The sequence below is a fragment of the Phodopus roborovskii genome, unplaced genomic scaffold (assembly GCF_943737965.1).
Source record: "Phodopus roborovskii unplaced genomic scaffold, PHOROB, whole genome shotgun sequence".
Taxonomy (NCBI): domain Eukaryota; kingdom Metazoa; phylum Chordata; class Mammalia; order Rodentia; family Cricetidae; genus Phodopus; species Phodopus roborovskii.
This window is the reverse complement of record NW_026126418.1, coordinates 18,106,424-18,250,602: the sequence shown is the minus strand read 5'-3', so window position 1 is coordinate 18,250,602 and position 144,179 is coordinate 18,106,424. Positions and strand designations below refer to the sequence as shown.

The window sequence follows — 144,179 nt, the reverse complement described above, 5'->3', positions numbered from 1 at the left end:
TATTCTAATACTCAATGCAAACTCTTAACTATCATCTACCATAAATTTTAAAGAGAATATATTAGTCCATGAGGCAATGACACCAATTACCAATAAACATTGCTATTGTCAAACCAAATGTCAGGGAACCCAAAAGAAAAAATAAGTCATTTCATTAGCAGTTCTAGAATGGCAAATAATTCCATAGTTCTGTGTCTAGTGTCAGGCATGTGGTATCATAATGTGCATTACAAGCAGACTTAGGTGGCCATGCTTTTATTTGTGATTTTGAATTTTGCTTTGTTTTGTTTTATTTGGTTCTTGCTATTTATATACTACATTATTCTTCTTATTCCTCTCCTTGGCTGATTCTATTTATACCCAAAAACTTTTCTTGCTAGATGCTGCATATTTATTGCATTTATAGCACATTGGAGGGAATTGTGGCTTAAGATTCACATTTTCAACTTCACACAATTATCTCTTAGAGAAACTGACTCTTTTAACATTGTCTAATCTCCCAAAATTTCTTTTTACATATAGACAAATTTTCCTTAACATCTTAATCCTTGCATTCTTCATGCAAAAACAAACAAACAAACAACAATAACAAAAAAAGCATTTATCATAAGGAAAATCCTGAATTACTCTGCAGCTGAAGAAGTAGCTATTACTCTTGTGGACCTATGTCTTCTGTCTGCCTGCTTGGATGGCTAAACCCTATACTTTATGTAGATCTCTATTGAAGAGATACTCCTGAGGGGCTCTCTTCTCAATGGTGGATTTTTTAAAAAAGTTTATGATTTTATATCTTGGAGGAAGTGATGGGTATAGTCAAACCAAACACTAAAAACCTTTAAGGTAACTTTTTTTTTATTGTCTCAGTGAAAAGCATGTGATTTCTTTTTAATGGCCACATCATTTGTTTCAGAAATTTCAAATCACTATATTTGTAGCAATTTGTAGCAATTTCAAATAGCCTAGTTCTGATTTTTTAAATCTGATTCTTACTCTAAATTTGGCATGAAAAAGCCAACAATATATATGTCACAGCAAGAGTCAGATGCAGTCTTAATATTTTTAATATCTCTTACTCTAAATCTGTTACTCTAAAGATATCACAAGAGAAAAAAGAATCTTGGAAACATATGCACAAAACATATGTTCCAACTACTACAAATATGAAGAATTTTCTTAGAAATAACCCTAGATTTCTGTTTTCCAAATCCTTGGTAATGATGGTATTTGTTGTATGTTTTCTCATTAATTGATAATAATCTTGTTCCCCTATTATGTTATTGAAGAATATTGTAATTTCTATAACTTTGAAGATACATAAGTTAAACCTTAGTGTACCCCAAGTATAAACAACAACAACAAATGGGTTTCTTGAACAGATACCAACTCCAGAGAGGGACATATAACATACTAATATTAGATAAAAATCATAGTAAGACAAATTCACTTTAAAATATTACTGTGAAGAAAATAGAGACTGAGCAGTGGAGGGAAGGTATGGAAGACAGTTTGATAGAGTCATGGGGTAAAGCTTCACTAAGGGAATAATATATAGTATTTATCTACATAAAAAACTGACAAGGAAGATGATTTTAAGGGAGACAAAGGAAAAGGCACTGAGGAGAGAAGGGCTTGTACATCTCTAGGACAACTAAAAAGACCTGATTCATCTTGTGTGTAAGAAAGAATAAGGTGAGTTGAAGACGTTTTAACATGGGTTCTAATAGCAAGATTAATCAGAAAACTCTACAAAAAGGCAGGCGATTCCAATGTGAAATAGTGCCAAACAACATAAATAAACTACAGATATCCTTAAATTACAAAACAATTTTCTAAGTGAGAGATCCATGTGGTTGACAGTAGATGATGAACTTTGATAAGTTTCATAAGTTCTTGAAAGAAAGAATGCTTATGGAAATCACATATAGATTTGTCTTGACAGCTCCATAATAGTTAATAGATGATACTGTCTCATCCATAATTTCTTCATGGAATTTTTTTTTACCTCAAATGCCTTTGTGTGTAGATCAAGGGATTCAACATGGGTGTGACAATTGACTCAAACACAATCATTGCCTTCTCTAAGGGATAGGTTGACACAGGCCTCATATACAAGAAAATGCAAGGCACAAAGAACACAACCACTGTGAAGTGACAACAGGTAGATAAGGCATTACATCTTCCTTCAGAAGTGTGAATTTTCAGAGAACACAGGATAATTATGTAAGAGGCAATTAAAATAAGAAAGATGGTCACACACATCACCCCACTGTTGAACATGACAATGAGACCCAGGGTATGGGTATCTATGCAGGCCAGCATCAGTAACTGAAACAAATCACATAAAAAGTGATCCAGGATATTGGGACTGCAGAAAGGTTTTTGATACACAAAAAGAAGCTGAATGGTTGCTTGTGCAAATCCCCCTCCCCAAGCTCTTGCCAATGGCATGCAACACATCTTAGGACTCATGGTGCTCATGTAGTGAAGATGTTTACAGATGGCCACATAGCATTCATAAAACTTCATAGTGAGGATTATAATCTCCACACCTCCAAAAAAAAAAAAAGTGCTGCAAAGAGCTGGGCCATCCAACCCTGAAAGGAGATGGTAGTCTTCTCAACAATGAAGTCAACAATCAGCTTTGGAGCAATGAGGGAAGAAAAGGTGACATCTACTAGGGGAAAACACGTGAGGAAAAAGTTCATTAGTGATCTCAGACTCTGACTTGTGATCATGGTTACTATGATAAGCACATTTCCCAGCAGCACCATGATCACATACATGATTAGAAACAGCAGAAAGCCCTTTCCACAGCTCTGCGTTTTCTGTAAGACCCAAAAGAATGAACTCTGTCACATTGTTCTGAGTTCCCATTTATCTTGTTTAGTTGTGTTCCAACTGAAACTTGTCAATCATACAAAATAAATATGGTTTATAATTAGTGGTTGTTTGCAATTTTGTGTTTCAAATAACCAAGGGATCATGTTTATATTTGTTCATTTATTCCACCCCCAAGCTTTTGTTGTTAAAAATAATGCAATATGAAGTATTACTTTAAAGTTATTTAGTTCATGTATTCCCAGTGACTTTTCTCCAGTTTTAGTAAAGTCTCCATCTTTGACCATTTTGGATGGCCCTAAGGTGCAAATTTCTGTGGCGCCTGTTTCTTTTCCAGCAACATTAATAAATTTCTTTTTAGCAGACAAAAGTTTTCAGGAAAACTAGTTAGTATAGCTGATGTAAAGTAAGCCAGAATGAGGGCAGTGTTTTATAACTTGAGACTCAACCTCTTCTATTAATAATGGTTCTCTAGGACTTTTTTTGGTCATCATTCACATTCACTGTGTTAAGGATTGGCATTGGCTGTGTTAAAGATTGTCATCACCATCTGCAGCCTGAATACCTATTCCTCGGAATTGTTTTATATGTTTGTAGTATTATTGGTGCATACTACACATAAATTCCTCATACCCTGGAGAATCATTTATTTATTGTTGATACAATGTTTCACTATTCAGCTCTGGATGGCCTGGAACTTACTATGTAGGCAAGATTGGCTTCAAAAATCCTCCTTCCTTTGCCTCCTGGCTACTGGGAATAAAAGCATGTCCCAGCACAAGTAGCCTACAAAGAGAAATTCTTAATGATTGTTACTTTTTCGTATTTCTCCTGCTTTTGAAAAAATCAGTGTGAGAAGGGTAATTATGAGTGTGATTTAATACATTTTATACATTTAAACAAAATTGCAGTGAGTTGTGATGCCTGAGCAATGTTCCTACTGACCTATCTTCAACTGTCATCTTTTGCTTATTGTCTTTTCAGATATATTTATAAATTTTAGACAAATTTATAAATAAAGAATTAATTTTCAGTTTAGTTCTGAATAACACTGTTAGCAGTAGTTTGTGCTATTTCCTTTCAGTGTGAGTTACTGAGGTAATACATTTTTTTATTTTTATTGTATGAGTGTTTTACCTGCATTCATACATAGCCTTTACATGTGGGCATTGACTTCAGAAGTCAAAAGACAGAGTTAGAACCTTACTGGAGTCACAGATCATGAGTAACCATGTGACTTCTGAAACTGAACGTGGATCTTCTGCATGATCAGTACTGCTCTTAATGACTGAGCAATCTCTCCAGCTCCAAGGTGACACTTAAAATGACTATTTTAATGAAGCTGAGGATAATTTTAGCTCATGCTTTTAATGTTTTCTTTGCCATCTATTTCTGCTCCCACCATCCTTGAGTATTTATGCAGATTACATATTACACAAACTTAACTGTTACCTATTTTTTAGAAGAGAAAAAACTAATATACTTAATGTCAACATTAATAACTGAAATTAAGAAAAGTATAGGGAAAAATGACTTAAGGCTCCATGCAAGATTGTGGTGAAATTAAGGACAATTCCCATGAGAGGGAGAAGCATGAGCAAAGGGCCCCAGGTGGAACAAATCGATAGCATAGATGGAGAAACAAAGATTTTGAATCATTAACACAAGGATATACAGTTGACTTATTCTGTAGCTTTCAGATTCACAATTTACTAGCACTGTTTTGCTCTTTTAACTGTACCTTTATCTAGAAATACTAAATTTCTAATTAATGACATGGATTTATAAATTTTAATTTTAATTATTCAAATAGTATTCAGTCTGACTAGATGAAAATTTGTGATTTCAATTTTTTTGTTATAGCAACAAATTCTTTGCTAGTTAGTACCCTTGTATATAGGCTTGCAAACGTAGACATTAATGAATTTCAGTATTGCTGAAACAAAATTTTAAAACAGAGTTTTAAGATCAATTCTATGATTATTTATCAGATTTTCAATTTCAACCTAGTCCTCTAAAACAGCGTTGTTATAACTAACATAGTAAAGAGCTGCTCTTTTTCTGTGTTTCCCTGTGTTCTTTATAGCCATTTAGTTTATAAATTATACTATTTTTAAAACATTTCATGTAGCAAATGCTGCTTCTATGTGTTTTCTATTAATAAGTTCATTAACACACTCAGAAACTACCACATAGTGAGCTTCCATTTCTAGTTGTGAGCTGACTGTACCATCTCCAATGAAACATAGTCACCAATGTGCTATGTCCTATCTTTCAAATTGTAGGAAGCCTACCTGGAATGCTACTTCTCATTCAATCCTATGTGTTTTGTATGTGTGTGTGTGGGGGGGGGTAATTATTTTTTTTTTACCAGATTAAATTTTAGAGCCTACAGATTTTATGAAACCCTGCAATCATTCAGGAGCACAATTAAATTTATGTATATCCTAAGTACATTTATATTTATATATACATATATATATATATATATATATAGAGAGAGAGAGAGAGAGAGAGAGACCTATACATTTATCCCCTTAACAAATATCCCATCAATTCCTTGTCAGCATTTACTTCCCATAATATGGTTCTTTTTAAAGAACTTTAGTTGGAAAAAATCAACCAACTCAAGAAACTTGATCAAATCCAGGTTGATTTGTGAGAATGAACATGAATTGCAATAATGAACATTCTGTAAGTAAACATCCTGTATTCTATGTATAGGAAGAGTATCATATAAGTAGACAGGTATAGAGAACAAAGTGCTGGTTCACCTTTGAAAGACACATACACATAAATGTTTCTTTACAAACCATAGGAGTTCTGTTAGTCTAAAGTATATTTTTATATTGATTTAAAAAATGTGGTATATTTTAGAATTGTAGCACAGAGTCTAGGGAGTAGAGCAATTTTATCCGTATTTTCAAATTCTTGACATGCTGTTCTTTGAAATTGGGCACTATAAATCAGCATTACTAGCAAATTTTAGAAGTTTCAAAATTATGAATGCTTTATAATACATTTCTAACAGTCTTTAGACCCTATTGTTTGAGTAGTTAAGATTAATCTCTATACAAATAAATAAATAAATTGTGCTAATTCTCTGATACTACAAAGAACTAAAGACTACAGGAATATTCAAATATTGAAAAGTATCGTTTAAAATTCTGATCTCCTAGTATGGCAACAACCTGTTATAGAATCACATTTAAGCCCTGTCCAATCTAGCTGTCCATGAATATGGGAGTGTATAATTAAAATACTAAATAAGCATAAAATGGAATATTGTTTTGCTCTAAAGAAAACTGAAACTACAAATTTATAAGAAAATGTGTAAACCTAAAATATATATTATTAAGTGAGATCACCCAATCTCAGAAAGGAATTATGGTATCTTCTCTCTCATGAAATACTCATCCAAACAATAAACTGAATAGTAAGTATTCTTCCTGCAAGTATTAAAAAAATGTATAAAGCTTCTCAGATCAGCTCCATGTAATAAGTGATTATTTTATTTTTCTTTCTTGTTTCATTTTGTAATTTCGTTTCATAATTTCAAAGCTTCATTTACATGAAACAAGATTGTTCACAGTGTTCAAGCTTCAGTGAAATGTTTACAGATTGTGGTTTTTACGTTTATGGGAAAACATTAAGATCTGAAATTACCCAGTTACCAAGGCCTAGTCAAGTTCATAAAAATGAATGTTTGAACAAAATACTTAAAACATTTTATGATTCTCTGGGTCTCATAGAGGAATAATCAACCTAGGTCACTAGGGAATCTATATTCTCTCTAATTAAGAACAATTGCTAAAGAGGTATTCAAATGGAGACTTACCAATTAATTTCATGATCCTTTTATATTTTCTACTTATTGTATTAGGAGAAATGGTTTTGCTTGGCTAGAGGAATGTCATAAATTTTCATTCTCTTCCTGTGTCTGACCAGGACAGCAAGAGCATGGCATACTCACATGAGATGCAGAATTGCTACAACCAGGGGGATCCCTTGAGTATTACTACACACTGATGTAGATGCTATTTCATAATTCAAAATTTCTATTCACCAACTCCAATAATAGAGTGTTCTCTAGGGATGGGGACTGAGAGTGTAGGGGATGTTGAGTACTTCTCTGAGGCAAAAGCAATATGCTTGCCCCCAACAGAAGACCAGATCTTCATAAAAACTATTTATGGCTTTTTTTAATGATTTGTACCTCAATTGCCAGATATCATCAGTTTTATAGGAATTAGAATACATGAACTTGTAGCAGAATTAATCCAAGTTAATCTATTGATTCAATTTCTCAAACAGGAGTAATATTTGAGACCCAAAAATTCCTCCTAGCATCATAAAAACAACTCACCTATGTTCAAATTATGCTGAAAGTATTCCCAATTACTCTCACATGCATATTGAAACAATTATTTTCTGGGTTTAAATTAGCAGTTATTTTAGATGAAAATCATGCCCTGTGTAGCTAGCATGTCTTATTTCCAACATCCCCAGTTATCCCCTTATCTTATTATTCTACAGTGCAACACACCCCACACCTGGTACCATGTTAAGGCACCATGACCATGACAAAGCTCTTAAATAAGTTTCCACTTTATTTATGAAGCTTTAGTTTTGGAATAGCAAAGCTTCATGCATGTAGGTAACATTAAGCAATAAATCCCTGTATCTTTATCAAGTGGCTTCCAGACCTTTTTGCTCCATTTTTCACTATCCAACCCTGATGCGTACTGACATTTCTACATCCTCCCATGTATGCCATTATAACTCTTTATTAATATTTCTTCTGTTATAATTTTTTTCATTTGCTAGTTGTGTCTGGTACTCTCTCTCTCTCTCTCTCTCTCTCTCTCTCTCTCTCTCTCTCTCTCTCTCTCTCTCTCTCATACACACACACCTGCACGCCTGTATATAAAAAACAACATTCTTTCTGGTGAAGGATTCTCAGAGTGGTTTATTGGCAATAATAAACTGAACATATAAACTAACAAGAGCTACAAGGACATCTCCTGGCAAACACAAGCTTTTTATAATGAGAGGGATGCTGGGTCTCACCTGGAAATTTAAGTCATAATGTATAAGAATAAAAAGTGTCAATTAAATTTGACTGTTACCCCTAAGGCATGATAGCACAGTCTTGTAATCCTAGCACTTGAGTGATGAACATAGGAGGATTGAGAAAAAAAAAAAAAAAAAAAAAAAAAGCTAACTTCTGTTACATAATTTAGGGTTATTCTGAGTTACAGGACACATTATCTTCAAAAACTATACACTAAAACCCGGCAAAACAGAAAACACTTAAATGTCTAGTCATAGAATGACAATAGGTATAGACAGGTTTTTTTTTCTTTTTCTTTATTTTTTTTTTTTTTGCAACAGGGTTTCTTATGCAACCTTGTCTGTCTGGCACTCCATTTGTACATCAGGCTGGCCTTGAACTCATAGATATCTGCCGGCCTCTGCCCTCTGCCTCCAAAATGTTGGGATTAAATATTAGCACCACACAGCCTAGTTCAGTCTTTTTCATAAAACGTTCTAAAATGAAAAGTACGAAATAAATCATGATAATAGAAGTAAATAGCTACTCATCGTAAAATGTGAATATGCTGTCAACTTTGCTATTTCACTCTTATTCTTTCATTTAAAAAATTTAATATTTTGGAAACAAAAAATAGAATGTTGGCTTCCAAAATCTTCAATGAGTGAAGCAGGCAGGTAAGGAGGAGATAAATGATATTGGATAAAAGATATAAGGTTAGACAGAGGGCTTATATTCCCATGACCTGTTCTACTGTATGGTGATGAGTGTTCTTTTGGCCCTTTCAATAATCACTAAAATTCCTCCCAGTTTATGATAAATGACTATCACTGAAAATGTGCTTCCAGGCCATTAAGACTGAGATGGAGAAGTAGACCCATATGTCTGCCTGGGTGGCTACACCAGTGCAAAGAAAACACAGGTCCTCCTGGTGCATTTTTGTGCCAGCTGTCAGGCACTATAAGAGTGAGCAAATTGAGACTAACAAGGTTATTTTAAAAGGAATTGTAAACAGTACCTTCCTAGAAATATTTTTTTTAATGCACCATTTTAACAGAATGCCTTTCCCTTCTGGATTATTCAGTGTGTATGGAAAAGGAAGGCATTGGACTAATGAATGCAAATCAACAAGAAATAGTCAAAGTAACCCTTTGTAGTTAGGAAACACCTTGAAGGGCCTCTTCGAGACTCTTATAACAAAATCTGTTCAGTAGTTTCCTATCACCTTGGATGAAACACCTTCCAAGAGCAGTAAAGAACCTAATGCCCATTGTAAGAAATCATGCTGCTCTGGATGATAGAACAGCCATAGGAGATAAAAAGAAAATTTCAGGAGAAACCATATATTAAAACAGTATTAGGTTAGGAAGCTCCACAAAATTACTTTTTGTGCTTTACCTTGTTCTGCTTGTTACTTTTATTTATAAATATACATTAGAGTTACTGCTAATATACTCATGACAGAATCTATACTAGGCTGTTTTTAGATTTCTTCTGCCAATGAAATTAATCACAAATCCTTTACTTTACCCTAAGGTAATCCAGGCAAGGGCAAATCACAACCACTTTCTTCACCAAAATAATACACAAATGATTTCTAGGAAACCTCTTGAGCCAGCTCCCAATATTTCAAATAATTTTCAGCACCATTATCTTCTATGCTCCTACTAATATGCCCCATTATGCAGTGCTTAAAGCATTCCACTGCTTTTATAATCAAAAGTGCCAAAATTCCATATTAGTCCAAACAAAAGAATGGTCAGGCCTATCGCAATAATGCCCACTCCTGGTATCAATATCTGTCTTAGGGTTTCTATTGCTATGAGAAGACACCATGATCATGACAACATTTACTAAGAAACCTGAGATGGCGCTTACACTTTCAGAGTTTCAGTATATTACAATAATGATGGGGTGAATGGTAGTGCCCAGACAGATGTGATGCTGGCAGTTTCTTCACCGGAAGGTAGCAGGAAGTCAAATGAATGGCACACTGAGTGAAGATTGAGAAAAGACCTCAATGTATGCCCCATAGTGACATAATTTCTCCAACAAGGCTACACCTCCTAGTAGTGCCACTCTCTTTGGGGGCCACTTTATTTCAAACCAGCACAGTAATGAATATTGGAAAGAGGCAGGTAAGGAGTTAGTATGATTAGATATGGTAGGGAGAGAGTAACCATATGTGTTGTATGAGTGTGAGAGTATGTGTGTTTGTGTGTATGTGTATTTATCAAAGAACTAACAATAAAAATATGATAAAAATAAAAATAGTAATAAACACTGCCTAAAATGAGGAGAAAGAGGAATTTTTTACTCACTGATATTGAAATTTTGATCTTGTTTATGTACTGTGGAAATCAATATGCATCATCTTCCTCCTCAAAACAAACAAACAAGCAATCAAAACTGAAGACAAAATACCACGTGTCCCAATCTTAGGACTCTTGAAAATATCACCAAGGTTCTAAAAAATAGAAATGTCATTGAGATTCTTGCACCTACATATTTATTATTCAAAATAGCCAGGATAAAGTATTAGCCAAGGATGGCAATGCGTACTGACATTCTTTTATTGTACAGGGTTGTTTTGGCTATCCTGGATCTTTTGTTTTTCCATATAAAGGTGATTGTTATATTTTCAAGGTCAGTGAAGAATTGTGGTGGGATTTTGATGGGGATTGCTTTGAATCTGTAGATTACTTTTGGCAAGATTGCCATTTTTACTATGTATATCCTATCTATCCAAGAACATGGGAGATCTTTCCATTTTCTGGTATCTTTGTTAATTTCTTTCTATAAAGCCACACAGTTCTTATTATAAAGGTTGTTCACTTGTTTCATAACATTACCCCAAGATACTTTATGTTGTTTGTGGCTATTGTAAAGGGTGATGTTTCTCTGATTTCTTTCTCTGCCTCTTTGTCATCTGAATAGAGTAGGGCTATGATTTTTTTGAGTTTATCTTGTATCCTGCTAGTTTGCTGATGGTGTTTATCAGCTGTAGGAGTTCCCTGGTAGAGTTTATTGGGTTGCTCATGTAAACTATCATATCACCTGCAAATAAGACAGTTTGACATCTTCCTTTCCAATTTGTATCCCCTTGATCTTCTTTTGATGATGTATAGCTTTGCCTAGAACTTGAAGTACAATATTGAAGAGATATGAAGAGGTCAGCCTTGTCTTGTTTCTGATTTTAGAGGAATCGCCTTAAGCTTCTCACCATTCAGTTGGATGTTGGATGTTGGTTTGCTGTATATTGCTCTTATTATGTTTAGGTATGTTCCTATTATCCCTGATCTCTCCAAGACCTTTATCATGAAAGGGTGTTGAATTTTGTCGAATGTTTTTTCTGCATCTAGGGATATGATCATTTGGTTTTTCTTTACAGTTTGTTTATATGGTGGATCACATTGATAGATTTTCATATGTTAAACCATCCCTGCAACCCAGGGATGAAACATACTTGATCATGGTGGATGATTTTTCTGGTGTATTCTTGGATTCAGTTTGCCAGTATTTTTGGAGTATTTTTGCATCAATGTTCATCAGGGATATTGGTCTGTTGTTTTCTTTCTTTGTTGTGTCTTTGTGAGGCTTGGGTACCAAAGTTATTGTGGCCTCATAAAAAGAGTTTGGTAATGAACCTTTTCTTTCTATTGTGAGGAGTATTCGTATTAGTTCTTCTATGAATGTTTGGTAGAATTCTGCACTGAAGCCATCTGGCCCTGGGCTTTTTTTTTTGGGGGGGGGTTGGGAGGCTTTTGATGATTGCTTCTATTTCACTGGGGGGTTATAGGTCTATTTAAGTTGTTTGTTCTTGATTTAATTTTGGTAAGTGATTAATTTATCCATGGATTTGTCCATTTCCTTTGAATTCTCAAATTTTGTGCAATACAGGTTTTCAAATTATGGCATGAAGGTCCCAGCAATAACCCCTTTAGGCATATAACCAAATGAATCTCATCCATGCAACAATCACTTGTGCTTAACTATGTTCATAGCAGCATTATTTGTAATAGCAAGTACTGGAAGCAACCTAGACCCTTCAACTGAAGAATGGATAAGGAAGATATAGCACACCTAAACAATGGAAATCTATTCTGCAGAAAAAAATAATGGAATCTTGAATTTTGCAGGCAAGTGGATGGAACTTAAAGAAACCATCCTAAATTTGCTGACCCAGTCACAGAAAGAAAAACATGGTATGTACTCACTCATATTAAGATTTTAGACCTAGAGTAAATGATCAACATTTTATATTTCACACCACCAGAGGAACTAGGATACAAGATGTAATCTAAGAGATTCATATATAGCCCCTCACAGAAGGGGGAAGGGACAAGTTCCCCAGATACATGGGAAATGAGGGGACAGTGAATGGAGAGAGAAGTAGGAGAAAGAGAAGGGGATGAGAGGAAAACACGTGCAACTAGGACGATTGAGTCATGGTAGGAATAGAAGACTGGAGAGAGAGAGAGAGAGAGAGAGAGAGAGAGAGAGAGAGAGAGAGTAAGCATAAAAGACGGAGCCATTATTGGTTTGAACCTAAAGAAAGGTCTAGAGACCTACAAGACTGCAGCCAACTAACAATTTGAGCAGCCGTGGAAAGGCTACACATAAATGCCCTTCTCGGATAGTGAGATCAACAACTAACTCACCCAACATCATGGAGCCCTCATCTAATACCTGTTGGAAACAGAAGCAAACACCCATAGCTAAATACTGTGTCTAACTGGAATCCAGATGCAGAGGGAGAGGACAAGACCAAGTTGCTGAGACACATAGAGACTGCTGACCTGAACAGAGAGGAGCTGATGGGCCCCAGGACTGATAGCTGGGAATCTAGCATGGGAATGACTCCAACCCCCTGAATATGGGTTTCAGCTAGAGGGACTGAGCAGTCTTGTGACCCCATACAGTAGAGCTGGGATGTATTCCTGATGTACAAAAGGACCTTGTGGAGGGATACCCCTTGGCCTAGAGGCAGGAGAGAGGTCCTAGTCCCTACTTCAAATGATGTGTTGGATTTACATGATTTATATTGGATTTACATTACATTTACAATGGATTTGCATTGACCTAAATGTGGAATTGGGGCATGGGGATGGGAGGGGAGGTTGGTCATAGTGCATGTGAGGTTGAGAGAAGGTATAAGAGAGGGAGGGAGTGAAGGAGGGAGTGAGGGAGGGAGAGAGAGAGGGGTAATTGGGATCAACAGGTAAAATTATATATATATATATATATATATATATATATATATATATATATAATACTTCAGCTTTGTTAGGTCTTATTAAGGATGCATTCAATTCTATGATAGTATTACTTAGTAAACTCAATATGACCTTAACAATATAGGAACTTTTTAAGCTTGGAAATAGAAGCTTGTTGGTAGCTCATGACAAGTATTTAACATTTATCACACAGGTAGAACATATGAAATGTGAATATTGAAACTGCAAAGTGCTTTAAAATCTAATATCTGTGTTCAAACATGATGCCAAGAATAAAAATTCTATACCTCATTTTGTGATAGGTTGTATTCAAAATAAAGATGTGCTAAAAAAATAAAATTATGTGCAAGCCATGAGAAATATAAATGAACCTTGTGTTTAAATTTGGAACCCATTCTGAAGGTGTTATGGAACTCTCCAAATATGAAAAAAAATAAATAAAACATTACTGTTCTCAAGTGTTTTTCTCTGCTCAAACTTAATCAAAAATCCTTTAAGTTGACAGTCATTTGCCATTTTGGAGTTTAATGTATTCAAGTGAAAAACACTATGTAGAGAAAATTGTTTTAGATTATGAATCCTGCTTAAATGGCAGTTTAAAATATGGTTCTGTTCTGCACAGTGGATACTAGGTCAGAAAATATTATGATAAAAGAATTACTTTCTGCTGTGAAAAGTTTATCTTGGCTTAAAAAACAGTAAATAAACACCATTTTAAAATCATTATTGTTTGTATTTTGGAATAAAAGCATTACTTTCTCAAAATAAAATTTTATTAATGAGTATGAATATGTGCACTCTTCTGATTTTAGCCCTTACCCAGCTGGAAATTATCAAGAAACTTCAGCATTTTAAAACTTAATTTTATGTAGTATATTCATTATCTTGATCATGTTAAATAAACATCTACTGGACCGAATAATTTTTGAACTTAGAACACTGCCATTTTTTTAAAATGAGTTACTAAGTAACATGATTTAAGGCCAGAAAATAAAATGCTATGTGCTATTGATACCTTGGGTTCAATTTTCCCTAGATTCACTAGAATTGTGAAATAGATTAATGTCACCAAATAACTTGTTGATTACACAGATACTACTACTGTTTGTAACCAACACAGGAGTGATTTCTGTTAATATTTACTCAAAAAGATTCAAAGTGAAAATTAAAGTTTCAAATTAATGAAGTCATATTTTATAATTTAATCAATAAAGGTTTAAAATTGGAAAAATTCATGGGTATAATAGCTATAGCAGGGATTTTTAAAAATGGCAAAAATATAACCTGGGACTTTTCAGTGGTAAAAGATTTTCTACATTATTAATTGTGGTTATTATAAATTCTTGGTTCAGTAACTACCCACTGAAGCACATAACTACTTATTAGTGTGTTCTGCACCTCTGATAATGAATGTTAAATTCAATTATTCAATTAATAACACTGAAACTAAATGTTGAATTATGTTGGATAGCTTTATTTATTTATTGTATGTGACATTTACATCATTTATCTTTATCAAATTTATTTCTGCATTCCTTTACATCCATCCTCAATCCTTGTACCCCTCATCAAATAAAAAAAACTTAACAGAGGGAAAAAAAGAAAACTAATTAAAAGAGAAAAAATGAAAAATCTCACCATAGAAGCTGCAGTGTGACATAGTCAGTCACATTGTATAGTGGTTTGTCCATGTATCTTGCAAATATGCATCAAAATTATCATTGTTTGGGTTTGAGGCCTCTGACTTCTAATACACTATTAATGCGGGGGTCCTCACTAGGACTATTTCTGGGTATCCTGTTGTTGTCCTGTGCTGTGGAGATTCTGCAACTTTGGGTCTGCAGGTCAGGTTCCATTATGTGTTCCAGAAAGTCATAGAATGGGATGGATATTGGGGTGTGCCAAGTCATAAACCTGGATGTAGGCCTGAGCAGCTTTAGGGTTGGTTCATATAATGAGAAATGGGAACAGCTCTTCCATGTGGATAACTTCCAGGCTCTCACCAACAACTAACTGAAGGAGTTGTGTCTCCTGTTCTTATGGCCACATGGCCAGCTCTCCCACCTTCCCAAGATATTAATTGGCAGGGGGGGGAGAACAACTCTCCTGGACATCAAGTCAAAGGGTAAAGGGAACAGCTCCCCATGTTCATAACTTAGGGGCTGGCTCACCCACACATGCATTACCAAGGCTGGCTCTATTGTACTTCTCTGGTGAGGTTCAGGGCCTGCAGCTGGTAGGGTTCAGGGATGGGTCTCCTATACTTGTGATCACAGTGCCAAGTCTCCCACCTGTCCCAGGCATTGATAGATGGGAGAAAGGGCATCCTTCCCCTGTTCATGCCACCACAAGACAGATGAGGAATGAGGACATCTCTCCTATGGTCACTCACACCTCAGCAGACATGGTTGGCTCTATTGGGATTCCCTAGTGAGGGGCAGGATCTGCTGTCCGGAGTGTTGCAACTGGTGGGGTCAGGGATAGCTCTCCCATCTGTCTCAGTGGTGATTTGTGGGTGACAGGGTAGAGGAGAACTCTCCTAACCTATGCTCTCTTAAGACTGATGGGTAATGAGGAAAGTTCTACTTTGATCACTATCTAGGGCCTGGCTCACCCATACCTCCACCAATAGGGTTGTGTTGATTGTGTTGCCCAGGTAAAGTACAGAGTCTGTCTATTGTTACCTCAGGTCCAGCTCTCCCACCTGCCTGTGGTTTTGGTGGGAAGTGGGAGGTCATCTTTACCCCATTCATGCTGCAACCAGACAGGAAAAAAATGAGGGCAGCTCTCCCATGCTCACAAGTTCAGGTTGGTTCATCCGCACTTCAGTTAACAGAGTTGGCTATGTTGTGCTGCCCTGGAGAGGTGCAGAGCCTTTAAAGTTTTGCAGCTTGTTGGGGGCAGAGACATTTCTCTTACTCTATTACGTCAGGGTTGACTCTCCCACCTGCCTTGGACACTGATGTGTTGGGGTGCAGGAAGGACATCCCTCCCCAGCCAGTGCTGCCATGTGGCAGATGAGGTATGGGGCTAGGTCTCCCATGCTTAGATTCTCATGTCTGGTTCACCCGTGCTCTCAACAAGGTCATCTCTGCTGTGCTTCCCAGACAAATTGCAGGAATTGTCCTGTGTATTTCCACTGGTCAAGGATTCAGCTCCCTCATCATCTCAGCCAGCGCCATTATTCTCTCTTCTCTCCCAATATGTCTCCATCCACAGGACCTGAACTATTTTCTCATTCTCTCTCTCTCTCTCTCTCTCTCTCTCTCTCTCTCTCTCTCTCTCTCTCTCTTTCTCTCTGTCTCTCTCTCTCCCTGTATCTCTCTCTGTGTGTGTGTATGTGTGTGTGTCTCTCTCTCTCTCATAAAACAGCATTCTCTCTGTCTCTCTCTGTGTGTGTGTGTGTGTCTCTTATAAAACAGCAGCACACCATACCATTCTTTTACTCCCTCTAATAGTACCTATATGAGTATGCCAGGGGTAGACAGTTCCAGGCCTTTGTGTGTATCATTGCTGTACTTAGGTCACCATGATACTGTGTTGGGCCATGCTTCCTTATCACAAAGAGATCATATTTCCCAATTGCCCTGCACCAAGGCACTGGGCAGGCTTCTGGATGGTTTATTTGACTGAATTCTTCCCACTCCAGCCACATCTCAAGGAGTTGATGCTCTGCTAGAGTTCCGTAGGACGGGGTTAGAGTCTCCGGCTCCTGCTTGTCTGAAATGAGCTCATCCTGGCTACATGTCATTGGATGAGTCAATCCATTTTTATAAAGAGAAAAATATAAGTTTATATATCTCAAGTGAGAAAGAAAAAAGTCCTGTATCATGTTCTGCAGGTAGGGAAGCTTCATGCAGATACAGAGTTCTCAGAGACAAATAAATTTTAATACAAAGAAGATTTAAAAAATGAATTCTACTTCCTTAACTCTATGAGGAAGAAACTAAGAAAACTGAGCAGAAAGAAAAGAATCCTTAAAGGTGATAAATTTTCTCCACTCAGCAGAAATGCCTTCTTCCTGAAGTATATGTCTGACTAAAGGACTTAAATACAATGCCTGTGGAAATTATTATGGCAGGGTCTGAGGGAATGGCCCTGATAAGCAATACTGTTTGTTAAACAAGGCCATGTATTTAAAAAAGAACAAGGATAGGTATTTTGGAGAGTTTACACAAGGAGTAAATGATGTAAGTATATTATAATCTCACGAATAAAAGATATAATTTGAAAATCTTACTGAAAAATAGCCTGTGTAATTCACTCCCATAACCTTACGTTACTTCTGAAATAATATACTGTACTACAAGAATGACTCTTTGAGTATAGTGTGACCCAGATGAACTATGTTTCAAAGAACTTCAACCTAGGAACATATATAATGTTGGTGGAGCAAAAGCTATATCATATCAGCTTTAACAATATGGACTTATTAGACCAAGAGCCTTCATTTAATGTTACAGCTCAGCTATTGATGAAGTCAATGGTTATAAATTTGGTTGTGACATGGCTAAAAAATAGAGTTGACAGTGAATAAATTCCCTTACCTAAAGATGGTGAAGGAGAGATTCAAGGATCAATGAAATGGAAATGTTAGTGCCATTTACATCTAAACCATACTATTCAACCGAGCAAAGCTCAGAAGACATAATTTTCTTAAAAACCCTGAGAAGATAGTTATGACTGGGAAAATGGAACACAATTGTTTCTGTTATCACTCTTTACTGTAGTAGGAACTTACAAAAGAAAAATATCACACAATGAAAAATACAAATGAAAAATTAATGTTGGGGTTTACAATGGAAAATATTAAACCTCCAAAAGCACAGTTAGTGTGATTAAATAATAATTAAGAGAGTTGAAACAGAAATCAGAATATTCTGACCTGAACAACCTTGTGTATCATCTCATTATTACAAGCCTTTTAAAACTAAGACACAATAATCAATTAATGATATACAAGCAATAGAGAGAGAGGAAAGTATATTATAAGAGTAGGGTGGTCAAACCTAGACTGGGCTAGGTTTTTCCACTGTATGGTTCTTATTTCTGCTTCCTTCATGGCCATATGATAAAGGACAGTTGTTTTATTCTTCATTCTGTAAATGTTCTATATGGAGTCAATTTAAATTGTACATTGGGTTTTTTTTTCTGATGTGAATAGAAGTATATTTATTTATCTTCTGAATAAATTTTTCTATTGAATAATCCCCTAAAAGCATCTTTCATTTGAGAATTTCTCAAGGTATAGATTAAAGGGTTTAACATGGGTGTTATCATGGTGTAGAACACAGCCACTGCCTTATCAATGGGTAAAGTAGTTGCAGGTCTCATGTACACAAATAGAGAGGGCACAAAAAATAAGACAACAACTGTGATGTGGGAGACACAAGTGGAGAGTGCTTTGCGTCTCCCTTCTGCACTCTGGTTTCTTAGTGAGTACAAGATTACTGTGTAGGAGCCCACAAGAAGGAGAAATATTAACAGACAGATAAACCCACTGTTGGCAGCAACAAAGAGCCCCAAAATATGGGTATCAGTGCAGACCAGATCAAGCAAGGGGTTAAGATCACACATAAAGTGATCTATGACATTGGGGCCACAGAAGGGTAAATCAATAATGAACAGGATCTGTATGATTCCATGAAGAAAGCCTCCCATCCATGACACTCCCACTAGTAGGTTACATACTGCTCGTTTCATGATGGTTGCATAGTGCAGGGGCTTGCAGATGGCCACATAACGATCATAAGCCATTGCAGTAAGTAGGATGACTTCAGCAGCTGCAAAGAAATGTTCTCCAAAGACTTGGGTCATGCATCCATTGAATGGGATAGTCTTTTTTTCATGAAGTGAATCAAATATCATTTTAGGATTATTAACAGAAGAATAGCAGGCATCAATGAAGGAGAGATAGGCAAGGAAGAAGTACATTGGGGACTGTACCAATCGACTGTTCGTAATGGTGACCAGAATGAGTAAATTTCCGACGACAGAGACTATGTAGATGACCAAAAACACAATGAATACAATTTTCTGCATTTTTTGGTTCTGTGTGAGCCCCAGGAGAACAAACTCAGTCACATTCCTCTTTGCCATCTGCTTCATTAGAAAGTCATTCAAATTTCCAGGAAAAACAATGCATCCTCAACTTCATTTGATATCTGCATTCTAATAATTAATGTTTAGATGTTACTCAGCTGTAAAATTTTGTGAATATAGATGTTGTTATTTTTCATGTAAAAGAAAAGAAAGAGAGAAAGAAAGAAACAGCTCTCCTTACTTTGTGTTAATCAATTTGACTCCTGTATGACTGGATGAAGAATACTGAAAAGAGCATAAATAGAAACAACTTTTGTAAATAAAGCTGGAGGTAGAGGGTTTCAAGTAGGTGGAGGATCAGAGTAAAGGCAACAGAAGTGAAGCTAGAGATTTTGTTCCTTAAACTTCTGGAATAAGGAGCCATAAAGGAAAATTGAAAATATAACTTGAAAACCAACAAACCATTTGAATAAGTAACTCTGGACATCAATATAGTAACCTGACTTTTGTACTTTGGAAGAGAAAGAATTGAATTCAGTTCTCCATTAAATCCAGGGAATGAAGTTCAGGTATTAGATTATCAAGTTATCTTTTCATCACTTAATAAAGATACTTTGCTTTTCAATAAAAAAATAAAAATAGTTATGATTCCATGTATTTCAGACAAATTACCAGGATCTGGAAAAATACTCATCTTGATTTACTTTACAAAATAAATATTAAGAGCAATTAAAACAGCCCAATAGTAGATATAAAGAAGGTCAAGGTAATAATAAAAACTATTTAGTAAAGGAATAAATATGTTACTGCAAATAACGCATAATAATTGATAGTATATGTGAAAGTCTTCTAATAATTATAAGAACATATTCTTCCTGTCTGCTGAACATTATTTCTCACAATTGCTATTGTTATTCATGTAATTTAGAGGTAAGGAAAAGATGAATAGGACCATTTATAAGATCAATATCAATATTAAATAAAATGACTAAACGTTCTCTTAATAATTATTTGTTATAGGTATTTCTTCATTTATTCCCACTTGTAATCAAAGTCGATAATGAATATCATTATATTCTATAGTTTTTATAGTTATTTTATATAATATAAAAACCACAAAAGTTAATGTTTCTATGCTGGGCATCACAAGAAAAAAGGATGATTTTGATTATTATTATTATTAATTAATTTTGCCTGCCATACTTTTATTTTGAACTATATATTTTTCTTCATTCCCCTTTCCTATTCCCCACTCCCTTCCACTTTTAACAGCCATTATTACACACATTTTTACCATCAAACTTTACATTCCATATTATTATTTTATACAAATGTTGAGTCATAATTTTATCTCAAATGTGCTTATAACATTCAATGCATTTTATATGATTTGGGTATCAGTGAACATGCAGATGCATCGTGATATATTTAAATTCCAAGTATGAAGAAATTCAAGCTTCTAGATTCTGGGAATTGGCCTATTATAACGTCACGTTTTGCTAACATCATTATAAAGTGGAGATCCCAGGATTCTTTGTAACCCATAAGAACTACTGCAGCAGTGGCCAAACATGTCCGTACAGGAATAGAAAAGAGCAAGTGAAGCTGGCTTTCCCTCCTATCACTCCTCTCACTTTGCATACTTTTCCTTGTACCTCAAGAAGCTGCTTCATCATCCATTTATAAAGTGAAAACTGCCTTAATATTTCCTGTGAGAGTTGTTAAAGTAGCAAAATATATACAACAGTGACAAGAAAATGGTTCCAAGTTATTTTTGTAAAGTTGTGTACCATTACCAGATGAGCTTAAGAGAGTGGGCAAAAACATGGAGAAACATTTGACCCTGTCATGAACTCAAGAAGAATTCTCCCCAACCTTACTTTCTAAGAAGCCACAGATATGGGTCTCAAAATGAATTATCTGTGTTTGTCCTTAGAATAAAGAAGTTAATAATGCAATTAATACCAATCTTTGGGACTTATGAGTGAGAGATATAACTAATCATTTTTATCCTCACGATTTATTATGATTATTAATGGAAGAATACAGGAGTGAATTAATATTTCATGTAATAGATTTTTGGGTCTTGTTAGTTGTTTGAATTCTATTAGCTTCACATTTTCTAATGAGAATGGTGAAACATTTATCTGTTAAATTTTTAAAATCAGGTGAAGAGGACTGTATTTGACAAATACTGGGAGGTGATTATACCCCTATTTGAAAAGTCAAAATATCTGATAAGCGCATTTGAAAAACATACCTTAGCAGTCCTTAGGGATCTTGAACATAGCTGTGAATATTCAGTGTTCACATCACCACCACCGTCAGTGAGACCTCCCCTAGAAAAATGATATTGTTATTATAAAAAGAAACTCCTTTGATAATTTACAATCAAATAGACATCTGTTCTGGGAGTGTGTTCATAAGAAAAACATTTTTCTGTTCCTCAAATTAAAATTATTTTAGAGGAAGTATGAACTGTGATGCTTATAGGGTACTAAAGGGAAAATATTTTTGTTTCCTGCTTCTAGTCCTGCAAGATAGAAGGCAGCAAAGCAGCAAAAAACCAACCAAACAAACAAACAAACAAAACAAAAAAAAAACCCCATCCAAATGTATGCAGGCATGGACAATCTTTCAATGAGGAAACATCTGGGCCCTTCTTTTAAAAACCACTTTTAAAGCTGTATACCCTCACATTTCATCAATTTTATATCTGAGACTTGTCTCACAGGAATTCATTATCTACTGTGATGGAAAGAACTTCTCTAAGAAGTAGCATTCTGGAAATATGCATTTGAGAGTCACAAGTTTTTCAGCTGGGAACTGAGTTTCTTGTACTTGGAAAGTTTAAGGTTTTATTCAATTTTTAAATGTGATCTTTTCTTTTTAGTAATCTGCATATCAGGAGCACTTAGCACATAAACTGGAATTTGTCGTATATTATCAAGGCTGTCAAGAGAGTCTCCTGTCACACACTAGTGCTGGGGTTGCAGGTATATTCAGCAACTTCCAGCATTCCAGGTTTATGTGGATGATGGGACTCATCCCTGGTCATCTTCGAAACTTTTTCTAATAAAACAAACTTGCTGATTTTCTTTTTGTCTATTTTAAACTGATGATTTGAACAAAAGCATATATTATTATAAAGTTGAGTTTCATTATTCTTTTTTATATAATATTTTATTTAAATTAGAAATAATCTTGTTTTACATATCAATCCCAGAACCCACACCCTCCCAACTACACCTATTCCCCCCACCAATACCTATGAAATCCCCTTTCTGCTCCCCAGGGAGGGTGAGGCCTTCAAAAGTCTCTCATATCATTTGGAGCAGGATCCAGGCCATCCCCCATAAGTCTAGGTTGAGGGAGTATCCCTCTATGTGGAATGGTCTCTCTAAGTCCATTCATATACTAGAGGTAAATACTAATCTACTACTACCAGAGGCCCCATAGACTGCCCAGTCCTCCCAACTAACACCACATTCAGGGAATCTGGTTTGGTCCTATGCTGATTTCCCAGCTATCAGACTGGAGTCCATGAGCTCCCCCTTGTTCAGGTCAGCTGTCTCTGTGGGTTTCTGCAGCCTGGTCTTGACTCCTTTGCTCATAACTCATACCTTAAATACCCTTCCCCAATAATGAGACTGATGACTACCTTATATGTCATCCTAGAGCCTTACTCTAGTAGATGATGGAAGTAGAAGCAGACACCCACAGCTAAGCACTAGCAGAACTCTTGGAATTCAGTTGCAGACAGGGCAGAGTATTTCACTATTTTTATTTAAAATTTATCCATATTTGTATCCTATATCTTGCAATTAATTCAGATTTCTTTGGGCAAAATAATATGCAGAGGAATTTTACTGGAATAGGGAATGTTGATATGTAACACTGAATACAAAATGCAAGATGAGAAACATTGTTGCCGATAGGTGTGGTATCAAACACACCTAGCCCCCCCACCTCGCACACACACACACACACACACACACACACACACACACACACAGACACGAGAGGAAGAATGGTAATGGTAATGATTTTTATACCCATCATTGTAAAACTCTTTGTTTTACCTCATTTTGGACATTTTTTGTTATCTGAAAAAGTAGTTTTACAAAACCAGTTTTAATTTTGAGAATAATTGTGTCTATCCAGTAAAACAGGGTTTGTTTTAGTCATTATTTCTACCATCCTTGATCCACTTCGTATCTCTGACTGCGAAAAATTAGAGCAAAACTACGATATCAGAGATCATGTATGTTCAGTTGAAGTTCAAGGGCTAGTGAAGAATTTGAAATGAGGCCTATACAGGAATAACTTTAGACATGTGGAATAATTGAGGGTATAAACAGTTCCAAATAACTCACATACAATTTCCCCTTTGTGAAAACTTATATTTTGTAGTTCACTTGCTATATTTCAGAAACTGGCATTAAGAAAGCCAGATCAACTGAACTCTAGAATATGTTTGAACTTCACCAATATTGTTATTATTATAGTTATTATAATTACTAGTCTCTCTGTAGATTAGAATATGAACCATAGCATCATATTACATTTTACTTCTTGCTTTCCCAAAAAGTCTTCTGATCTTAAACATTTCTCAATTTTGCAGGTCCCTATTGTTATTTAAGCTAATTAGAAGAATACTCAATACATAAAGACCCTAATACTATAGAGGATAATACTATAGAGGTGAAACTTCATAAAATCACATTCAATCAATTGGTTAGAATTGTGACTACCATTTCACATCACAAAAAATTTGCTGCCTTTACTTTAACTAATCTGAAAATTAGCTACTTGGTCTACTGTATCTCAGTGCAGACCTGTGTGAGTTGAACCTCACCTTTTACCATAATAATACTTTGGGAAATTTTATTTATGTATAGTATATTTTTTATTTTATTGAAAATTACTTTTCACATAATATATTCTGATTATTGCTTTCCCTCCCCCAGCTCCTCCCAGTTCTTTTGTACTCCCACTGGATCTGTATAATAGTAGGAATACAGAGATCCACACCCTTTCTATATCTCTTAGAAAACAAGCTTGTAAGAACAAATAATAATAAATTAAAGCAAAACACAACAAAATGAAACAAAGCCAAGCACATAACAATAGAAAAACAAACAAACAAACAAAAAATAGAGTCAAAGAGAAAACATTAGAAGCCAATATACAAGCACTAACACATGTTTGTACACACAGAAATCCTGTAAAAACACACAAGTAGATGCCATAAAATATGTGAAAAGGAGCTGTAAGACAAGAAAGAGAAGAAATACAGAGAAGGAAGGAAGGGAGGAGTAGAAGGGAGAGAGGGGACGGGAAGGAAGGAAGGGATGGAGGAATGGAGGAAGGGAACACCTGGACATTAACATTATGAGACAAAGAACTTCCAAAGATTCACTGAGTTCTTTTTTGTGTTGGCCATCTCCTATTGGGCATGTAGTCTACCATTAAGAGTGGTTTGTTTTCCAACTGAGACTGCCTTTAGAAAACTAATTTATCATTTGCAAGTGTTTATCCATTGAAGATAGCTTCTGGGTTAGGTATGGCTACTTGTGTTCAGTACTTTCAGTTTTAGAACACCATCTGGTGCAGACTCATGTATGTTACCTTAGTCTCTGTGAGTTACTATGTGTGGCCATCAGGTGAATTTAGAATGCCTTGTTACCTTGGTTGCCTCCATCCTCTCTGGGTCTTATACTTTTTCTCCATTCTCTTCCACAAACTTCCCTGAGTCACAAAGAAGGGAAGAAATTTAATAAAACATCCCTCTTAGTGTTAAGTGTACAAAGGTTTATCACTGTCTACATATTTTCTTGGTGTAAGTCTCTATATCTGTTTACATCAACTACAGGAGGAAGCTTCTCTGGTGAGTATAGCAAAATGTGGTTAGTATTCATTTTCCTCTAATCCCGGATCTCTCTAGTCTTGGGTGCTTGACCATACAAGCAGAGTCAGGTATGTGTTGAATCTCATTCAGTGTGCCTTAAAGCAAATCAGATATTGGTTGGTTACTCCCACAAAATTAATACCATTATTGTGCCCACATATCTTTCAGGCAGGTTTATATTGCAACAAGGTTGATGTTTATCTTTCTTCTTGGTAGCATGCAGATGGAGTACCTTAGAGTGTCATGTATATTGAAGGCTCTTGACAGCCACCAACTCAACTTCTCAGTGTTCAACTAGTTGTATATGTGCTGTCTTCAGCAATAGGACCATACCTTCAGTTGGTGTAGCCTTGGTAATAGACTAGGTGTTTATGTTTTCCAATGAACCTCAACTGGGAAAAAAAAAAGATTATGTATATTTGTATATCCCATTTTTTGGTTCTCAGATGTTGCTGCTGCTTTCTTGTACAGCCTGGTCCTGCTGCCCTTCTCAGCCCCAAATAAACACAGAAAGTCTTATATTAATTATAAAACTGTTGGCTGATGACTAGGGCTTCTGACTGGCTAGCTCTGACTTAATTATTAACAAATTGCTATTAATCTATATATTTCGACATGGTCTTGGCTTACCAGAGAATGTTTGGACTTTTGACTACTTTGTTGACTATATTGCAATTCTCTGGTGATCTTCCCTGTCAATATTTCCCAGTCTTCTCCTCGTCTTCTCCCCCTGCCTATCTTCCTGTTTCTATTCACCAAACAGTGTTTTATTTATCAAAAAATAAGAGAAATATATACAGAAGGACATCCCCATCACTGAAAGTCTCATTTGATGGCAAGAGATGTCCAGTTGGAACTGTGTATCCCCATTATTTGGCAATTGCATTTACATCCCCTTCATATAAATATATATTTTAGGAAGCTTATTCTGTTTTACATTTTCATACGAACCTTTCAAATGGCCCATATTGCTGCTTCACTCTTTCCCTATTTGCAATCCCCCTTCTCATTTAATCCTCCTAGAGGAATGTATTTGCCCCTACCACCATTGTCCCATTGCTTATCAAAGACTTAACTGCTAATATCCACAAATAATCAAATGCATACTATATTTGTCCTCTGGGTCTGGTTTACCTCAATCATGCCTTTTCTAATCCGTCCATTCACTTAAGAATTTTTAAAATTGTAAGTAATATTCCTTTGTATAAATGTACTTTATTTTCCCTATACATTCAACTCTTCACAGACATTCATTTCCTTGCTATTACTGGTACATCAACTGTGAACATGGTTGAAAAAGTATCTTATAGTATACATATAGAGGATATAATATCCTTTAAGTTATATATCTAAAAGCAATTTATTTATCTACATATTCAGGTAGATCTATGTTCAGCTTACTGAGAAAACACCACTCAGATTTCGCTAGTTGCTGTATAAGTTTGCAGTCTCGTGTGGAAAGTATGAATATTGCCATTACTCTATATCCTTGCCAACAAGAGCTGTCATATGTTTTACTGATTTAGGATATCTTGACTGCTATAAAATGCAATCTTTGCATTTCCCTGGTAACTAGGGATGTTAAACATTTTAAAGTGCTTCTTAGTACTTAAATCCTCTTTTGAGATTTTCTATTTAGCTCTATACTCCAGTTCATAATTGAGTTGATTTCTTGATTCCCACTTTTTTAGCTCTTTATATATTTTTGGATATTAGCTCTCTCTCCCATTCTATAGCCTGTCTGAATGACACTGTCTGTCCTTTGCCATATAGAAGCTTCTCAGTTTTATGAGATCACAATTATTAATTGATGAGCTATGATAGCAGTGTTATATTCAAAAGTATTTTTCTTGCTCCAAAGAATTGAAGGCTATTCCCTGCTTTCTCTTCTATCAGTTTCAGTGTACCTGGTTTTAGTTTTTCTTTGGTCCTGATGGAAATGAACTTTATTCAGAATGATAGTTTTGGATTTATTTGCATTTTTCTAAATACAGCTATATATTATTTAAGTTTTTTATTTTAGTACATTTTTAGAATTACAATTTATAAAGGTTTTATTTATCTTTCCATTTATTTATTTATTAGTCTAAACTATTTTTTTATCTATAGATTTTAGTGAAATACTACAATTAATTGTGATTATTCTATCTGACTATTTGCAGAACTTTCTTGTCAGGCCATCACTCCTCTTGTTTTGTATATAGTTTGGTGTACATATTTCTAATGCTTAGATTGTCTTAAACCTGTCTTTATCCACGTCTCTCACATACACTAGCTGTAGAATTATACATAGAATAATATATTTTCTGGATACCTTAATACAATTTATTGGAGAATAATATATACACAAAGGAAATTCAAGTAAGCTTAGTTCAAGTAAAATGACATTAGAGTAGGCTGTGGAGGATACACTAACCTTGGTACACAAAATATCTATAATTGTAGAGTTAGGCATCTTCTGTGTATCTGTTGTAGAAAATCATAGTAAAATCTATCTATAAATGAGTTACACAGGATATGATTAACCTATTATTTCTAACATTCACTATCTATTCTTTATAGTTGACTGGAAATGTATTAGCACACAGAAGGCACTGAAGCAACTTTGTATCAGAGCACTTGCCTGTCACAAGCAATGCCCTGGACTACAGATCCAGAATTTTAAAAATAAAGTTATAATACACACTTGAACATATAGCATCTCCCCAGAGAACATAATAAAAAAGCACTGTGTAAATTGCTTGAGGCTAGTTCTCAGCATGATGATAGCTACAGTTTCCTTCCTGTATTACAAAGAAGGGAAAAGCAACACAAATTGCATAATCAGCAAATTGCCTAGCCATCATGAAAATTTTGTCATGAATGGGAAACAGTATTTTTATGGAACATTTATAACTCTGTTTCAGAATTTGCACTGACATTTTGGATCTCAAAGAATGCTGCTAAACTGGTGAGTTGGTAACTGGAGCATATGTGAATGATAAAATTTCCATTAGCACTGTCTTCAGAGGAAATTAAAATCTGCCTTTAAGAAATAATGCTAACCGAATATCTTAACAATTGAGTGTTAAATTCTTAGAAGTAAATTGTTTCTATAGAGGTTATAATGGATTTTGCTACAAAAATAGTATTTTGTGTCTGAAATGCTTTCTCTCAAGAATGGAAAGCTTCCTATAATTAAAGGGTTATTGATTTGATAGCTGACACATAGGTACTCAATTTGTATTTTCTCATTCATAAGATTTGTCAAATAGGAAGGAAAATATAAGTATTGCCATTTGTGCTGAAGCCTTCCAGGAAGAAGTTGTAAGGAAAAATTTAAATAGTTATGTGACTAATTTCTTGACAGGGGACAGACATTATTATAAAGCAAAATTACATATTTAAGATAAAATAGGACATATATATATATATAAGTAAATAATTTCAATTTCTTATGTCATTCATAAATTTGTGATATTGGAAACAATATTTCCTCTGTGTTAATAATTTGTACATGAAGAATACTCAGTGACTATTCATTCTACCTCCTTAATTTTATGACCTAAAAATGTAAAGCCCTGAATCTAAGAAGTGAAATTATTTGGACTAAAATTCAAATTTCTCTCCTCCCACATTATATTTTTCACATGACCAATACTTGAGAATAATCACTAATCAATCATTCTATAGAAGGTAAGATATATTGCTACCCCAAACCTTGTAAGAACTGTGTACCTGTGACTTTCCAGCGCTAGCTTTGGGTCTAGGAACTGATTCAGTTCATGATTTGTGAGCAGACTACAAATTAGTGTATAGCTTTATTTTCTAATTGAAAGTTTTCTATTTAAAATAATGGGCTATGAAGCAAACATTGAAATTCAGAAAAATGTATCAATTTGCTTGACTAATTCAAACATGAATACAGACTTTGAAACTTGGCAATGCAGAATTAATATTCAGTTTTTCTCTACTTTTTATTGACTTTGGAGAGAACATATTAAGGGTTTGGTATTGAATTCAGGATCTAGGGACAGAAAAACTCTATTTTCAAAATATAGTTGGCTACATGTTGGCTGTTACCATGTATAAGTATCTACCACGATAAGATTATAGTTATTTTTATTTACTTTTCTAAGTGGAACAGCACTAATATCACAATGCTGCCATTCCAAAAATATTTTAACAAGTCTCTTTTTTATCTATTTTGAAGGTTTGAAGCTCAGAACAAATCTCTAATAATAAATTAAGATATACATCTTTATTTCAACTTTTAAGTGCTTTTTTAAAAAGCAAATAACATCATTTTAAATTTAAATCCAAAAGGATCATATATGAAATCAGTTGATTTACTGTGTAAAACAAGGAGGTATCTAAATTATAAAGAATATTTAAATCCTTACCAATAAAATCTTAAAGCACCAATACAACAACAGTTAATTTTGAAGGGTAGCAAAGAGGGGCATATAAAATTGTTTGGAGAGAAGACAAGGAGGTGAAATGTAGTAATCTCAAAATATTTATAAATAAAAATATATAAAAAACTAATTTTAGCCTTCTGAGTCAAGGAAACTTAAGGTCCCAGCAATATAGTTTATATAAATGCCTAATAAATGAGTGAAAAGGAACAGATTGATAGTGTCTGAGAATTCCATAAGCTTTAATAATATATGTAACATATATATATATATATATATATATATCTGTTCTGTGTGTGTAAAATATTTATGTGATATACAGATATACAAATCACAAAAGTGTGTGATTCTATTTGTGAAAATTTTTATTACTAATCTATTTTAAGAATAATTAAAACACATAACTTTTTTTCTAATGGCAAAATACTACTATTATCTGCTTTGAAGAAAGATTAGAACTCACTTCAAAAAACCTTGTACCTTTAATCCTCTTCTTGGATTTCACTATAGAACTTAAAGTCTTCACTTCATATTCAGTATCATAAAAAGCAAGATCAGTGGTATTTTTGCAGAATGTTTGCATCATATTGATTTGCTTGGCATTTCTTGTCTTACTTATAGTTTACTTATATATCACAGTGTTCAACTTAGTGTTTTTATGCTGTGTGTGTGGTGTGTGTTTTTATTTCTTCATTCTTTATTTTTAAAATCGGGTTTCTTTGCTTGTTATTTGTTTGTTTTGTCTGTTTGCCTGTTTGTTCTCTAAAGAGGGGGAAAGTGAATGGAGCTGTGTTGATTGAGAGATGATAATAACCTGAAAGTAGTTGGAGAAAGAGAAACAATGTAAAACATAATGTTTAATAAAAAACAATTTTTAATGTGAAGATAGTATTACTTAATAATATATCAAATAAAAGCAAATGTTCTTGTTGCATCACTGGCAATAGGTCTTAAGTGTGTATGTTCTGACAATTCCTTCTCCTAGAGCATACTTGAAATTTGCTATATTCACATATAGTCTTGCATATCTTTTCTTTAGACTAAAAGGGGAATTGTAGTGAGATATGCACCCCACCAGCATCTGTAGCACTGACCATGCCCATTGGGCATGAGCACAGGTACGGACTTGAAGCAGAAGGCTAGGTCTGTGGTTCTAGACCCCAGATTGCTCTCTTGCTTCCTGGTTTGGTTGCAGGGAGCACAGGGAGCACCTGTGTGACATTCGTAGAGTGGGAATCTGTGGTGGTTACCTGTTTAATGTGTAAGTGAATTCTCCCTGAATAAAACATGTTTTATCCAAATAATAATAATAATAATAATAATAATAAATCAAATAGTAGTAGGAATTTAAACAGTATTTAATTGAAAATCTAAATGTAATATAGAATTTGAAAATGCAGCTTAAAGTCACATTTTGAAACTATTTGATAAGAATTACTTTTAAGATGTTTCATTTAGAAGTGCGAAAATTTAAATGTACAAACTGTTAATGAGTCTGCCTTTTCCATGATGCAAGCAACCTAGTACTAGTCCTAGGCACTATATACCACAATTTCCATAGCTCTTGTGGCCAAGTCTTTCAAATTTTAATGTTTATTATTGACTGATAATGAGAGTCACACTCTTGATATATTTCTATGTGTTAAAATTAAATTTATCTTTTGTGAAGGAACACAATTGGGAAATAGATTACAAGACACTAGGCTCAAAATATTGTAATGTCTTGAATACTATTGCATTTTTCAGTGTTAAGTGTACCAAATTGTTCTTCCTAATATCTTAATAAATGACTGGAATTCAGAAATATATTCACTGTATTATTCTGTGAATGCTATACCTATTATCAGAGCAGGTTATATATTATATTCTATTGGGAATCACATAAAGTTGTTGTAAAGTAAAGGTAGATTATAAAAGAATAAAGGAGCACAGTATAAACTGAAATTTCTTACTCTGTTAACAACAGTTATATATGTTTCTCACTGTCTAGATAGTATATGGATTTGGACAAAAGGTTGCATTGGACAATTATAGAACACTATTTCAATTTGATTTCAAATTTATCTGAAAACAACTGTCATATTTTCTCAGAGTCCTGAAAGCTATTGCAACTGAACATCAGCTTTTACAACCTGATTTTTTTGGCTACTTAGATTAGATTAGACCTACTTAGCACATCAGAAAGAATATGGTCAGCAAAATGTCAGAAGAAACTTCTAAACATAAATTACTCAATTATGTCATTTCAGGTGACTTGCATTTTCTCTCTACACTGAACCATGGATAGAAGCAGTAATATCTCAGTTTTTATTCTGTTGGGACTTTCCCAAAATAAGAACACTGAAGTCCTCTGCTTTGTATTCTTTCTATTTTGCTACATTGCTATTTGGATGGGCAATGTACTCATAATGGTTTCTATCACATGCACTCAGCTCATTGACCAACCCATGTATTTCTTTCTCAACTATCTTTCACTTTCTGACCTTTGCTACACATCCACAGTGACCCCTAAGTTAATGACTGACTTACTGGCAGAAAGAAAAATAATTTCCTATAATAATTGCATGATTCAACTCTTTACAACTCATCTATTTGGGGGAATTGAAATCTTTATTCTCACAGGGATGGCCTATGACCGATATGTGGCCATTTGCAAACCACTGCATTACAGCATAATCATGAGCAGGTATCGATGTAACATGATCATCATAGCTTGTTGCACAGGGGGATTTGTGCACTCAGCCAGTCAGCTTCTTCTCACCGTATCCTTACCATTTTGTGGCCCAAATGAGATAGATCACTATTTCTGTGATGTGTATCCTTTGTTGAAATTGGCCTGTTCAAACACACGCATAATAGGTCTTTTAGTCATTGCTAACTCTGGCTTAATTGCTTTAGTGACTTTTGTTGTTTTGATGCTGTCTTATTTTTTCATATTGTATACTATAAGGGCATATTCTGTGGAGAGCCGAAGAAAAGCTCTGTCTACTTGTAGTTCCCACTTAACTGTTGTGGTCTTGTTTTTTGCACCTGCACTATTCATTTACATCAGACCGCCTACCACATTTCCAGAGGACAAAGTGTTTGCTCTTTTCTACACCATAATAGCTCCCATGTTCAACCCTCTTATCTACACTCTGAGAAACAAAGAGATGAAGAATGCCCTGCAGAAAGTTTGGGGTCATCAAGTATTTCTCAAAGGAAGGTAAATTTCTGAGCCGCTTCTGTTATCTGTGACTGATTCCATAAGGCAATGCATGCAAAATAATTTTCTTGTTCTATAGAAAGGTAAGTGGAGAGAAAGCACATCTGGTCTCTTGTTTTATTTTTTTACATGGATACTTCAATCAATAAACTGGATATTACACTCACATAAGCCTTCTTGTAAATTACATAATTATTAGGACTATATTCTGACAATGAAATAAGCTTTTTAAAAAAAAAATGATGTATTTTTAAAGAATTTCATAAAATGTGTATTGACCATATATAACTTTTCCCTGAGGTTCACCCCAGATCCAATCCATTGCCTTCCTCTTCATTTTATGATCTTGTTTATTTTAAGAAACTTTCTCACATTGTCCTAGTCTTCTGGCTCTTATGATCTTTCTACACCATGTTTGTGAAGTCCCTTTGATTTGAGTGTTGTACTGTAAATATATTTGCTGGGGGCAAGCACTCCATGGCCTGCTGATCTCTATAATTTAACCATTTATGCTTTATGTAATGGTCTCTGTCTGCTGTAAACAGAAGCTTCCTTGATGGGGAGAGGAGTGAGAGATACACTTATCTGTGCCCATACTTAGTATTTAGAATTTAGTGACAACTTTTACTGATGTAATAGCTGGGCAATAGTAGGTTATCAACTAGGATCCATAGCCTCATGATCTGTAGGTGGCTGACAAAACATTCAGTGTCAAACATGAATTTCTCTTATAGAGTAAGCCATAAGTTCAAATGGGAAGTGGGTGACTGTTTATTTCCCCTGGATACAAGTGACACTACTGTAGTTTTTGTTCACTACTGCCATTTTTGGAATATCTTGTCATGCTGTTTTTTGTTATTGTTGTTTTTGGGGTTTGTTTTGTTTGGTTGGTTGGTTGCTCAGTTGGTTTGCTGGTCAGACAGAACAATAAGATTATGTTTGCTATTCACTAATTGCAGATTGCATAGCTCCCCATGAAACTATAAGAACTAGTCCTGAGTGAGGAGGTTTCCAGGTATAGATCATTTTATCCAAATCCTGTGTCCAAAGAGTGTGATATCTTCAGAAATTGTATTTTACCTTCTTTCTTTGGAAGGCACCAAGAACAATAGCAGTAGCATATGTTAGCTAGGGTTTCTGGGACTCTCTAACAAACAATTCAAACAGAAGCTTCTCGTTCCTGATACTGGGGTTTTATAAGAAAGTATATACTTTTAGGAGGAACATTGTCACACAGCTGGCATACCTTCAAACTATATTTTATTGAAAATGACTTAAAGATATATTTTTCATGTTATAACATCATACAAAGATGAATAAAATGCTACTGTGCTGGTTATTTTTGAAAAATTGTTCTAAACTCGTCACCTGGAGAGAGTCTCAGTTGAGAAACTACTTCCAGCATGTTATTCTGTGAGCAATTCGATGAAATATTTTATTGTTTACTAATTGATATGAGAGCTACCTGCTCACTCAGAGTGGTGCCATACATAGGCCAGTGGCCATGGGTTATATAAGAAAGCAAGCTGCATAAACCACGGAAAACAAGCCAGTAAGGAGCATCTCTCCATGGTATGTGCTTTAGTTTCTGTCTGCACTTTTTGATTGAGTTCATGTCTTGGTTCCTTCATAATGAACTGTAACCTGTATTGTGTAATAAATTCTTTCCTTCCAAGGTTGGTTTTGGTCATGGTGTTCTATCAGAGAAACACTAAGTAAATTATATAGGATATTACAAACAATAAAGCCATAGAATACTGCAAATAAATATTCGTATACTGTTTATGAATTTATATGCAGCATTTTATGTAACCAACAAGTAAAAGCCATATGTTAGCATTATATAAGAAGCCCTCTCTGTTTCTTTTAAGCATTACATATTCTAAGTTTAATCACAAATTTCATCTACAAGATAATTCGTTTGACATGCTCATGTACATTTCAGACTATGTATAGCACAAATTACACAAGTTGAAGTCTACCTTATTATTATAAGATAGTTTGTGAGAATCCTTTCTCAAATGTCACAGTCTATTATGTTATTATAAGAATGTGTGTAAGGACCATACCATACAAGTTATAATCAATTTTGCAGACTATGAGAATCATTCCTTGTGTTAATGGATTGTCTGTTTGTTCCACTAATGGATACTAAATCCATTATAAATCTGCAGTATAACCTTCTCAGTCTCTTTTTTGCAGGGTGTTTCTATAGTACTCGAATTAGAGTTTTATGTATTTCAATACTTAAAATATTGATAATTTAAAATATAGTGTACTCATAAATATAATGCAATTATAATTGAAATTAAAAAGAGGATACTTGAGAGAAAAATGTTAGGATGACAATATTAGATTTATGCAGTTATAAACAAATTAGCATGTCTAGGATTAAATAAATTGGTTATGGTACATATTAATGAATACAAATATTGTTAACAATGCTGTGGGGGGGGAAAACAGAGAACTAAGGAAACAGCAACATGTGCATTGGAGATAAACACAAGCCAAACAAAAGTATCTCCCCAGAGTAACTCATATGGTTATGTTAACAAGATTAACACCCAGATAAGCACTACTAGGAAAATCTTATCAAAGCTTCTATGAATCAAAAGTGATTGCTTGTAATATTTAAATCTTGTGTTGTTTAAAAATAAGTCAATTCTGAAACAAGTCTAAGGAAACCTTTTCTATACAGGTTTCCAGTAATAGAAGGGAGGAGACATTACTAATACATGCTAAATGTTCACAGTAGCAGAGGACTCACACATTCAAGTGCACAGAACATAAAGATGATACTTCGGGATTGGTAGGATGTCTCAAAGATTAAAAGCACCAACCACCATTCTAATGTTCTGAGCTTTTTTTCTGAACCAAAATAGTGGAAGGAGACATGCAATTTCCAAATTTGTTCAGTCAACTCAGTTTGCACACCCTGCCAAGAATGTTTGCTCACACAAGCAGATACATAATAGCAATATTTGTAATAAAGAGATTCATTTTTCTATACATAATGAAAAACATTAAACACATAAAGAGTTAAATATTACTTCATTAGGTCATGTAGAAATTAAAGGCATTGTAACGGAGGGTTATAAACACCATAAGAACTCGGTATGCCAAGTTTGAAGCCAATGTCTACAATGGCACAATAGTTTCCTCACGTATTAGAGATGTTTAAAAAGTCATCATGAAATTAAAATAAAATCCCAAAAGTCTTTTCTCAGCTAAAACTTTATGGAAGTTTGTCAGAAAATTGAGACTCAGTCTACGACAGGACACAGCTACACTATTTTGAGGCATATAATCAAATGGTGCTCCATCATACCTCAAGAATACTTGCTCAGCTGTGTTAATAGCAGCTTTGTTTGTGAAAGACAGGACCTGCAAACAACCCAAATGTACCTCAGTTGAAGAATGGGTAAAGAAAATATGGTCCATTTACACAATGGAGTATTACTCTGCTGTTAAAAATAATGACATCATGAAATCTGAAAGCAAATGGATGGAACTAGAAAAAAGTCATCCTGAGTGAGGTAACCCAGACCCAGAAAGACAAATATTATATGTAGTTACTCGTAACTGGATATTAGCTGTAAAATACAGCCTAATCGAGCTACATCACTCCTAACTGGATATTGTCTGTAAAAGATAGGATAATTGAGCTACAATCAACAGATGCTGAGAGACTAGGTAACAAGGATGTTTCAAAGTGAATTGCTGGCTCTACCTGGGAAGAGGAAATTGAGATTTTGTGAGTTGGCCAAGAGCAGGTAGGGATGGGTACATGAGTGATCAGATGGGAGGAGGTAGAAGGTTTAGTACTAAAAGAGACTACTAGAAAGAGAGGGTATTTCAAGATCAGTTAAAAAAAAAAAAAAAAAACTAGTGCAAGGGAATCTCCAAAGAATCTATGAGGATGACTCCAACTAAGTCTCCTAGCAACAGTGGATATATGGTCTGACTTGTTCACCTCCCATGAGTAAGCAGGATTTAATATGGCTGGATTGGGATATCAGTCTATTGCTCTACAGTCTGTCCAGCTGTGGTAAGGGTGACCTAAAGATTGAGGGAATGGCCAAGCAGTGACTGATCTACACTAAAACCCACACCAGGAGTAAACTCTGCTCTGACATTGCCTGGAGTCTAGGACCCAAAGGGTGGATGTTTCAGAGCCCTAGGATAGAACCAAACATGACTGGAAGAAAAAAAAATGTCAATTTAATGATGCTTAATACTCTTCTGCTATACTCATAGACTAATGCCTAGCCCAATTTTCATCAGAGGGGCTTCATCCAGCAACTGATAGAAACAGATGAAGATCCACAGACAAACATCATGGTGATCATTGGGCAATCATGCAGAAGATGGGGAGGAAGAATTCTAAAAAGCAGAAGAGTCAAGGACACCAAAATGAAGCTCACAGATTCAACTAATGTGTGCTCATAACTGCTTGCACAGACTGAACTAACAATCAATGAACCTCCATGGGACTGATCTAGGCACCCTGCATGTATTTTATAATTATGTAGCTTGGTCCTCTTTTAGGACTCCTAGCAGTGAGAATAGAGGCTTTTATTGGCTTTTGGCACCCCATCCTCCTACTGTGTTGTTTTTCCCAGCATTAATACAAGACAAAGTTCTTAGTCTTAGTACAACTTGATATGTCATGTTTTGTCTATATCCATAGGCAGCCTGCCACTTTTCTGAATACGGAGGAATGAGGAGTGGTTTCAGAGATGGAAACAGAAGTGTTGGAGGGAGAAACTGGGAAAGAGGGAGGAGGAACTGAAGCAGGATGTAAAGTTAATTAATTAAGATTTTTAGCTAGTATATAAAATAGTGGGCTTGAGGACAATGTTCTAGCACCTTTCTCAAACCTGAAGAACCTTGATTCCTGGGGCCCAAATACAGTGAACCTTCTCCTACAATTTGGACACTGAACTTCTCTCTCCTGTTGTGGACTGCCTACTGTACACTCACATGAAAATAAATAAAAATATAATTAAAGTTAAATAGTGGTCTTCATTATGAAATTCATACTTGTATACATGTATGTATGTAACTAATTGTATATTGTTGTACTTTGATCATATTTATTAATTCATTATCCTTTCTCTAACCCATCTGCCCTCGCACCACCTGTTTTTTTTTTATCAATTTTACACATACACAGATATACAAACACATGTTTGTGTTTATACACAGATAGATATAGTCAGTACTAAATATTTTTCCTTCCTTCTATAACCCTATACTTCCTTTTCCTCAGTTACCTTTAGAGTCTTCTCTTTCATAGCTCCTCTTCTGGTCTAATACACACACACACACACACACACACACACACACACACATATAGATAGATAGATAGATAGATGATACAATATAGACAGATAGACAGAGACATAGATAAACTCCATTAGAGATAAAATATGAAAGAATGTAACATTTTACATCCTGTTTCTGGCTTATTTTGTTACAAAGATAACTAGCTTCAACCATGTTCCTGCAAATGACATAATTTTATTTTTATTAGGTTATAGTTATAGGTTCCTATGCAAGACAATTGAAAATATTTGTGTGTATGAATTGCAGAAAAATATTCATAGAAATAGTGTTTATAATAGCCATAAGCTAGTAAGAGAAATAAGAACACATCTCCAATAATAAAATTGTATGATAAATCTCTGAAACTTTATGCTCCATAGATAAAATAGACTCATAAAATTATATCATTTTTTTATTCTAGAAACTAAGTCTCTATTGTAGTCACCACATGTGGTATGGCTATTTTGCATAAGAACCAAAGATAAAATTAATGTGTCAGTGAGAGGCCTGAGAACTCTGAAAAAACCTGGAGTGTTTTATTTTATATTCTTTTTTTTTCTATTTATTTTTATTTTCTGTCACTAACTTTTTAATGCAGGTTGTGGAGTATTAGATGCTCAGTTGTCTGCAGATACATATACCCATAAGTTTTCCAGTGAATTGGTTTGCTGAAGTTCAGCACAGCTCCAAATCTATCTCCCATCCCCAGTCTTGCTTCTTTTGTTTGTTTGATTTTTAAATCAGAGTCAGGGTCTTACTATGTATCTGTAGCTGGCCTAGAACTCTTTATGTAGACCAGGCTAACCTTGAAATTATACACAACCTATGTCTCTGCCTCCTTAGTGTTAGAATTAAAGTTGTATACTATCATCCTTGGTCAAGTACTTTAAGAGTGCCTATTTCTCTATCTATTTTTCTTTGCATCTAGCTTTTATTTTGTTGGTTAGAAGTAGAGAAATTCAAACCTAACCAATGGGATAAATGGGCAATATGATAAACATATTATTTAGTATACTTATGAATGTGCATTCATTGAAATAATAAAGTTATAATAAAAATGTTATTTCTGTTTGCTAATTTTTTTCTAGATTATGTCTATTAGCTGAGAATTGAAGAACCTTTAAATTTAAAATAGTTATTCAATTTTAAATTGAACAGACTCTAAACTTTGAAATTCATTTTTGATCTGTAATTTTATTTTGATCATGGAGGAAGACTCTGGGAATATGTTCTCCCTAAGGTCATTACTGTTTTTTTTTTCCTCTCCTTACCCACATTACATAAGAAGTAGAAGAAGGTGAATTTATTACCAAAGGCACAATGACCAGGCTGATTTCAGTGAAAGAGAAGACCTGAAAAAAGGAATATTGAGTTCTGGACCCCTGTGCTGAGAAGACCATGGATTTTCTGGTATTAATTATTATAATTATTTAGGATTATTACACTATTTATGGAGATTGTTTTTTTAATGTGAGATTAGACACATTTGGAAAATATCAACAAAATCTGTCCTTCATGTCAAACTAAGAAAACAATATTTGTGGAAGGGGTGGGTTGTCAAGTTTTTCCATTTATAATAAAATTTAAATGCCTGTTTGTTTTGATTTTGTTCTTTTTTAAGAAATGGAAGTGTAAGATTATAATGGCAATGATAATAGAATGACTTATCTGTATTTATGCTGCCTTATAGACAGTGAGTCATAAAGGGGAATAAGAAAATGCTAGGCATTTTAAAGAACTTCAAGTCTGAAGTGCTGAAAAAAAAAATGTAGAGGAGGCTTTTAGTTGCACATTGCCTTAGAGGAAGAGTGTTTTCCCCAGGTCTCTGTGCTTTTGACAGTATAGGAATAATATCTAATTTATGTGTGTCTATCTGTTCCAGATAAACAAATCAGGAAACGCAGTAACAATTACTCTAAACTTATCTGGTAGGAGTTCATTGGTGTTGAATAATTTGTTTTTTTGAAATCAGTAAGATGAAAAAAAAAAAAAAAAGCAGTTCATAATAGGAACTAAGGTTGATTCCCAATTTGATTAGACTACCTCTGTTCTCTTGTCCATTTTCCCAATTTATTTATAATACATTAAAATGACAAACATTGCACAGAAATGTTCACAGAAGTATTGTTTATAATAGCCATAAGCTACCAATACATATATACAAATATCCGCAAGGTGAAGATTAGAGAAGAGAATACCTCTTGTTACTCAATAAGAACAGAAAACTGAAGATAACACATCACATGGCTTTCTGGAAGCTGGTGGTTGCCCAGCTCTTTCTGAAAAAGACAGCTGAAATTGCAGGAGTCAGTCTGTGCCTGAAAGAATAAGCACAGTGGACCTTGAAAGATGCATTCCCAACAGGACAGCTCACCACCACAGGGATCACTTATGCCCTTGCATTGATTTGAGAAAGCATCTAGAAATTGGTATTAATACAAATTTATCCACAAGTACTTTCCTATATCAGTGACACCCATTAGAATGCCTGTGATTCTAATGTTAAAATAAAATGTTGTCTTGTCCTTAGACTAATTCCAGCCCAATTGAATGATAGCTGCTTCTAGACATATTGAATTCCAAGTTATCCCCAGGCAGTGTAGCTAACATGAAGCAGTAAATATGAGGATGCATGAAAAAAGTGAATGTTAAAGTGCCAAGCCCTACCTCTTTTGTTTTGGGTTTTGTTTTTCTCTTTGTTTCATGTAGGTATTTAAATATCAAGTCAAGGAAACTGAGGAGAAATCCTGGAGTGCACCTATTTGCAGCAGAAGAAATTACCTGGGTCTTTGCTTCTATCTTGATCAAAGTTGACTTCATTTTCAGAAGATTCTTCTATTATCATTAATTATTACCACATTGAAGCATATTCTCTTATCATTACCTATTCTACACAATTTTGTGGTGATTTTATAATTATGGAGTGATTTAATTTCATTGTAGAAATGACATTTTATGACAAATAATAATGACTTAATATTTTATTGTATCACAAGTGAAGTAAGGAAGGTCTCATCTGACATATAGTAGAAGCATTTCAGAATCAAATATATCTAATTTAAGTTTCATTCTGTAACATCATATATTGGTGTTGAACTAATGAAGTCTGATGGGAGGTCCTAATTTCACTTCATGATGATTTCTGCTATGCTACTTGTGATATTTGAGCAGATGTGACACCCAGGCAGGGCAGTATGAAGCAGGGCAAATCTGAGGGAAAATTCTCATTTCTGCATTTAAAAAATGCAGCTAGAATTTCCTGAAACTTCAGACAGTAGTCTGTTTGAAATTTATTAGAAATTGTGTATAAATTAAGAACCAAGTACATTTAGGAACTGATGTAAAAACTTTAAAACACAGGGGAGCAAGTTTTCAGGTGTCATGAAATACTGCAATATGTAGACTTTTTTCTTTGGACTTCCCTTGTCATCTGAATTGAAAAGAGCATGGGAATATAGCACTGAGGTAAGCTGACCAGAGAAGATGCATTAAAACTGAAGCCCTTAGTGTGGAAGGTATAAGTAGTGCTCACCTTTCACTTCCAGACATCATAATTTTTCATTTGTTATAAAATAGAAATGAATGTGGGTCTTTTTACTTCTCCTCAGGTAATGTAATGGCCTCTTGGGAGTATGGCCTCAGGAACATATTTGTTAGAAGGAGTAAACAATGTCACTGAGTTCATTTTCTGGGGACTTTCTCAGAACCCAGAGGTTGAAGAAGTGTGCTTCGTGTTGTTTTCCTTCTTTTACATGGTCATAGTGTTGGGCAACCTGCTCATCATGCTCACTGTGTGCTTTGGCAATCTTTTCAGGTCCCCCATGTACTTTTTCCTCAACTTTTTATCTTTTGTCGACATTTGTTACTCCTCAGTCACAGCACCCAAGATGATTGTTGACCTGTTAGTGAAGGAAAAAACTATCTCTTACACTGGGTGCATGTTACAACTCTTTGGGGTTCATTTCTTTGGTTGCACTGAGATCTTCATCCTTACTGTCATGGCCTATGATCGATATGTGGCCATCTGTAAACCCCTCCACTACATGACTATCATGGACCGCGAGAGATGCAACAAGATGTTGCTGGGAACATGGGTTGGTGGCTTCTTACACTCCATTATCCAAGTGGCTCTAGTTGTACAGCTTCCCTTTTGTGGACCCAATGAGATTGATCACTACTTCTGTGATGTGCACCCTGTACTGAAACTTGCCTGCACAGAGACCTACATTGTTGGTGTTGTTGTGACAGCCAACAGTGGCACCATTGCACTGGGCAGTTTTGTTATCTTACTGATCTCATATACAGTTATTCTGGTGTCTCTGAGAAAACAGTCAGCAGAAGGCAGGCGCAAAGCTCTTTCCACCTGTGGCTCCCACATTGCTGTGGTCATCATCTTTTTCGGTCCCTGCACTTTTATGTACATGCGGCCTGACACTACCTTCTCAGAAGATAAGATGGTGGCTGTATTTTACACCATTATCACTCCCATGCTTAACCCTCTGATTTACACTTTGAGAAATGCAGAAGTAAAGAATGCAATGAGGAAGCTGTGGACTAGAAAGGTTTCCTGGGAGACTACTAGAAAATAGCAGAAAATTGTCATTTAAATTGGCAATCTTCAATTTCTTCAGCCTTGACTAATGCCATTGCTTAGTGAAACATTAACATCAACTTCATAGGATTCAAGAGAGAAATGATGGGACACTGTTTTACATGGACATGAGTTATGATACTCATGATAATACTATAATATTTTAAGTCCAGATAAGTTTTGGAAATGTGAATAATTATCTTACTTGGTCATAATAATGCTCATGTAAAAACCATTGCTCTCTCTCTCTTCTTACTATTTTACTATTCTTTAAGTGAGAGCATGCTAATAAAATACATAAGGTTATTTGTGGAAGTTAGGTGGTGATAGCACATGCCTTTAATACCAGCACTTGGGAAACAGGGGGATCTCTGTGAGTTACAGGCCACCTTATTTTACAGAGAAAGTTTCAGAACAATCATTGCTACATAGAGAAAAAGTCTGTCTATAAAAATGAAAAAAGAGTGGTATTTATCTATTGAGTGTTCAGTTTATGTATATTAGATGAATAAATAGTCATATACATCAAAGCATCTCATCCCTGTTAATGCCTTCTTAACAGATTTCAAAAAACGGGAATATTACCCTACATAATAATGAAACTGTGGGACAACTGGCAAAAAATGTAACAAAATATTTGGAATACAAAATATTAGCTTTAATTGTTTGGTTTTGATAAATAGTATTTTCATTTCTTATTAGTCATTTTTTTTTATCCAACAATTACAATAATGGATTGCCTGATCTGAAACAGCTCCCATTTCAGTTATACCATTCCATTCATCCCATTCTCATTCTGAACATAGTTTTCTGGGTACATCATTTCCATTTACTGGGATCCTCAAACTGAGATTTATCTTATTAGAGTAAATATGGAATATAGATGTATCTTTACCATAGTTTCATTGTATTTTACTAAAGTCTAATTATTCAGCTTCTATATCTACTATACATATGTTTTAGTATGTTGAAAATAGAAAATAAGTGTCACTTCTGAGAATACCTGTATTGCCTAAAAATAACATTGTTGCATTTGTATGATTAAATGTTACTTAAGAGGTGTATGTATGTGGGACCAGAGTGGGGGATGAGTTTAAGGATGAGGGTTTGGATTTCAGAGTCAACACTGGTTACATAGCAAATTTGTGGGCAAATTAGTAGAATGAGACCATTTCACATCTGTTCACCTTCACATTTCTGAATCAGATAGTCCTTGCAGAGGTTTCTTTTTCTCCACATATATAAAATCTGAGACTTGACTGTATCTTCTTGCCTCCTTTATATTATATTTTATCGTTCTTCTTGTTATTTTTCTAAATCTCTAATTCTCTTTTAAATAGGGCATACTTCTTTATTTTAGAAATAATAATTTAAAAAATCTTGCGAAAATCTTTGTCATCTTGAGGTTCTTTTTTTGCAAATGGTTTCTGACCTTTAATTAAGATGTCTTTAGAAAAGGGAATGGAGATACTTGAAGAACTTTCAAGCTATTTGTTTTTCTTTAGTGTAGACTGTGGTATAGATGATGGGCATCAGAAATTCAATTTCGAATCCCTGAGGAACTCCTAATCACTCTCTGGGCCCTAGCTCATCATGTATGATCCATAATGGACCCAGGGATCCTGCCTAGTTCACTGAAGGTCTAAGAGGATATGAAGAAATTGTCCATTAGTATCCTCAAGATGATAGTAGCCTTTACTCCAGATTAAGTTAGATCCAGTTCATCTGTTTTTCTTGTCCAGTTTTATTGTAACATTGATAAAATGATTTTAATTGATATTTAACAAATAAATACATACAGTATGATAAACGAATGTTAAAAATAAATATATGAGGACATCCATCACCATAATCATTGTGTATATACATATACATATATGTATACGTATATGTATACATGTGTGTGTGTGTGTGTGTGTGTGTGTGTGTGTGTGGTTATTTTTCCACAGGGTCTTATTTACCATATAAGAATAGAGCAGGTTTATGTGAAGAAGACATTGACACAGCTTAAAAGGTACAGAAAAAAAACTTACTGTTTTCTATGCTCCATGTACAGTAAAAATTAACAAACTATACAGAAGGAATTGCCATTTCTTTTTTTTGTTGTTGTTGTTTGGTTGGTTTTAGTTTTTGAGACAAAGTTTCTCTGTGTATCTTTGTAGTCCAGGCTGGTCTCAAAATCACAGAGAGCCACTGGGATTAAAAGTGTGTGCCACCACCAGCTTGCAGGAATTGTCATTTCTTTATCTCTACATTTTCCTGATTTCTGAGTCTCACAACACTTTGATGTCTTCCTACGCAAAACATTTGTAAAAAAATGAAAACAAGAAACAACACCAGTGCACACTTGTATACCCATAAAGACTTTTTAAATGAAATTGTAAGGTCTCATATATGAACTTGACAAATAGAGATATTTATCATCTAATTTGAATGTTAAATAAATGGAATGTATCATAATTAGGGAACTGATAATTGTTGGATTTTTTTTTTTTACTCTGAATGTATGGAATGTCCTTCATCATCTCTCTTGATTACTTCTAGTATAAAGTCTAATTTGATAGTACTAGTATAGTTATATAGGCTTACTTCTTAGATCCATTTGTTTGGAAAGACTTTTCCCAACCCACTCCTCTGAGGAAATTTCTGTCTTTGAAGTTAAGGTGTGTGTGTGTGTGTGTGTGTGTGTGTGTGTGTGTGTGTGTGTGTGTGTATGCAGCAGAAGGATAGATCATGTTTTCCAATCTATTTTGTTAGCCTGTTTCCTTTTATAGGTGAGTTGAATACACTGATAAGGGTATCCATGACCAGTGATTGCTGATTTCTGCTGTTTTTTGGTGGTAGTGGTTTGTGAGTTTCCTTTCTTTAGGATTTGCTGGTATAGGATTATTTATTGGTGCTGGCAGGAGCAGACATATGCCATTGCCCTAAAATAAATAAATAAATAAATAAAAAATAAAAACTATGCTATTGAAACATTTAAATGCCATATTCTGTAGATCTCTGAAGTGTCTGAAGATGACCCATGTATCTAACATACATCTCTGTTTGACCTTAAAGACATTACCTAATATGACTATAAGTTTGATTATAGTAGTTGACTAATTATTAACCTCACTTTTCTTTTTATCTTATACAGTTAGTAATAATAACTTTCAAGGACTAGAAATTTTATTTACATTGAAATGTGAGCTGTATAGGTACAACACCTTGAACATGATTAGAAAAATTTGTACAGTATGTTTTAACATAGTAATCTCAAATTGGTATCAATATACAATATTTGTACACAATAACAAAACTGCAATCTGATGTAAAATATTTAAAACTGGTAATTGCTTTTTAAATATATATTTGATAATCTACCTTTCATCTTATCATATCTATATCCTCCCTCCTTTCTTTTCAGAGTAGATTCAATAATCTACCCTTCTTACCCTATCATATCTATATTCATTATTTTTCAAAACAAATCCTTGAATCTAATCACCTTTCTACAACTTTTTTTTCCTGACCATAACCAACAACTTTTTCTAAGCAAAATTTCCCTAAACAATGACAAATATATATAATCCAATGAGTGGTGGGTTTCATGCTCTTAAATTTATTTCCTACTGTCTGGCTATGAGGCATCTTTAGGGAATCCTGAAAGAAATATTTGGATTAACTGTCAAGCTGTGTTATTTTTGTTCAAAACTAATTATAATGGGATAGTGTAGGGCTTATCTCGAGTCCTGGTTAGAGTAGTCTGAGAGGCTTGATCATTTACTCTAGCCACCTTGAATTTGTTCTGAGCAGTATCTGTGAGGCTGGATCATCTCTGTTGACCATCTCAAAATTGTTCTGAGTGATTTTTAGTTCAAAGTTGATCTTACTTGGCATTGTTCAGCTTAATGATGTTATCATAGTCCTGGTGAAAATGTTATCTGTGGAATTCAATCATCTTTTGTTTGTCTGTTTGTTTTGTTTTCAAGACAGGTTTTTCTCTATGTTAACAATCCTGGCTGTCCTGAAACTCAGTTTGTAGACAAGATTGGTCTCAAATTCAATGAGATCTGCTTGCCTCTGCCTCCCAAGCTCAGATTCAATCTTTTTGGAAATTTCAAAAATTAAATTAGGTCAGAGTATTTCTAGGTAATCTTTACTAGGTAGCACTCTCTTCTTCTTTGGATGCTTATTTGCCCAAAAGTTTTAAATTCTTCAAGATGGTTGTTTTCATTTTTCTGAAAAGAAAAAAATCAATCCCCAACCCTAAATTTGGGAAGGTTCCTAATATAATCTTCATGAATGTGATTTATAGTTTCTCCTGAATTTCCTTTGTTTTCTCTTCTGAGGCTCTTCTATCATTCAGAGCAGTATGTTTTCTTACAGTAGGCATTAAAGTTTTTAATTCCTCTGGACGGTGTTTCCTCCGTGATTGAAGGGAAGAACTGAAATAAATTTGGCATAGGGGCTTTCAGTGGCCACTTCAAGGAATTTCCCAAAGCAAAGGATGACCTTGGAAAATATATGGTGATCTATATTCCTTTGTCCAATGCCTGTCATTGCTACACCTTCTGCATCATCCAGGTGGTGTATGCCCTTGTAGAATCTCCTTCATTTGTCACTCCCTGGAATGTTAACAGATAATTTAAAGGTACTTTTCTTAAGACCTTAGAGTGTTCATTTTTAACCTTAAAATACAATGCTTAATTTGTTTTCCCATTTAAATTTCTCAGTCTGGGTTCGAGTATCACTAAAATCCACTTAAATATTTTTCCAAAGCCTGTATTATAGCACTCATATCATCAACTTTGTAATAGATAACCCAAGAATTATCAAAATTACAACAAAAATTATCAAATTGATTGAGAGTATATCATTGCAGTTGTTTATTTCTTTTATTTTTGAACCATCCATTATGTAATCATATACAGACCTAGTTCTCTCCATTTTAATATTTTAATAGCATTTTCCATTTTTTCTTTTTTTGGGGGGTGTGGGTAAAAGAAAAACTTCTTTCTTAATTAATTCGTTCCTTCAAGAATTTCCAATTGACTTACCAAATCTGCTGACAATGTCAGTGAATCAGAGAACTAGTTGCCTTGAGATAAGATTGTCAGCCTGAGGAGTGGGTCTGTAGACAAAAATCCAAAAGCTTCCTAAGTTTGAGTGGCAGCCGAAGAGTGTTTTAAAAAACTACTCCCCAAAAATCCCATACTTGTTCAAAGATTTTTGGAGAAAACAATAGAAAACCCAGCTGGTCAGGCAGGAAGAACTCAGGAAGTCCTGTCTGCAACTCAGGATTGGGCATAGGCAGGTGACCTCAAAAGGGGGAGGCTTCTTTGTGAATGTGTACTTTAATGTTGGGTGTCAATTGCATCACATTAAATAAAAGACCCAGAGCCTGATATTGGGGTTCAAATATCAAGCTAAAATCATAAAAGCAAAGTAGCCAGCTACTAGCTCTTACCTTTACTTCAGCTCAGACCAAAGGGGCAATCTTCAAACTGCTCCTGATTGCAATGCTCCTCAGATTCACTCAGACTGCTATTCTTTACTCAAGGAAGCTAGAGACTAATTCTCTGAATGTCTCTAACTTTTATCCCTCTCAAATCCTGGGACTAAAGGTGTGAACTCTGATTTACTCTCTAATAACCCAGGGTGGTCTTGGACTCAGAGATCTCTCTGCCCTTCTTTTGAGTACTGAGATTAAAGGTGTCTACTACCACCAACTGATCTCTGTAGCCTGAGGTTGGCTTTGCTTTCAGAATCCTCATGCATCATAAATATTATATCCCCACATGTCTGTGTACCAGGGAGCCACTGAGGTTTCAGGAGATAGGTGGGTTTTGGGCTGAGTGTGTGTGTGGGGGGGTTGGTGTTGGTGTAGCCTGCTGGTAGGAGTCTATCCTGCTGACATGCTAGAGTGGCTGAGCTGGGTCAGGGAAGGGCCAGGGGTTTTGACCCAGACCTAGAGCTGAGAGGCTGTTTCATCCAGATGGGAAGCTGGTCACTCACCTCTCAGTCCCCTCTGTCAATTCCTGACACTATTTAATTCTACTCTACATAAATATTTATATCTGGATTAAGAATATGTATGGATTATATTAGCAATTTTTGCCATTATTGTGACAGAATATATTTTTAAGAAAGAGAGGCTACTTTTTGTTCATAGTTTCATCAGTAAAACATGGCAAGGATGGTACATCAGTAGAAGGAGCACTATCTTTGGTGTCTGAAGCTTGAGCCTGCATTTTCACATGGTATCAGACAGAACTAGAGATTTTGGAGATAAAACCAGGAATGGTTATAAACTCAAAGTCTTTAGCCACACAACATATTTCCAAAAGGTTCCACAAAACACAGTTTGCAAAGATTTCAATGCAAGAATGCAGCCTGATCGAATTCAAAATACGATCCTATAAGATATATTTCAAATTCAAATGTTGGCTGGCCAGGAAAGTTGGCTCAGAAGTAATAAACACTCATTGTTCTTATGAAAGGCTAAGGTTTGATTTTCAGGATTCACATGGTAGTACACAGACACATTTAACTCAAATTCAAAGCATAATATTCTATAATCATAGTAATTTTCCATTAGAAAAAGGTGATTATGATACTTTTGATTCAATATGAAATGTTTCCCAACATTTCAAGTGTCCAATTATCATTTTTGAAATATAATGTTAGTAAAGCCACAATTAAAAATCTTCCTAACTTTGATGGCCTCTGCCAATGGATGAGTTCTTTACACTTGTGCTAACATTATTAGAGGCTATGTATTATGATACACACACACACACACACACACACACACACACACACACACACACATACAACAAGATCCTATAGAATATCTCAAAACTGAATGGTAAATATCTAGTATACAGATATACATACACATATATTTTGTATATAACTCTCTATACTTACAGATTAAGACATATAGATAGATGTATTTAACATACATTGATAAATGAAAGGCAGATAGAGAGAAAGATAGATACATTCACAAATATATCCTACCAACAGCACCAATCATAATAGCAATTAGCATAAAGATGTTCCGTAGTTAAGTCTTAAGAATAAGGAATGTGTGAAGGGAGGACATGATCATACATGTACACAAAACACACTTTTTACACACATATACTTTCATACACTCAAACTGTATCTTGAAATAAAACTTCTATAAATTTGTGAATATATCACATCCCTTTTATTGAAGAAGACATGGATGAAAGCATCACAAGGAAACATGATCACAGTCAGAAAGAAAAATTCTATAGGAAATTATTTGAGAGGAAGCAAAAATTCCAGCATTCTGAGTACAAGATGTTTGACCTGAACATAGACATAATAGGGTTCAATATCTAAAACACTATGACTGAACTACTCACATGTCCCTGCTATATATTCTTTTCCAAAAAATAACTTAATATTTATTTAGGATGCATCCATTTTGCCCATTCTCTAATAGAAACCAAACCCCCATTCCCATGACAGTGATATTCTATACATATAACTAAATATATATAGCTACAGTTTTCTTTATTAGAATAAATACAACTTTTGATTTCTTATAAATCACCTGAGACTTTTTTGCTCCACAGCTTCCTCATGGCATTTTTCACCTCTGCATTCCTCAGTGTGTAAATCAGAGGGTTCAGAAAGGGTGTACAAATTGTATAAAATACCGATATCATCTTGTCCATAGGGAAGGTGGTTGCTGGACGTGTGTATATAAATATGCAAGGCACAAAAAACAAGACTACTACGATGATGTGTGAGACACATGTGAACAGGGCTTTTTTCCTCCCTTCAGCACTGTGGTTTCTCAAGGAATACAGAATGATGACATATGAGACCATAAGCATGAGAAAACTTACTGTGCAAAGAGTTCCACTATTGGCCACCAGGAGAAGGTTGATCACATATGTGTCTGAACAGGCAAGTTTCAACAGTGGCTGCAAGTCACAGAAATAGTGATCAATCTCTTTGGGACCACAGAAGGGTAAACTCAATGCGAGAAATATTTGAACTAAAGAATGCACACAGGATCCCACACAGACTATAGCCACCAGCATCCCACAGACCCGACGGTTCATGATGGTCATGTAGTGAAGGGGCTTACAAATGGCCACATAGCGGTCAACAGCCATGAGGATGAGGATGAAGATCTCAAGCGAGCCAAATAAATGGAATGTGAAGACTTGTAGTATGCACTCACTGAAAGAGATAGTGGCCTCCTTCCTCAAAGAATCCATAATCGTTCTAGGGGCTACAGTTGTAGAAAAGCAGGTGTCAGACAAGGATAAGTAGAACAAGAAGAAGTACATGGGACTCCCAAGTGTTGGGCTTGTCTTGATGGTAGCAATGATTAGCAAGTTACCCAGTAATGTCCCTGTATAAAAGAACAGGAAAATGGCAATGACTATGTTCTTCCTCCTGGGGTCCTGTGTCAGGCCAAGGAGAAGGAAACTGGTCACATTGATATTCAGCTGCATGGTTCATGAATGAGATAGAACGAGTATGAAATGTGTTATCTGCAAAAGATAAAGGGACTAATTTTATCACATTATGTGATAGATAATTTTGAACAAAATATATTTCTTTCTCACAAATATATTCTATGTCTAAATTATTAAAACATTTTTCCAATTCTCTGTCTTCAATTTCAATATTTCTTAGTGTCACATAAGATGATGAAAATGACATTCTCCACAGACTTTTCATACACAAATTACTGACTTTAACGGGTCTTGATTAATTTTGCAGTTCAATAAATTAAATATGATGTATACACTTTCCTTTATTATTTATATTATTGTTTCATGGGCAAATATTCTGTGAAGCCATGAATTATGTATGATTTTTCTTTACTTGGAAAATTTTGCGTATCCTTAGAAGCGGTCATGTAAATTTGCCTAGATCACACATGCCATAAATTATTATCTTCCTTTCATATTACACATTAATTTCCTGGTTAATAAGAAATACTACACTCATTCTAGGTATTGCTCCTTGAAATAAAGAAGAAATGTCAGTAACCTACAAATAATCTGGTAATATCTTAGAACATTCTTCAAGATATTATGTAATTAATGTTTATAGACAGAAAATAAAGTTCCTTGATAGAAACAATTAAAAATATCAAAGTCTCTTTTTCTTCTGCTACTGAAAGCATGCCTTACCCTGTTCTTATGCACTGAAAATCCCTTAAAAAGAAGGGGTATTTTGTATTATCTAACGGCAAATATTTGTAACCTAAAAATCCTCATACATAGGATATCTTAGTGGCTATTGCCAAGAATTTGTTGTAGGATGAGATCACAGTTATCCTCTCTAGTAAAATACTTTAATATCCATGCATCTAAAAATTTCATATTCCCAGACAATAGGAAAGTTACAAAAGGTGAATGTAAGTATAGTTTTAGAGAAGGGGATGGATGGTGGTGTATATTTTACTTTTTTAGTTCAATTTGTTTTCAGATTTGGAAATTATGATCATATCCATGTATGACATATAACTTATTTAAGAAATAAACCTTATTATAGAGGGGGAAATTTTATAACAGAGTTTCAAATTCAAAACATTTCTAGCTTTTGCTTACACATATGTCTTCACCATCATTCAAACTGAAATGTATGCATTTAATATATTCTGGAAGGCTCACTCATCCATAGTGCTCTTCTGATCCCTCTTACACCTGCAGTATGCCATGGGGAAAACTGTGAAATGGTCTAAGGCACAATATGATAACTGAGACAAATACAAAATTATCTTTATAAATATGTTTCCTTCATCCTTGGAATTTGGATTACTTTGCCAAATTGTATAGATAGTTTTCTCTCACTATTTTACGTGAAAGTCATCTTTTAAAATTTTGTGTGTATGTATATTTAGCCTGCATTATGTGCATGAACACCATATGTGAGCCTGGTCCGTGAGAACTATGAATGCTTTGCTTGCATGTGTGTATGTCTACCATGTGTGTGTTGAGTTCCTAAGGGTTTTAAAAGAGGGAATTGATTACATGGAAATAGGTTTAGTGATGACTGCCAGCCAAAGTGTGAGTGCTGGGTATCAAAACCAGGTCTTCTGCAAGAGCAGTAAGTGCTCATAACTGTTAAGGTATCTCTCCAGAACTGTCTTCCACTATTTAAAACAATTATGAAAAATTTCTAATTAAATTACTCATGTCAATAATAAAGCATAACACATTTTTTTATGATTTATTGTTTCTGGCAAGAATTAAAACCTTGAGGAAACAGTTTTTATGACTGACTTTCAAAATTCTAATTAATTCCTTCGTTATTTAGGAATGTTGTATGAAATGAATAACTAACATGGGGATCTGATGGTGTTTCAAGGTCAATTTAGTAAAAAAACTCACTCACATGAAATACTCCATGATTTTAAACATTTGACTATATAGCTTTTCGTTTGTTTACCATCAATCTATACATTGCCAATGGCTACAATGAAGCTATTTTTCTTCTACATTCAGGAAAATATAAGAAAAAAATTAATACCATATTCATATTTCATTGGTGTGAAAATAATTGTGTCTCCATCAAGCATTTAATGACTAGTATAATCAATATTCTCTTCCTTCCTTGGTCATTTTTCCATCCATACTACATTTATCTTACTGCTTCAATCAAGAAACTTCTTGTACAAAGAAAGAAATTAATACCTTTTGACCAATAAAAATTGCTTTCCAGCTCTTTAAGCAGAACATTTATATGAGTCTGTGAATGAGAAGGTGAGAATGTAGAAAGATTCATTTGTAAGAAACAAATTAACTTTTATATAATGTGAAAAAATATTTAAAGCAAAATACATTTCTAATAAGAAACACTGTACGTACGTATATGATTAGTTTATTATTATAGTACTTGTCAGCAGTTTTATACTTTTCATAATTTTATGCTTTATTGATAAAACATGTGTGGTTTTCATGCAGCTTTCTTTGTACAATGAGATGTGGAAATCTATGTGTCTTCAGTATTTATTGCTCTCAGATCTAAATCCAGTGCTTTTGCTATGTAGAAGGTGTAAGCGGTGATGCAGAAGTTTTGAAGTAACAGCAAACCAAAAAAGGCAAAGTACAGGAGAGTGCAAATCAGTGTCTAGTGATTCCTTCTGTGGGTCTACACTGCATTAAAGAACCTGCAGTGGGAAGAATCTGCTTCTACAAGATGCTATCTTAAAGAATCACCTGTCCTGAATTTAGTGACACTGGTTTGAGTCTTTCAGAGACTCTCACACTTAACATTTCTTAAGGTACACCTTCAGTATCTGGTTCGCTCAATTGTCAGTGAATTACTATGCAATCCTTTTGGAGTCTTACTAGAGAAAAGGCTGGTACATTGTGAAGGGCTTAGGGTTAATAGGGTGACACCTGACATTTATGAAAAAGTAGAGACTTAGCGAGATTTCAGGCAATCCCCTCTACATGACTGTATTTTCTTCTTCATTGTGTATATATTAACTGTCCTCACTGTTTTGGTTTGTCTGAACATTATCTGAGAACTAATTAGTTAAGAAGCAATATTTTAGAAACATGTAAAAATATTCATAATACACTGTAATATACAGTAGTCCATTTAAGTATTGCACTTACTCATGAATGAAAGCTGGCACTTGCCAGAATTTCTTTAAGTCATTATTCTGCATCTAACTTTTCTTAGGCATAATATCTTTTAGGTTTTTAGTGCACATATATAGTTCTTGTTCAGTTTAGTCTTACCTAGCTCCTTTATATGAAAACATTTGAGGATGTTTCTATAATTTAGCATCTCTCAAAAAACAACCATAAACGTTAATCTATTAAATCTACACTTTTCTTCCCACCCAATAAAGATAGTCTTTCACATACCTGTTTCCTATAAGGAAATCATTTATTTAACAGAGCTGCTTCATTTCAGTGATAGTATTTCATACTTATCTTAACAGTAAAACTTTAAAAGTATACTAGGATATTAAATTTAATTCTTCCTTTCCAAAGTCTAGTAGATTACTCACACAGTTTTATTGAAACATCAAAATATGCAATTCTGTAATAATATATCTCTGAACTCACAATGTGGAAATATCTCTCTCACCTGTTAGAGGACTGGCTACATGAGTCTCACCTGCCCAACACCTTTAATAGCTGCTTTCCTACAGGATGCTAGAAAAAAATGTTATTTCTGTCCTCCGGAGGGAATATATTAACACATAGTGGTAACAGACATTAATGTTGTTGGTAGCATTATTACCTAAAATTTTCTAGTCAAATTAGCTAGTCAAAAGCATTGCAGAAGCTATAAAGCATCAAATTTTGACTGAGTTCAGACTATAACAATAGTAAATGAGTCATCCTTGAATTCACTAATAAAACAGGAGCTTGATTACTGAGGCATTTTCAAGTGCATTAAAGGTACCAGAGGAGAAAAATAGGAAATGTATGAATGGGGAATGGAATTGACAATGCCAGCAACAAAAAGAGGGAAAATTTTATTAGTGCAAGAGAATTTGGATCATGAATTCCTGACTCCATGTACTGCACTAAATTTGCCTTACACCATTGGGGGTTGGGGAAGGAGGGATTCTAACTCACACAGTGAACTTTCAAGAATTTTGTGAAAGTTATCAGGAATTGAATTGTTGAATGGTGATCCCAGAAGTTGGTATTTTGGCCTACAAAAGATATCTTTCAAGATGCCTAAACTCTTAACAGTTTCTCTGATAATTAGTACAAATACAAAGTATTGAAACTCACTTTAAGCACAAAGACTTTCCATTTATTTTACAAACCCATGTCACTAGAAACAGATGGTTCCATTTTCAAGGTCTTTGTCTCATAGATAAAATAATTTAAATATTACTCAGAAACTTGAGGTAAATTGCATCAGAATATGGGAGGGGAAAAAATCAAACAAAAACAATAGAGTAGGCAAGCTACATAAATCCCCAACTCGTTGAAGGAGAAATAAATAGAGGAAATTGGCCTTTGTAAGTTATAATTCAAGAAAGTAGTAAGACTCAGTAAAGGAATTCTGTAAACAGCCTCAAGGGAAATGGGATGTCTTCAGAGAGAAAGGTTAGAGTGTCAGAACATGTAGTTTAGATTTTGGGACATTGTGCAAAAATAAGAACAAGAAAAAGAGAAAAAAGAAAATTTTCTGCATTTGAAGAGTTAAATATAGCACAAAGCAGGCAGACTAGCAGTGAGGGTCTCTAAGCAGCTGCATCAGTCATGGGAGCTTCTGGGACTTATATGTGCCTGTTTTATCCAGTCAGTCCTTCCATCTCAGTTTCACAAGCATCATGTTTACTTTCTCCTAGAGTCATGAGTTCTGATCAGGATGTGAAACAGAATTTCCTCCCATTCACAGACTTCTTCAAACTCATTGTCCAATTGAAGCTCCCAGGAGTACTTGTAAAAATGTATTATCATCTAAATGATGCATTTGTATAGGTGATTACTCTCAATTGACTGTGATGTTTTTAGTCCGTGGAATAATAATTTAATGTTTTTTCTTTCATTAAAATGAAGGTGTTAACAAGTACAAATGGAATTACCTTAAAAGCCATTGTTAAGTAAGCATCCAGTCTCCTACAGCTTTGAAATCTGGTGATTTTTAACTAGCTACCTAGCAATATCAGTAAAACGATGTATTGAAGACTATGGTTTTCTTAAAATAGCATCCAAATTGTTTAAAACCTTAATGCCATAACTTCCCATTCATCACATTTCATTCCCATTCATCTTTTCATTCCTATTGCTAGTCCATGATGTAAAAAAAAAAAAAAAAAAAAAAGAAACAGAAAGAAAGGCATTGTGTGCAGGAGAGACTGAAGACTGAACCTATAAAAGTGATGCCGCTTTCTGATCACCAGCCATTATGACAAAAGTAGCTGTGTAACTTGAGTATGCATGGTCTGTAGCCATGACAAAGAAATAAGCATAACAATATAGTGATATTCAGACTTTGGTGATGCTAATAGGGTTGTTTAACATTCTCTAGTGTATTGGAAGTGGAAGCTAGCTATGCTGCTTCATTCTGTGAGCCTACTTTCTGAAGACACTAAGGTAGAAATTATAATGACAGAAATCATCACTAAAGAAATGTTTTTTTTTTCCTATGGCTTACTGGGATGGGTGTAACTGTGGTTACTATATGTCAAGAAGTTAATACCAAAGAAACAAGAAGAAAAAACACCAACCCAATACTATGGCCAGATTAATTAAAACAAGCAATTAATTAAAGCCAGCTTTTTATTTCTATACATAGGTTGACTTCTTGTAGAGGCAGAGTACAAGGAATTGCCATTGGATATCAGGGCGATGAGGGTTTATAGCTTAGGGGTAATAGGTTTCCAAGTGGGTGTTGGGCAGGCAAGTAGATGGGGTTACAGGAGAAGTACCTAACAGGTTGTTCAGAACAACTCCTGTGAAAGAGAAACATGCTTGCAAAGTATTGATAACAAGGTAGTCATAAAAACAGATGTTGATAACCATAGGTGTTCATAAAAATGGGTGTTCATAACAGGTTCTCATAAAACCCTTTTGAAACAAAGACATGATTGCCCTTTCCTGAAACAGGCAGGATAGAACCATTTTGTTGTTCAGGTTACAGGTGGTACAAAGCCCAATCACTGAGAAACAGATTTAAGCATAAACAGAATGAATCTATTTTGTCGTTACTATGAGATGGCTTTCAAGCATAAGATGGAGGCAGGCTGGTTTATCAGATTATACTTAGCATGATGATGGGCTCATATGTATGTATGTATGGTATGTATTTATGTATGTATGCATGTATGTATGTATGTATAGATCTCCTGGATAAAACTTGCTTTTCTCATTCTCTGGAAAAGCATTACTTTTGTCAGATAGGGGTGTCAGGAAGGGGATCCTTATCAGTTATGCTGATGCCATAATAAGACATTATCTTTACATAGAAAGAATGTAATGCATCTGAGGGGCTTAGAATGGCAAGTAATCTGGGTCTGTCATGTGCTAAGGAATCCACAGGAGACATAAAAGGTGGGAAAGCATAAATCATCTTATATGGCTCACTAGATAACTGTGGCAGGACTTATGGATGTGTGGGTCAGTGATAGAAGGTCAGATGCAATATTTAAGAAATGCTAGAAGAATCAAAAGATTAAAAAACAAAACCTACACAAAAGAGGTGAATGACAAGGATATGTTGGTAATTTCTGAATTTCTGATCCTAAATAAATAAATAAATAAATAAATAAAATTGAGGGAATATGGAAAGCAAAGGAGCTTTCCAACCTGGTGTCTATTTGAAGGGTCTTACATCTAATTACTAAAGATTGTGAAACTGCTAATAAAATTTTGGTGAAATTTTTGCATATGTAGACAGTATTCTACATATAAAGCTTCCTTAAGTAAGAATGGTAAAACAGCATGCTCAAGGACAGTCCATCTACTGTCTTTGAGTTAGGCTTATTCCTCTCCTAGCTGTCTGTGTGTACTTTCTAAACACCTCAGAATCATGGTGATGAAGCACACTTCTCTGTTAATAATGTGCCTTGAACATATGTTTTCTTTTGTTCCAAGCTAAAACTTTATGGTGTGAGCTGAGTGTGCTCAGGGGCATTTCTGTACATCATGGGAATAGATATGCACTGTGACTTTGAGCTAAGCAAAGCTCTCAGCCCTACTATGTCTACTATGATTTTTCTTGGCCATATAAACTTAAACTGTACCTGCTCATGAGAACACCCCCTCATGAGCATGCTTAGAGGTGGTTTCATTTTGTTGTTCTGAAAGAGCAAAAATAGCACAGGGGAGGCTATTGGATGTGTGCTTGATGTTTCAGATTGAAGACCACATGGGGTTTTATACACTACCACGTGAAATGTAATGTGGGAACCTAAACTTGGTACTGTGAACCAGGAAAAATTATATAAGTAATAAATGTGCTGGAGATTTCATAGATCATGCCAAGGAGTTAACTTCTATTATTTTGTTAAATTGGTGTGATATGTATGTCAAATGCCTTCTAAATACCTGTGTTTATGTCAATAAGCTACTGCAATTCTGTCCTGTGTTTTATCTGTGAAAATTTAACTTAAGATCTGTTCACAGGGACACTCAGTCTCGTTAATTGTAGTTTGTTGCTACCTCAGCTAGCTTAAGATGGAAAACAGGCTTCAAAATTTCTTACCATTTTGTGGAACAAAGGTTTAACTGTAAAGGCATATTTTATTCACCAAAATTACCCAGTGTGGAAAGAAGTCATCCTCCTGTGAATTCAGAGGTATAATAGTGTCCAGTTGATGAGGAACACATTGTCAACAGTTGTGGGAAGAATCCCATGGCTATTTTAGGGGAGATGTGATGGTGATACATAAGAGAATTACAATCAGAAGCAGTCTGTTATTCATAGGCAATGGTCTCATAAACCTTTCTTAAGAGTTTATCCTCCATCAAATGATTATTCATTTTGTTTGTAGACATCATAAATATCAGCTGTCATTTAATGCTTTTTTTGTGTGTGTGTGTGTGTGTGTGGACCTGAAACAAGAATGAATTTGGGACTTCTGAGCCAAGAAGGATAAATGTCTGAGTAGAGGAAAATGGCTAAACAAAGAAAATTAAAATACTAATCTGAGAGAGAGAACGTATAATAGTAATGTTATATATTAACATGACCAAACTATATGTAAAGCAGCAATATTACCCTAATGCAGAAAATAAACGTATTATTTATAAGAAACTCAAAGAAGGCTGGATTCCATTCTCATTGGTAGGTAAATGGAATCATTTCCTGATTGGTTTCAATTTTCTACACCTTATTTCTCATAATATAAGACTTTATTGATATCAGAGGATAACATAAAATTAGAATCATAGTATATATAAATATATATAAATATATATAAAAGAACAATGAAAATTGAAGTTGAATAACACAGTGTTATACTGCAATGAACATAAACATGTAAAATCCAATGTGTCATTTTGGTGTGTTTATTTATCCCTTAATTTGGAGAGTCATTTCTAGGGTAAATAAAGTCGAAAATATCATACATTCATTTTATGTGAATATATGTATATTATATTCATAACCTGGCTGAATCAAATTGTAAAGACTTTGTTTCTAAGAGGATCATTAAAAAAAAAAAAAGGAGTAATTTTCTTGAGGCATAGAAATATTAGAACTAGGAAAGAATTGGGAGGCATGGGGCTTGTTTATGGGTCTCCAGAACCTTCTTGGAGAAGTTCAAAGCAGGTTTGTGGTTAGATACAATTCATGGATTTTCAATGACAACGACAGTAACCAGAGAAAGCTAGGCTGAGGGGATGAAGGAAAAGTGCACTGGATCTGGCAGAAACATTGAAGTACACCCACATAAAGGACATTACAGAAAAAAAGGGAGGAATGATAGATAAAAAGCACACACCGATGAAAGTGTCTCACAGCATATGACCTCTTGAGACCTCTGTGCATTAGTTGAAATCTTCCTGCTGTGAAATATTACATCATTATATTATACCATAAATGTATACTCATATGACTATTACAAACTAGTAAATCACAGACAGGAAGTTACAAAGGCAGAATGACCCCTAAACTCCATAAACATCAAACTGCATAATCATAACACCATACCTATTTCAGCATAGTGAGTTCTGAAACCTAAATCAGCTTTGGAAGGGGTACCAAAGAAAAGAGATGGGAATATGTGAGATTAAAGTGCTCAAAGTACATACATATGAAACTACCTTTGTGTAATCCTGTATCATGTATAATGAATATATCATAACAGGAAAAAATTTAAAAGAAAAACAAGTGAGAAAGTTGGGTTAAAATTCTAACAAAAACAGGGTTTTATATAATTATTAGAGACAAAGGATCTCAGTGTGTGTGTGTGTGTGTGTGTGTGTGTGTGTGTGTGTGTGTGTGTGTGTGTGGTTAAGGTCCAGATTTCAGGGGAAAAAAATCTAGAGCTTTTCTATCCTAAGCATGTACTATACTAAACCCAAGCCATTCTAGCAGTCTTCATGTCTACCTGATCACCTATGAACTGGCTTGTGCTAGTTATGTGGAGTGCACAGAGCAAGTAAGCTTCTTCTTTGACTCATAACTCCCACCTGCACACATCTTGTGCTTTCTATAATCTTTTAAACTATAGCTGACCTGGGTACATAAGGCCAGAATCACAGGAATTTTCCACTTATTTCAAATCTGAATGTGACAATCGAGACCACACCTTGCGCATGGCACTTTTCATCTCAGTGTTCCTCAGAGTATAGATGAGGGGATTCAGCATAGGAGCAATGACAGTATAAAACACAGAAATTTCCTTATCCTTATTCTCACTTCCTGCAGGTAGAACATAGGTATAAATACAGGGCACAAAAAATAAAACTACCACCATCACGTGAGAACTACAGGTTGAGAGAGCTTTGCGTCGCCCAGCAGATGATCTTGTCCTCAGATTATACAGAATGAGTATGTAAGAAGCAACTAGTACAAGAAAAATCACAACGACCACCATCCCAGAATTGGCAATTACTAAAATACTAACAACATGAATATCTTTGCAGACCAGTTTCAAAAGAGGCTTGACATCACACAGGTAGTGATTGATATGGTTGGGACCACAAAAAGGCAGACTCAGCACCATGAGCAATAAAGCAATGGAGTGCCAGAACCCCACTGCCCAGGCCATGACAATCAGCATATTACATCTCTTCCTGTTCATGATAGCCATGTAGTGCAGGGGCTTGACGATGGCAACATAGCGGTCCAAGGCCATAGACACCAGGATGAAGATTTCCACACCTGCCAGCAAGTGGGCAGTGAAAAGCTGTGTCATGCATTCGTTATAGGAAATGTTTTTTCCTACTGTAGCTAAGTCCTTGATGAGCCTGGGAACCACAGTGGAGGTGTAGCAGAGATCCATGAGAGAAAGGTGGCATAGAAAGTAATACATTGGTTGTTCAATTAAGTGGCTGTAAGTGATGGTGAGTAGAATGACAGAGTTCCCCATTAAAACAGCCAGGTAACAAAGCAGGAACAAGAGAAAGAATAGCAGCTCTATTTGTCTATTTTCCCAAAGGCCCATAAAAACAAACTCTGTTACATTTTTGTGATTTTCCATGTGAGTAAACAATGCCCAGCTGAAACTTAATTCATCTGAAATTAAGCAAAATAAATGCTACAATTTTGATAGATTTTTTTAGTTTTATTGAGATTTGCAAATTGGATAACAATCATAATATTAGATTTCTAAACAACCATTAAATAAAAATGTATAATTATACTCCCAAATTTTAACTAAATATTATTAATAAATATTTTATGCCTAGACATTTTATAAATATTTAACACATGTTTAAATCATATAGGACCTATTGTGTTCTGTTCTAATATATATTTTCTATGTGAAGAAATATATAAATGGCAGATATAGGCAAATTACAGATACCTTTAAATGTGAAGCAGATCTAAGTGCTACATATATTTCCCCTTGTCATTCTGTTAATTACATACACCATAGTATTGTTCAATAGCAAGGATAATTCCACTCATTTTTCTTCCTTGTAAATGAAAAAGGCTTCTATTATGTCACATTTTGTCCAGCATTCAAGAAATATAAAATATTTGAGAATTATTTCTTCTGAAATTTCACATATGATTTATCTGTAATAACCCCAAGTCATATTTAGCATTTCCTACATCCCATGGAGTTAATAATCATTTTCCAAAAGGTGCAAGTTCTTAATCATGAAAAAAAAAACAGCCAGAATTATTAGCTTCAATGTCCCTTGAATAATTCCAACAATGGTCAAGATACGGAAGATCAGAAGATCTAGGAATAAAGAATTTGAGGTGACTGTATATCTGGCATTTAAACAGAAAGGACAGTTTTTGTATTTCTCTAAAACTATAAAGGAATGTTTTAGAATTAACTGCTGACAAGTTAGAGTTACTCCAAATACATGTTCATTTCCTAGTGACATCACTTGCTTTTTTAAATGGAATTCTGGCAATGTTGTAGCTTTTGTGATGTTGACATGTTAGAACACAAAGGGAGTAAGTGATTGTACCATGTTTTAACAGCATTTCAATGTTCTCCTTAGCAACTTTATTTCTTGTAGTCTACATATTTAAAAGAATCTGGGTTTTCAGTAGAAGCACTAAGGTCAAAAGCACTGAGAGCATCAATGTCAGATTCTGTGAATTTATTCTTCTCCTACTGAGCCAGTCTATTAATTCCCATGCCCCCTGCTTCAAATGGGGAGAAGAGTAATATTCTGGACTTTATGTTTTCCTACAAGAAGATAGGTTAACCTCCCAATAAGCAGCTATCAAATACACACACAAAAAATACTGTCTTTATATAAGTTAGTTCCAGTTTCATATTATATGGAATAATCTATGGATTGGAGAGCCAAAGAAATGTGCATAAACTAGAAATCAATACTGTTGAAAGCATAAATCTTAATAGTTCAAAATGTTTCCTTGATATTGTAATTATGAAATATTTTAAACATGAAAATTGGGAACTTTCTTACTTGTGATGATCAAAATGTCTAACCAAATGAAGATCTGTACAGACAAAAATGCTTCAAGTTTATTTCATAGAATACTAGATGTCCAGCAAAAACATACCATTAGTTGAAACAATCACAGGTCCTAATTTACCCAAAATACCTATTATTCTCTTTTTAATTTGACTTTTAAGAAAACAAAGAAGGAAGGAAGAGAAATAGGTAGGGAAGTCATAATGTAGTAAAGAAGAGAGGAATGAACCAAAGAAGGATGGGAGAGAAGGAAGGAAATTGGGAGGTAAGGATGTAGGAAGGATGCTTATTTGGTGTCCAGTTTTGAATATATATATATATATATATATATATATATATATATATATATATATATATATGGCAGGGTATTTATAGCATCAGGACAAGCTCTAACTGTTGAGTCAGAAGCATGAGATGAATGACCATGTTGCCTACAAATTCAGGAAATGGGGAGAATTCTGATTATCCATTAATAGCCATCCTTTTTCCATCCTCCTCTTCTGTTCTTTCATCCATCCTGCTACCATCTCGTATCATCTAGCTGGTCTCTTTACTTCCAACAATCCCTTGATAACTGTCATGTCACATCCATGCTTTTCTCTTGCTTATGTTTCCATTCCTTAATAGCAAAATCAATAACTCTCTTCCCTCTTTCTCTTACCTGTGTCCTTTTTCTGTCTCTCTTGCCTGTTCTGCTTCTCTGCCTCACTTTACATCTCCTCCTTTTTCCCTCTTTTTCCATGCCCTTCTACCTTTCTCTCCTTCTCCCCCTCTATACCTTTCCTCTTCTCAGCCTCACCTCTTTTTTATGTCTTCCTATTTTTGTCTTTCCTTATCTTTCTCACATGCACATTAGTTTATATATTAAGGTTAAAAGTAATTTAATTTCAAGGAATTAGAAAAAAATTTTCATCTACCTAATAGTTAGACTTTTTCTATCTGAGGGGAAAATTAAGAAACCTAGATGCTTTCTGAAAAAAAAAAAAGAGTAATTTAATTTCACCTTATTTAGCAACAGACTTTAATTTAAACCATATTTTCTAAAAGTTTGCAATTTAATATTTTAAATTGGAAAGCCCTATGAAACATATTGTTTACAAAGATGTTCATTGCATTGTGACTAGAAAAACAAACAAACAAACAAACAAACAAAAACAAAACAAACAAGAAACTATGAAGGAAGGACAGCATTGAAGTGTAACTCTTGAGACTTAAATGAAAGGCTAAGGGAATAAGAATGTGTTACTATTGTTAACTGTCGCAATATTGTTCTATGACTTTTCTGATACTTTGAATAAGCTTACCATATTAGGGAAAATTGTAAAACAACAATATTTAATCATAATACCTTGTGAAATAAAAAGAAGGGTTTACATGTTTTATGGTTAGCATTAATAATGCTTTTGAATATGGTATTAAGAAGCTTTCATTACTTTCTTACTTTTTCTTCAGCATACCCAGTGTGCCCTCTTCCATTGTATTTCAACATGTTTTAAAAATAGACACAAAAAGGACAGGGCTGCAAATGGACAAACAGGAGATTGGTAGCTCAACTATGATTGCATTTTCCTGAAGACTTTAAAAAAATGACTTAAAACCATGACTGTCAAGCTAATTTTCTGTAGAATTGCATATACTTTTTAAAAATGTTATTTTAAAAATAACTGTGAACAAATATGTCAGGAATTGAATTTATAAGTGAGATGTATTAATCTCAAATTTTACACAGAGTACAATCAATAGCCAAAGATTTTTATTATGAATATATATGTATATATATGCACACTATTTGCAAAACTTACTTCTGCCAGGATCCAAATTTTTCTGAGATATCACTTGTTTTAAAGTGGTTCCTCTTTCTTTTCTGTGACCTTACAGAAATGAAAAATAATGTGGGAAACACCTATCTCGCCCATGAATCTTTAATTAAATGTAGCTTTTTAAAATTCATTGCCTGAAATACTTTAAGTCAAAAGACAGAGAAACCCAAGGGGAAAAGCCTCAGGGGTACTTTTTGCAATGTCTAGGCTGCAGTTACAACTCTGAAGGCAAAGCCAACATTATCGAGTGATCACATAGTAAAATGTTCTTTTATTTGTGTATTAGATCTATGCCATAAATGCTCCTTTGCTTCTGTTGGTGTTGATAAAGTCTTGTGACTTTTTCTGGTTACCAGAAATTTTTCTTAAAGGCTGAAGCTGATGATATATTATGTTTAAATGACATATCTGATAAACACAAGATTGCTTCTAATCAACCATGCTGAGAGTAACTTAAGATATTGTTATCTTTATCAATATTACCCTAAAAAATCACTCTTATCATGATGGTTTGAAAATACTTCCTTCCTGCTTAATTATACCCACTGGAAATTTGTAAGTCAGATACAATACTTTCTGTTTATATGCATTCACTAGCATTAGTGTAATTCTTAAATTAGAAAACTCAACAGCATCTGAACTGTTTCCTTGTTGTCTACAATATGTGTAATTACTTCTTCCATTGTCAGATGCAGCTTTTATGATCTATAAATGAATCTACACATTTCTATAAATAGTTCCTTCCTATTATTCAGTTTGTTTGATATTTTTTCAACTTATGCTAAAGTCTGTACACAAAACTAGAAATAAAGGTCTGCCATTGTGACATGTGTCTACAATAATCCATTACTCAGGAGGCTGAGAAAAGGAGATTGCTATGAATTTTAAGCCAACTTGGTTGACCTCCTGAATGGACTCACGCACACACACAGGTACACAAATAATATAACAATAGTGCACATGATACTGTTTTCAAGTAATCTGGGAAATACTTTTGCCCTAATATGCCATTCTCACATATTTGTATATAGCACATTACCCACAAATTTATAGATATTTCATTTACAGATTTTGATATTAATTTGTTTTCATTTTTCCTTGTTATTTGCCTTGTTTAATGCAATATACATTCTTTTGTCTAATATATGTGTGTGTGTGTGTGTGTGTGTATGTGTGTGTGTGTGTGTATGTGTGTGTGTGTGTGAGTGTATGTAGGTATTATTCCTCAAATTTTCAGTTTTTTCATCTTAATGTTCTGTTTAATTAATTTACCTTATAAGATGGTAAAACATTCTATTCCATAAATATGAAACTGGTACTATGAAGGCTTGATATGTATATCCTTATTTGATTATGAAATACCTACATAGCAACATTTTCTGCCAGGCTATGGATAATACTTTTTCACTTAGTAAAGTCTTTTTAAATCCCTAACATTATTTATTGTACTTTAATATGTTTTAGAACTTTATGATGGTTTTTCATTGTCATTATAAGCAAAGAGATAAATTTTTATATTACATACTTCAAACTGGAGTATATTGTAACATTTGAGACTAGAAGTGAGTTTTCTGTGTTTCAGTAATAAATACCAGCATGCAGAAACTATCAAGTCATAACTCACTAAGGAAGAAGCATAGAAAAACAGACATCAACACAAGCATCTTATAAAAACATATAAAGGACTGTCTTCTATAGAATATGTCTATTTTCAAAGCATTTTGATGAAATATTTTTGAGTGTGAAGTTCAAGAGACTATTCATATGAAGCTGACTTTAAAACAATTTGGGGCAGGCATTGGTAGCCTTTAATCCCAGAACTCTTGAGGCAGAGGCAGGCAGATTTCTGTGAGTTCATGGCCAGCCTGGTCTACTGAGCTAGTTCCAGAACAGGCTCCAAAGCAATACAGAGAAACACTCTAAGAAAAAAAAATGTTCCTATGCTACACATTTTACAGTGTAATGCAAATGTATAGCCCTTGAAAGTTATTATCACCCACTTATTGAGGATAATAAGGAAAATAAGGTTAGTAATTAGGCAATATTTACAATCAAACTTATAGTCATATTAGCTGTTTTTAATGTCAAAAAGATGTATTTTTTTTCTTACTTTACATACCCATCTCACCTTCTTTCTCTCCCTCCCTCCCATGCTCCCTGACCACCCTTCTCCCCCACTCTAAAGGGAAGGTGGTGGTTTCCAAGAGGAGTCAACAAAATCTGTCAAGTCATTTGGAGTAGGAACTAGGCCATCCATCCTGCCTCTAGGTTAAAGGAGTATCCTTCCATGGAGAATGTGTTCCCAAAGTCCTTTTGTGCACCAGAGATACATCCTGGTTCCACTGCCAGAGGTCCCTTAGACTGCCCAGGACTTCTAAATGAGACGCATGCTTAAGGAGTCTGAGTCAATCCCAGGCTGGTTTTGCAGCTATCAGTCAAGGGGTCCATTAGCTCCTCCATGTTCAGGTCAGCTGTCTCTGTGGGTTTCTGTAGCCTGGTCTTATACTCCCTTTCTGTATCTAAATTCCAGTATGGCTCAGTGTTTAGCATATGGGTGTCTGCTTTTGTTTCCATCAGCTAGATGAGGGCTCTATGATGGTGAAAAAATTAGTCATCATTCTCATTTCAGGGAAGGGCATTATTGTAGCCTTTCCACTGTTTTACAAATTGTTATTTGGGGTCAGTTTTGTAGGTCTCTAGACATTTCTCTAGGTTCAGTTTTCTTTTCAAACCAAAAATGGCTCTCTCTGTTATGGTCTCACTTTGCCTCTCTCTGCCTCTCTCTTTCTCTGTCTCTCTCTGTTTCTCTCTCTCTCTCTTTCTTTTCCCTTCTCTATTCTTTTCCCTCATCTATTCCTCCCCTGACTCAAACTTCCTAGTCCCATGTGCTTTCCTCTACTCCCCTTCCCTTTCTCCTAGTTCCCTCTCCACTGACTGCCCCCTACTACTCCCCATTATCTCAGGATATCTTGTCCCTTTCCCCTTCTGTGAGGGACCTTAGAATACACCTTGTATCCTTGTTTCTCTGAAGATGTTAATTATAGGCTTGTGATCCTTTTCTCTAGGTCTAAAATCCATATATGAGTGAATACATACCATGTTCCTCTTTTTGTGACTGGCTTAATTCATTCAGGATGGTTTTTTCAGGTTCCATCCACTTGCCTATGAATTTCAAGATTCCATTGTTCTTTTTCCCACAGAATAGTATTCCATTGTGTAAATGTACCACATCTTCTTTATCCATTCTTCAGTTGAGGGGCATCTAGGTTGCTTCCAGGTTCTTGCTATTACAAATAATGCTGCTAAGAACATAGTTGAGCACATGTCTTTGTTGTGTGGAGGTGTATCATATGGGTATTTGCCTAAGAGGGGGATTGCCAGGTCCTGTGATAGAATGATTCCCTTATTCCTGAGGAATCTACATACTGATCCCCAAAATGGCTGTACAAGTTTGCACTCCTACCAGCAGTGGAGGAGTATTCCCCTTTCTCCACACCCTCTCCAGCATAAGTTGTCAATGGTGTTTCTAATTTTAGCCATTCTGGCAGGAGTAAGAAGGTATCTCAAAGTTGTTTCAATTTGCATTTCCCTGATAGCTAAGGATATTGAGCACTTTCTTAACTCTCTTTCAGACTTTTTGATTTCCTCTATTGAGAATTCTCTATTCAATTTTGTATCACACTTTTTAATAGGGTTATTTGGTGTTTTGTTGACTTGTTTCTCGAGTTCTTTGTATATTTTGGAGATCAGCCCTCTGTCAGTTGTGGGATTGGTGAAGAATTTTTTCCCAGACTGTAGGCTGCTGTTTTGTCTTGTCAAATGTGTCCTTTGCCTAACAGAAGCTTCTAAGTTTGAGGAGGCCCTATTTATTAATTGTTGATCTCAGTGTCTGTGCTACTGGAGTTATGTTCAGGAACTGGTCTCCTCTACCAATTTGATCTAGGGGACCATCCACTTTCTCTTCTAGAAGGTTCAGTGTGGCTGGATTTATATGGAGGTCTTTAATCCATTAGACTTTAGTTTTGTTCATAGTGATAGACAAGGGTCTGTCTGTAGTCTTCTATACTCCATCATGCAGTTGTGCAAACACCATTTGTTGAAGATACTTTCCTCTTCCCATTGTATCCTTTTAGCTATTTTGTCAAAAATCAGATATTTGTACATGTGTGGGTTAATAATCAGGATTTTCAATTCCATTCCATTGGTCTACCTGTCTATTTTTGTGGCAACAGCAGGTTGTTTTCAGGATTATAGCTCTGTGGTAGTGCTTAAAGTTGCGGATGGTGATGCCACTTGAAGTTCCTTTATTGTACAGGGTTCTTTTGGCTATCCTGGATCTTTAGTTTTTCCATATAAAGTTGATTATTATCCTTTCAAGGTCAGTGAAGAATTGTGGTGGGAATTTAATGGGGATTAAATTGAATCTGTAGATTGCTTTTGGCAAGATTGCCATTTATTTATGTTTATCCTACCTATCCAAGAGCATGGGAGATCTTTCCATTTACTGGTATCTTCCTTAATTTCTTTCTTTAAAGACATAAAGTTCTTATTACATACATCTTTCATGCTCATGGTAAGCTTTATCCCAAGATACTTTATGTTTTTCATGCCTATTGAAAAAGGGTTATGTTTCTCTGATTTCTTTCTCAGCCCCTTTATCATCTGTATATTGTGGGACTCCTGATTATTTTGAGTTTATATTGTATCTTGCTACATTGGTGACTGTAGGAGTTCCCTGGTAGAGTTTTTTTTTTTTTGGGGGGGGTCACTTATATAAACTATCATATCATCTGCAAATAGTGAAAGTTTGACTTCTTCCTTTCCAATTTGGATCCCCTTGATCTCCTTTTGTTGCCTTATAACTTTAGCTAGAACTTCAAGAAAAATATTAGAGAGATATGGAGAGAGAGGGCAGACTTGTCTTGTTCCTGATTTTGGAGGAATCGCCTTAAGCTTCTCTCCATTCAGTTTGATGTTGACTGTTGGTTTGCTGTATATTGCTCTTATAATGTTTATATATGTTCCTGTTATCCCTGATCTCTCCAAGACCTTTATCATGAAAGGGTGTTGAATTTTGTTGAAGGATTTTTCAGCATCTAGGAAGATGATCATGTGTTTTTTCTTTTTCAGTTTTTTTTTATATGGTGGATCACGTTGATAGATTTTCATATGTTAAACCATCCCTGCAACACAGGGATGAAATCTACTTGGTCATGGTGGATGATTTCTCTGATGTATCCTTGGATTCGGTTTGCCAGTATTTATTGAGTGTTATTGCATCAATGTTCATGAGGTTATTGGTCTGTAGTTTTCTTTATTACTTGTGTCTTTGTGTGGCTTGGGTCCCAAAGTGATTGTGGCCTCTTAAAACTGTTTTGATTTCTACTGTGTGGGGCAATTTGAGGAGTATTGGTATTAGTTCTTCCTTGAATTTCTGGTAGAATTCTGCACTGAATCCATCTGGCCCTGGGAATTTTTTGATTGGAAGGCTTTGATGACTGCTTCTACTTCGTTAGGGGTTATAGGTCTATTTATGTTTTTGGTCTGTTCTTCATTTAATTTTGGTAAGTGATAGTTTTCCAGAAATTTATCCATTTACTTTGAATTTTCAAATTTTGTAGAATACAGATTTTCAAAGTATGACCTGAAAATTGTCTAGATTTCTAAACTGTCTGTTGTTATGTCCACCTTTTCATTTCTGATTTTGTTAATTTGCATATCCTCTTACTGGTTTGGTTAGTTTGGATAAAGGTTTGTCTATCTTGTTGATTTTATCAAAAAACCAGCTCTTTGATACATTGATTTTTTTGTATTGTTTTTGTGCTTTCTACTTTATTTATTTCAGCCCTCAATTTGAGTATTTCCTGGTTTCTACTCCTCTGGGGTGAGTTTGTTTCTTTTTTTTTCTAAGGCTTTCAGTTGTGCTGATAATTCTCTAATATGACTATCCTACATTTTCTTCATACGGGCACTTAGTGTAATGAACTTCCCTGGTAACACTGTTTTCAAGGTGTTCTATATGTTCGAGTTGAATTTTAGGAAGTCCTTAATTTCTATCTTTATTTCTTCTTTTACCCAGGTATGGTGAAATTAACCATATTTCAGTTTCCATGACTTTGTAGTGTTTCTGCGATTTGTGTTGTTGTTGAATTCCAACTTTAAAGCATGGTGGTCTGATCAGATACAGGGGACTATTCCATTTTTTTTTTTATATCTGTTGAGGTTTGTTATGTAACCAGGTCAATTTTAGAGAAGGTTCCATGTGGAGAAGAGAAGAAGGCATAATCTTTTGCGTTTGGATGGAATATTCTATAGATGTCTGTTAAACCCAATTGAGATAATAACTTCATTTGTTTCTTTGTTAAGAGTGGGGTGTTGAAATCTCCCACTATAAGTGTGTGAGGTTTTATGTGAGCTTTAAGTTTTAGTAGCATTTCTTTTACGAATGTGGGTACCTTCGTATTTGGGGCATAGATGTTCAGAACTGAGACTTTGTACTGATAGATTCCTCCTGTGATGAATACGAAATGAACTTCTTCAACTTGTTTGATTGATCTTGGTTTGAAGTCTAATTTGTTAGATATTAAGATAGCCATACCTGCTTGCTTCTTGGGTCCATTTGATTGGAAGATCTTTTCCCAGCCCTTAACCCTGAGGCAATGTCTTTTTTTGAAGCTTATATATGTTTCTTTTATGCAGAACAAGGATGGATTCTGTCTTGGTATCATTTCTGTTAGCCTGTGTCTTTTTGTAGGTGAGTTAAGACCAATAATGTCGAGGGAAATTAAGGACCATTGATTGTTGTTTTTTTTTTCCAAAAAGTATTTTATTATTATCATTTTTTTTTAATTTTACATGTCAACCCAAGTTCCCTCTCCCTCCCTCCCAACCTCTTATCCTTTCTCCCACCTCACATGAACCCTGACCACCCTCCCCTCCTATCTACCCACCCCCATTCCACATGCAGGGCTATGCTATCCAGGTGTGGTTATTTAAATCTGTCAAGTCATTTGAAGTAGGGACTAGTAATTCTCTCCTCTCTCTAGGTTAAGGGAGTATCCCTCCCTGGGGAATGTGTCTTCAAGTTCATTTTATGCACCAGGAATACATTCTGGTTCCACTGTCTGAGGTCCCTTAGACTGCTCAGTCCTTCTAGCTGAGACCCATATTCAGGGGGTCTGAGTCATTCACATGCTTGATTCCCAGCTATAAGTCTGGGGGGAGGGGGCGTTAGCTCCTTCTTGTTCAGGTCAGCTGTCTTTATGTGTTTCTTTTCTGGTCCTCTCTTTCTGCATCTGGATTCTAGTAGAACTCAGTGTTTAGGTATGGGTGTTTGCTTCTGTTTCCAACAGGTACTAGATGAGGGCTCCATGATGATGGATAAGTTAGTTGTTGATCTCACTATTAGTGAAGGCCATTTATGGTACCCTTTCCACGTTTGCTCAAATTGTAAGTTGGAGTCACTCTTGTAGGTCTCTAGACCTTTATTTAGGTTCACAATAATGGCTCCCTCTTTTATGTTCTCTCTCTCTCTTTCTCTCCTCTCTCTGCCTCTTTCTTTTATGTCTTGTATTCCTATGCTGACTCAATCTTCCTAGTCTCATGTGTTTTCCTTTCCTCCCCTTCTCCTTCTCCTACTTCTCTCTTCATTCACCCCACCCCACTTCCCATGTGCTCCGGGGAACTTGTCCCCCCCCCCCGCTTTTGTGAGGGAACATATATGAATCTCTTAGAATACACCTTGTATCCTAGTTCCTCTGGTGGTATGAATTATAGGCTGGAGGTCCTTTGCTCTAGGTCTAAAATCCAAATATGAGCAAGTACATTCAATGCTCCTCTATTTATGACTGGGTTACCTCATTCAGGATGGTTTCTTCAAGTTCCATCTACTTCCCTGAGAATTTCAAGAATCCATTTTTTTTTTTCTGCAGAGTAGTGTTCCATTGTGTAGATGTGCCACATCTTCTTTATCCATTCTTCAGTTGAGGGGCATCTAGAATGCTTCAGGTTCTTGCTATTACAAATAATGCTGCTAAGAATATAGTTCAGCATATGTCTTTGTTGTATGGATGTGAATAATTTGTATATATGCCTATGAGGTGGATTGCTATGTCCTGTGGTAAACTAATTGCCATTTTCCTGAGGAACCGCCAAACTGTTCTCCAAAATGGCTGAATAAGTTTGCACTCCCACCAGCACTGGAGGAGTGTTCCCATTTCCCCACATCCTCTACAGCATAAGTTGTCACTGGTGTTTCTAATTTTAGCAATTCTTGCAGGAGTAAGATGGTATCTCAAAGTTGTTTTGATTTGCATTTCCCTGATAGCTAAGAATGTTTAGCACTTTCTTAAGTGTCTTTCAGCCTTTTTGATTTCCTCTATTGAGAATTCTTTATTCAGTTCTGTACCACAATTTTTAATTTGGTATGTGGTTGACTAGTTTCTTGAGTTCTTTGTATATTTTGGAGATCAGCCCTTTGTCAGATGTGGGATTGGTAAAAATATTTTCCCAGTCTGTGGGTTGCAGTTTGGTCTTGTCCACAGTGAGCTTTGCCTTACAGAAGATTCTAAGTTTGAGGAGGTCCCATTTATTAATTTTGATCTGAGAGTTTGTGCTCCTGGAGTTATGTTCAGGAACTGCTCTCCTATACCAATTTGTTCAAGTATACCTCCTACTTTCTCTTCTAAGAGGTTCAGTGTGCCAGGATTGATGTTGAGGTCTTTGATCCATTTGGACTCATGTTTTGTGCATGGCGATAGACATGGGTCTATCTGAAATCTACACAACATCACCCAATTGTGCCAGTACCATTTGTTGAAGATCTTTCCTCCACCATTGTATTCTTTTAGCTGTTTTGTTGCAATCAGGTGTTTGTAGGTGTGTGGGTTAATCCATTGGTCTACTTGTCTATTTTTGTGCTAATACTGGGGGCTGTTTTCAGAAGTATAGCTCAGTAGTAGAGCTTAAAGTCAGGAATGGTGATGCCTCCTGAAGTTCTTTTATTGTATAGTGTTGTTTTGGCTATCCTGGGTCTTTTGTTTTTCCATATAAAGTTGATTATTATCCTTTCAAAGTCAGTGAAGAATTGTGGTGGGATTTAAATGGGGATTGCATTGAATCTGTAGATTGCTTTTGGTAAGATTGCCATTTTTACTATGTTTATCCCACCTATCCAAAAGCATGGGAGATCTTTCTATTTTCTGGTATCTTCTTAATTTCTTTCTTTATAGCCACAAAGTTCTTATTACATAGGTCTTTCACATGCTTCATAAGTGTTATGCCAAGATGCGTTATGTTGTTTGTGACTACTGTAGAGGGTGATGTTTCTGTGATATCTATCTCAGCCTCTTTGTCATCTGAATTAAGTAGGGCTACTGATTTTTTTTTTTTTTTTTGAGTTTGTCTCATATCCTGCTAATTTGCTGAAGGTGTTTGTCAGCTGTAGTAGATCCATGGTAGAGTTTATTGGGTCACTCATGTAAACTATCATATCATGTTCAAATAGAGACAGTTTGACATTTTCGTTTCCAATTTGGATCACCTTGATCTCCTTTTGTTGTCTTACAGCTTTAGGTAGAACTTCAAGAAAAATATTGAAGAGATGTGGAGAGTAAGGTCAGCCTTGTCTTGTTCCTGATTTTAGAGGAATCGACTTAAGCTTTTCCCATTCAGTTTGATGTTGGCTGTTGGTTTGCTGTATATTGCTCTTATTATGTTTTGGTATGTTGCTGTTATCCCTGGTTTCTCTAAGGCCTTTATCATGAAAGATTGTTGTAATTTGTTGAAGGTTTTTGAGCATCTAGGAGATCATCATATGGTTTATCTTTTTCATTTTGTTCATATGGTGGTTGACGTTGATAGAGTTTCATGGTAAACCATCCATGCAACCCAGGTATGAAGCCTACTTGGTCATGGAGGATGATTTTTGTGATGTCTTCTTGGATTCAGTATTTTTGCAGCAATGTTCATCAGGGATATTGGTCTATAGTTTTCTTTCTTAATTGTTTATTTGTGAGGCTTGGGTACCAAGGTTATTGTGGCCTTGTTGAAAGAGTTTGGTATTGAACCTTCTGTTTCTATTGTGTGGGGCAATTTGAGGAGTATTGGTAGTAGCTCTTCCTTGAATTTCTGGTAAATTCTACACTGAAGCCATCTGGCCCTGCACTTTTTTTTCGTTGGAAAGCTTTCGATGACTGCTTCTATATCATTGTGGTATATAGGTGTATTTAAGTTGTTTGTTTGTTCTTTGATTTAATTTTGGTAAGTGATAGTTATCCAGAACTTTATTCATTTCCTTTGAATTTTAAATTTTGTGGATTACAGGTTTTCAAAGTATCACCTGAAAATTTTCTGGAGTTCCTCTGTGTCTGTTGTTATATCCCCCTTTTTGTTTCTGATTTTGTTAATTTGCATATTCTCTGTCTGCTTTTTCTTTAGTTTTGATAGAGGGTTATCTATCTTATTGATTATCTCGGAAAAAAACCAACTCTTTCTTGCATTTATTTTTCGTATTGTTTTTCCTGGAGAGAACAGAGGTCAGCCCCTCTCTCTAGTCGGATGAGACCACGTGGAAATACTTAGATTAATAGAAGTGGGTTAATATTTAAGACAGAAATAGGTGATCAGAAACTAGTAACTGGCCTCCAGAATTATATCTAATACAATTGTGTTTTATTTGGGGCTGCTAATGCAGAGGAGCCAGACCGACAGAAAAACCTACTCAGACATAGATGCTTAATCTTCAAACCCTTCTTAGAGCTGCAGAACATGGAATTTAAATGTTTTAATATTAGTACTTCATTGGCCTGAGACACTATTGCTCCTGACAGCATCGTGCATTTTCCCCAAAAATATGTTGTGCACGGTTGTAGCTCCTTCTGGAGTCTATCTTTACATTGGCTAATGGCCTCTTGGGCAAAGAACTGCCCCCACCTTGACCAGTGATTTGAATGTGTGGTCCTATATGCTTGCAGGAGACAAACATAGAAGACTGCTGAACCTTGCCAAATCAGGGTAAGACAGCCTTTCTGCCTCCTTGCTTCTGTTGTGGTCTGTCAGATACTCTAGGCTTTAGCCAAACCTGGTTGTACCAATGCTGTTTGTGAGAACTGTTGTTGTACCAGTGCTGTTGTTGGGTAACTGTCAATGTAGCTTGCTGTTTCTCTCCTCACTACACAATTTAGAAGTTGCCCATCCATACTTCCTGCATACTCTAGCATTGTTATCTTCCTTCTCTGGTTTTGAAGAGGTTGAAGATTAGACTGTCACAATTACTATTCTCTCTTCCTAGTTAGATATATTTGCTACTAGACTTAAGCTTTCCAGCTTAAGACAACTCTATTGTAAACTCTGTTATGCCTTCCCCATAGGACTAGATATGTAGAACTTCAGTTTGTATGTCCTCAATTTTCCTTTTCTTAGAGAACACTTGTTATTCACTGTTTTGTATATAGTTTTGTATCAAGCCTAAATCATTTCTTTAAACCAAAAGGGTAATTGTATTAAAATATTCACTTTGCTTGCACCTGTGACACTGACCACTCCCATTGGAGGTAGGGACAGGGGCAGATATGATTAAATGTTGAGTAACCAATAAAACAATGGGATAAGCTTGAAACCCACACTTTGAGTTTTTTGTTTGATTTTGTTTTGATACAGGGCTCTGCAAACTAACCCTACTTATAAACATAACAAGGAAATGAATACAGTTTGAAGACTTGTAGAAATCTGGAAAAGATCCAAAGCCCTCAGAAATATTGGAGGAAAAGTTTCTGAATATATTATTTTAAAAATGGCTGTCAATTTTTTTACCTTCAGTTTTTTAACTATTAAGCAACTGTTCAGAAATAATGTCATAATGATAAGAATACAAATATTTCCCATGTCCTATTTATTATGAGAGAAGCAGTACTCCTATTGCAAATGTTAGTATTAAGTTATTGTTGCTTACCTGGCATTCAGTTTTCTTGATCAGACACAATTAGACAGAGCAAGGGAAAACTATATGCTGTCTTTTTAAGCTTGGGGAATTCTATTCTCTATTGAAGAGTGGGTGTGAGTCATGCATATATTCCAAAACACTGGATTCTAAGACAGAGTCTTTCCAACAAAATAAATAATTAATTCCTAGGAGACAAAGCACAATAGCAAGATCATTGAAATCCATGACAACTTCTTTAAATACCCTTGGAATGCAGGATACAAATGTTGTATCATTGCTCATCACATATATTGAAAGATTCACCATGAGTAGAGTGAGTCCTATGGAGGGTATTCGGCAACCTTGCTAGCCCCTGCCTTTCAGAATGAAGGACCAGAAGCAGAAACCAAAGATAATCTCTGCATAGTGTATTAAAAGAATCCATTCTAGATCAAGCTCCATGTTGTCAGTGAAACATGTTTGTTTTAGGATTAGGGAAGGATTTTTCTATGGAGACACTATTTATGACATGTTGTTTGGAGATTTTTATAGTTGTTGAGATTTCATACTGAAAGTCCATCCTCCCAGATCTCTTCTGAATAATCAAGAGCTCACATTGAGAGCTACATCTGCTAAGGTATGTCCTGCAACACTACTGATGCTTAGTTGATGCTGTGATTTTTTTTGTACACAGGAGATTTTTCTTTCAAAGTTTGTCAAATAAAGACAGAGTATTTCATCCTCACCCTAATTTTTTCAAGATATTTGTTTAGTTTTCAGGATTTATTTCATGTCAGACCATTTGAGACCCAAATATGAATAGGTGACTTAGATCCACCCATCACTGTTTTATCCTGAGATACCTCTTTTATAAACAGTCTATTCATGAGGTTGAGCACAGTTTAGCTTGATTGAAAATCCTAAATATAAATTTTAGTGAGTAAATATAAGCTTATGATTCCAAGTACAAACACAGATAATTAATTTTGGAGTTGTGTGTTATGAGTATTAAAAGTCTCTTTAGTTTTATTGAAAGTATTAAAAAGGACTCCTCACAAGTTATTGGAAGGTTAGTGTTTCTCCGTGTTACTGCCCAAGTTATCAACAATATTTGTCTGGTATTGGTATTCATAATTTAAAAATAAATTGTAGTATTGTGTGTATGCTTTTCCTTTTTAGCAAATTCTTATAGTAAATTATGTAATATCATTTTTATTCTTATTTTATAGACAGATGATGAGGCAGATGTTTGATTGCCAGAAAATGAACCCAAGGTAAATGACAAGAGGAAGAACCAGAACTCTAATTTTGTTTCTACAATTCTTGAATTGGCATATTGTGTTACTACTGCAGCACAGTTCCACAGTCTTCCCTAGAGTTTTCCAACCTTTACTATGTAAGGATACATGGAAAGGATGATCTAAGGTGGGCTAAGTTGTAAGAGTGCTTCCAAGAATAGAGCAACTGTCATTGTTTGAATGGCTAAACTATCAAATATTTTATTGTGTATCAGCCTATGATCTGGCCTATTTATAAATGTGCAACAAATAAAATTATTTCTGAAATGCTATACTAGTAAGTATATTTAAGATAGTGTGGGACCAATGCTTGTTTAACACAATAATATGATTATATAGTTCAATGAGTTGAAGTGTATAATACTTTAAAATTTGGGAGATAAAAATAATTGGAAGAAGTAAAGTAATGTAATTAACATTGCCAGATTTTCTGTTTTTCTGAGGCAGGAAATATAATTTCTCTGTTATATTACATAGAAGGAAATATGCAACTGGTGTAAAATGATGACACCATCTGTTTGGTATATATGAAGAACTGAACCAGCCAGTGTTTAAAAGAACCCTTAATTGAAAGCCAGTGTTTAGAGATCTCACTTATGTTCTTTTCTCTAAATTGACAAAGGAAAACAACATTTCAGACTATTTAAAGTATTAAAAGCAGTCCTGTGTGCAAAACACTTGGTGACCAGTGGATGAACACAGTCTTGGTATAGACTATTTTAGAATTATCACATGGTTAAGTATTATGGACTTTGTACAATAACTATCAAAAACTTTAAAAGTCTGACTTCTAAAACTTTCACTCAGGGTTCAAAAAAAACAGAACTACAAATAAGAGAGGGAACTAAAATCTGAGGGGAAAAGGAATTGACTCACACACATTTATTCCTCTGCATGTTCTTTATTCTTCTGTTCTCTTTCTCTCTTGCTGTCCTGTTTGTTTCTGTGGTACAGGTGTATATACATTTGCAACAGTAATCTTTTTATAATACAATACGAGGCTTGAGGGTCAGCAAGGTAGATAATATTTACACTCAGAGCAATAAACTAAAACTGCTAGGAGGAACTTTTGGCATCAGTTACTTAGGATTGTAGGTCAAAGAGAGGGTCTAAGTTTAATTTGGCACAAGAAACAAAACCTAGCACCTTCCAGAGTGCTCTAGTCTCAGTGGCAGCACAGGCCTTTAAGAATGTTTACTTCCCCCCTCCCTCTCCCAGAGGTTGAGCAAATTACCTTTGACTTTATCTTCTCAAGGGGAAACAGGGGAGCAGTAAACCTCTGAGCTAAAATCTTGAGTTAATACAAGAAGTTAGAGAATCATGTAGTACAGCATTTGTTTACATTATTGCTTTCTCAATCTGCCAGTGAGGTAAAGCCAAGGGCATGCTTATTTTTTCTATCCATCTAGGCAGCTATGTATTAACAGCTTTGGACAAATAGTAATTCTATGTCCATCCAAGGACATAGGATGTCTTAGATGGGATGCTTTTTCCTTGGCCCTAAACACTGACCAAATGCCTGTAAATAAAGGTAATTGCAGCAAGGCAGATCTCTGGGATTACAGTGCAGAGGGGAACAAAGATTGATAGTGGGAAACAGGCCTCACACATAGCTAAGGAATATAATCAGTAAAGTAGGACCTGTTAATGGAGAGCAGGTATGTGCACATAACTACAGAGTATAATCAGTAAAACTCTAAATGCACGTGAGAAATTAGTTCCCAGTAAATGAACAGATGGTGCTGAACTATAGGAAGAAAATCCCAAGTTTGTTATAGAAAGGGATAAGCTACAGGAAGAAACTACAGCAAGACACAGCTAATTCATCCATGACATTATAATGTCAGGTACTACTTTGTACTGATTTGATCTATCCAAAGAATTCTTAATTCTTCTAAGTTATTCTTGATGCAAAGGTTGCATAATTACAGTGTGATCTTGTAGCTTGTAGCAAATAACAAAAGCTTACTTTCACTATGCACTCAGTACCATCTCCACTGAACTGTTTATACAAATTTCTGTTCTGATTTCTTGTTTTATTGTCTATGTAATTGCATATAACATATGGAATTTAAATCTAGATCAAAATATTTGTATTTTTACACCTAGTTTTTAAAATGCTAATGTGACTCCTTCTCTTGCTATTAGCTTCTCTAACATGACTAACTGGTGAATACCAGTGTGTTTTAGCCATGGCAAGGCTTAGTTTATGATATAAGTGTACAAGGTTCTTTCTTACTCAAATTCACTAATACTTTCCCACTCAAATCTGATATAAGTTTTATGCCTATACATACCCTATAAATGAACTGTTAAAATTACTTTACTTTAATGGCTATTACACTCAATTACTCTATACCCCACTATCCATTGTGACTTTAACTGCCTTTAGGAGTTTAATCAGAACTACTTTTAGGCTACGAATCATTCCCAAAATTCAGCACACTTATGATTATCTAGTTTATTAAAAAACGTTGTTCATATCCATAAACATTTCAGCTATCTTTATTGATTAGGCAACTCTATAGTCAAAAGTAGTCATAACTATGTAGAACTCTTTCTGAAATATTAAAAGAAAATATGATATTTCATTAATATTAACAAAATATAAACACTAATTATTAGAAAATAAATAAACATAAGTATGTATCATTTTTCATTTAGGAAATATGATTAACTGTCTCAAGAACTAGATGGAATACAGAAACAATGTGACCGAGTTTGTGCTCCTGGGACTCACACAGAACCCACATATGAAGAAAATCATATTTGCTGTGTTTTTGGTCATCTACATAGTCTCTGTGGTAGGAAACTTGCTCATTCTGATCACCATTACAAACAGCCAACTGTTGGGTTCCCCTATGTACTATTTTCTGACCTATCTCTCCTTCATTGATGCCTGCTACTCCTCTGTCAGTACTCCTAAGCTGATTGTTGATTCACTCCATGAAAGGAAGTCCATTCAATTCAATGGATGCATGACCCAAGTCTTTGGGGAACATTTCTTTGGAGGTGCTGAGGTGATCTTGCTTACTGTCATGGCGTATGACCGCTATGTTGCCATTTGCAAACCACTGCACTATGCAGCCATCATGAACAGACGACTCTGTAATTTACTGGTGGGAGTTTCATGGGCTGGAGGCTTTCTTCATGGAGGTATACAAATTCTTTTCATTATTAGACTACCTTTCTGTGGCCCTAATGTCATAGATCACTTTATGTGTGATCTGAACCCTTTGCTTGATCTAGCCTGTGTTGATACCCACAATCTAGGTTTCTTTGTTGCTGCCAACAGTGGCTTCATCTGTCTGTTAATCTTTCTCCTTCTGCTCATCTCCTACGTGGTCATCCTTTATACACTAAGAACCCACAGTGCAGAAGGAAGGCGCAAAGCCCTCTCTACCTGTGTTTCTCATATTATAGTGGTAGTTTTACTTTTTGTACCCTGCACATTTGTGTACATGAGACCTGCAGGTACATTACCCCTTGACAAATCAGTTGCTATTTTTTATGCTGTGATAACTCCCATGCTAAACCCATTAATCTACACCTTGAGAAATAATCAAATGAAAAATGCCATTAAGAGACTATTTAGTAGAAAGATTCAGTCAGAGGACAAATAAACCAAGAATCATGCAACTTCATGATGCAACTTAGATGGACTGGAGAAGGAATTGAATGTATAGATTGGATTTTGGATATCCCAATATGGATAACTTACATAATGTAGAAACAAATAACTGCTAAATGTATGTTACACAGAGGTAAGCATAAATAAATGCCCCATATGGGAATAGTTTAACTCAGGTTGCTTCATTACCAAAACGCATACACAACCACCCACCCAAACACACACACAAAAAAACAAAACCACAAATACACACATACATACACACACACACACACACACACACACACACACACACACATACAAACACACACACCCTGGTTCTGATTTATGCCAAGTACCAGTAGACTACATTTCAGGTTAGAAAATTTTGACTTCTCTTTTCAATGTTATTTGTTATAGATACATTATACCTTTGACATTTAATTTGTGACCAGTGATTCTTTTCCATCCCATAATTTCATTAGTTACTTATCATAGATATTTGTTCATTAAGTAACCTTTTCCCACAGTAGGGTCTGACCGAAGAGAATAATGATTAGAGAACATTTCAGTGCATCAGTCATTTCATTAATAAATTTGTTTACAATTTTTATCAAAATTATATTCTAGTCTCTTCCATGATTATGTATAGGACTTAAATTGTAAATTATACCAACATTCCAGTTTCCTTGACAATAATTCTTTCCTTTCTTATTTATTCTATTTTCAAATCTTTAAGTTTTATTTATTGTTATTATTGGGTTAGTGAAAGTAAACACATCATTGGATATACCTTTGGTGCTGTTTTAGTAGAAACCAGAGGAAAACTCTGTAATGTCATTTTTCTCCATCCACCTCTATATGGTTTCCAAAGATCAAACACCAAATACCAGGCTTGCCATGAAAGTACCTTTATGGACTGAACAATATTGTCCACCCATAAACTTTTAAATTTTTATAAAAGTAAAATATAGTTATGTTATTTCCCCCTTTGTTTCTATCCTTTCTCATACATTTCCCACCCAAAAATATCATTTGTTTTCCTTTTTTAAAATTGATTTTTAATTCATATGTATAGAATTGTCTATATATTTTTACTCACTGTGGACACACTTTTGGTCATGTTGCTGACACATACTTTGACAGGGCTGTCCATCAATGCCTGAGGTTCAACTTAATGATGGATTTTAACCTACTGCATATGTATAAATAAAATTAATCTGATACAACTTATGGTTGTTTCTCCATCATTACACATGTTTCTGGATAAATTGGTCTAATCATACAAACCTTTGTAATGTACTATACAAACTCACAGGTCACTTTTTGAAGTAGATATAAATTTAGATTGGTCTACAATCTAATTTGGGTGGTGGGAGTGATCCCTAAGGAGACTATTCAATGCCTTTCAATGTCTTCTAGCAACATGCTTTCGCAGAAGGCCATGATAGTTTCCTCAGACAATGTAGAATAAATCCTTCTGTTGGATATGAAGAAATGGTCATTAACTTTTACAAATACTTCTCCTATTGTACTATTTTAAATTCATTGAAAAATATAAACCAGAACTTACAGTTTGATTCTTTCTAACCCTCCTGTATAACAAGTTATTTTTCTCTATTTGAGAATTTATTAAACCTGAACTCTAAATAATAATAAAATAATGAGAAAGAATCAATTGAGCAAAAAAAAAAAAAAATGGTGATGAGAAGACTTGATCCCAACAGATATCTAACCTTAGCCTAGAACCTTGGGGAGGTGTAAATCATATTCTATCACACAATTGACTGGCCATGGTGTTTAAGGAAGAGAGACTTCATTTTGTAAGACCATGGCAGTGATTTGTTGTCCACTACATGGTCTTAAGGTAGTTACCTTAAATTAAAATTGCCCAGAAAAGAGTAGGAATGTTAACTGTTAATTTCCAAAATACATGACTGTTGGGGAATTTGAGCATATGTCTGTTAGAGAGGATGTGAGTGAGATTTAGAAATATCAATTATGTTTTCCATTTTATCTTTAAGATCAGAATACCAGCTTCAGCCTTATACACTCAAATGTTGATAGCCCGCAACTCATTTGTCAATGTCTCTATGTTATTAGTTATCTTTCTTTTCAAGAAGATTTTTTAGAATGTGTTTGTATGTATTTATTTAATTATATTCATTTGAGTGCTTATCCCTCACCAGCAGGTAGAAATCAGAATAGGAAATTTATAAGCATAATATAGAAAATTAGGCAAATCCCATAGAGTAGTTATTGTTATATATATATGAAAACCTTTTCCACCAAACAGTGCTCTTAGAGATCAAATAAGAGTACTTTCAGTGTTCTGGTATTTTGAATTTTATAGATATGACTACTGATCAATATCAATCTTTTTAGTAGCTTTGTTTGGCAGAAGAAAACACTCCCAGTACAAAGTCATGGATAGAGATGTTAAGAACAAGCCTTGAAGGGAGGGAAGAAGGGAGGGAGAGGGAACTGGGATCGACATGTAAAATAATAAATTAAATAAAAAAAGTGCTTTGACTCCAAAATTTAAGTTGAAGGACAAGTTACTGGGGAAAAGGATTTCTATTTTTGTTTCCACAGAAAATGAAAATATGTGGATTCTTTCCAGACTAATGTGGTTTGATCAAGCCAAACCACCTGAAACAGAGTACCAGGTCATCCTACATTCTAAACAGCTGTAATAAGCAGCCTTACAGACTACAGCCAGGATTTCTGTATCTTCTTCGAATCCCCCATGACAGCGCCCCTTACCAACAGGAAGTAGTTTGGAAAGAACGACACCCCAGATTCCCAAATATTGTCTATAAATGTTTGTTTTCATTTAAATGGACTTGGTTATATAAAATAAATAAAGAAAGAAAGAACAATTAAAAAATGTTAAATAAACAAGTTTAGAAACAAGTAAAAAAAAAAAAAAACAAGCCTTGACTGATATAATTTCAAATATAAAGAGACCTGTACCATTTTGTCTCCACATAATATATACTAAATAAACTTTTTAAAATGTTAGAGGAAATGATTTGGAATATCACCAGCTTAAGAAAAGCCAATGTTTGAGAAGATTAACATTTTAATCTTGAATTAGCGATTTTGCAATGTGTATATGTACAAAATATAAACGATGTATGATATATATCTATTCATATTTCTTACTTATATATTAATCTATAAAGACAAAAATAAATATGCTAAAATGTTGTATGTTGTTCAAAACAAGACATTACTATTCAAAGACTAAATAATAATGCATTCAATGACATCCACAGTCATGAAAACTGCAGCTCAGTGTCATATTGAGATGCTTAATATTAGCTGAAAGGATGGCTCTTCTAGAACAAATAATGAATACTGGCAATGAAAGGTAGAAATTAAGGCTCTTTCCTGCTGTTTGTGGGTGTATACTGGTAAAGAATGCAAAACACGATATGGGTATCACAAAGACTACCACTTGATCTAGTAAGTACACCCTCAAATTTCTATGCCAAATACTGGGAATTAGAATCATAAATTCATGAGTACTCTTAATGCCATAAAATATTATCGACAATAAACAATATATTAGAGAAAATGTTATGGACACTACCAAATGACTGAATGGAGAATATGTAATATATTTCCACAATGAAATATTACTAAATCTTGAAAAAAACATCAATTTTAACAGCATATATAAATCCTGTTAGTATTATCTTAAGAAAGTAAGATATGGAAAACTTATTTTTGTTAAACTCAAGGCTTTTTTTTTTTAACTTTCCAACTTATGAGACCCATTTCATAAGAATTTTTTTCCATTATTTTAGGTGTTGAATATATAAAATAGGTATACAAATCAAATACCCAATAGTAAGATAAATTTATTCTTAAAATAATTCTTTAGTATACTTCTGATTTCACCATTTATTGAAGGAGAAAAATAATTGAGTGGGGTAACATTTACTTGCTATTTTAACATAAATAATAAATTTTGGTTTAATACTTTGTACAGAATATAACCACACCCTCTATTTTCATAGCTGACAGAAATTGTGAATTTATAACCATCAATGTGGAAAGAGTATTTCTGAAAAAATGAAAAAAAAATTGTTAAGAACCATCTCAGAAATTGTTGGAAATTCTTTTGTAAAACCAAGCCAATATCCATTTACTTTTCCTTTTTTTTTATTTTATTTTATTTAATTTTATTTAATTTTATTTAATTTTATATAACATAGTCCAATTAAATGAAAACAAACATTTATACCCAATATTTGGGAATTTGGGCGTCGTTCTTTTCAAACTACTTCCTGCTGGTAAGGGGCCCTGTCATGGGGGATTCGAAGAAGATTCAGATATCCTGGCTGTAGTCTGTAGGGCTGTTTTGTCCAGCTGTTTTGAATGTAGGATGTAGGATCAGCTTGTACTCTGTTTCAGGCGGTCTGGCGTGATCAAACCACATTAGTCTGGAAGGAATCCACATCTTTTCATTTACTGTGGAAACTAAAATAGAAATCCTTTTCCCCACTAACTTGTCCTTCAACTTAAATTTTGGAGTCAAAGCATTTTTTTTTAGTTTAATATATTTTTTTAAATGTCGATCCCAGTTCCCTCTCCCTCCCTCCCTCCGTCTAGCCCTCCCTCTCTCCTTCCCTCCCTTTTACCCTCTCTGCCCTCTCACATGCACTCTAAACACCCTCCCCTCCCATCCACCCACCCCAATTCCATATGTAGGGGAATGCCTTCCAGTTGTCAATTTTGCACTTTATATTTATGTACAGAAAACATAGCATTGTACATGTAACCTAGGTTAGTGGTAAGTCCTTTGGCTTTTGTCTTATACAGCTTGCAATTATAATCACAGATTTAGGAGCCTGGATGTTGCCTTTCCAGTGGCAGCAATCTCATTGTGTCTGTCATTGCAATTGGTTCTAATAGCTTCCACCAGCTTAGTGAGAGCATCCTTGTCTTCCAAGCTAAACTGTGTGTTGGCAACAGTAAGAAATGTCTTCCTGTGATTGCTCATGATGTAGACATTATTGAACTGGTGGTATCCTTCCTGCCCTTTGTTGAAAGGGGGGAGTTCTCTACTGCATCACTTTAAAATGTTTTATGAGACTCAATTCATACCTCAAAAAGAAAAAAAAATTAAATTAATACACCAATGATCAAAACCCATGTCAATTGGCTTATTTCATGATGAGAATTCATAACAAAATGTCTCTTTCGGTAAACAAATCATTATATTTCTACTCAAATAATATACAATGGCTTCAACTCTAAGATAAGGTGTTTCAGGTCATGTTTGGTAGCTTTAAACAAGACAACAATTAAGTGTCACAGTATAACTTGGAGAAGTACTGTCAGCAACATCTAAAATTTATCACTCATGATTTTAACTAAATTTTGGTTTTAAAATATCCATAAAAGGTTCTAAGATTTCAGAAAACTGCACAATTAGCTTCAACTTCATATGGGTTGTTATGCCACAGTTTAAGCAGTGGCATCTAAATGATGTAGTTAGAAAGGGAAGCAGTGGTGTTAAAACTAGAGGAAAAATAAGAGGAAATGTTAGCCAGAGGTGGATATGTCATCCTTATCACAATAGCAAATAAACAAGAGGATGAGAATACTTGTTTTAGCTCCTGTAGTCTTTTAGCTAGGCTTGTGGGTAGTTCTGTTTAAGTGTTTATCTACCCAGTTCCAATCTCAGCAGGTTGTACAAAGAATATAAAAACAGTTTCTACTAATATAATTGATGATAGAATGAGTAGTTTTGTGGTTTTTAAAACACATGAAGGACCTCCACATATGTACATACATGCATAGATATATACATACATACATACATACATGCACACATATGTGTATGTACATATAATTTAAATAAAATAAAAAGACCTGTAACAGTAAAAATGCTAAAAAAAAAAAATCAGTCAGAAATACATGAGAAGAAGCTCACGGCTAATGATTATGAACTACAAAAATATAATAGTATAAATCCATAAAATATGATAAACTGCTAGGCAAAAGAAAAGAGCATTAAAATGTATATTAATAGACACTGGATGATTTCAAAGAAATCACAGAAAATTACCACTATTTACGCCCCAAAAAAAATCTAAATTGGAAATAAGGAAATGGATGCAGAGTCAAAATATAAAGTAACTAGAGTTCACTTTATTTTTTTAAATTAAAATATTTTGTTGTTCAGTTTTGTTTAGGTTATTTGGAATTGTGAAGCATAGTGAGACTTCAAACTCACAGGTAAGTGCTAGGATTGCAGCTGTATATGACCATAAGAGTTGGTGCCAAAATTTCATTCTGTGTTTTGAAATCCCAATCTGAATGTGTGATGGTTTCCCTTACTCTGTATTTACTAAACTATCAGGTATAGAGAAAAGGGGGAATTGAAACCCTTGGAAATTGTATTTATTTCTAACACTGAGAAATGTGAATTTTTTTTATTTTTCACAAGCATGTATTTATTAAAACTAAAAAAATGGCTAATAAGATATAGCATTATGCTATGGAGCCCAAAGCTCACTTGTTTTTTATGCATGTACTCATTATTTTAAGTAGAGCATCCTTAGAAGCTATTTGGTTTTCAAGTTTAAATAAATTGTTTTAAAGTGATAAAGCTCAGAAAGTGAAACCTTGGTTCCCTTGTGGAGAAGAAAATAAGGTTAAAGGATAAACAGCAAGTCAGTTAAGGGACACTAATAGATTTTCTGCTTGAGATGAGAGTTTTTCAATATTTTATATTGCTTGATCTGCCTATTCTATATGGGTCCATGAATATCTAAATTTCATCATTTTTTATTTTTATTATTATTTTATTTAATTTTATATAACAAAGTCCAATTAAATGAAAACAAACATTTATACACAATATTTGGGAATTTGGGCATCGTTCTTTTCAAACTACTTCCTGCTGGTAAGGGGCCCTGTCATGGGGGATTCGAAGAAGATTCAGATATCCTGGCTGTAGTCTGTAGGGCTGTTTTGTCCAGCTGTTTTGAATGTAGGATCAGCTTGTACTCTGTTTCAGGCGGTCTGGCATGATCAAACCACATTAGTCTGGAAGGAATCCACATCTTTTCATTTTCTGTGGAAACTAAAATAGAAATCATTTTCCCCAGTAACTTGTCCTTCAACTTAAATTTTGGAGTCAAAGCATTTTTTTTTTTTTTAGTTTAATATATGATTTTACATGTCGATCCCAGTTCCCTCTCCCTCCCTCCCTCTCTCCATCTAGCCCTCCCTCTCTCCTTCCCTCCCTTTTACCCTCTCTGCCCTCTCACATGCACACTAAACACCCTCCCCTCCCATCCCCCACCCCAATTCTATATGTAGGGAAATGCCATCCAGTTGGGGTAATGTAGATCTGACAGATCCTGTGAAGTAGGGACTAGGGCTTCTCTCCTCTCTCTAGATTAAGACAGTTATCCCTCCATGGGGGATATGTTCACAAAGTCCTTTTGTGCACCAGGGATACATCCTGGCTCCACTGTCTGAGGTCTCTTAGACTGCTCAGTCCTTCTGCCTGAGGCCCATATTTAGGGGGGCCTGAGTCAGTCCCATGCTGGCTTCCAAGCTATCAGTCTAGTGGCCATTAGCTCCTCCTTGTTCAGATAAACTGTCTGTATGTGTGTCTGCTGCATGGTCTTGTCCCCTCCATCTGCATGCATCAGGGTTCTACTCAGTGTTTATGTATGGGTGTTTGATCCTGTTTTCAACAGGCATTAGTTGAGGGCTCCATGGAGAATTAGTTGTTGATCTCACTCTCTGGTAAGGGCATTTATGATAGCCTTTCCACAGAAGCTGAGATTGTTAATTGGCAGCAGTCTTGTAGTTCTCTAGATCTTTCTTTGTGTTCAATTTTATCTTCAAACCAATATTGGCTCCCTCTTTTATGTTCTCTCTCTCTCTCTCTCTCTCTCTCTCTCTCTCTCTCTTTCATATCTTCTATTCCTAACCATGCTCAATCTTCCTGGTCACACATGTTTTCCATTCCTCCCCCTCATTTTCTCCTACTTCTCTCTGCATTCGCTGCCCCCCCCCCACTTCACCTGAGCTCTGGGGGACTTGTCCCTGCCTAGTATTGTGAGGGACTTTATATGAATTTCTTAGAATACACCTTGGATCCTAGTTCATCTGGTGATGTGAATTATAGGCTGGTGATCATTTGATCTAGCTCTAAAATCCATATATGAATGAGTACATACTGTGTTCCTCTTTTTGTAACTGGGTTACCTCACTCAGGATGGTTTCTTCAAGTTCATCCACTTGCCTGCGAATTTCAAGATAACTATTTTTTTTTCTGCAGAGTTGTATTCCATTGTGTAGATGTGCCACATCTTCATTAACCATTTTTTAATTGAGGGGCATCTAGGTTGCTTCCAGGTTCTTGCTATTACGAATAGTGCTGCTATGAACATAGTTGAACAGATGTCTTTGATGCATGGATATGAATCCTTTGGGTATATGCCTAAGAGGGGGATTGCCGGTTCCTGTGGTAAACTAATTCCCATTTTCCTGAGGAACTGCCATACTGATCTCCAAAATGGCTGTATGAGTTCGCACTCCAACCAGCATTGGAGGAGTGTTCCCCTTCCTCCACATCCTCTCCAACATGAGTCATCATTGGTGTTTCTAATTTTAGCCATTCTGGCAAGGGTAAGATGGTATCTCAAAGTTGTTTTGATTTGCATTTCCCTGATAGCTAAGGATGTGGAGCATTTTCTTAAGTGTCTTTCAGCCTTTTTGATTTCCTCCATTGAGAAATCTTTCTTCAGTTCTGTACCCCATTTTTTAATAGGGTTATTTGGTGTTTTGTTGACTAGTTTCCCAAGTTATTTGTGTATTTTGAAGATCAGCCCTTTGTCGGATATAGGTTTGGTGAAAATCTTTTCCCAGTCAGTGGGCTGCCGTTTGGTCTTGTCGACTGTGTCCTTTGTTTTACAGAAGCTTCTAAGTTTGAAGAGGTCCCATTTATTAATTGTTTCTTTCAGTGTCTGTGCCCCTGGAGTTATGTTCAAGAAGCAGTCTCCTATACCAATTTGTTCAAGGGTACCTCCTACTTTCTCTTCTAAGAAGTTCAATGTGACTGGATTGATGTTGAGGTCTTTGATCCATTTGGACTTGAGTTTTCTGCATGGCGACAGACATGGGTCTATCTGCAGTCTTCTACAAAACCTCATCCAATTGTGCCAGCACCATTTGTTGAAGATGCTGTCCTTGCCCCATTGTATAATTTTCGCTGTTTTGTCGAAAATCAGGTGTTCATAGGTGCGTGGATTAATATCAGGATTTTCAATTCTATTCCATTGCTCTACCTGTCTATTTTTATGCCAATACCAGGCTGTTTTCAGAAGTATAGCTCTGCAATAGAGCTTAAAGTCAGGAATGGTGATGCCCCTGAAGTTCTTTTATTGTATAGGGTTGTTTTGGCTATCCTGCGTCTTTTGTTTTTCCATATAAAGTTGATTATTATCCTTTCAAGGTCGGTGAAGAATTGTGATGGGATTTTAATGGGGATTGCATTGAATCTGTAGATTGCTTTTGGTAAGATTGCCGTTTTTACTATGTTATTCCCACCTAACCAAGAGCATGGGAGATCTTTCCATTTTCTGGTATCTTCTTTAATTTCTTTCTTTAGTTTCACAAAGTTATTATTATATAGGTCTTTTACTTGTTTGATAAGCATTACACCAAGATACTTTATGTTGCTTGTGGCTATTGTAAAGGGTGATGTTTCTCTGATTTCTTTCTCTGTCTCTTTGTTGTCTGAAAAAAGTAGGGCTAGATCTCTGCAGGTCCACTCGGAGTTCCTGCGGGCAAGATCCTTGACCCCCAAATCCGGGCCCCTGCCAAAGAACAAGGTCTCAGCTGGAGAGCGCCAGTTTCCAGTGAGATCTCACTACCCTGAAAAACCTTCTCAAGTTCCAGCCCAGCCCTCATCCTCTCCTGCCAGCTATTGGCCAGAGGTGAGTCTGGGCCCAATTGGGGCTGCCTGTCCCCTTCAAGCTCTTTTCCCCCCTCACCCGGCTGAACTCCCTGGATTGGCCCCTGATCCTGCTGCTCCTGTCTCCAGTCCCCATTGAGAGCATCCTTGGAGCTCTGATACACCCCACCCATCCCAACCTCCAGCCTACCCCCCCTACCCTGTGCCCTACCCCACCTAAGGTCCTGGCACTCTGGTTGAGCACTGGGACAGAGGGTGGAGCCAACAGTCCACCCTACTTCGGATACCTCTAGAACAACTCTTAACAAAGGAGACCTGACTATCCACGCCGGACTACCTGGAATTTCCACTGGCTTGTCCTCTGACCCCGCCTCCAGTCCTCTGCTGGAGTCCCGGGCCCCTCCCAGAGATCCGCCTATCTCTGCTGGTCCATTTGGTGTTCCTGCAGGCAAGATCCTTGACCCCCAAATCCGGGCCCCTGCCAAAGAACAAGGTCTCAGCTGGAGAGTGCCAGTTTCCAGTGAGATCCCACTACCCTGCAAAACTTGTCAAGTTCCAGCCCAGCCCTTGTCCTCTTCTGCCGGCTATTGGCCAGAGAGAAACCTCCTAGAGAGCTTGGACCACATAGAGCTACAGATATTGAATCTTTGATCCACATAAGCCCATCAGGGAAGGACCATTGAGAGAGGGAAGAGACACCACCAACACCTACTGGAAGAAACTATGGGAAGAAGGCAATACAAGAGAACACCTAAATACAGAAAGACAAACATGACACCACCAGAATCTAGGGAATCTACACCAACTAGAATGGAACACCACAACAAAGCAGAGGAAGCAGAAGGGTACAACTTAAAAATCACCATCATAAAAATGATAGAGGCCCTCAAAGAAGATATGAGAAAATCCCTTAAAGAAATGGAGGAAAAAACAAACAAAAAAAGTGGAAGAAATGAACAAATTCCTTAAGGAAAGTACAGAAAGCCAAGAAAAAACAATTAACCAGGTGAAGGAAACGTTTCAAGACTTGAAAACCGAAATTGAGAAAATAAAGGCAACACAAATGGAAGGAAAGCTGGAAATTGAAAAGCTGGGCAAAAAATCGGAAACCAGGGACACAAGCATAACCAATAGAATTCAAAAGATGGAAGAGGGAATCTCAGGCGCAGAAGATAAACTAGAAGAAATAGATTCATCGACCAAAGAATACCATAAATCCAACAAATCCTTAACACAAAACATCCAGGAAATGTGGGACACCATGAAAAGGCCAAACCTAAGAATAATAGGCATAGAGGAAGGTGGTGTCCTCATGGTTGCCAATTCAGGAATTGTTGCTTTGGTAACCTTTGTTCTCTTGTTTGGTTCATATGTGGTTATACTATTCACATTAAGGAATCACTCAGCAGAAGGAAGACATAAAGCTCTTTCTACCTGTGGGTCCTATTTTATTCTTTGGACATTCCATCTATGCATACCTTAGACCTCCTACACTTTCCCTGAGGACAAAATCTTTGCCTTATTTTACACCATTATTGCTCCTATGTTCAACCCTCTCATCTATACCCTAAGGAATTTAGAGATGAAGAATGCCATGAAGAAGGTTTGGTGTTAAAAGACATAGTCAGGATAGAAGCACAATTAATTTGTTTTATTTATAGATTGTTAAAAGAAAGCACTGCACAACTCTTAAAGTCATTAAGGAGAGCAATAGGTGTTTAAACTGCTCAAAGCCTTTCTCATTTATAAATAGCAAAGATGAAGAATAATTACTACCGAATATTTTACTGTGAATCTTAGTAACAAAATATGCATTCAAATTATTCTCGGCTAAAGACTGATTGTTGTATTGTGTTATAAATTTCAATGATTATTTATAATGTTACTAGTTATACAATTAGTTTTATTTCATCATAGACATTTTCTTCAGCACAATTAAAAAAATAGTTTGAAATTACCTTCAGAAAATGTAGCTTAGTGATTAACTTTATATCCTGTCAGGATTTGTAAATAATCCTTATGTGGTGACCCTTTTAAAGAACTCATTCTATAAAAAAAAGAAAGAAAGAAAAAAAAGAGATTTCAGTAATTATGGCACAGAATGTTCATCATGAATCATCTTTAAACTGGTATTTTGTCTACCCTCCTTAGAAATGTCATAGGCACATAATATAGCTTTAGGGATAGTGGCAGTTATAGGCACATGCAATGGGTTTATAGATGTTTCCAGGTTTAGGGTAAATTTATAAGGTTGTCTCTTTTACTGTCCTTAGATTGTGGAAAAACTGTATCTGTTGAGGTTTATTATGTCACCTAGTGTGTGGTCGATTTTAGAGAAGGTTCCATGTGAAGCAGAGAAGAAGGTATATTCTTTTGTCTTCGGATGGAATGTTCTATAGATGTCTGTTATCCCCAGTTGAGACATAACTTCTGTTAATTCTTTTGTTTCTTTGTTGAGTTTCTGATTTGTGGTCCTGTCTAGTGTTGAGAGTGGTGTATTGAAGTCTCCCACTATAAGTGTGTGAGGTTTTATATGAGCTTTGAGGTTTAGTAGTGTTTCTTTTACGAATGTGGGTGACTTTGTATTAGGGGCATAGATGTTCAGAACTGAGACTTTGTGTTGATGGATTTCCCCTGAGAAAGAATATGAAATGACCATCTTCATCTCTTTTAACTAATTTTGGTTTGAAGTCTTACTTGTTAGATATTAGAATAGCTACGCCTGCTTGCTTATTTCCATTTGATTGGAAAATCTATTCCCAACCCTTTACCCTGAGGTAATGTCTATCTTTGAAGCTAAGATGTGTTTCTTGTATGCAGCAGAAGGATGGATTCTGTCTTTGTATCCATTCTGTTAGCCTTTGTCTTTTTATAGGTGAGTTAAGACCATTAAAGTTGAGTGTGAGTAAGGACCATTGATTGTTGATGCTTGTTTGATTTAGGTTTGTTGTTGGCAGTGGTATTGTGAATATATTTGTTCTGCTTCACCCTTGGTTTCTGGTGTAGTTGGATTATCTGTTGCCTACATTTTTGTGGGTGTAGTTACCTTCCTTGGGTTGGAGTTTTCCTTCCAATACTTTCTGTAGGGCTGGATTTGTAGATACCTATTGGGAGAATCGGGTTTTGTCATTAAATATCTTGTTCTCTCCATCTATAGTGATTAAGAGTTTTTCTGGATATAGTAGCCTAGGCTGGCATCCGTGTTCTCTTAATACTTTTAGAACATCTATCCAGGACCTTCTGGCCTTGAGGGTTTCCATGGAGAAGTCAGGTGTAATTTTGATAGGTCTGCCTTTATATGTTACCTGTTCTTTTTCCTTCGCTGCCCTTAATATTCTTTCTTTATTCTGTATGCTAGGTGTTTTGATTATTATATGTCGAGGGGTCTTTATTCTTTGGTCCAGCCTATTTGGTGTTTGGTATGCATCTTGTACTTTCATGGACATGTCCTTCTTCAGATTTGGAAAGTTTTCCTCGATGATTTTGTTGAATATGTTTTCAGCACCTTTGAGCTGGGCTTCCTCACCTTCCTCTATGCCTATTATTCTTAGGTTTGGCCTTTTCATGGTGTCCCACATTTCCTGGATGTTTTGTGTTAAGGATTTGTTGGATTTATGATTTTCTTTGGTCGTTGAATCTATTTCTTCTAGTTTATCTTCTATGCCTGAGATTCTCTCTTCCATCTCTTGAATTCTGTTGGTTATGCTTGTGTCCGTAGTTGCCGATTTTTTGCCCAGCTTTTCAATTTCCAGCTTTCCTTCTGTTTGTGTTGCCTTTATTTTCTCAATTTCAGTTTTCAAGTCTTGAACCGTTTCCTTCACCTGGTTAATTGTTTTTTCTTGGCTTTCTGTACTTTCCTTAAGGAATTTGTTCATTTCTTCCACTTTTTTGTTTGGTTTTTCCTCCATTTCTTTAAGGGATTTTCTTACATCTTCTTTGAGGGCCTCTACCATTTTTATGATGGTAATTTTTAAGTCGTACCCTTCTGCTTCCTCTGCTTTGTTGTTGTGTTCCATTCTGGTTGGTGTAGATTCCCTAGATTTTGGTGGTGTCATGCTTGCCTTTCTGTATTTAGGGGTTTTCTTGTATTGCCTTCTTCCCATAGCTTCTTCCAGTAGGTGTTGGTGGAGTCTCCCCCTCTCTCTATGGTACTTCCCCGATGGGCTTATGTGGATCAAAGATTCAATATCTGTAGCTCTATGTGGTCCAAGCTCTCTAGGAGGTTTCTCAGCAGACAGGGATCCAGTGATGGGATCAAGGATGAGGATCCAGAATATGCAAGCAGGTACTCACAGTGGTCCTCTGGTCAATAGCTCAGTCCAATAGCTCTGGCCAATAGCCGGCGGAAGAGGGCAAGGGCTGAGCTGGAACTTGAGAAGGTTTTGCAGGATAGTGGGATCTCACTGGAAATGGCACTCTCCAGCTGAGACCTCGTTATTTGGCAGAGGCCAGGATTTGGGAGTCAAGGATCTTGCCAGCAGGAACTTGCTGAATTGACCCGCAGAGATAAGCGGATCTCTGGGAGGGGCCTGGGACTTCAGCAGAGGACTGGAGGCAGGGTCAGAGACCAAGCTGGTGGAAATTACAGGTGTTCCTGCATGGATAGTCAGGTCTCCTTTGTTCAGAGTTGCTCTGAGAAGTCTCTGAAGTAGGGTGGACTGTTGTCTCCACACTCTGTCCCAGTGCTCAACCAGAGCAGCAAGACCATGGGTGGGGTAGGGCACAGGGTAGGGGTGGTAGGCTGGCGGTGGGGATGGGTGGGGGTGTATCAGAGCTCCAAGGGTGCTCTCGATTGGGACTGGATATAGGAGCAGCAGAATCAGGGGCCAATCCCGAAATGTGATTTTTTTTTAAAGGGTTGAGACCAACAGTGTGGACTATTATATTTATTGAAAGTTTGTTGATTGTAATTGACATTCTTATGTTTCCTGTAAATCTCAGCATCAAAATACTTGAAGGCTCTAAGAGTAACTAATGATGAACCACTAATGTAAGTAGCAAGGGAAGAAGCACTTTTAATTTCCTTGTAGACTATGTAGGTCCTTTGTATCACTCATATCATCTGTGTTGAAAACACATCATGATAACTGGTGACTCAAACTGATGGGCACTTCAGTGTCAGACAGGAACCAATACATTTATTGAATACTTTGTTCAGATGCCAGGATGCTCATGAGGTTACAGAGGCAGTGTTAAAACGAATAAAAGGCAAAAAGTTACATTCTTTAAAGTATCTAATAGATCATGACCAATATTTTCTAAGGTGTTAAAGGAATAAATAATCATACTAAATTTAACATTAATAAAATATCAAGATATGTAGGAGAACTAGTACCATGATATATGGAAATTGATTCTACCCTCATCTGATTCAGAATGCAAGAAGCATCCTAGCTTAAGCTCTAAGGGGAAATGTGTGATGTTCACTTTATCTTTTACTGAGGACTGAGAAAGAATTCACAATTGAATTTATAGTTCAAGGAACAAATAATTTTCTTGAAACTGTCTTATCAAAATTATATATATATATATGTATATATATATACACATACATATATATATAGAGAGAGAGAGAAAGAGAGAGGAAGAACGGGGAACATTATAAATTAGTTTTCTGTTATGTTGCAAATTATTTTTAAAGGTTCTTTTTAAAAAGATAGATCCCTCTTTAACATAAAATTGTTTACTCTGTACATTATAGATCAGACTGAGCTGGAGATCTTGGAGATGGAACCAGAAATGGATATACATTCAAAGTCCATAACCTGAATCATACTTCCTACAATAGGTTCCAACAAACATAGTTACAAAATCTTCAATGCAGTACTGCATTGTGATCCAGAACATTCAAAACATGAGGCACAGTAATAAGAACATACACTGATCTTATAAAGAACCAAGGTTTGATTCCCAACAGTCACATGGTGGTCCACAGACAACCTTAACTCAAAAGCATAATGTCCTATAAACATGTGATTGTGCAATAGATAAAAGTGATTAAGATATTTATGATTGAAGACGGAATGTTTGCCAAAGTTCAACAGTGTCAGATCATTAAATTTAAAAATATAATCATACTAAACTCACAAGAGGGAATATTCCTAAGGTCAGAGGGTTTCTGCTGATAGGCTAGTTCTCTCTACTTGTTCTAACATTATTATAGGCTCTGAGTAATCACTCACACACACACGTATACACACACACACACACACAAAAAAAAAAAAACCTATAGAGCCTACTCTCCAAACTGAATGTTAAATAGTCTACCACACACATATACACACGCATATATTTTAATATGTATATATATATACACAAAGATACATATATGTATACACATATTCATGTATACATGTATTTTATGTGTATATGGATATATACGTATATGTATATACAAACATATAGATTAGATAGATGAGATGAAGAGAGAGACAGGCAGATAGACAGAAAATATATTCACATATATAGTTAAGCCATAACAACAATCATAATAGTGATTAAGTAAAAGATGTTCCGGAAATGTCCAGAGATCTATTGGAGAGGCTACCTTAAACGCCCTTCCCTGATAATGAGATTGATGACTACTTAATATGCCATCCTAGAGCTTTCATCTAGTAGCTGATGCAAGCAAAAGCAGACAGCCATAGCTAAACACTGAGCTGAACTCTTGGAATCCAGTTGCAGACAGGAAGGAGTGATGAGCAAATGGGTCAAGACTAGGCTGCAGAAACCCATAGAAACTACTGATCTGAACAAGGGAAAGCTCATGGACTCCAGTCTGATAGCTGGGGAACCAGATTAGGACCTACCCAGATTCCCTGAATGTGGTATTATTTGTGAGGCATGGGCAGTCTATGGGGCCTATGTTGTGGATCAGTATTTATCTCTAATATACAAATGGATTTTGGAAGCCCATTCCACATAGAGGGATTCTCTCTCAGCCTAGACACATGGGGGGGGGGGGCTAGGTCCTGCTCCAAATGATGTGACAGACTTTGAAGACTCCTCATAGAAGGCCGCACACTCTCTCAAGAGCAGACAAGGGAATGTGATAGGGGTTGTTGGGGGGAGAGGAGAGGACAAGAGGATGCAGGAACTGGAGCTGACATGTAAAACAAGCTTGTTTCAAATTTAAAAAATCATATATATATGTATATATATATATATACATATATATATGTATGTATATGTTCCCATGGTTGGTTGTTAGAATAAGGAGTAAGAATGGGAAGAATTTCATCCAAGAGCTGCCTGATGTTTTCAAGCCTTGAAGGATATGGAGGACAAGCACAGTTTTGCCCCAGGTCTCCAGACGTGGTGCAGGAAGAATTTTACCTAGGAGTCTGCCCAGCACCTATGACACTGGGAAGTCTGAGACCTTTATGGTGAGTGAATACAGGGTGCAGAAATGGTAATGAGAGAGAGGCAGAACAAGTCATGTGCTGAGGAAAAAGGCAGATCTGAAGAGGTGAGGGTGGTGAGGGACAGTCTTAGGTAAGTAAACGACCTACTTGCTACCCAGGGCCAGATGTCTCCATCTGGTCTTCTGCCAATGGCTATTACTTTGTCCATGACTCTGATGCAGCTGTGCAGTTCTGTGTTAATGTCCATCACTCCCTTTTCCAGCAAGTTGATGTCCAAGGTTTGTGCCTGCACAGGGGCCTTTCCAATCCAGCATTCTCTGCTATCAGCCAGAACCATGGTAACATCTGGGCCAGAATGTTGCCAGGGACCATGTGTGTCACTCTGCTGTGATGGGGCTTTGGGTTGATGCCAGTGGCTCCTGCTGCAGAGGCTTACAGTCCATGCTAACACCTTATACCATGTTTGTCCTAATGAGGTCAAGCGGCCATAGGGAACATACAAATCTGGGTGTCCAGTAATAGTACCTGTGGCGATGGTGTTCTCCAATCCTCAACTGTGGAAGTAGAACATGTCTGAGTCTGTGGCCCTACCTCAACCAGGGTCTGTGTGGATATTGGTGGCACTTATTATCATCCAAGGCTGAGTGGACCTTGGTATATGCTGATGTTTGGTGGGCTATGTTCCTACTTTGGCCATGCTCATCTGGACAATCTCCAAAACAAAGTAAGGCCACACTTACATTCACCCCAGGCTGTTGCCAAGGACAAAGTCTGGGTCCATGGCCCCACAGAAGCTTGCGTCTCTGCTGATGTTTCTGTTGCCACCAGTGTCTTACTGTTTCCTAGGGATTCTACCTGTGGTCCTCTCAGAGCCTGAGGTCTACTGCTGCTGGATCCATACACATCAGTAACATTCAGGACCACCTAGGACCATTACATCAGACTGGCTTGAACTGCTGCTGCTGAGGTCACGTCTGTGTCATTGGTCCTGCCATAGCCTGCAACTGTGCCAATGTGAGTGGCTCCTGTTACCACTGATAGCAGAGAGAATAGGGCTGTACAGAGTTGGTCCTGCCCATCACCAACTACATCATTCTGGAGCACAAACCCTGAATCTCACCAGGACATCACAGTAGAGCTCTTCCTTTTGGTATGGGTAGCAGTAACCAGGCCCTGAATATGCAAGAGTGAAAGAATAGCTCCTTGGTCTGTTCCAAGATGGGAAAAGAGAGATAAAGCCAATTTTTCCTCACCCTGTGACACTTACAGTAGGCAGGAGGATAAGCTGGTTGCAGGATCATGAGAGTGGGATAGCTGATCCTGCCCCACACTAGCTGCAAAACTCAGGAGAATGGATCCTGCACCTGTCCTGGACGGCATACCAGAGATGACTCCATTTTTGGAGGCACAGGTGATCCAGAGCTACCAATACACATGGAAGACCTGGCTTCATCTTTTATCTGCCATGTTGTCAAGGGTGAGATGACCTCCCCTTCTCCTACCCATTCATCACCTGTTAGTGGGCATCCAAAACCTGACCCTGAGATTATGAGACTTGGATAATTGGCACTGTCCCACCCCAGCAGCAGTATTAGGGAGAGCAGGTTGTGTACCTTGTCTGGGCTTGATAATGGTGACCTTGTTGGCAGGGGACCAGGCAATCAGCCCTGGGTACATAAGAGAAAGAGATGAAAATGTCTCCTACCAGCTGCTATCTGGCATGTAGTGACATGGATGAACCAGAAATGTTTCACTCTCACTTCATGACCCATGTGGCAGATGTGATAACTGTGAAGAATTATGCTGAGATTTTGATGGGGATTGCATTGATTCTGTAGATTGCTTTTGGCAAGATTCCCATTTTTACTATGTCGTTCCTACCTATCCAAGAGTATGGGCAATCTCTCAGCTTTCTGGTATCTTCTTTAATTTATTTCTTTAAAGACACTAGTTCTTGCTATACAGGACTTTTACTTGTTTGGTTAGTGTCATCCCAAGATACTTTATGTTGTTTGTGGCTACTGTAAAGGGTGATGTTTCTCTGATTTCTTTCTCAGCCACTTTATTGTCTTCATATACTAGGGCTACTGATTTCTCTGAGTTAATCTTGTATCCTGCCACTTTTCTGAAGGTGTTTTTCAGCTATAGGAGTTCCCTGGTAAAATTGTTGGGTCACTTCTGCAAACTATTATATCATCTGCAAAGAGTGAAAGTTTTACTTCTTCCTTTTAATTTGTATCCCCTTGATCTCCATTTGTTGTCTTATTACTCTAGCTAGAACTTTAAGTACAATATTGAGGATATATGAAGAGACTGGACAACATTGTCCTGTTCCTGATTTTAGAGGAACCATATTGAGTTTCTCTCCATTTAGTTTGAAGTTGGCTGTTGGTTTTCTTTATATTGCTTTTATTTATTTAGTTATGTTCCTGTTATCTCTGATCTCTCCAAGATCTTTATTATGAAGGGGTATTTGATTATTTCAAAGGCTTTTTCAACATCTAGGGAGATGATTATGTGGGTTTTCTTTTTCAAGTTGTTTATATAGTGGATTATACTGATAGAATTTCTTATGTTGTACCATTCCTCCATTCCTGTGATAAAGCCTATTTGGTCATGGTGGATGATTTCTCTGATGTGTTCTTGGATTCAATTTGCCAGTATTTTATGAAGTATTTTGTATCAATGTTCATGAGGAATATGATCTGTAGTTCTCTTTCTTGTGTCTTTGTGAGGCTTGATTACCAAGGTAATTGCAACCTCTGAAAATAAGTTTAGCAATGCACCTTCTGCTTCTATTGTGTGGAAAATTTGAGGAGTATTGGTATTAGTTCTTCTTTGAATTTCTGATAGATTTCTGCACTGAAACCATCCAGCCCTGGGCTTTCTTTGGTTGGGAGGCTTTTGATAACTGCTTCTATTTCATTAGGGGTTCTAGGTTTATATAAATTGCTTATTTGCTCTTGACTTAATTTTGGTAAGTGATACCAATTTGGAAAGTTGTCCATTTCCTTTGAAATTCGAATTTTGTAGAGTACAGGTTTTCCAAGTATGACCTGAAGAGACTGGATTTCTTCAGTGTCTGCTGTAATGCCTCCCTTTTCATTTCTGATTTTGCTGAATTACATGTTCTCTCTCTGCTTTTTGGTTAGTTTATATAACGTTTTGTCTATATTGTTGATTGTCTCAAAGAACCAACTATTTGTTATATTGATTCTTAGTACTATTTTCCTAGTTTCTAATTTATTGATTTCAGCCCTCAAATTTATTATTTCCTGGCCTCTCCTTTGGGATGAGTTTGCTTCTTTTTGTTCTAGGGCTTTCAGTTGTACTGTTAATTCTCTAATGTGACTATTTTCTGTTTTCTTCGTATGGGTACTTAATGCAATGAACTTTCCTCATAGCCCTGTTTTCAATGTGTCCCATAAGTTTGGGTAGGTTATGTCTTCATTCTTGGTGAATTCTAGGAAATCTTTAATTTCTTTATTTCTTCCTTGACCCAGGTATGGTGCTATTGTGAATTTCAGTTTCCTTGAGTTTGTAGGGTTTGGGTTTCTGCAGTTTGTGTTGTTGAATTCCAACTTTAAAGCATGGTGGTTTGTGAAGATACAGGGGGCTATTCCAAATTTTTTGAATTGTTGAGGTTTGCTGTTGCCAATTATGTGGTCAATTTTAGAGAAGGTTCCATGTGGAACTGAGCAAAAGGTATATTCTTTTGTGTTTGGATGGAATGTTCTATAGATGTCTGTTAAAACCAATTGAAACATAACTACTTCAATTCTTTTATTTCTTTGCTAAGTTTCTGTCTGGTAGTCCTGTCTAATGGTGAGAGTGGGGTGTTGAAGTCTCCTACTATGAGTGTGTGAGGTTTTATGTGAGATGTGAGAATTTTTTTTAACAAATGTGGGTGCCTTTGTATTTGGGGCATAGATGTTCAGAATTGAGACTTTGTACTGATGAATTTTTCCTGTGGTGAATATGAAATGACCTTCTTTGTCTCTTGTTTGATTTTGGTTTGAAGTCTAACGTGTTACTATTAGGATAGCTATACCTGCTTGCTTCTTGTGTCCTTCTGATTGAAAGATCCTTTCCCAAGCCTTTGCTCTGATAGTCTGTCTTTGAAGCCGAGATGTGTTTCGTGTATGCAGCAGAAAGATGGATTCTGTCTTTGTATCCATTCTGTTAACCTGTGTCTTTTTATAGCTGAAATTAGACCATTAATATTGAGGGAAAGTAAGGAACATTGATTATTAATTCTTGTTTGTTTTGGATTTGTTTTTGGAGGTGGTATTGTGAATATATTTGCTCTACTTTTTCTGTTGGGTTCTGGTAAATTGGCATTATCTATTACCTGTGTTTTTGTGAATGTAGTTAACTTCCCTCAGTTGGAGTTTTCCTTCCAGAATCTTCTGTAGTGCTGGATTTTGGATATATATTATAAAAATCTGATTTTACCATGGAATATCTTGTTTTATCCATCTATAGTTATTCAGAGTTTTACTGGGTATAGTTGCCTGTGCTGGCATCCTTGGACTCTTAGTGGTTTTTTTTTTTTTTTTTTTTTTTTTTTTTTTTTTTTTGAATATCTATCCAAGATGTTCTGGCTTTCAGAGTTTCAATGGAGAAGTCAGGTGTAATTTTGATGGCTCTGCCTTTATAGGTTAGTTGGCCTTTTTCATTTGTTGCTCTTAGTATTCTTTATTCTGTATGTTAGCTGTTTGTGTGGCTGAGGCAAGGGGACTTTTAGGGGACTTTTTGTTTTTGGTCCAATCTATTTTTTGTTCTGTATGCTTCTTGTACTTACATAGGCATGTCCTTCAGGTTGAAAGGTTCTTCAATGAATTTGTTGAATATGTTTTCTGCACCTTTGAGCTGGGCTTCTTTACCTTCTTTGCCTATTATTCTTAGGTTTTGTCTTTTCATGGTGTCGCACATTTTCTGATGTCTTATGCTAAGGATTTGTTGGATTTAAGGTTTACTTTTTTCTATGAACCTATTTACTCGAGTTTATATTCAACCCTGAGATTTTTCTCTTTGATCTCTTGTAATATGTAATTTGTTGTAGTTCCTGATAATTTACACAGTTTTTCTATTTCCAGTATTTTCTTTATTGTGTCTAATTCAGTTTTAAGGTCTTGATCTATTTGAATTGTTTCCTTCATCTCTTTTATTTTATTTCTTGACTTTACTTGCTTTCTTTAAGGGGTTTGTTTATTTCTTATATTTTTGCTTGGTCTTTTTATTTCTTCCAGTTTTTTTGTTTGTTTTTTCCTCCATTTCTTAAAGGGATTTTCTTATTTCATCTTTGATGGCCTCTATCATTTTCATGAAGTTAATTTTTTGGTCATTCCCTTCTGCTGTATTTGCTTTGGTCTGTTCAGGTCTTATTACTTAAAGTCCCTAGATTCTGATTCTGGTGATGTCATAATGGTCTTTCTATTGTTGAGTGTTTTCTTGTACTGCCATCTTCCCTTTGCTTCTTCTAGTGGGTGTAGGTGGGGTATCTCTCTCTCTCTCTCTCTCTCTCTCTCTCTCTCTCTCTCTCTCTCTCTCTGCCCTCCTTTCTTGGTGGGTGTAGGTTTGTCAGGACTTCAGTGTCAGTAAATCTGGATGATCCGAGCTCTATTGAAAGTATCTCAATCAGAGGCTACAGCAGGGCCAATGATGTGGGGAAAGCAGGCTCCAGATGATCTCAAGCAGAAGGCAAAGGTGCCAATGGTCAGATGAGGGCAGACTCCAGATGGTCCCACTTGGAGGGGTGGGTCCAGTTTGTGAATATTTGACCCAGGAATTTGCAAGGAGAGAATGGGGGTGTTGAGCCCTAGCTCTGGCCAAACACTCTCCTTAAGCAAGGGGTCCAGCAGAGCCAATGATGAGGGGAAGGCAGACTTTGGATAGTCCTGTGTATCAAGGTGAGACCACTTAGGCCAGTGGTGTAGGGGTTCAGGATGCAGAGAAGACCCAGGGAGTTCCAAGAAAAGAATGTGAGAGGCTGGCCCCAGATACACTTCCAGCAGAAGGGGCCCAAGGGTCAAATGAGGGCAGGTTCTAGGTGGTTCCTCGTGGAGGGGCTGGTCCAGTATATGCAGAGAAGACCCAGTAAGTTCCAAGGAGAGGGTGGGGGTGTTCGACCTGAGCTCTGGCTACTCAGCCGAAGCATTGGGCCCAGCTGACAATTGGCTTTCTAAGTTGTAATTCAAGAAGGCAGTCCAACTCAGTAAAGGAATTCTGTAAACTGTCTCACGGGAAAGAAGTTCTAGAGTGTCAGGGCATGTGGATTAGATTTTGGGCCATTATGCAGAGATAGGAACAAGAAAGAGAGAAAAAAGTTTTCTGAGTTGGAAGAGTTAAAGCACAAAGGAGACAGACTTGCAGAGAGGGTCTGTATGCAACTGCATCAGTCATGCGAGCTTCTGGGCCATATAAGTGCCTGTCTCATCCAGGAGAGAGTCAGCGCATGCATCTTACTATGTGTTCACCTGTGTCATGTTCACTTTCTCCTGGAGTCATGCTGTTCTGAACAGAATGTAAAACAGGATTTTCTCCCACTCACAGACTTCTTCAAATTCAACTGTCCTACTGAAGCTTCCTGGAGTACTTGTCAAAATGTATTATCTTCTGAATGATCCATTTGTAAAGGAGATACTCTTGACTCCCTGTGATATTTTAAAATCCATTGAATGATAATTTTTTGCTTTTTTCTTTATTAAAATTACTGTATTAAGAAGAATGTATGGCATTACCACATGCCATTGTTAAGTAGGAATCCAATTTCCTTTTTCTTTAAAAGCTTGTAATTTTTCACTAAATACTTGGCTTTTGCAGTAAAAGTTATTGAAAACTAGCTACCCAGCAATTTTAGTAAACAAACATATTGAAAAATATAACTTGCTTAAAATAATATCCAAATTGTTTAAATCCTTCATGTAATACTTTCCCACTTGTCACATTCATCTTTTCATCCATATTATTAGTCCATGAGGTACGAAAATGATGTTGTGTACAAAAGACACAGAACATATAAAAGTTATGCTGTTTTCTGTTGAAGTGGAACTAGTGTATCTCCACATGTAACATGACCACCAGATCACCAGCCATTAATAAAAAAGTTGCTCTAATAACCAGCAGCATGTTTAGCCTTTATCCAGGACAAAGAAATAAACAGGATAATATAGTGATATCCAGTTCTTGGTGATGTTAATATGGCTGTTTAACATTCTCTAGTGGATTGGAAGTAAAAGATAGCTATGCTGCTGCATTCTGGTAGACAACTTATTGAAGACAATAAGGTAGAAACTATAATGAGAGAAATTGACACTAAAGAGATGGTTGGGTTTGCCTATTGCTCACTGGGATAGAGGTAACTGTGGTTATTATAGTGCCAAGAAATCAATCTCAAACATGCAAGGAGGAAGAACACCAAAACAAATTACATTGCCCAGATTAGTTGAAGCAAGCAATTAATCAAAACCATCTTTTTTTTAATTCCTGCACATAGGTTGATTCATTAAAGAGGTCAGGTTCAACAAATCAACATAAGATGTAGGAAAGATGAGGATGTTATAGCTCAGGCTAGTGAGTGGGTTTCAAAATGGGGGGAGGGTGTCAGTCAAATAGGTGGAGTTACAGAAGCAGAACCTAACAAGTTCTGTGAAAGAGATAAATAATTGAAAAGGTGTTCATAATAATGGGTGTTCATAACAACAGGTGGTCAATAATTTGTGGTCAAAAAACAGGTGGTCATCATAATCTTTTGAAATAAAGCTATAGTTGCAATTTCCCAAAATAGGCAAGACAGACCATTATATTTCATGTTACAGGTAAGTCATAGCCTAATACTTGAAAAACAGATTTAATTAATATACAGGAATGTATCAGTTTGTTTCTACTATGAATTTGCTTTCAATCACAAAACAGAGACAGTTTGGTATATTGGACTATGCTTAGCAAGATAATGAGCTCACATCTATATGTACACTGACCTATAATAAAGGTTTCCTGAATAAACCTCCTGCTTCCTATTCTCTTAATAAGCATTGCCTTTGGTATGTGGGGATGGGGAGGGTAGAGTGAAGTTTCTGTCCTGCCTGGTCCTGAAGCTATTTAGTCCCAAATAAACACACAGGACTTACATTAATTATAAACTGTTTGGCGCATTACTCGGGCTTCTTATTAGCTAGCTCTCTCTTAACAATTGACCCATTACTATTATTCTGTGTATCTCCACATAATCTTGTCATACTGGAGAAAGCCTGTGATCTCTTGATTCCTTGTCAGCTACATGACATCTTGCTTTTGACTTACCCTCTGTCTCTCTTTCAGAATCTCCTAGTCTGGTAGCCCAGACTGTATTTTCTACCTGGCTACATTCTTCCTGACATTGGCCAAAACAGCTTTATTCATCAGCCAAAAAAGAGAAACATATGTTCATAGCATACAGAAGAATATCTTCCATCAGGGGAGAAGGGGAGCCATTGCCTAATACTGTGGACCAGGACAAGATATATAAGTAATAATATATGTAGTGCTGTCATAAATCCCAGGAGGTTAACTTCTATTGTTTTATTAAATAGAGGTGGTACGTATGTCAAATACCTTCAAAACAATTGTGTTCATGTCAATTAGCTACTGTTGTCAGCAACATTGGTCATGAAGAAAAAGGTCTTTATATAAAGGGTTTTAGTTGCAACAAAGATTCAAAGCTGCTCAAAAGACTGATAATAGGTGAGTATTGCTATGACATGGAATCCAAGTGTTCAGAAAAGAATCATACTCATATCAACCTTTCTAAGGCTCAAAGAACATCTTGGAATAGGTTAAGGAAAATTGTAAGAACATTGGAGTATAGCACTTAGCTCAAGATATGCACATTGGCTATCATAAATAGACGTTGCTGTTGTAACATGGAGAATGATTGGTGTGTATTCAAGGCAAGAAAAGAGGCAAAACATATTGATTCCCATTTTTCTGAGAAAACACCATTTTGATTTCCAAAGTGGCTACACCAGTTTTCTCTCCCACAGCAGTGGTAGGGTGCTCCCCTTACTCTACTTCCTCTCTAACATATTCTGCCATCAGTGTTTTTGGTGTTACCCATTTGGGCAGGTGTAAGATGCTATCTCAGAGTCATTTTGATTTGCAATTCCCTAATGACTAAAGATGTTGAACAATAATTTAAGTGTATTATAGCCATTTGAGATTTTTCTGTTGAGAATTCTGTTTAAATCTGTATCCCATTTTTAAATTGGATTATTTGGTATTATGTTGTCTAGGTTTTTTTTTTTTTGTGTGTGTGTGTGTTCTTTATATATTTTAGAGATCAACCCTCTATCAGATGTAGAGTTGGTGAAGATCCGTTTTCATTCCACAGGTTCTCATTTTGTCTTTTTGACAGTGTGCTTAGTCTTACAGAAGCTTCTCGGTTTCAGGAGGTACCACTTAATAATTTTTGATTTCAGTGTCTTTGCTATTGCTGTTATATTTAAGAAGTAATGTTCTAGAATTCAAGATTAGTTCCTACTTTATTTTCTATTAGGCTCAGTGTAACTAAATATATGTTAAGTTCTGTTTATCCACTTGGACTTGAGTTTTGTACAGGGTGATACATATGGATCTATTTGCATTCTTCTACATGCTGACCTCCAGTTAGGCCTGCACCATTTGTTGATGATGCTTTCTTTTTTTCCATTGTATAATTTTGGCTTTTTGATCAAAAATCTGGTATTGCTAAGTGTGTGGATATAGCAAAGAAAATTGGGATTCAGATGTCAAGCTGAAGACCAGAAAAGCAAAATGGCAAAGCACTAGCTCTTACTTTGCCTTAAACAGATAAGTGATTCTGGCTCCACCAAACCTCAGACTGCTGCCTCTCCTCAGAGTGCCTGGAGAATCCTGAGACTTCAATATTTTCCTATTTTCAATGTGGCTGGAGAATGAATCAATGATTTTGACTACTGAAGACCCTGCTCCTATCTTTTATATTCTTCTTGTGCTGGGAGTAAAGTCATGTAATTCCAGGTGCTAAGATCATCTTTGTGTGAGCTCTTTCTATTTAGGACTTGATCAATCTTGTCTAGATTTGGATGGCTTTGGACTCACAGAGAACTGTTTGCCTCTTAAATCTGAGTCCTAGGATTAAAAGTGACACTACCACCTCCTAGCTTCAGGGCTTAAAGGTGTATCATCATTGCCTGATCCCTGTACCTTGAGGTTGACATTGCTTTCTGAATCCTCAGGCAAGCTTTAATAAGTCATAAATTATATATAAACACATGTGAATTTATACCAGAGTCTTCAATTTAATTCCACTAATCTACCTGTCTGTAAATCAACTGGTTCCCCCCCCCCAAAGGAAACTGAATATCAGAGACTTGTTTTTGTGGGGGTTCAGGTCCCAAAGAAGATGTGTGTGTCAGCAAGGTGTTGGTGGTGGGTGGGGGAAAGAAGATCTGAGGGTGAATCAAGTTAGCTGCCAGCAGCATTTTAATGTGAGAAAATATTACACCATTTATATTATATGGTTGCACACAGGATTAAATGAAAGACAAGGAGCATATGAGCTGGGGTATGGCTTGAGATCAGTCCTTGTGGAATCTAGCATTGACCTTGGCAATATACACCAGTCATATGTTAATGGAAGTTCACAATTTCCTCTTGCTAGTCCTAAGAAGAATGATTTCGTTATCAAGCAGGAAATTTTCTTCAGGTCACAAGAGAATGGAGACCCTTATACAAATGCCTGACCTTGGGAAAGGACTTTTCAGAAGCCAACACAATATTACAGTTTCTTAATCTTACTATATGGTCCTATTCCCCTCATAACACTCCTAAAATGGAAGGTCCTGAGTTCTTAAACTTTTCTCATTATACTGTACCTTTCTGATTTCTCTTTATTTACTAACTGAGCTCTTGCCTTTAATAGCCTCAGGCTTGGTTCTAAATTGCAGGTTTTTCATCCTTGGGATCAGGTGTGTCTAGTAAATAGCTAATATTATTGTTCTTGGTATAATTAGGAGAGCACAATGGAATTCCTTGTTACATGGTGGTAGTGATTTTGTTTTCTCGAAGAATTACTTTGTTTAGAGAGGCTACCATTGTACACATGTTTATCCTTTTACCAAACCCCACACAATTTCCCCAAAGCAAAGGCATTGGTATTGAGAATCATTAAAAATGAAAGTAAAATGGTGCTGGAGGAATATATTCTACAATGTTGAAACACTGGAATTTTGTCAAACTGCAATGGTAACCACATGGATCAAGCCAGTTGACTATTATTCCTTTTAAGTGTGTGAAGAATTGATTTGGGATTTTTGTTGGTGGTTGAGTTAAATCTGTATATTGCCATTTTTACTGTGGTAATCCTACCTATCCATGAACATGGGAGATCTTTCTATTTTCTGGTATTTTCTTCAAATACTTTCCTCAAAACCTTAAAATTCTTGTAATAAATATCTTTAAATTTTTTGGTTAAAGATACTCCAAGAAATAGTATACTTTATATTAAGTTTTTTTTTTGTCTTATTGCTCTAGCTAGAATTTTGAGTACTATACTGAATGAATATGGAGTGTGGACAGCCTAGTCTTGTTCCTGATTTCAGTTGAATTGCTTTGTCTTTCTCTACATTCAAATTTATGTTGCTCTTTACTTTCTGCATATTGCTTTTATTATGTTTAGATATGTCCCTTGTATCTGTGTTCTCTCAAGAAACTCTATCAGGAAGGAGTGTTGGATTTTATGAAATGTTTTTCAATATCCAATGAGATGATAATATAGTTTTTCTTATTTTGGTTTATTTACATGGTGGATTACATTGACAATTATATTTACAGAATTTTGGTTTTTATGGTTTTTTTTTTGTTATTTTTAGATTTTTTTAAAAAAATTCCTTTTTTATTTAAATTTGAAACAAGGTTATTTTACATGTCAATCCCAGTTCCTTCACTCTCCTATCTTCACCTTTTACCCCCAACAAACTCCAGCCCATTCCTTTTTTGCTCCCCAGGACTGGTGAGTCCTTCCTTGGGGAGTCTTCACAGTCTGTCATATCATTGGCAGCAGAAACTAAGCTTTCCCCCATCTGTCTAGGCTGAGAAAGTATCCCTCTATGTGGGCTGGGCTCCCAAAGTCTATTATTTTTTTCCCTTTATTATTTATTTATTTATTTAGTTATTTATTTATTTTTATATATTTATTTAATATAACCAAGTCCATTTAAAAGAAAACAAACATTTATACACAATATTTGAGAATTTGGGTGTCGTTCTTTCCAAACTACTTCCGGCTAGTAAGGGGCACTGTCATGGGGGATTCGAAGAAGATGCAGAAATCCTGGCTGTAGTCTCTAAAGATGATTGGTCCAGCTGTTTTGAATGTACAATCACCTGGTACATTGTTTCAGGCGCTCTGGGTTGATCAAAGCACATTAGTCTGGAATGAATCTACAGCTTTTCATTTTCTGTGGAAACTAAAATTAGAAATCCTTTTCCCCAGTAACTTGTCCTGGTGTTGTTGGATTATCTGTTGCCTACATTTTTGTGGGTGTAGTTACCTTCCTTGGGTTGGAGTTTTCCTTCCAATACTTTCTGTAGGGCTGTATTTGTAGAGATGTATTGGAAAAATCTGGTTTTGTCATTAAATATCTTGTTTTCTCCATTGAGAGTGTTTGAGAGTTTTGCTGGATATAGTAACCTAGGCTGGCATCCGTGTTCTCTTAATACTTTTAGAACATCTATCCAGGACCTTCTGGCCTTGAGGGTTTCCATGGAGAAGTCAGGTGTAATTTTGATAGGTCTGCCTTTATATGTTACCTGTTCTTTTTCCTTCGCTGCCCTTAATATTCTTTCTTTATTCTGTATGCTAGGTGTTTTGATTATTATATGTTGAGGAGTCTTTTTTTCTTTGGTGCAGCCTATTTGGGGTTCGGTATGCTTCCTGTATTTTCATGGGCATGTCCTTCAGATTTGGAAAGTTTTCCTTGATGATTTTATTGAATATATTTTTGGCACCTTTGAGCTGGGCTTCCTCACCTTCCTCTATGCCTATTATTCTTAGGTTTGGCATTTTCATGGTATCCCACATTTCCTGGATATTTTGTGTTAAGGATTTGTTGGATTTATGATTTTCTTTGGTCGATGAATCTATTTCTTCTAGTTTATCTTCTGTGCCTGAGATTCTCTCTTCCATCTCTTGAATTCTGTTGGTTATGCTTGTGTCTGTAGTTCCCGATTTTTTGCCCAGTTTTTCTATTTCCAGCATTCCTTTGGTTTGTGTTGCCTTTATTTTCTTTATTTCAGTTTTCAAGTCTTGAACCATTTCCTTCACCTGGTTAATTGTTGTTTCTTGACTTTCTGTACTTTCCATAAGGAATTTGTTCATTTCTTCCACTTTTTTTGTTTTTGCCTCCATTTCTTTAAGGGATTTTCTCACATCTTCTCTGAGGGCCTCTATCATTTTTATGATGGTAATTTTTAAGTCGTACCCTTCTGCTTCCTCTGCTTTGTTGTTGTGTTCCATTCTAGTTGGTGTAGATTTCCTAGATTTTGGTGGTGTCATGCTTGTCTTTCTGTTGTTAGGTGTTTCTTGTATTACCTTCTTCCCATAGCTTCTTCCAGTAGGTGTTTGTGGGGTCTTCCTTTCTCTCTATGGTAATTCCCCGATGGGCTTATATGGGTCAGAGATTCAATATCTGTAGCTCTGGGTGTTCTAAGCTCTATAGGAGGTCTCTCTGCAAATAGGGACCCAGGGATGGGGTCAGGGATGAGGATCCAGTTGAAGATGGCTCTAGCCAATGGCTGGCAGAAGAGGCCAAAGGCTGAGCTTAAACTTGGAAAGGTTTTGAAGGATAGTCGTATGTCACTGGAAACTTGGACTCTCCAGCTGGGGCCTCTTTCTTTAGCACAGGCCCTGATTTGGGGGTCAAGGATCTTGCAGGCAGGAACTCAGAGTGGACCTGCAGAGATAGGCCTATTTATTTATTTTTTATTTTACATGTTGATCTCAGTTCCCTCTCCCTCTATTCCTCCCTGCCTCTTCTCCATCTTATCCTCTCTGCCCCCTCACATGCACCCTGACCACCTCCCCTCCCATCCCTCACCCCAATTCCACATGTAGGGCAATACCATCCAGTTTTTGTCATGTATATCTGTAAAATCATTTGAAGTAGGGACTAGGACTACCCTCCTGTCTCTAGGTTATGGCAGTATCCCTCCATGGAGAATGTGTCCACAAGGTCCTTTTGTGCACTAGGAATACATCCTGGTTCCACTGTCTGATGTCCCTTAGACGTCTCAGTCCTTCTAGCTGATACCCATATTCAGGGGGGCCTGAGTCAGTCCCATGCTGGATTCCCTGCTATCAGTCTGGGGGCTCATTTGCTCCTCCTTGTTCAGGTCAGTTTGACAGAGTTTTGTATGTTGAACCATTTGGAATGAAGCCTACTTGATCATGATTGATGATTTGTGTGTGTGTGTGTGTGTGTGTGTGTGTGTGTGGTGTGCATGTTTGTTCTTAGATTTAGTTTGCCTATATTTATTAAATATTTTTGAATCAACATTCATTAGTGAGATTGGTGTGTAATTTTTTTGTTTTGTTGTTGTTGTTTTTTGTTTTTTTTTTTTTTTTGTTACATGTTGTGTGTGCTTTGGGTATCAGGGTAACTGTAGCCTCATAAAATTCTGTTTTGTTCTGTGAAAATTTGAGGAATATTGGTTTGATCTCTGCATTGAAACCATGTGATCCTGTGGGTTTTTTTTTTTTTTTTTTTTTTTTTTTTTTGCGCGGGTGGGGGGGGAGACTTTTAATGACTGCTTCTATTTCATTGGGGTATATAGGTATTTTTAAAATATTTATCTGGTCTTGATTTAATTTTGGTATGTGGTATCTATCCAGAAAATTGTCCATTTCTTTTAGATTTTCCAATTTTATGAAATACACATTATTGAATTATGATGTAATGATTTTCTGAATTTCTTCAGTGTCTGTTACTATGTACCCCTTTTGATATCTGTATTGACAATCTGAGTATTCTCCTTCTTCCTTTTGGCTAATTTGGGTAAGGGTTTGTCTATCTTGTAGATTTTCTCAAATAACCAGCTCTTTGTTTCATTTATTCTTTGTATTATTCTCGTTTCTAATTTATTGATTTCAACCTGAGTTGATTATTTCCTGCCATTTATTCCTCCTGGCTGAGTTTGCTTCTTTTTTCCTAGGACTTTCGGGTATGCTATTAAGTTGCTAGTGTGATATATTTCTAACTTTCTTTTTTATCATCCTTTGGATTTATGCCTAAGAGTGGTATTGCTGGGTCTTAAGGTAGATAATTCACTATTTTCTTTAAGGGATAATCTAATTATGTCTTCCAATTTTTATTTGCCTACTACTCAATCCCTTCAAGGGAAATTTTCATTTCATCTTAAAGGGTCTACATAATCTTCATAAAGTTATTTTAAGGTAATTTTTCTTCTGTTTAATCTGTGTTGGGATATTCAGGTTTTGCTGTTGAAGGACCAGTGGGTTTTGATGCCGATATATTGATGTTTATGGTATTGAATATACTCCTACACTGGCAATTACCCATCTCTTCTTCCAACTGGTGTAAGTGATGGCTGTGTCTATAGGGTCTGCTGATCTTGCCAGAAGAACTATGATAGGGAGAATGCAGGACTTGGTGTGGTTAGCCATTTGAGTGCTCAGCTGCCTTGCTGGGGATAAGGTATGAGGGGGAGGGACAAAGGATGTGCCTTGGGTCTTAGGGCCCAGGGTTGTGGCATTTTAGCTTGAAGACTAGTCACTCACTGCTTTTTCCAAGTGGTATAAGTGTTGCTTGCACCTATAAAGACTGCTGATATTAGGGGGTATATTTTGCCCAGGGAAGGGTGATGGGGTAGGCAGGAATGGGTAGTGGAATGGTTGTTATGAGACCAGAGTTCAGTGGGTGGCATTGGTAGTGGTACAGCTTGCTCACAGAATAAATTCGAATGTTAAATATAAATTCCAAAAATAATCTATGAAATTAACAAAAATCTCTCAAGAAAATAACTACAAATAATAAACATCCTCTCTTTTAATGTGCAAACCCAATAGGCATCAAAAAATGTAAAATTCTATTTTCAGATTTCATCTCACCCTAATTAGAATGGCCATTATCAAGAAAATAAATGATAATAAATGTTAGTGAGAAACAGGGAGGTTTTATGTACTTATTGTTTCCATAGGGGAGGTGTAAACATAAGCAGCCACTACTAAAATTAGCTTCCTAGAAAGCTATAAACAGATAGATGTTCTATATGTGCAATGTGCATGATATGCTACTCCACAGCATAAGCTCAAAGGAATTATACTCTATGGTAGACATACATATGCATTCATGTTTTGGGGGCTCTCATTACAAAAACTAGAAGATAGAATTAGCATAGGTGCACATCAGCCAATGAGTAAGTAAAATGAAGTAGATATACACAAGAGAATTTTATCCATTACTAAAGAAAAAATCAAGTTATGAAATTTACAATAAAAAGTCTGGAATTGGAAATATATATATGAACTAACATAATCCAGGATCTGAAAGAAAAAGCCAAATATTCTATTTTACATGAAGATTATATCTGGGTTTGGAGAGATAGTTAAGCCATCAAAGGCTAGGCTTACAACCAAAAATATAAGATTATAGTTGTTACAGCTGTGTCTTAATTTTGTGTTTAATGTGGAATGTTTATAATGAAAAACAAGAATTTTACCAAAAGAGTCACAGGGCATGGGAAGTGGGTAAACAAGGGAAGATAGTAGAAATGATGCAGAATGAGAACAGAATTTGAAAAATTCTCCTGTGATAAGTTTTGAATTGGGAAGATATAGGAAAAGAGGTGATAGTCAGAGATTGAGTGTTAGCTTAAACTGAGATGTAATAAAAAGACATATGGAAATATACTACTCTAGAAACTAATTAATTTTTTTAAATGTATGCCTCGGGCTGACCTCAAATTTGTGATACTTCTGGCTCTGTCTACCTCAATAAATCCTACCAGTTTGTGCCAAAGGCTAAATAATTTTTAAACCAGCTAAAATAATTTTTAAAGTAAGTTTCAATGGAGGAAGAATGCATAGGTGGATAGTGCCAATTACAGAAATCACGAGTCATCAAATGATGATTTCAGTGCCAGGTGTGAGATATTTCCCTATACATTATTGATCAGGAAGACTCTAGAAACCCCAAAACAACAGAGCCTATTTCAATTGTTCTTGGAAGCCCACCAGAACCACCTGGTTAGACCTAATTGCCGAAGATAGCAAACACCTTTGTTGTAGGATATAGAGAAATAAGCTGGGACTAAACTGGAAGCTCCCTCCTTCCTGCCTGGAGTACATAATCCTGACAGGTATCTAAGATGGGAAGGAGAAATGTGTACTTTCACCCAGCTATTTACCTTGATAGGTATGCTTGCTTCTACACATTAGTAGCATGTGTACTGTAGGGGTAACCAACTGAATTCTTGTTATTATTGAATCCTACAACAAAGAAAGAATTCATGCCTACTGTGAACCTGAGTGGGGGAAAAACATAGCCAGGGAAGTCATAGCCATGGAGGAAATAAAAAAAACTTACCATTGTTTCTAAATTTAAGGAGAATAAAAGCAATTCTACATTTCTATGTGTATAGACATAAACTAATGTTATTTTCAGTCAAAATAAGAAAAGGTTCCTTTTTTCACTGAATAGTGATGAATTTAGAGTCATGACTACTGAAGGCACAGAGATCAGTGATGATTGAGAGCCCATTCCTATGCAGTATATTTATACAATGCTTTAGACATAGTTAGCACTATTAAAAATGGAAGTCTAAAGATTGTAAGAGTCATAGGGCAGGGAGAATGGCTGTGAAGTATTATTTAGGGTTTTGGCATATCTACTGCATTTATAAACTCAGAATGTCTGTGAGTTTCTGCACTAGGTCTGAACAAGACACGCCATGTCATGTCAGTCATGGTGTGGTAAGAGGTTCATATGTTCCCAACCTACCTGGTGATGTGTTAAATACTGATGAATGCTGAGTGTGAAAATGTTACCAGACTCCAGTGAACATTTCTATTCCCATGGTCACTCAGATGACCCTGGTTAAACTCAATGGGTAGGAAGATGAGGAAGAGGAAGAATAGAAGAAGGAAGGAGAAGAAGATAAACAGGAAGGTGAAGGAGGAAGAGGAGTAGGAGGAGGAAGAAGAAGAAATAAAGGAGATAAATTTAGGAATGAGATTAGTAGGAAGGTTGGGTTTAACATGGTGGTTTATGGAACAAATGAATGAGGGTGTCAGTGAAAGTATTCATAATGGAGCTGGAGAGAAGACTCAACCAGTAACAAGATACACACTCACAACCAAGATACAAGAGTAACAAAAATGTTTCATATAGATGTATTAAAATGTCAAAGACCTAATTGTATTAATGAAAAATAGCAGGAAGCAGACCCTGCAATTGATAAGCAGAGTAGGCAGATCAGGTGATCAGCTAATGCTCTGCTCCATAGTACAGGGCCATATATCATTAGATCATAAATTTAAAAATTATAATTACAGTAATTTAAAACTAATCAGGTTAATGTACAATGAAATGTTGAATAACCAATATAACAAAGGGATAACTTTGAAACCCACACTTTGTGGTTGCTTTTGTTAGCAGCTACACAAACTAGCCTTGCTGATAAGTAGAACATGGAAATGAGTAAAATAGGGAGAATTGTAAAATCCTACAAAGATCAAAATCACTCAGAAATTGGGACAAAAAGATTTTGAAGTTATTTTAAAAATAACTGTCAGTTTTTGCCTTGATTGGATTAGATATTAAGCAGCTTTACAGAAATAGTGTTACACTGATAAGAATCCCAGTATACCCCATGTTTTATTTATCATAAGAAAAGTTGTATTCCTATTGTTCAAGCTAAAACAAAGACACTGTTTCTTACATGACATTCAGGATTCTTAACTAGACACTGTTAGAGAAAGTGTCTACTACATGCTGTCTTTCTAAGCTTGGAGAATTCTATTGAAAAGTGGGTAAGTCATGTATAATGGCCCAAACACCAGATTCTAAGAGTCTTTCCATCAAAAGAGATAATTAATTCCTGGGAGAGAAGTACAATAACAAGATCACTGAAATTCATGGGACCTTTTTTAAATACCCTTGGAATGCAGGATACAAATGGTGTATCATTGCACATCACATATCCACTGCAAGATTCACCATGAATAGAGCGAGTCCTATGAAGGCTCTTCTGCAACCGTGGCAGCCTCCAACTTTCAAAATTAAGGACCAGAAACAGAAATCCAAGATCATCTATACATAGTGTATTAAAAGAACCTATTCTAGATCAAAGCCCTATGTTGTCAGTGAAACATGTTTGTTTTTGGAAATAGAGAAGGATTTTTCAATGGAGACACTATTTGTTACATGTTGTTTGGATATCTGCAAAGGCACTGGATTTCACACTGAAAGTCCATCCTCCCACGTCTCTTCTGAACACTGAGGAGCAAACATTGAGAGCTTCATCTGTTGAGGTATGTCCTTCAACACTGCTGATAATTAGTTGATGCTGCAACTTTTTATACACTGAAGAATATTTTTTTTAAGTTTGTCAATGAAAGACAGATTATTTCATCCTCACCCCAACTTTTTATGATACTTTTGAAACATTTTCTACATTTATTTCATGTCAGACAATTTGAGACCGAAATATGAATAGGTATATTAGATCCACCTGTCTTTGTTTTACTCTGGGTTGCCTCACTTAGCAGCTGCAGCTAATCATGAAGTTGAGCACAGTTTAGCTTGACCACACATCAAAAATCCTAAATAGGAATATTGAGGGAGTAAATATAAGCAAATATAAGTAAATATAAGTAAATATAAGTAAATATTCCAAGTATGAACACATAATTAATTTTGGGATTGTGTGTTGTGAATATTACATCTCTGTAGCTTTTTTTAAAGCATTAAAAAGGATTCCTTCTAAGTTACTGGAATATTAAACATTTCTCCATATTGCTGCCTGCTGTATTCGTGCTTTAAAAATAAATTGTAGTCTTGTAGTTGTTCCCAGATACATGATGCATGCTTTCCCATTTTGGGCTTTTCTCATAGTAAATTGTGCAATACTGTTCTTGTTCTCTTTTATAGAATGGTGATGAAACAGGTAAGTGGAGGGCAAGGAAATGATCACAAACAAGTTGAGTGATAACAGGAAGAATAAGAACTCCTATTTGTTTCCTACAATTCTTGAACTGATGTACTTCATCACTGTTGAAAACATTTCCACAGTGCACACAAGGGTTTTGCAACCTCTACTATATAAGGATATACAGTAATAGTAACATAAGGATGGACTAAAATGAAAGAGTCCTTCCAAAAATACAGCAACACACATTATCTGATTGAGTGAAATTTCAAAAACATGTATAAGCCTTTTGTCTGGCCTCTTTATAAGTCTGCATCAATGAGATCATTTCTGAAATGTTATCCTAGTAACAGATCCTATTTAATATAATTTGTTGATCAACACTTGTTTAACCAGATAATATGGTTATATAATTCAATAATTTGTAGTGTATAATATAAAATTTGAAGGTAAAAATAACTAGAAGAAGAAAAGTAGTCTAATTAACATTGTCAAATTTTCTGCTAATCTGAGGCAGGAGCATAATTTCTTTGTTCTCATGTTACATAGAAAGAAATATGCAAATTTGTAGAAAAATGAGGACAACCATCTGCTTAGTGTAAATGAAGAACTGAACCACCAAGTGTTTAAAGAACCCTTACTTGATATCCTATGTTTAGTAACATTTTTACATCAGTTTCTGTTGTTTTGTTGCATTTTATTACATAAGTAATTACATATTGCATATGGGATGTGGACTTAGTTAAAATCATCTGTATTTTCACAAGTAATTTTAAAAATGCTACTATTAATATTATATTAATGTGACTCCTTATCCTGTTTCTACTGCTATTAGCTTCCATAGCTACTACTAACTATTGAGTGCCAGTGCATGGCAGCCAAGGTCAAGGCTCAGTTTGGGATATTGGTCCATCTGAGGTTGTTTTATACTCAAGCTCACTAATACTTTCCCACTTAAATATAAATTAACTTTTCTGGCTGTCCATTTCCTATGAATAAACTATAGAAAATTTACCTTTACTTTAATGGTTACTGAACTGAGGTACTATATACCCCACTATCTGTTGTGAATTTTACTTCCTCTGGGAGATTAAACTGAACTACTTCTATACTGTGAGTCATACATACTTATGAGTCAGCATACTTGTGATTGCATAGCATACATTGTACATATCCATAATTTTCCAGGTATCATCTCTGAAAGGACAATTCTATGGCCTTAAGTAGTCATGAGTACATAGAACTATTCTTTCTGCAGTATTAAAAGAAAAATTGATTATATTTCATTTAATAACAGAAGCTAAACACAAAATTATTAGAATATAAAAGTTACATAAGCATGAATTTTATCATTTTTTCCCTAGGAAATATGATTAACTGTCTCATGAACTAGATGGAATACAGGAACAATGTGACTGAGTTTGTTCTCCTGGGACTCACACAGAACCCGCACATGCAGAAAATCGTATTTGCTGTGTTTTTGGTCATCTACATAGTCTCTGTGGTAGGAAACTTGCTCATTCTGATCACCATTACAAACAGCCAACTGTTGGGTTCCCCTATGTACTATTTTCTGACCTATCTCTCTTTCATTGATGCCTGCTATTCCTCTGTTAATACTCCTAAGCTGATTGTTGATTCACTCCATGAAAGGAAGTCCATTCAATTCAATGGATGCATGACCCAAGTCTTTGCAGAACATTTCATTGGAGGTGCTGAGGTGATCTTGCTTACTGTCATGGCCTATGACCGCTATGTAGCCATCTGTAAACCACTGCACTATGCAACCATCATGAACAGACGACTCTGTAATTTACTTGTAGGGGTGTCATGGGTTGGAGGCTTTCTTCATGGAGGTATACAAATTCTTTTCATTATTAGACTACCTTTCTGTGGCCCTAATGTCATTGATCACTTTATGTGTGATCTGAACCCGTTGCTCGATCTAGCATGTGTTGATACACACATCTTAGGGCTCTTTGTTGCTGCCAACAGTGGCTTCATCTGTTTGTTAAACTTCCTCCTTCTGCTCATCTCCTACGTGATCATCCTGTGCTCCCTAAGGACCCATAGTGCAGAAGGAAGGCACAAAGCCCTCTCTACCTGTGTTTCTCACATAATAGTGGTTGTCTTATTTTTTGTACCCTGCATATTTGTGTACCTGAGACCTGCAGGTACATTACCTTTTGACAAAGCAGTTGCTATTTTTTATACTGTGATAACTCCCATGCTTAATCCATTGATCTATACCTTGAGAAATAGTCAGATGAAAAATGCCATTAAGAGATTGTTTAGTAGAAAAATTCAGTCAGAGGGCAAATAAACTGACAAACATGCAACTTGTGATGAACTGGAGAAAGAGCGCAATAGATAGTTTGGATGATATCAATATGGAAGACACACTTACACATTAAAGAATCAAGTAACTGCTAAAAGTGTGTTGCAGTGAGGGAAGCAAAAACATGTGCTACAAATGGGAAAGACCCAACTCAGATTGGTTAATTGTCACACCAACACTCAACATAAAAAGCTCATACATACCCACACATATTCCTTGGCTCTGACTAATGTCAAGTACCAATTTTCTATATTTGCTCTCCTCTAGAAAAACTCTGAACTGATGAGCTAACTTTATAGACTTTTTCAGGTCATAAAATTGTGGTTTCTCCTTTCAATGCTGTTCATTATGTAACTGCACAAATAATGCTTTTGGAAGTAAAGTCTTGAGTAGTGATCCTTTGTTATTTCATAATTTCATTAGTAACTTAACATAGATATTTTTTTTCATGCAGTGACTTTCTTTTCCCATGGTAGGTGCTGACTGAAGAAAATAATGATTAGAAAACTATCCAGGGCATCAGTCATCTCATTCATAAATGCTCATAGATTTTTATCAAAACTTCCAAAGAACAAATACAATTTACCAGGCCTGCTGAGCAAGCAACTTTTCATACTGAGCCATCTTGCTCAACTATAGATTTTTTTTAAAGAAAGTAAATTATAATTGTTTCATTTTGCCCTTTCTTCTCCTTTGTCAAACTTTTCCTTCCCAGCACTCATTTGCTTCTATTTCTTTAATTGATTTTTAATATTCACATGTATAAATTGCTTATATTCACTGTGAACACACTCTTGGTCACGCTCCTGACACATAATTTGACAGAGCCACCCATAAATGCCTGAGATGCAGCACTTTTCCATGTTTATTAACCTACCTTGTGTGAATCAATAAAGTTAATCTGATACAACTAGTAGTGTTTTTCTCTATGACCACACATGTTTCTTGATGGGGGTGTCCTTCTGTATGTATGTTTCTCTTACTGGGGACCAGGCTGGGACAAAAAACTCAGCTACAGTTTCTGAATAAATTCATCTAATCATACAGACCTTTGTAATGTAGTATAGCAACTCACAGGTCACAATTTGAAGTAGATATAAATCTACATTGGACTAGAATCTAATTCAGATGTTGGGAGTATGGAGAATATGCAATGTCTTGTCTTGCATTAGCATGCTCTCACAGATGGCCATGATAGTTTCCCCAGACAACGTAGGATAAATCTTTCTGACCAGAGACTGCAAGTTACAATGGAAAGATAGTTATGTTGCATATGGAGACATGTTTATTAACACATTCAAATACGCATCTCTTTTATTGTATTATTTTAAACCCATTCAGTATTATAATCCAGAACTTGGGGTTTCACTCTTTTTATCCCTCTCTGATTAGCAAGTTCCTTATCTCTATTTGAGAATTCTATAAATCAGAAATGTAAATGTATTTATTCATGTTTTAAAATTTATTTTCCATATCAACCACAGTTTCCCCTACCTCTTCTCTTCCCATTCCCTCTTTCACCTTTCTGCTCCCCATATACACCTCAGAAATGGTAAGGCCTCCAAAGGAGTCAACACAATCTGGCATATCAAGTTGAGATGTAACCAAGCTCCTCCCTTCTGCATCAAGGTTGATCAAGCCACACCAACATAGAAAAGGGGTTCAAAAGAGCAAGCTTATGTGCAGGGACAGATCCTGGTACCATGACTAGGGGCCTCACAAACATAGAAATCTACTCAGCAGTCACCCACATGCAGAGAGCCTATGAAGGCTCCCTACCTATTGGACTAGAGTCAGTGACCTCCCACTTGCTCAGGTAAGCTGTCTCTGTAGGTTTCCCCATTATGATTTCTCATACAATCCCTCCTCCATCTCTTCAACTAGATTCCCTGTGCTCAGCTCACTGCTTGCCATAGATCTCTACATCTACATCTATTTCCATCAGTTACTAAATGAAAGTTCTATGATGACAATTATGGTAGTCATGAATGTGGAAAAAATGAGAAGGCCATTTTAAGAAAGTACTAATAGAAAGAATGCATTGAGGAAAGTTATCTGTTGTGTGGGGGAGAAAATAGATGGTCTCACCTGATGTCTGGTCTTAGTCTAGAGGCTTTGGAAGAAGAGTAAATTATATTCTACTACACAATTGACTGGCTGTGGTGTTTAAGGAAGAAGACTTCATTTTATAAATGTATGGTAGTAGTTATTGTCCACTAAGAGATCTTAAAGGAGTAACCATAAATTACATTTGCCCACAGAAAGGTAAAAATATTAATTCTTGGTTTCCAAACACATGGAAGTTGGAGAATTTGCATATATGCCTGTTAGAGTATATGTAAGTGGAATTTAGAAATATCAATTTTGCTCTCCATCTTCACCTTTAAGATCAGATTCCAATGTCCAGTCTTGCACACTCAAACCATGTGATGACCCAGTACCCATCTGTCAATCTTGTCTTCTCTGTGTCATATATCTCATTGCCATTTGTTATCTTTCTCTTTAAAAATATTTTTTAGAATATGTTTGTATGTATTAATGTATATATATATATTACTTATATATACATATATTATATATGTATATATAATATATGTATTCATGTGAGTGCTGGTCCCTTGTAAATAGCTAGAAACCAGAAAAGGATGCCAAATTTACAAACATAGTATAGAAAATTAGACAAGTTCTATAGAGTAGTTATTGGTATATATATTTGATAAACTCTTCCTTTACACACTGCATTGGATGATGAAATAAGAGTGCTTTCAATGCTCAACTATTTTCAGTTTTATAGAATGACTACTGTACAATACAAACTTGTTTAGTTTTTTTTTTTTTTTTTTTGGTTGTTTTTTCTCTTAGAAGGAAAGGATTTGAAGACATAAACACAGATAGAGTTGGTAAGACCAAGTCTTGATTAATAAATTTTCAAATATACAAAGACCAGTACTATTCTGTCTCCATACAATATGTAATAGAAATTTTAAAAGGATTGTAATATCACCATTTAAAGAAATGTAAGTGTTGCCGGATGGTGGTAGTACATACATGCCTTTAATCCCAGAAGCCTGGAGGCAGAAATAGGTGGAGACCTGTGAGTTCAAGGATCATCTGATTTACAAAGTTACACAGAGAAACCCTGTCTTGAAAACCAAAAAACAACAACAAACAAACAACAAGAAAGAAAGAAAGAAGGGTAGAAGTAAAGAAAAAGATAGAAAGGTGTTTGAGAAGATGAACATTTTATCCTGATTAAATGGCATATAAATATAATCAAATTTCTTGCAGATTTCAATTTATAAAAATAAAAAGTAAATATGCTAACAACTTGAATGTATGGTTTTCCAAAGAAGACATATCCCTATGTACAAACCAAATAAAAATGCATTCATTGGCAGCAACAGTCATGAAAACTACAGCTCATTGTCATAATGATGTACTAAATGTCAGCTGAATGTATGGTGTTTCAGTAATAAATAACAAATACTGGCAAGACTTTGTAGAAAGCAAAACTCTTCCCTGCTGTTTGTGGATGTATATTGGTGAACAACATGAAATAGCATATGGGTGTTACAGACATATGTGCAAAATCTTGGGAATCAGACTCACAAGCTCATGAGTATTCTTTATTCCAAGAACTATTACCCACAATAAACAATGTATGAGAGAAAATGTTATACCAGAAGGCTGAATGAAAAAAAAAATGTGATATAATTATAGAATGAAATATTTTTAAACTTTAAAAAAATCATCTGTTTTAAAAATATATTTTAATCATGTTAGTATTACCTTACGAAAGTAAGATTTGGAAAATCTAACATTGTCGATCTCAGGCTTTATTAATCTTTCCCATGTATGAGACATGTTACATCATAAAACCCTTGCCCATTATTTCTGGCATTGAGCATATAAAATAGGTATTTACATCAAATATTCAATGATATGTTATAAATTTATTCTTAAAACTTCTTACTTCATAACTTGTCCTGGCAGACAAGCCTATCCAGTGTCTGCCAGAATCCTAGTGCTACTCCACCCACAAGAAGAGCCCATCTTCCAGTGCACTGATCAGAGCCTTCTGAGGGCTGGGGACTGCACACATGGGACCCTGATGGGAGTTGTCATTCTGTAAATATGTTTCTCTTATTGGTTAATGAATAAAGCCCTGTTGGCCAATTGGAAAGCAAGATGGGACTAGGAGACAAGGAGGCTTCTGGGAGATGCAGTAGAGAGGAGCTAAAATGTAGGAATAAGAGGAGTAAGAGGTCTGAACTCTCGGTCCAGTAAGATAAGACCACATGGAAACACTTAGATTGATAGAAATGAGTAAATTTTTAAGACACAGTTAGCCAATAAGGAGCTCTAGCCACTGGCCAACAGCTTTATGACTAAGAGAGTCTCTCTGTGTTATTTTGGGACTGAAGGGGCTCTGGGACTTGGCTGTAAGAAAACTGCTCATAACAGGACCCCATCCCAGTGGACCAGCCCATCCAAAGTCTGCCAGTATCCTAAGTCCCACCTCCTCCCATGGGATAATGTAAGCATGGGACCTATGCCAATGTCAGTGGCTCCTGTTACAACCAAAAGCAGTGAGGATAGGGCTGTACAGAGTTGATGCTTCCCATCACCAACTACACCACTCTGTAAAGCAGACCCTGCTCCTCCCCAGGGCATCACTGTAGAACGCTACCTCTTGGTAGAGGTGCCAGTAAGCAGGCACTGAATATTCGAGAGTGGGAGAGATAGCCCCTTGGTGTGTAGCACCTTGGGAAAGGAGAGATACCCCTGCCCCTTGTTCCTCATCAACGATACCTACAGCAGGCAGGAAATGCTTGTCCCAGGATCATGAGAGTGGGAGAGCTGATCTTGCCACACACTGGCTGTAGCATTCAGGACAGTGGATCCTGCACCTAGCCTGGACAGCATAGTAGAGCTGACCTTTCTTTTACCCCTGACCCTGACTGCCTAACCTCTTCCTGCCTATCTATTAACATCTCATCGCTTTATTCAACCAATCACAGTGACACATCTTCATACAGTTATAAAATAACACCACTCATCCCTTGCCACCTATGACAGGAGGAGAGACAACCTCAGGGACATAAGAAGAGAAAAACTGTCTCTGCTCCTCACCAACTACAGTAATCCATAGAATAGGCCCTGCCCTTTACCTAGGCTTGCTGTGATGGTGTGAGTACAGGTGAGCTGCACAGGAGGTGTGAGAGCAGGAGAACTAACTCTGCTCCTTGTCTGCCACACTGGGTGAGCTAGGTGTACAGTGCTAGAGAGCTACACTAGGTGGCGACAATAAGTAAAAGCTGGCAGGCTGACCAACCCAGCTAAGACACAGGCACAGAAAAATGACTACAAGGTAGCTCACTCCAACACCCACTTCATCTATGAACTGCTGGAGGATTTGAACAGGCTGGACCTGCAGACCCAAAGCTACAGGATCACTAGAACACAAGTCAACAAGAGGATGTTCAAGAAGAGGTCCAGTGAGAGCCCACTATTGACAATGTAGCAGAAACCTAGAATCAGACCAATGGCACATTGCAATGAACACTTACAAGTGAAGATGAATTAACAGAAGGGTATAATTTGTGACTGACTCACTCGGCAATACTATAGCTTCAATGCCAAGATTTTTAAAAAAAATTGTGGGGATTTTTGGGCATAAAATTTTGATCTTTTAAATATTATGTTTTTTGTTTAAATGGTGAAGAGTTAAAAAGGCAGAGGGCAGAATCAGTGTGAAGAATGAGAGGTATTGAGATGCATGCTTTAAAATCCACCAGGAATCAATAAAAAAGTTAATTAAATATAAATAAGGAGTATGTGCACACATGTGGACATACACAGACATACATAATCTCAAAAAATTACACACATGTGCACTGTACCTTGAAATAAAACTTCTATAAATTAGTGAGTAAACTAAATTCCTTTAATTGAAGAACATGAATGAAAATGTAATGAGGAAACATAATCACAATCAGAAAATATCTTTAATAAAGAAAATAATTTGAGAGAAGGTAAACATTCCAGTGCTCCGAATATAAGATATTTGACCTGCACATGGACATAATAGGACTCAACAATTAATAATGTGACTGAGATAAATACTCACATCACCTTGCCACATCTTTTCTTCCAAAAGAATAACTTGATATTCATTTCTGTATGCATCAATTTTGTCCATCCTCAAGAAGAAACCAGGACATGATATTCTAAGCATGTAACTGAAAGCTAAGAATTTTCTTTATTAGAATAAAGACAACTTTTGATTTCCTTTATATCACTTGAGAATTTTTTTGCTTCACAGCTTCCTCATGGCATTTTCACCTCTGCATTCCTCAGTGTATAAATCAGAGGGTTCAGAAAGGATATACAAATTGTATAAAACATCGATATCATCTTGTCCATGGGGAAGGTAGTTGCTGGACGTGTGTACATAAATATGCAAGGCACAAAAAACAAGACCACTACAATGATGTGGGAAACACAAGTGAACAGAGCTTTTTTCCTCCCTTCAGCACTGTGGTTTCTCAAGGAATACAGAATGATAACATATGAGACCATGAGCATGAGGAAACTCACTGTGCAAAGGGTCCCACTACTGAACATCAGGAGAAGGTTGATCACATATGTGTCTCAATAGGCACGTTTCAACAGTGGCTGCAAGTTACAGAAATAGTGATTGATCTCATTAGGACCACAGAAGGGTAAATTTACGGCCAGAAATATCTAAACTAAAGAATGCACACAAGATCCCATCCAGGCTATAGCCACCATTATCCCACAGACTTGGTGGCTCATAATGGTCATGTAGTAAAGAGGCTTAAAAATGGCCACATAGAGGTCAACAGCCATGAGGATAAGGATGAAGATCTCCAGGGTACCAAATAAATGTAATGCAGAGGCTTGGATCATGCACAAACTGAAAGAGATAGTGGCCTCTTTCATCAGGGAATCCACAATCATTCTAGGAGCTATGGTTGTAGAGAAGCAGGTGTCAGAAAAGGATAAATAGAACAGGAAAAACTACATGGGACTCCCAAGTGTCTTGCTAGTCTTGATAGTAGCAATGATCAGCAAATTACCCACTAATGTCCCCATATAAAAGAATAGGAAAATGACAAACACTAAATTCTGCCTGGGGTCCTGTGTCAGTCCAAGGAGAAGGAATTTGGTCACATTGATATTCAGCTGCATGGTTCATGAATGAGAAGGAAAGAGTATGAAATGTGTCATCTGCAAAAGATAAAGAAACTAATTTTACTAAGTGGTATGGTAGATTATTTAAAAAATATTTATTTCTCATAAATGTATGATCTAATTTTGGATTATTACAAAGTCATTCCCACTCTCTGTATCAAATTTCAAGATCTGTGTTAGTGTCACAAAAGCGGTTGAAATTGCTACTCTATCCACAACACTCTCTATATACAAACTCAACTGTCTTTAGCATGGTGCTGATTAATGTTTCACTTTAATAAATGTAAAATGAAATGTTCACTTTCTTTTTTATTTACCATATTGTTTCATGAACAAATATTCTGGGGGCATGACTTATGTAAGTTTTTATTTTATTTGGAAAATTTTGAGTATCCTTGGAAGTGATCATTTAAAGTTGCCTAAGCCTCACATATTAAAATTCTTATTTTCCATGTATGCTATACACTAACTACCTGCATTTACAAGAAACACTACACTCATTTCTAGGATTGTTCCTTGAAAGAAAGAAGAAGAAGTTATAGTCAGCTACAAATAATGTGGTAATATCTTTAAACATTCTTGAAGATATTTTGTAAATAGTGTTTATAAACAGAAAAGTATGTTCCTTGGTAATAAGTATTAAATATCTCAATGTCTGTTTTCCTTCTACTTCTGAAAAGCATACCTTAAATTATTCATGTTCTAGGAATACATTAAAATTAAATAAAAGTTTACATCATCTAAATGTAAATGTTTGCAACTTAAATATCCTTATACATAGGATACCTTAGTGTTATTGCCAAGAATTTGTTGGAGGATCATATCACTGTGTCATCTCCATTTTAATATTCAGGCATCTAAATATTCCAAATTCTCAAACAGGAAGTTACAAAAGATGAAGATAAGTATGGTTTTAGAAAAGTGGATGGATGAGGGTCTATATTTGACCTCATTTTTTTTCAACCTATTTTTAGATATGGAAATTTTTATAGCCACGTTCAAGTATGAAATGTTACTTCTTTCAATTTTATATTTTTATAGTGGGGGAAGGTTTATAACAGACTCTCAAAACAAAACATTTCTAGCCTTTGCTTATGAAAATATCATTATCCTTATCCAAACAGAAATGTAATACATTCAATATATTCTGGAAGGCCCACTTACCACCAGAGTTCTTTCAGATCCCGGCTACACCTACAGTAACCATGTTGAGACCTGTGAACTGATCAAAGGCAGAATCTGATAATTGAGACAATTACAAAATTAACTGTGTATGTATATTCTCCCTCATCCTTGGAAATTGAATCACTTCTCCAATTTGAAAGATATCTTTCTCCCACTATTTTAAATGAATTAAAGTTTATTTAATTTTATCTGTCTGAGCATTTAGCTGCATCTGTGTATGTACATCATGTGAGTGCCTGGTTCCTTAGGGCTTCAAAAGAGAGCATAGGTCTCCCCTGGAAGTAGGGTTAAAGATGTTTATCAGCCATACTGTGGGTGCTAGGAACCAAACACAGGTTGTCTCTCTAAATCTCTTCCACTGTTGAAAAACTATTATGAAAATTTATAATCAAGTTTTAAATGTCAATCATAAAAATTTGACGAAATTTCAGATCTACATGACCCCAACTGGATGGCATTCCCCTACATATGGTATTGTGGTGGGGGGTTGGGAGGGGAGGGTGTTTAGAGTGCATGGGAGAGGGCAGAGAGGGCAAAAGGGAGGGAAAGAGGGAGGGAGGGCTGGAGGGGAGGGAGGGAGGGAGGGAGAGGGAACTGGGATCGACATGTAAAATAATAAATTAAAAAAAAAAAAAAAAACGCTTTGACTCCAAAATTTAAGTTGAAGAACAAGTTACTGGGGAAAAGTATTTCTATTTTTGTTTCCACAGAAAATGAAAAGATGTGGATTCCTTCCAGACTAATGTGGTTTGATCACACCAGACCGCCTGAAACAGAGTACAAGCTGATCCTACATTCCAAACAGCCCTACAGACTACAGCTAGGATATCTGAATCTTCTTCGAATCCCCCAAGACAGCGCCCCTTACCAGCAGGAAGTAGTTTGGAAAGAACGACGCCCAAATTCTCAAATATTGTGTATAAATGTTTGTTTTCATTTAATTGGACTTTGTTATATAAAATTAAATAAAAAAAAAAAAGAAATATATGTGTTGAATTTCCCCTGGAAAAGTGTGCCATACAACATTTCTTGTGTACTTTTTGGAAATGAATTGTATTCTTTGTTTTATTTTATTTTAGGGATTTTATTTTGGATAGGACCAATGGTGAGTCATTTAAATATTTTCTAGGTTTTGAAATTGAAAATAATTCAAATGAACTCAATATTTACAAACAGTGTGACTAGACATAATAAAAATTGTGTGCTGTAAAATGGGTAAGATGCTAACTTTTATGTAATATGGGTTTTACAGCAACATTACAAAAAATATGGATGATGAATTTCTCTATAGAACTTTAGGCCAAAAGGACAAATGAAAAACTGAATCTTTGATGAATCTACTTCAATTATCAAATGGATAGTACATAAATGCTAACCTTTAAAGAATTTTCATTTTAAGTAGTTTGAACTATAAATAGATTTATATTTTAAGGAAGTTTGTGAAAATATTACTACCTTTTCCTACCTTTTCACATCAGTTTTCAAATTATCTCATGTTTAATATGTTGCATTTGTCAAAATTATTTCTTATGATTTATATTTTTGAGACTTCCTTTTCAGTTTATCATGTTGTTTTTGTCCATATGCAAAATTGGGATAGAAATTGTGTAATAAAAATATTCATGGATATCCTAAAATTTTTTAAATTAAATTAAAAAGGTAACTAACAATGAAAGACTAAAGAAGGCAGATCATGGTGAAGATTTTGAGAAAATGCCATGATTGTAACTGTGTAAACCATATAGCCAGTACAGTCTTTATGGAAAACACTACAGACTACTTCTTCTAGAACTTAAAAACAGAGCTGCCATCTAATGTAGCAACCCAACCCATGAGTATTGAAATTACTGATATATTCATAGGATTCAAAATCAGTATGTTGACAATATTTAAACACTTTCTTGATTATTGTGGGTCTATTCTCATAAATGGTAACAAAATAACAAATATGGATATTAGATGACTGATGATACACTGTTTGTGACTTAATAAAGATTACCTGAAGGATCAGAATGCAAAGCCAGAACACTAGTTAGTTATAGAAACTGGGTGATGGTGGCCCACATCTTTAATCCCAACCAGGATTCAGAAGATGGAGGCAGGAGGATCTCTGTGAGTTCAAGGTCACCAAGGACTATATTAGAGTGAATCAGTCAAAATGAATAATAGAGTTCAGACATAAGTTGCCAGCAAGACAATGGCTGAATCATGGGCATTTCTATCTTTAATTTTTTTTAGGAAACTCCACAGTGTTCTAAATAAAAGCTAAATCAATTTGCATCATAAAATTGTGTTACAGAGATGGACATGTCTTCATATGCTTACCAGAGTTGGTTATCTTTGGCATTATTGATAGAAGCAATTGTGGGTTTGGGATAAAATACCAGATAACGTATAATTTTAATCATGTCTGATAAATGGGTACTTTTGACAATATGTCTTAATATGGCTCTTGTAAATGTTTATCACTAGAGAAAGTAAGTATCTTATTCATGCTCTGAAAGGAGTCTCTCTCCCCTTCCTCATTGTATGTCTAGGCTCCTTGATCAGCTCATATGATTAAGGTAGATAATTATGTTTCAATTCTTAGAGGACACACGTACATGAAGTATTCAAAAATAATGGTCACTGGAGCATTCTCTATTATCCCTCATTTATTCAGTTATTTACTCAATTATCTGACTATGAGGAATCTGTTATGTGTACTATACAATTAGATAAATCCCAATGTTGTGATATTTTGTTCCTCACAAACATTAATATTACATAATCTCTTACCAAACAGTTAAATTTTGTGTTAAATTAATCATGTTTTATACCTGAAGCATATTACTCATATTAATATCATGGCTGATATCTAACATTTACCAGGAATTTTTGAAGTATAAGATGTTTAGGAGCTTTATTGAAGGAGAGTGGTATGACAAACATATGTATTTTTGCAATGACAGCTAAGTATAAAATACCATAGAACATGATTAATTTGTGTTTATGCATCATTGATCAACTCTATGAAGTTTCTTCATGTCAGCATTTAAACCATTCTTTGTACTTTTATTGTTTTCAAAAGTCTCACATTCATCTACAATTGGCTTAAACTTGAAACCATTTGCCATGGCATTATAAGAGCTGGAATTACCATTTCATATATCTTATAGAGTATCATATGCCTGTAATTCATATGAGTAAATATTTTACTAATTATGTACATTGTGCAAATATGCAGACATGTCTATGTACCTAAATCTACCCATAATGATAGATACATAAAGAGGTATATGCATTTTACTTAATTTAACCACAAAATGCTTTTCTTTGCTAAGACAGTATACAAAGAGTACTGTTGGAATACATCCAACAAAGTAAATGAAACATCAGTTAATGTCCACGTGGTAATTGTGTATGAAGTATTTAAAGGATATTCAGTTTCAGGAGTATATTTCCAGAGATTCATTTCACCTTACAAATGCCAAAATGCCTCATATTCACAGCTGAAGATTCATGATGGTTCAGTGGTGTGCCTGTGTGACCATAGATTTTCTGAGGTATGCTTCATAAATTTATTTTAATGCAATGCTACTTTCATGTTCTTTCTGACCCTTGTTGCCATTAAAAAGACTGCACAGATTTCTGTTCCAGTGAGTGGCCATGTCTAGGGTAAATACCTTCTCTGTGTCACTGTGCAGATGTTGTAGCCTTCTTAATACAAGGGGAATTAATTCAGGTTAACTACTCAAATTTCATCTCCAAAATTAACATTTATTTTTTAAAAAATCCATGGCTCCTTCATTATTTGAATGTATTGTCTGTTTAGCAATGAAAATTGCCATTTTCAGAATAATAACAAAAGAAAGAGAATGGCAAATTTCCCACTGCAAAGATAATTACCTGACTTATAAATTTAGCATGCACTTTATACTCTTCATTTCTTTTTTCAGATTTTCTGACCTGTGATTTCCTCTCATGGACTTATACAATGAAGCAGAACAGCAGTGTAACTGAGTTTATACTGTTAGGCTTGACACAGGATCCTCTGAAGCAGAAAATGGTGTTCATAATATTCTTAATTTTCTATATAGGGACTGTGGTGGGGAACACACTCATTATTGTGACAATCAAGTTGAGCCGGACACTTGGGAGTCCCATGTACTTCTTCCTGTTTTATTTGTCCTTTGCTGATTCCTGCTTTTCAACATCCACAGCCCCAAGACTCATTGTGGATGCCATCTCTAAAAAGAACATCATTACCTACAATGAATGTATCACACAAGTTTTTGCTCTCCATCTATTTGGCTGCATGGAGATATTTGTCCTTATTCTCATGGCTGTTGACCGCTATGTGGCCATCTGTAAACCCTTGCGTTACCCAGTAATCATGAGCCGTCAGGTCTGTGTCATCTTGATTGTTCTTGCCTGGATAGGGTCTTTTATACATTCCACTGCTCAAATTGTTTTAGCATTGAGGCTGCCGTTCTGTGGGCCCAATTTGATTGACCATTATTGCTGTGACTTGCAGCCCTTATTGAAACTTGCCTGCATGGACACATATATGATAAACCTGCTATTAGTGTCTAACAGCGGTGCAATTTGCTCAAGCAGTTTTGTAATTTTGATGATCTCATATTTTGTTATCTTGCATTCTCTGAGAAACCACAGTGCAGAAGGGAGGAAAAAAGCACTTTCTACCTGCACTTCTCATATAATAGTAGTTATCTTATTCTTTGGTCCCTGCATATTCATATATGCACGGCCACCAACTACTTTTTCTATGGACAAGATGGTAGCAGTATTTTATACAATTGGAACACCCTTTCTCAACCCACTCATCTATACACTAAGGAATGCAGAAGTAAAAAATGCCATGAAAAAGTTATGGCATGTTAAAATTTTGACTAAATGAGTCCCATTATCAAATATTATCATTTCTGAATATTGAAGCTATATATGTTATATCATATTTTCTGAGTTATTAAACTACTCATTGAATAAAGAAAAAGAAAAATGACAGAAAATTATATTCCTCTCTAATATTCTGAATACAAATTAATAAATGTTGATTGAAATAATTAGGTAGGGAATGCACAGAGTTTTAAATTATCTACATGAAACCAGACAGATATTCCACTACTGTCATTAGACAGGTGAGAGACAATGTGTAAAGAGTAATTCATGGTATCTGGTAAATGCAATAAGAAAAATTGATTTGGAGGTATTGAATATCAGTTACCAGGAAAGTGAAAAATGTATTCAAATTCAAATCGTCATTTTTATCCATGTTTTATGTAGCTGCATTGGAAAGGTATATATGCTACAGAATAAGACTAATTAGTTGTTTATTCAATAGAAACATATATTTAAAAATTACATATCCAAAAATACCCCTGATAGATGCTACAATAAATTCCTTGGCTATTTTGTGTTATTACTAGATAGAATGTAGGTTTTTAATAAAACTTGTGCATCACTAGTATTTCTACTAAATCACCCTTCTAAGCAGGCAGCCCCAATTTTTAAAAGTGGCCACACCCTTGCACAAAAAAAAATGTAGTCGTATTAAATTTCTTCTCTGCTTCTTTTTGTTTTGTTTCCTTGTTTTCAAGTATTATCCTGATAGCTTCTCTCAAATCTTAAGCCTAGGTTTTCTTTTCTTCCAGCATGTTTAGCTTTGGCAATGTTTCTATAAATTATACCACAACCATATTCAAGCATGCATGTTTTATAAGATATTTGGCACAGTTTTAAAACTCCTATATAACAGTTATTCAACTCCTGTACAACAGTTATCCATTTTTTTATTCCTTTAATGTTTATTTCCAGTGAAGTACTCTGTATTTTCCTTATCACTTTTCACATAGTGACTGAATCAGTGTATCAAGGAAGCACTCTCTATTTGTTGTCTAGTTTGTGTTTGAGAAGTTCCTTCAACATGATGGTATTCTTTTTAAACTATATTCTAATCTTGGTGAAATATAAGTGAAACTACTACAGGCACTCATAAAATATCATTCATTTTTCAATAGCAAGCTGAAGAAAATCCACTACTCCTGCAATGAGCCATGTTCTCTCTTTCCTTTGCCTCAATGAAGAATATGGTTAGAATCATTGGTTAGAATTGCTAATAAAATACCCACACCTACAGCTTGGAGAAAAGTAAGTTTGTGCACACAGTTGGGTTACCATTGAATTATAATATGAACATCCAATATGTTTATTTTGTTGTATTAAATTGCATACCAACTTGACTTTATTTTCTTTGACCTTGTACCCCATTAACCAATAGGAAGTGTTACTAATTCCAATCATGTCCCCCACAAAAGATGTTATTTTTAGCAAATTAAGTAAAGCAGCATTCATTTCTTTTTTCACCCAGAGATATAAAAATTTCAATGATTGCACTGGATTCTAAAATTGATTTGTCTGTCATAAGGGGGGGCAATAAAGAAGGAAATATAAGCTCATATTTGTTTAATTTGCTACAAAACATCTGTACACATCCAGATATACACATAGCCAAATCCCAGGAAAGATAATAGAAATTGGGATATGTGGAATGAAAGAGATGAGACAAAAGGTCAATAAATAAATCTTTATTTGAAAATATAATAAGCTGAGTAGACAGTAAAACATTTCCAAATTATTAGTAGTTCACTCAAAACTGGAAAAAATATATTTGGCAATATATCCATCTGAGGGGTAATTTTAGAACGATTTTGCAACTTCATAAATGATTTAGAGAAACTTCATGAAATCTAATTATTTTGTATCTTAGGAAATTGTAGTCCTTTATGACCAAAAATATTTAAAAATCACACCTGTGACTCAGTCAAAGTCAGTTTGTTAGCTATATTAATTATTTTCCAGATGAAAAAGCTAAAAAGTAGAAAAATAATTACTTGAGATTATTTTGTTCTAAAGTTCCAGAATTTCAGAGGATTTTGTTTCTATATCTTTGATGGAACCCAGGACTCCACCCCTATAGCAGCCCCAGAATCAGATTCTCAAATAATTTATGCATTTTGTTTAGAAGACATTACTTTTAAAATATTTTCAAAGAGTCTAAAAACACAGGGAATTTGAAGGGTGTTGTAATGATTGTGAATTGCACTTTTAATTTTAAGGTGGGTGTGTAATATATTGTGAGACTGTAGTTCAGTGTTTAAGCAATTTTCTATTGTGAATAAGGATCAGGCTTTAGTCCTCATAATTACATACAGCCTTATTTTCTTAGCTTTCTAACAGTCAATAGTAATGTTAATATTGGTTTACACTCTATATACTTAATGTATAAAACTATATAAAAAAACTAAGCATAATTTCTCACTCTTACATGTAAATCAAATGTGAAATAGTCCCTGTCTGGTTTTTTTTTTTTTTTTTTTTTTTTTGTTTTGTTTTTTTTTTGTTTTTTTTCTTGAAGATTAAAGAAGATAAAATACAAGGAAGAATTTTAAACTGGAGACTAAATGTCTGACATTTTCGCCATAAAATAGTATTTTCAAAATAGAATCATTAATAATTCATGTCAGTATACATTGAAAGAATAATATTTTTAAAAATTAAAGGATCTTATTTGTAATTAGAATGAAAGCTGCTAAACTGAAAAACTTAGTCTTCCCTGGTTCTCCCTTTAAAAACATTCCCTTAGTTTTCAGACATTTTTTTATCACATCAACTTACTATTAATGTAGAACAGACCTGGTTCACATCATTTTCACTTATTCAGTGCTAATGAGATACAAATACAAAGAACTGCCAGAATTGGAGTACATACAACCATCTTAAGGGAGCTCACAACTTAACCTCTAAGTTCAATATCTTCTCATAACAGTTTAAAGAGTAACAATTAACAATAAATACCAAAGTAAATAACAAAAAAGAATTTTTCTTCCATTTTTTTATTTGTTTTATATAACCAAGTCCATTTAAATGAAAACAAACATTTATAGACAATATTTGGGAATATGGGCGTTGTTCTTTCCAAACTACTTCCTGCTGGTAAGGGGCTCTGTCATGGGGGACTCGAAGAAGATTCAGAAATCCTGGCTGTGGTCTGTAAGGCTGCTTTGTCCAGCAGTTTTGAAAGTAGGATCACCTGGTACTGTTTCAGGTGGTCTGGCTTGATCAAACCACATTAGTCTGGAAGGAATCCACAACTTTTCATTTTCTGTGGAAACAAAAAATAGAAATCCTTTTCCCCAGTAACACAGTAACATGTCCTTGAACTTAATTTATTATTATGTCCTTGAATTTAATTTATTATTTTACATGTTGATCCCAGTTCCCTCTCCCTCCCTCCTCTCTCCTTCCCTCCCTGCCTTCCACCCTCCCTCCTTTCCTGCCTTTTACTATCTCTACCCTCTCACATGCACTCTAGTCCCCCTCCCCTCCCATTCCCCCACCCCAACTACATATGTAGGGGAATATCATCCAGTTGGGGTCATGTAGATCTGACAGGTCATGTGAAGTAGGGACCAGGGCTTCTCTCCTGTGTCTAGATTAAGGCAGTTATCCCTCCATGGGGGATGTGTTCACAAAGTCCTTTTGTGCACCAGGGATACATCCTGGCTCCACTTTCTGAGGTATTTTGACTGCTCAGTCCTTCTGGCTGAGACCCATATTCAGGGGGGCCTGAGTCAGTCCCATGCTGGATTCCCAGCTATCAGTCGGGTGGCCCATTAGCTCCTCCTTGTTCAGGTAAGCTGTCTCTATGTGTTTCTGCCCCTTGGTCTTGTCCTGCCCATCTGCATCTGGGATCTACTTCTACTCAGTGTTTATGTATGGGTGTTTGCTCCTGTTTACAACAGGCATTAGTTGAGGGCTCCATTGAGAAGTTAGTTGTTGATCTCTCTCTCCGGGAAGGGCATTTATGGTAGCCTTTCCACGGAAGCTCAAATTGTTTGTTGGCAGCACACTTGTAGTTCTCTAGACATTTCTTTGTGTTCAATTTTATCTTCAAACCAATATTGGCTCCCTCTTTTGTGATCTCTCTCTCTTTCCTGTCTTCTATTCCAAACCAGGCTCAATCTTCCTGGTTGCACATGTTTTCCTTTCCTCCCCCTTGTTTTCTCCTACTTACCTCTCCATTTGCTGCCCCCCCTCCACTTCCCCTGAGCTCTGGGTGACTTGTCCCTTCCCAGTTCTGTGAGGGACTTTATATGAATCTCTTAGAATACACCTTGTATCCTAGTTCCTCTGGTGGTGTGACTTATAGGCTGGTGATCCTTTGATCTAGGTCTAAATCCATATATGAGTGAGTACATACTGTGTTCTTCTTTTTGTGACTGGGTTACCTCATTCAGGATGGTTTCTTCAAGTGCCATCCACTTGCCTGCGAATTTCAAGATACCATTATTTTTTTCTGCAGAGTAGTCTTCCATTGTGTAGATGTGCCACATCTCCATTAACCATTCTTCAATTGAGGGGCATCTAGGTTGCTTCCAGGTTCTTACTATTACAAATAGTGCTGCTATAAACATAGTTGAACAGATGTCTTTGTTGCATGGATGTGAATCCTTTGGGTATATGCCTAAGAGGGAGAGGGATTGAAGGGTCCTGTGGTAAACTAATTCCCATTTTCCTAAGGAACCGCAATACTGATCTCCAAAATGGCTGTATGAGTTTACACTCCCACCAGCAGTAGAGGAGTGTTCCCCTCTCTCCACATCCTCTCCAACATGAGTCATCACTGGTGTTTCTAATTTTAGCCATTCTGGCAGGGGTAAGATGGTATCTCAAAGTTGTTTTGATTTGCATTTCCCTGATAGCTAAGGATGTGGAACATTTTCTTAAGTGTCTTTCAGCCTTTTTGATTTCCTCTATTGAGAATTCTTTCTTCAGTTCTGTACCCCATTTTTTAATAGGGTTATTTGGTGTTTGATTGACTAGTTTCTTGAGTTCTTTGTATATTCTGTCAGATGTAGGATTGGTGAAGATCTTTTCCCAATCTGTGGGCTGCCATTTGGTCTCGTCCACTGTGTCCTTTGCCTTACAGAAGCTTCTAAGTTTGAAAAGGTCCCATTTATTAATTGTTTCTCTCATAATTTGTGCCCCTGGAGTTATGTTCAGAAAGCAGGCTCCTATACCAATTTGTCCAAGGGTACCTCCTACTTTCTCTTCTAAGAGGTTCAATGTGGCTGGATTGATGTTGAGGTCTTTGATCCATTTGCACTTGAGTTTTGTGCTTGGTGACAGACAGGGGTCTATCTGCAGTCTTCTACACACCCTCATCCAATTGTGCCAGCACCATTTGTTGAAGGTGCTGTCCTTGCCCCATTGTATAATTTTAGCTGTTTTGTCGAAAATCAGGTGTTTTGTTAATTTGCATGTTCTCTCTCTACTTTTTCGTTAATTTGGATAAAGGTTTGTCTATCTTGTTGATTTTCTCAAAAAACCAACTCTTCGTTGCATTGCATTTCTGTATTGATTTCCTGGTTTCTATTTTGTTGATTTCAGCCCTCAAGTTGATTATTTCCTGGCATCTACTCCTACGGGGTGAATTCGCTTCTCTCTGTTCTAAGGCTTACAGTTGCACTCTTAATTCTCTTACGTGACTATCCTCTGTTTTCTTCATATGGGCACTTAGTGCAATGAACTTCCCTCATAGCACTACTTTCAAGGCATCCCATAAGTTCGGGTATGTTGTGTCCTCATTCTCGTTGAATATTAGAAAGTCCTTATTTCTTTCTTTATTTCTTCTTTGACCCAGGAGTGGTGCAATTGCACATTGTTCAGTTTCCATGAGTTTTCAGGTTTTCTTCTATTTCTGTTGTTGTTGAATTCCAATTTTAAAGCATGGTGGTCTGATAAGATACAGGGGACGATTCCTATTCTCTTGTATCTGTTGCGGTTTGTTATGACACCTAGTATGTGGTCAGTTTTAGAGAAGGTTCCATGTGAAGCAGAGAAGAAGGTATATTCTTTTGTCTTTGGATGGAATGTTCTGTAGATGTCTGTTAACCCCAGTTGAGACATAACTTCTGTTAGTTCTTTTGTTTCTTTGTTGAGTTTCTGATTTGTGGTCCTGTCTAAAGTTGAGAGTTGTGTATTGAAGTCTCACACTATAAGTGTGTGAGGTTTTACATGAGCTTTGAATTTTAGTAGTGTTTCTTTTATGAATGTGGATGACTTTGTATTAGGGGCATAGATGTTCAGAACTGAGACTTTGTGTTGATGGATTTCTCCTGCGATATATATGAAATGACCGTCTTCATCTCTTTTGGTTAATTTTGGTTTGAATTCTAACTTGTTAGATGTTAAGATAGCTATGCCTGCTTGCTTCTTATTTGCATTTGATTGGAAATTTTTTCCCAACCCTTTACCCTGAGGTAATGTCTATCTTTGAAGCTTAGATGTGTTTCTTGTATGCAGCAGAAAGATGGATTCTGTCTTTGTATCCATTCTGTTAGCCTTTGTCTTTTTATAGGTGTGTTAAGACCATTAATGTTGAGAGTGAGTAAGAACCATTGATTGTTGATGCTTGTTAGATTTAGGTTTGTTGTTGGCAGTGGTATTGTGAATATAGTAGTTCTGTTTTACCCTTGGTTTCTGGTGTTGTTGGATTATCTGTTGCCTACATTTTTGTGGGTGTAGTTACCTTCCTTGGGTTGGAGTTTTCCTTCCAATACTTTCTGTAGGGCTGGATTTGTAGATACCTATTGGGAAAATCCGGTTTTGTCATTAAATATCTTGTTTTCTCCATCTATAGTGATTGAGAGTTTTGCTGGCTATAGTAGCCTAGGCTGCCATCCGTGTTCTCTTAATACTTTTGGAACATCTATCCAGGACCTTCTGGCCTTGAGGGTTTCCATGGAGAAGTCAGGTGTAATTTTGATAGGTCTGCCTTTATATGTTACCTGTTCTTTTTCCTTCGCTGCCCTTAATATTCTTTCTTTATTCTGTATGCTAGATGTTTTGATTATTATATGTTGAGGAGTCTTTTTTTCTTTTGTGCAGCCTATTTGGGGTTCGGTATGTTTCTTTTGCTTTCATGGGCATATTTCTTCAGATTTGGAAAGTTTTCCTCAATGATTTTGTTGAATATGTTTTTGGCACCTTTGAGCTGGACTTCCTCACCTTCCTCAATGCCTATTATTCTTAGGTTTGGCATTTTCATGGTGTCCCACATTTCCTGGATGTTTTTTTGTTAAGGATTTGTTGGATTTATGATTTTCTTTGGTTGATGAATCTATTTCTTCTAGTTTATCGTCTGTGCCTGAGATTCTCTCTTCTATCTCTTGAATTCTGTTGGTTATGCTTGTGTCTGTAGTTCCTGATTTTTTGCCCAGTTTTTCTATTTCCAGCATTCCTTCGGTTTGTGTTACCTTTATTTCCTCTATTTCACTTTTCAAGTCTTGAACCGTTTCCTTCACCTGCTTAATTGTATTTTCTTGTCTTTCTATACATTCCTTAAGGAACTTGTTCATTTCTTCCACTTTTTTGTTTGTTTTTTCCTCCATTTCTTTAAGGAATTTTCTCACATCTTCTTTGAGGGCCTCTCATTTTTATGATGGTAATTTTTAAATCGTTCCCTTCTGCTTCCTCTGCTTTGTTTTTGTGTTCCATTCTAGTTGGTATAGATTCCCTGGATTTGGTGGTGTCATGCTTGTCTTTCTGTTGTTAGGTGTTTTCTTGTATTACTTTCTTCCCATAACTTCTTCCAGTAGATGTTGTTGGGGTCTCCCCTTCTCTCTGAGGTCCTTCCCTAGTGGGCTTATGTGTGTCAGAGATTCAATATCTGTAGCTCTGTGTGGTCCAAGCTCTCTAAGAGGTCTCTCCACAGACAGGGACCCAGGGATGGGGTCAAGGATTAGGATCCAGTAGAAGATGACTGCAGGAACTCATAGTGTTCCTACAGAGATAGGCAGATCTCTGGGAGGTGCCCTGGACTCCAGCAGAGGACTGGACGTGGGGGTCAGAGACTAAGAAAGTGGAAATTATGGGTGGTCCCATGTGGATAGGCAGGTTTCCTTTGTGCAGAGTTGCTTCGAGAGGTCTCTGAAGTAGAGTGGACTGTTGGCTCCACCCTCTATCCCAGAGCTCAACTAGAGCTGCAGGACTGTGGGCAGGGTAGGTTACATGGTTGGGGGGGCAGGCTCTCATTGGGGATGGGTGGGGGTGTATCAGAGCTCCAAGGGTGCTCTCGATGGGGACCGGACACAGGAGCAGCTGGATCAGGGGCGAACCCAGGGATTTCGGGGCACGGGGAGAGGTTGTAGGGGAGAGGCAGCCCTGATTGGTCCCAGACTCACCTCTGGCCAATAGCTGGCGGAGGCTGAGCTCTCTTCCTTTTTTCTTTTTTTTTTCTTACTTGGTATATATTTTGTATAGTAACAGATTTCAGTTTCATATTGTAATATATGTATAAAGCTTCAATGGATGGAGTCATGATAATTAGCATTTTCTTTATTTGTTTTTATTTTCAGAGTCTTCATGACACATTAATTCCAAACCTTCAAATAATATATAATTGATATCCTGAGTGATTGTCATCCCAATTGGCTATGGAACACCAAAACTTATAAGTGGCTATTGTACTATTTCCTAACCTAGCTTTGATCACTTAAAATGGTAAACATACCAGACTACTTAAAAATAAAAGGAATGGAAACGTTTGTTTTTGTGTTTTCCTTTTTGAGACAATGTTTCTCTGTGTAGTCCTGGCTGTCCTGGAAGTAGCACTATATACTAGACTGGCTTGAACTCTACCTCCCAAGTGCTGAGTTAGAGGCATATGCCACAACCTCCCATCAGGAATGAAATCTTAAGGAAACATGTCCTAAGATTTATGTATCTTTTATCCCTTAGTTTAAATAATATAATATAAAGAGAATAGAGGAAAATCCATCTGATATGAACATGTGAATTGACAGTCATAAAATGGTTCAAATGTATCCATGTTCATTTTTGTAGGTTCCTGTTGTCATAGGTAAGGAATTTTAAAAAGGTCATAGATTGGATAACTAATAGTAAAGGCCTTTAGAAAATAACACATAGAAGCCTGAAATTATAGAAGCTTCCTAAGTTATCTGTATATATAAAAAGAGTTTAAATTGACCCCTCCTGTAAGGACAATGGCTCCATTAAACACTGAAAGTTAGTAAATAAAAACGTAGTATTGGAAATGAGTTACCTCTTCAGAATTGTTTGCCAGAGGGTTAC

At 35.8% G+C, this 144,179-nt stretch overlaps 7 protein-coding genes and 3 pseudogenes across 7 annotated transcripts; 5 read left to right on the top strand and 5 right to left on the bottom strand.

Annotated features, from left to right (window-relative positions):
- Positions 1-1,998: 1,998 nt before the first annotated feature.
- Positions 1,999-2,874, bottom strand: LOC127221828 (olfactory receptor 4C6-like; annotated as a pseudogene).
- A 15,426-nt stretch (positions 2,875-18,300) lies between these two features.
- On the bottom strand, positions 18,301-19,236 carry LOC127221992 (olfactory receptor 4C46-like). The gene has a single exon (XM_051183919.1). It carries the CDS (start codon positions 19,234-19,236, stop codon positions 18,301-18,303), a length of 936 nt encoding a protein of 311 aa, XP_051039876.1.
- Positions 19,237-31,757: 12,521 nt separating this feature from the next.
- On the top strand, positions 31,758-32,687 carry LOC127221991 (olfactory receptor 4P4). The gene has a single exon (XM_051183918.1). The coding sequence runs from the start codon at positions 31,758-31,760 to the stop codon at positions 32,685-32,687; it is 930 nt and encodes a 309-aa protein (XP_051039875.1).
- Positions 32,688-41,643: 8,956 nt separating this feature from the next.
- LOC127221990 (olfactory receptor 4S2) lies at positions 41,644-42,600 on the top strand. Its single transcript, XM_051183917.1, has one exon. The coding sequence runs from the start codon at positions 41,644-41,646 to the stop codon at positions 42,598-42,600; it is 957 nt and encodes a 318-aa protein (XP_051039874.1).
- A 7,564-nt stretch (positions 42,601-50,164) lies between these two features.
- LOC127221988 (olfactory receptor 4C16) lies at positions 50,165-51,091 on the bottom strand. Its single transcript, XM_051183916.1, has one exon. The coding sequence runs from the start codon at positions 51,089-51,091 to the stop codon at positions 50,165-50,167; it is 927 nt and encodes a 308-aa protein (XP_051039873.1).
- A 9,701-nt stretch (positions 51,092-60,792) lies between these two features.
- LOC127221987 (olfactory receptor 4P4) lies at positions 60,793-61,722 on the bottom strand. Its single transcript, XM_051183915.1, has one exon. The coding sequence runs from the start codon at positions 61,720-61,722 to the stop codon at positions 60,793-60,795; it is 930 nt and encodes a 309-aa protein (XP_051039872.1).
- Positions 61,723-80,879: 19,157 nt separating this feature from the next.
- Positions 80,880-93,366, top strand: LOC127221986 (olfactory receptor 4C46-like). Its single transcript, XM_051183914.1, has 2 exons — positions 80,880-81,664; positions 93,246-93,366. The coding sequence occupies exons 1-2, from the start codon at positions 80,880-80,882 to the stop codon at positions 93,364-93,366; spliced, it is 906 nt and encodes a 301-aa protein (XP_051039871.1).
- Positions 93,367-120,665: 27,299 nt separating this feature from the next.
- LOC127222294 (olfactory receptor 4C46-like) lies at positions 120,666-121,604 on the top strand (annotated as a pseudogene).
- A 6,334-nt stretch (positions 121,605-127,938) lies between these two features.
- On the bottom strand, positions 127,939-128,834 carry LOC127222295 (olfactory receptor 4C16-like; annotated as a pseudogene).
- A 5,161-nt stretch (positions 128,835-133,995) lies between these two features.
- Positions 133,996-134,922, top strand: LOC127221985 (olfactory receptor 4C11). The gene has a single exon (XM_051183913.1). The coding sequence runs from the start codon at positions 133,999-134,001 to the stop codon at positions 134,920-134,922; it is 924 nt and encodes a 307-aa protein (XP_051039870.1). The 5' UTR covers positions 133,996-133,998.
- Positions 134,923-144,179: the final 9,257 nt, after the last annotated feature.

Bases quoted from the DNA above. Each gene is read 5' to 3' on its own strand.
- LOC127221985 (XM_051183913.1), top strand. From the start codon at position 133,999: ATGAAGCAGAACAGCAGTGTAACTGAGTTTATACTGTTAGGCTTGACA.
- LOC127221987 (XM_051183915.1), bottom strand. From the start codon at position 61,722: ATGGAAAATCACAAAAATGTAACAGAGTTTGTTTTTATGGGCCTTTGG.
- LOC127221992 (XM_051183919.1), bottom strand. From the start codon at position 19,236: ATGAAGCAGATGGCAAAGAGGAATGTGACTGAGTTTGTTCTCCTGGGG.
- LOC127221986 (XM_051183914.1), top strand. From the start codon at position 80,880: ATGGAATACAGAAACAATGTGACCGAGTTTGTGCTCCTGGGACTCACA. The intron at 81,665-93,245 runs ATTACCCCTTGA...GACCTCCTACAC, and splicing joins TACATGAGACCTGCAGGTAC to TTTCCCTGAGGACAAAATCT.
- LOC127221990 (XM_051183917.1), top strand. From the start codon at position 41,644: ATGGCCTCAGGAACATATTTGTTAGAAGGAGTAAACAATGTCACTGAG.
- LOC127221991 (XM_051183918.1), top strand. From the start codon at position 31,758: ATGGATAGAAGCAGTAATATCTCAGTTTTTATTCTGTTGGGACTTTCC.
- LOC127221988 (XM_051183916.1), bottom strand. From the start codon at position 51,091: ATGCAGCTGAATATCAATGTGACCAGTTTCCTTCTCCTTGGCCTGACA.